The sequence below is a fragment of the Protomyctophum bolini genome, assembly GCF_963924005.1.
Source record: "Protomyctophum bolini genome assembly, chromosome: 23".
NCBI classification, from domain to species: Eukaryota; Metazoa; Chordata; class Actinopteri; order Myctophiformes; family Myctophidae; genus Protomyctophum; species Protomyctophum bolini.
The window spans coordinates 4,245,943-4,390,121 of record NC_137884.1 but is presented as its reverse complement, the minus strand read 5'-3'; the positions used below and the strand labels follow the sequence as shown (position 1 = coordinate 4,390,121).

General features: G+C 41.8%; 6 protein-coding genes across 7 annotated transcripts in view; 3 read left to right on the top strand and 3 right to left on the bottom strand.

Annotated features, from left to right (window-relative positions):
• Positions 1–19,717, top strand: part of LOC308310958 (serine/threonine-protein kinase 38-like) — a 20,019-nt gene extending 302 nt beyond the window's left edge. Inside the window, exons 1-14 of the mRNA XM_080757443.1 lie at positions 1–75; positions 4,982–5,121; positions 7,248–7,299; positions 8,099–8,221; positions 9,374–9,457; positions 10,045–10,168; positions 11,002–11,156; positions 11,700–11,802; positions 12,203–12,264; positions 15,113–15,230; positions 15,743–15,866; positions 16,091–16,186; positions 17,299–17,390; positions 18,829–19,717. The exon at positions 1–75 is cut by the window's left edge and continues 302 nt beyond it. Coding sequence (XP_080613569.1) covers positions 4,988–5,121; positions 7,248–7,299; positions 8,099–8,221; positions 9,374–9,457; positions 10,045–10,168; positions 11,002–11,156; positions 11,700–11,802; positions 12,203–12,264; positions 15,113–15,230; positions 15,743–15,866; positions 16,091–16,186; positions 17,299–17,390; positions 18,829–18,956 — 1,395 coding nt within the window. The 5' untranslated portion in view covers positions 1–75; positions 4,982–4,987 and the 3' untranslated portion in view covers positions 18,957–19,717. The remainder of the gene's footprint in view (positions 76–4,981; positions 5,122–7,247; positions 7,300–8,098; positions 8,222–9,373; positions 9,458–10,044; positions 10,169–11,001; positions 11,157–11,699; positions 11,803–12,202; positions 12,265–15,112; positions 15,231–15,742; positions 15,867–16,090; positions 16,187–17,298; positions 17,391–18,828) is intronic.
• A 21,162-nt stretch (positions 19,718–40,879) lies between these two features.
• On the top strand, positions 40,880–55,173 carry LOC308310518 (basic helix-loop-helix ARNT-like protein 2). Its single transcript, XM_080756885.1, has 16 exons — positions 40,880–40,948; positions 41,073–41,114; positions 41,425–41,466; positions 41,617–41,774; positions 43,101–43,180; positions 44,142–44,234; positions 44,364–44,478; positions 44,604–44,753; positions 47,699–47,936; positions 48,462–48,568; positions 49,114–49,264; positions 49,434–49,492; positions 49,585–49,699; positions 52,351–52,441; positions 53,647–53,722; positions 54,741–55,173. The coding sequence occupies exons 1-16, from the start codon at positions 40,881–40,883 to the stop codon at positions 54,920–54,922; spliced, it is 1,767 nt and encodes a 588-aa protein (XP_080613011.1). The 5' UTR covers position 40,880; the 3' UTR covers positions 54,923–55,173.
• Positions 55,174–58,193: 3,020 nt separating this feature from the next.
• Positions 58,194–59,300, bottom strand: LOC308310615 (kelch domain-containing protein 3-like; the record flags this gene model as incomplete). Its single annotated transcript, XM_080756996.1, has 1 exon — positions 58,194–59,300. One exon carries the CDS (start codon positions 59,298–59,300, stop codon positions 58,194–58,196), a length of 1,107 nt encoding a protein of 368 aa, XP_080613122.1.
• A 3,281-nt stretch (positions 59,301–62,581) lies between these two features.
• Positions 62,582–87,735, bottom strand: LOC308310613 (uncharacterized protein; the record flags this gene model as incomplete). Its single annotated transcript, XM_080756995.1, has 6 exons — positions 62,582–63,035; positions 63,353–63,538; positions 64,673–64,826; positions 66,797–66,988; positions 86,960–87,203; positions 87,706–87,735. The coding sequence occupies 6 exons, from the start codon at positions 87,733–87,735 to the stop codon at positions 62,582–62,584; spliced, it is 1,260 nt and encodes a 419-aa protein (XP_080613121.1).
• Positions 87,736–97,133: 9,398 nt separating this feature from the next.
• Positions 97,134–127,721, top strand: slc13a4 (solute carrier family 13 member 4). Of its 2 annotated transcripts, none has more exons than XM_080756930.1 (16): positions 97,134–97,598; positions 103,346–103,474; positions 106,163–106,299; positions 107,156–107,322; positions 108,229–108,292; positions 109,372–109,405; positions 109,598–109,675; positions 112,458–112,639; positions 118,409–118,528; positions 119,944–120,045; positions 120,574–120,675; positions 121,476–121,582; positions 123,926–124,053; positions 124,998–125,159; positions 125,755–125,892; positions 127,409–127,721. In XM_080756930.1, the coding sequence occupies exons 1-16, from the start codon at positions 97,476–97,478 to the stop codon at positions 127,550–127,552; spliced, it is 1,917 nt and encodes a 638-aa protein (XP_080613056.1). In that variant the 5' UTR covers positions 97,134–97,475; the 3' UTR covers positions 127,553–127,721. The 2 variants fall into 2 exon arrangements, with proteins under 2 accessions (XP_080613056.1, XP_080613055.1); XM_080756929.1 differs by having other exon boundaries at positions 109,369–109,405.
• A 3,281-nt stretch (positions 127,722–131,002) lies between these two features.
• coa6 (cytochrome c oxidase assembly factor 6) lies at positions 131,003–132,709 on the bottom strand. Its single transcript, XM_080757805.1, has 2 exons — positions 132,353–132,709; positions 131,003–131,672 (listed from the first exon to the last, which is right to left on the bottom strand). The coding sequence occupies exons 1-2, from the start codon at positions 132,494–132,496 to the stop codon at positions 131,574–131,576; spliced, it is 243 nt and encodes an 80-aa protein (XP_080613931.1). The 5' UTR covers positions 132,497–132,709; the 3' UTR covers positions 131,003–131,573.
• Between the last annotated feature and the right edge of the window lie 11,470 nt (positions 132,710–144,179).

Below are 144,179 nucleotides of genomic sequence, written 5' to 3'. Positions count from 1 at the left end.
CAATATTTATTTACATTTTTTGGAGCTGCTGGGCTGGCGGAACGCCAATAATTTACTCTGGAGCAGGACACGGAGGTAAGTGTGTGTGTGTGTGTGTGTGTGTGTGTGTGTGTGTGTGTGTGTGTGTGTGTGTGCGCGCGAATCTGAACAAGATGCTGATCATCCCAGACAAATATGATATCAGCACAGCAAGCATTGGCAAGAATCAAGATATGACGATGGCTTGCTAAATGTCGTGGAATGTGAATGTACATACTTTGCACAGTGGTTGTTCTGTTGGATAAATTGAACTCGGATAGAATGAAACCAAATTGACACTATTATTTGTACGAGTGTCAGCTGCCCCTTTTGGTTTGGTGACGTCCAGACTGATGATGCCATTTCCAGACAGCTAGGGGCCATGCACAGACATTGCACAGACAGACCAGACGTCACACATTCATTGCATTTTTTTCAGAACCCGTTGAGCCTCATGGTTTGTTGTGTTCAGACAGTTTTCATGCAATGCCTTATGCTGTCAATTCCTGTTCACTTCTGTCCCCCCCCCAGGTGTGATTCCCCATTTGTGTACAGTACACTGTGTATTTACATTGTTTATTTGTAAATCCACGTTATTATAAAAAAATATATAGCGACAGACAGTGTGGTGATTTTGATTTGACCACCCGAGTGGCCTTGTGGTTTGAGTGTCCGCCCTGAGACTGGGAGGATGCCTGGGGTTCGATCCCCGGGCCAGGTCATACCAAAGACTGGGAAAATGGGACCCAGTGCCTCCCTGCTTGGCACTCAGCATCAAGGGTTGGATTGGGGGTATGTCCCTGTGACATACTAGCGTCATGTCCAGGGGTTGTACTTGTACATCAATCTGCCTCAAGCTACAGAAACAGGAGATAGGCTCCTGCCCTATGTAACGGGCCTCATGGCTTGGCAAGGCTTACTTACTTACCCGAGTGGTCCCAATGCCCAAATCTTGGCCACTTGCTCACTCATGCACACTCGCTCACTCCAGCATGGCGGTGTTATGGTGAAATTGATGACCTGCCGAAATATGTTGTGACCATCGTGTGGACTTACATGGAGGTCTTTAAATTTGTGGCCTAAATACTACTAGGTTGAACTCTGTTAATAAAATAACTGCAACGATTTACATTCCGACACTGACATCATGTTATTGTCTGAACGATTGTCACATATTTCAGCAGGTCACCAATTTCACAAACACTGCCATGCTGGAGTGATTGAGTGTGAGTGAGTGAGTGAGTGAGTGGCCACGATTGTGGGGTGGGTATTAGAATTTGGCTTAAGTCTCCATCTATACAAGGGTTGGTGAGACGCGTGTGAGCAGAACATGATAACACACCAGATGGTCTTGCACGACACGTTCTAGTTTATTTACATACAACAGTTATATTCAGTATTGGGCAATGGATATACTTACATGACGTGCCTATAAGTAGATATGTAAACAAGGATAAGAACAGAATGAACAGGAACTGAGCATGCATCTGAGCATCTTGTATCGTTGTTAACAGACAGTGACTCTAGTCTCTCTGCTAAAGCAGTTGATGGATATGATATCAAAATGCTTACGCTGCTACGCAGAGCAGATGGTTGTTTCACACTGGGTCAAACAGACAAGGTCATAAGTCATGACAGACAGTGGGATAAATCAAATGTGCATCATCAGTGTGTGTGTGTGTGTGTGTGTGTGTGTGTGTGTGTGTGTGTGTGTGTGTGTGTGTGTGTGTGTGTGTGTGTGTGTGTGTGTGTGTGTGTGTGTGTGTGTGTGTGTGTGTGTGTGTGTGTGTGTGTGTGTGTGTGTGTGTGTGTGTGTGTGTGCAGGGTAGAGTGTGTCTACTGATTTTACTTCATACAGCTCTCTGACATTAGCTCATTCAAACTTAGAAGAAGTTAGAACATAATTTATACTAACACAATAAGGGCAGCAAGCCAACCATTAGGATAATGGAAAAACACTTTGAGGATTGTTGTATAAGAATAAACACAGTCAGATCATACTTAAAATGTATTGGAATAACACTGACGCATTGGATTCTGAAGTTATGGTTAATGCACCCTATGAAAAGTAAGTTATCCCTCATATCAGTTTACCACACATTTTAATGGTACTACGACCACATATATATATTTTTTTGAGTGGTGCAACCACTCCATTAAGGAGCTTTGTTTGTCCGTGCCTGACTGGCTGTGTCCGTCCCTGGCTGGGTCTGTCCAAGCATGAAAATTGCGTTTGGTTGGTTTTCACTGTTGTGCAGCCTAACACACACACATTAACTGTATATATCATGATTTTGGGTGTGACAGTACAGTGAAAGTACAGTACAGTAGAGGGACCCCCACACGGTAACTCTGTAATTTCTCAACCATTTCGGACACGGGCGGTGACTCCTGTGAGTCTGGAACTTCTGGGACCCCCACACGAAGTTGCACCACTCACTTCACACGGGTGTGATTTTTTTACTAACTGTAAATGTAAACTATCCAAATGCCACAAATAATTTTATGTAGAGACATTTCTTTTGCTCTAGAGAGGCCAAACTTTGAGCTGTCCAGTTTTAGATTGGCTTTCGTTTATAAAGCCTCCCCTTGTAACGGTCTTGTTTGCTTAGCTGTAGGCTGGTTCTGCCTGGGGTAGTCAAAGCCAAGATGAATTGCATCAGTCTGAGTTATTGGAAGTTAGTTGATGCTGCTGCTTGTTGAAATACTGTGAATCAAGCCTTCCCTGTTGCCACCTGGGTGGGACACACCAGTCCCCATCCAAGTGCCGGTAAGGGTGCGGGTACATATACGCACCAAGAACGGCAAGAAGATGGCTAGTCCAGGCGTCTCATCCTGGTTTTTAAACGGCTGGTGAAAACAAATAAAAGGAAATGACGCTTGCTCGCGGCTTCAACTTGCAGCGCCGGCAAAGCGTTTCCGTTTTTTTGCCGACGCGTCAAGTTGAAGCCGCATGCGAGCGTCATTTCCATCCACCGACCACCAGCCGTTTAAAAACCCGGAAGAGACGCCTGGGCTAGGCGATTCTTGCGTCTTAAGTGTGCTTACACCCTGTTGTAACTGCAGATGTTGACTGAAGTCTTTGTACTCTGCCATCATCCCATGTAGTGATTTATTTTACCTTCTATGGTTTATTTTGTATTTTTAACCATGTAGCACTCTGGGATTCCTTGTGAATGAAAAGTTCAATACAAATAAAATGTATTATTATTATCATTATCATTATTATTATTAGGAATAATATTTATTATCTGCCAGTATAAAAAGTGAAATTACTGATGGAATTTGGAATCAGCTGTTGATGTGAATTTCCTGCACTGGCTACATTTTTCTAAAGCTGGGCAAAGTTGCAGCTGTTGGAACAATAACATTATAGCAAAAAGCCAAAAGCCCATGAGTTTTTTTGTCTCAGCCTCCAATGTAATTTTTTTTTTTTTTTTGCTTTTACTTTATTGTTTACTGACTCTACATTATTTTAAGGTTGTGGCTATCTATCATTCAGTACCCAATTTCTATGAGCTCCAAAGCCGTGAGTGTGAGGTCACACAACCTCCTACCAGAGCCTCACCTTGACCTCAATCACACCAAAACATACCCATGCCTTATTTTTTGGTGCTTTTTCTGCCTTTTATTTGTGATAGTGACACGCAGCAAAGGTCGTGGGAGTCGAACCCCGCGACACGCTGTCAGGCGGGATTAGCAGCCTAGGTGCCCACTGCCAAGACTGCTAGGCCGGGCCGGCCCGGGCCAAAACACAACCATTCTTAACTTGATTAAATAACCATTATTACACTGAGAGTTAAATCGGCTCTCGTTTCTTTATTAACCGAATGCGCCCAGTCCGCGCCTGAGCCCTGTTGTTTTCACATCCAACAGAAATGTCCCAAAGCATGCTGGTACACACACACACACACACACACACACACACACACACACACACACACACATAGTGGCAAGTGAGTGATTTGTCTCAGAAGTCAGGAAGTGTTGTTGTTGTTGAAAGCTTTCTTGGAGTGGGAAGGGAAAAGGCTCCGGCGTAGTAGACGAAACAGGCCTCCCTATAGTCCCTATCTGAGCTCTGCAGAACTTGTAACTGATATACTGTAACTGTTATACAGCAGTGGATCTCAACCAGTGGTACGGGGCGGGGAGTCGGGGACCCCTTGAGGGGATTCCAGGTGGTCCCCAGCTAAATGATGGAAAGTTGGTAACCAAATGGACCCTTCATAGATCTTTAACTCTTGGATGTGTAAAATGAAACCAAATAGAACCTTCTGGGTCCATTTGGTTTCATTTTACGCTCCCAAGAGTTACATTATTGTTAAACATCTGCATTACTTAATTTACAAGAAGTCTACACAATTAGATGTAAAATATTTGTTATTTTGGTCAACGTTTGCCTGTTATCTCTCCTAATGCTACCAGCATCAATACAGCATATGGATTTGTGGACAAAATCTCATCCAACGATGACAAAAGATTCTTTCTTTTTGGGTCTGAGAAGCTAAATGTCATCAAATGGTGGTCCGTGGCTCAAATGCTGAATAAATAATGTGCCTTGATATGAAAAAGGTTCAAAACCAATGTTATACAGCAGTAGTTCTCAACCAGTGGTCCGGGAGGATGTTCCAGGTGGTCCCAGTTTCATATCTCTGTATTTATGCCAAATATCACCGTCAAAATGTCATACTATATTTTTAAGTGTTACAACTTACAACATTGAAAATTAAAAAAAAAAGTTTGTTAGTGAGTTTGCTAAGGCAGTAAACGCACACTGGACCACACACAGGAGCATGACAGAGGGAGAAACGGAGTGTTGGTTTATTTTCCGAGGGGCACAGGCTAAGAAGACTGATATTGCGCATGTTCATACCTCGATAATGATACGATATCTTGTGCAGCCTTTATCCCCAACCAAATGTGCCGTCGAAAATCAACACTTGTTTCTCTTGACGTCCTCCAGGATAGCATGGCCATGACGGGAGGGACGGCCGCCGCCCTTCCCATGAGCAACCACACCCGAGAGCGGGTGACCGTCGCCAAGCTGACCCTGGAGAACTTCTACAGCACTCTGCTCACGCAGCACGAAGAGCGCGAGATGAGGTCATAATTCACACATACACACACACACACACACACACACTGACACACACACACACACACATGATTCAGTCTACCCGCAGACTGTGAGGAGAATCACACAAAAAACTAGAATGACTCAGTTAAAACTGCCATTTGTGGGTCGCAGACACATTATTATGGGTCCCCTTAGTTTTTTGTTACATTAGTTTTTTTTATTATTTAAAAAAAAAATTATAACAAAATCCAATGATTTTATTCAGTAATGTCACGAAGAAATGAATGAGAAATCTAAGAAATTCCATAAATTAGAGCAAATATTAAAAAGATGGCTTTCGCGCCACCTTGTGAACTTCCCGGGCGAATATGTAATTTCTGTTTTGGGTCACGGGCTAAAATGTTTGGGAACCACTGACACAGTATAATCAGTTTGTGTGCTGCAGCCTCTGCCTCGGCTCACGGCTCTTCACGTTGCGGCGTTCAGAGTATGGGTTTTATGCCGTTCTTCAGACTATGGGCAGTGAGTTCCTCCTCCTGCTCCCATCTGGTCTCTCTCTCGGGCAGAGACGATGTACTCATTTAGTACTCAACTAAATCTGATCGGAGTGATATGCGGCCGCTAGAGGCGGGATCAACGCGAGATTGGTGACGTATTGTAGCTGTGCCACATCGTACATGTAAACACAACCTAACAGGACTACAACTCGAAATTATTATGGAGCTATCAGATTTTTGTGCCGCTGCTTCCGGTTCATCGTTTCTGCTTGAGAGAGACCAGATCAAGATAGGAGGAGGGAACTTGTGAACTCAATACTGCCGCAATCTGGCGGAGTCAGGTTACTTTTCAAGCACCTGGTCAAAAAGAAACACCCGACAGCTCGTCGGTGGATTTTAGAAAACCTCCAGTGATTACAACAAAGGCGCATTATGTCAAATTCTAGTCCATGTTGTTACCTGAGAATGGAGCTATTGTCTGAAGTAGACCATAAGGCAGCCAGCCACCTCAATGTGTTTGCTCCATATTTGCCAGAGGGATTCAATTCCCACTTCCAGCAATAACACTGTGTACTACATACATGTTTGTTAGTTACGCCGGGGCTCCACCGGGCGCGTCGCGTCACACGTGTGTTCGTCAAAAAACGAACCGGGGCAATTTTAATGCCGCGCCCGGTGGAGCCCCGGTAGTTAGTTAGTTTAATTTTTGTGTGGAAATTTGTCTTCGGTCTCAAACAGTAAAAAACAAACAGTTACAACAACAACAAAAACAGTGGCCCGGGGTCCACATGCGGCCCCCACCATCACTTAATGTGGCCTGCAGGTTCATACTGATATATTATTGATTTCAGCTAATTACTAGTATTAAAATGTTATTGTCTTCTTTTATGTTCAATGTTTTCTGTATTTAGTTCATAAAGTCAACATAAATTTAACTAAATGCTTTTGAAATTAACTAAAAAGGTTACTTTTCCAGATTCCAATTCAGACAAAAATCAGGCATAATCAAAAAGTGACATACTGTAGGATTGAAAGAATGTTCACACCTGTGTCAAACATTTCTATTGGAACTATAGCTCATGGGAGTTGTAGTTCTCAGTGAACCACAAGGCACCCAAAAAGACTTAGACAAGTCCACTTAGACAAGAGTTCCATTCTAATTCAAAAATAGCAAAACATTGAGGATTTCAATTCAAATATAGGACTAGTGGACTCCTCATGTGCCATATATAGTGTCATAGTGGATGAATGTCATAAATATTCTGAAGAAAACCTGGAGACTTGTCATTCAGTAATTGGGTCGGTCTCCAATGATCAAAAGAACATTATAATGGTGTTATAAAACAGAAAATCACAAAATTTGCCACAGACAATGCCAGATATTATACTGACAGATGTTAGGTTCTTAGGTTGCTTATTCTTGATGACTGTCTATGTACAGTATTTGATGCATTACCATGTGTTGTTCTTGCTTACTGTAAATCGCTCTGGATTAACAGCATCGGCTAAATGTCTAAATTGTTTAATTGTAATGGACACATTTGTCCATGTACGGACATATTGTCATCGTGTTTGCCAGTGTATTGTGTGTCATGTATTTTTTCTACCAGGCAGAAGAAGCATGTTTGACAATGTTTTGTGTCTTTTTCTCCCAGGCAGAAGAAGCTTGAAAAGGTCATGGACGATGAGGGCTTGCTGGATGAAGAGGTATACCAAGAGGCTGACAAATAGATGTTTACACCCAAATAAGGAAGATACTCAATACTAATGTACATCATCAGTGTAAAGTGTTTAGTTCTTTAGCTTTTCCTTAACGACATGCAGCAAGCGAGTGAGTGACCTTGTAAGTGAGAACATGACACAAATTGTCCTGATACCTACCATGTGGTTGAAGAACAGATGAGAGATGGGGACGACATTAGCGCCTCCTACTGTCTGAGCCTTAACAACTGTCCTAGCTTTGACTGTGTTTGACCGCCTTCAGTAATGTCTCTCTCTCGGATCGGATCAATTGAGAGTACTGGAAGTTCAGTGTTCGCTCATTGGCTCGCTCGCATCACAGAGTGTTAGGAACGAGCGTGAGAATTGTACAGGACAGATGTCCCTAATGTAAATAACGGATACAGCCGTGTGAAAACTAGATGGCAAAGTCATTGTTTCGCCTAATGCGTAAATGTGTTTGAGGAAAGATATCATGCAAACTGGGGCACACAACTAGGACATGTAGAAAAGAAAATCTACATCCTCCTGTAGATATGTGTATGCCCAACATGCTGTTTTTATCATCATGGTACATGATGGTAGAATAATATAATCTATATATATATATATATGAATATATTAGAGGCTGATGGCTAATAAAAACAGATTTGGGTACTTTTCAAATGCACGTTTTCTCTGGTGACCGTTCTCGTGTAAAGGTGGTCTGACTCACTGTCTTGTTGCACTTTGCAGAAAGTAACGCTGTGTGTGTGTGTGTGTCTGTGTGTCTGTGTGTGTTGTACAGAAAGTAATGAGGCGTTCCCAGCATGCTCGTAAGGAGACGGAGTTCCTGAGACTGAAGAGAACGAGGCTCGGCCTCGACGACTTCGAATCCCTCAAGGTCATAGGTCGAGGGGCCTTTGGAGAGGTACAGTATATTTAAGTTTTTTTATTTATTATTATTGTTTTTTACAGCTATACAGCATTGTATTGCTTCTTCCAGGGTTCCCATGGTCGTGACATTTCTGGAAATATTTTGAAAATAGAAAGAAAAAAAAAATCCTGTCCTGGAAAAGGTTTGGAATTTATCACAGATCCTGGAATGTATCTATTTATATACTGCAAGAGTCCTGGAAAAATAGTTGGCTATGCATTGTCATTGGCTATTGATTGAGCTCTAAATCGCTGGTCTCTCTGATTTAATGTATGTAACATGAGTTGTTATTCGCTAAACGCGCAGCATGATTTCAGCCTAATGTGTACCGGTACGTGACACAAGTAACTACAAGCTCAACAACGTGCTGCAGCGTGATCCTATGCCCTAGTATAGGTAGTGGAGCAAAACATTTGACACAACATTTGGAATAAAATTAGAGCATTCTATATTCTATGCTTTGTTGTTGCTACACTGCCTGTGTTTGGGCATTGCACATAGGAGTAAGAGGCTCATTATTGCACGGAATGATTGATTGATTATAGGCCTGGAAATTGGGTTAAATATTATGGAATGGTTTTGGAAATTCATTGGTAAAAATGTGTGGGAACTCTGTTCTTCTTTTGTGATTTAGTCCTGCGGTGAGGTCTTTATTCCATCAGAGAAAATAGTTTCTACATATCTATGTGTCTAAATACAATATATTTCGGGAAAATATTACAAAATGTAACGCTTTAAATGTGACAAGTGCTTGAAGGTTTTGGCCACTGAAGTAACGGAGCCTGCCTACTTGCTCAGGGGAGAGATGGAAGTTTGACCTGTAGGTCAAAATTGTGTCAAACCAGAAACAGAATTGTGTCAACGCCCAAATTATATGTATTTTCCTGCGGACCCGCATCTGCCAGGGACCTCCAGAATCAAAGATTTGAGTTAAAAATGTTTGCTTAAAAAAATAATGTAATCAAAGATTTGCACACATTTTCGAGGTTTTTCAAAAGTAACAGATCTACCAAAACACTTTGTGCCACGCTGCGCTATGACCCATGGAGGTCCCCCGATCCACACTTTGAGAACCAATAGTGTGTAAGACAAGTGGGCTCTTGGTACAGAAGTTGTTTTTATATTGGGTTTTATGTTGACTCCCAGGTTCGCTTGGTACAGAAGAAAGACACAGGACACATCTATGCCATGAAGATCTTGAGGAAAGCAGACATGTTGGAGAAGGAACAGGTGAGTTCTATTCCACTCTTCTGTGGAAATGTATGCATGTTCCTTTTTTTACCGCCTAAATCCAGACAGAGATGTCTGTGATTCACTCCAGAGGAAAACCAGAGGAAAACCCCAAATAATACAATGTTGGTGTTGTGGCGCCTCCTATTGTTATGGACGTGGCATAGTCTGCCTTTGTGTTGTGATTGTGAGCATAGATATTTAAAAAAAAATAGATGCCTCATTGGCCATTGGAGTGATTTGTGACTGGCCAGCTTTATTGGCATGAGGAAACAAACGTTTGCATTGCCAAAGCAAGTGTCGCTTGGAAAGAGGGAGTCGCGCCTCTGATTGGCCTACCGAACTTCCCCTTCTGTGTTGTTAGGAGCTCAGTAACAAATTAGCCCCACCTCCCGGTTAGCATATTAGCGTTTCTAACACTGGAGATTGAGAAGATGATCCATTGTGGCATGAAAATGGCTGATTACTACTGTCCGGTTCACAGGGTCTTCCTCGCAGCCTTTTTCGTGCATTCTGTTGGCACTGCCGCCAGAGCGCTGGAGTCAACGGTGGGGTAAATGTACTTTGTTACTTCATGTCTCTCCCAGGTGGCACATATACGGGCTGAGAGGGACATTCTGGTGGAGGCGGACGGAGCCTGGGTTGTGAAGATGTTCTACAGCTTCCAGGACAAGAGAAACCTCTACCTCATCATGGAGTTCCTCCCTGGAGGTCTGTCTGGCACCCTCGGATGACATTTATCCCTGCTTCGTTGCACGCACGCACACACACACACACACACACACACACACACACACACACACACACACACACACACACACACACACACACACACGCACAGTTCTGTTCTGCATTGATGTGCTGTTGCTACTTGCTTTTGAAATATGTATAGTGTATGCGTGTGAGTCGTGACATCATCATCATACCCGGAAGTTATGCGGCACGCCTACAGAGTGGCAAAAAAATCCTACTTTCTGGCCTTGACAGCCCATACAGTACATCCAAAGTGAACAGAAAAGTCCTATCTGATTGCATTAAAGTTTAATGATTAAACGATGTTAAACAACATTAAACTCACTTTGCCACTCACTTTATGCGTGCGCATACCCTCTATTCTCGATGCTGGGAAGTTGGGAAGTAAGAAATTGCTTGAGGGCAGTAGAGAACAACAGAACAGAAGAGTAAGAGTAAACTTTTAAAACGAAGTAGCAGTAGTGTTTGTTGTAGTTATATTACTTGTGGCACTTGCAGAAACACTAAATAATGGTATACCAGTAAATAAATAATTACAGGTCAAATAAATAAATGAAATAATCGTATACCATGTAGTCGGTATACCAATTTTATGGATCGAGGATCGAGAATGCAGTCCGGATACAGATTAAACAAGTGGAATTGTAAGTGATGACGCAAAGAAATGAGCAGGCACAATTGGAACTGGAACACTTATAAGAGAATTAAGCTATTCTCTCCTGATTGGCTGACATTTTTTCACCTACCTGAAAATGTATTTTCTGCGTATTGTTGTTGTTGTGGTCACTCAGGTGACATGATGACCCTGCTGATGAAGAAGGACACGCTAGCGGAGGAGGCCACCCAGTTCTACATCGCCGAGACGGTCCTGGCCATCGACTCCATCCACCAGCTGGGCTTCATTCACAGAGACATCAAACCAGACAACCTTCTGCTGGACTCCAGGGTGAGCAGAACACACGCACGTACACACGCACGCGCACACACACACACACACACACACACACACACACACACACACACCCTTAGGCCAGGGTGTTCTAGGCGGTCCCCAGCTAGATGGTTGATAGTCAGAACGAAATGGACCTTTTACGGATCTGTAACTTATAGATGAAACCTTTAAGTGGAGCCAAATACGCCTGTAAATTGACACACAGGATTCTACAATGTAGATTGTGTTCGCAGAGATAAAAATCATACAAATGGGAGGTCCAATGGAGAGTGTTGAAATTGACCCTGAAATTTAATGAACACTCACTATTTTGCTGTGCGTCAGAACCGATCTCACTGGTGCACACGCACGCACGCACGCACGCACGCACGCACACACACACACACACACACACACACACACACACACACACACACACACACACACACACACACACAGAGACAATTACACATCTCTGTCTGCTCTACATGTCCTGACTATTAGGTGAGGCTAAACAACAATGATGACGTAATTATGTTTTGTTTATCTTCCTCCCAGGGACACGTCAAACTGTCAGATTTTGGACTGTGCACGGGACTGAAGAAGGCACACCGCACAGAGTTCTACAGGAACCTGACCCACAATCCTCCCAGCGACTTCTGTGAGTTTACACTGTGGAACAACAAGGACCGTTTGGTGTGGGAACGTTCTGTAAGGTCAAGATGCTTAATAATGACCTTTGTAATCTCCCACTGACTTCCTACTACTAATTGTTAAAATATGACGCATACACAAATATGTGTGTGTGTGTCTGTGTCTGTGTCTGTCTGTCTGTCTGTCTGTTTCTTGGTAGAGATTTTTGGTCTACTGAGCGCACCTTTTACCGTCTTAATTTGATCACATGGAATAATTGCAAAAGATTCTGTGATTACGAATGTAATTATTATTAGTTGCGGACCTAATGGCTGCTCTCTTGAGTCATCGTATATCTTTTCGTGCAATCTGCAGCCTTCCAGAACATGAACTCCTTTTTATTGGTTATATTCTCGTGCAATCTGCAGCCTTCCAGAACATGAACTCCAAAAGGAAAGCAGAGACGTGGAAGAAGAACCGCCGGCAGCTGGTAAGAGAGTTACGGAGTTTAAAATACATTACGCAAGAGATAATCTAGGCTAGGTGGTCATTGTTGATAATTAAACCGACGGTGGCTAATCACCCTGCCTGAAGGTGATTTTTTTTTTTTTTTTTTTTTATAACTTTATTTATAAGATTTTCAGTTTTTGTAGACAAACAACCCCACATATACCCCACCCTCCCCGGTTCCATCACAAAGCAAGACAACAACAACACACACAAAAAAAAACAAAAAAAAAAACATCATAATAAAATAAACAGGTATTAAAGGATATAAATAATAAATTAAGTAAATACAATAAAATAAATTTTTTGCCTTTTACTAGATTAAGGGGCTACACAGTGAACCAAATTACATGTAGGAAAAACACTTAGGACACATCATCAAAGGACAGTGAGTCGGAGGACAGTGAAAGGGTGAATTCAAGGAAAGGGGACCAAGCCTTTACAAATTTCTGGCGAGATTTGAACCTGTTGTATCTGAGCTTCTCCAATGGAATAAAGGATAGAACATCCTTGACCCAACTTGTAAATGTTGGAGGTTTATCAGATTTCCAATTGCGGAGAATAAGTCTCCTCGCTATGAGTGAAGCAAAAGCTATGAAATTGGCTTGGGAAGAAGTAATTGGTGCATCGTCGTTGGGAACTCCAAATATAGCAGTTATCGGGTTGGGCGCAATTGGCATATGACAGATGGTTGAGAAAGCATCAAAAATACTATTCCAAAATGGGTTCAAGGAAGTGCATCCCCAGAACATATGTCCAACAGAGGCTGGCTCCAGATGACATCTTATACAAGTAGAGTCAATGTCAGGATAAATTTTAGATAGTTTTTCTCTCGAGAAGTGCAAACGATGTACTATTTTGAATTGAATTAGGCAATGTCTAAGACATAAAGAGGTTGTATGAATACGCCTCAAAGAGAGTTCCCACAACTCTTCCTCCAGCTCTAAATTCAGGTCCTGTTCCCAGGCTGATTTTGTTTTATCCAAGAGAGGAGGGCCAATCTCCTGTAAAGCCTTATATATATTAGATATGCTACCTTTGGTGTATGGGTCCCAGTCTAGTATGGTGTCTACTAGTGTTGTCACGATACTGGATTTTCAACTTCGATACGATATTTGGAAAAGTATTGATATTTCGATACCATTTTCGATACCACGCAACCACAGCGATTTCTGAGGGTTTAACATTTATTACAAATAAAAGCTGTGCAGTATTATGCACTTTCATATATTTTTTTAAATAGTATTATTAGGCCTATTATTATAATAATAATAATAATTATTATTATTATAACTAACTATGGATTATAAACCACTATAGGCCTACACATTAAAGTAAAGTTGTGAAGCACAACAGCATTTAATTTATTTCTGACCAGTCAACCACATCATCTTGGTTTCTATTCCTTATTTATAACTATACTTTATACTTTATACTCTTTATCATTTATAATTATAAAAAATAAATCAAAATAAATAAAGTTTGATAATCTATTCAGATATTATTCAATGCATCCTGTCTAAGGCCAGCCTACTCAAACTATTATTTTTATTAGTAGTATTATTAATATCCAGAATCACGCATGCACGCACGCACACACACACACACACACACACACACACACACACAGCAACCGATTGCAACGTTAGCTTGCTAGCTAGTAGCTATATTCTGTTGACTGTTGATAGCTTTAGCTAGTTAGCTTATCGCTATGACAGCAACAAGTAAGATTATTGTATGCGGGCTTTTGCAACTGTCCTCTTTAGCTCTCTGTGTACATCGGATTCTTTATCTTACATAAAGAAATACGAGCGTTAAAAAAGTTAACACAGCGTGTCTAGTGTCTGTGAGTGCTGCTGCGCTCATTTGCGCCTGTGCTCTGTCTGACTGAGGAGGAGTATTCAGGACTGACGGTGACGGCCCCTCCCCTCCCTCAAGGCTCAGTTTGGAGGGGGCTGTAATCTTTGTGTGCGCTGGGGAGCATGGTCTCAACCAACGAGAGCACGGAGCGGGACAGTATCGATAGTATCGATACTATGGAAAAGTCATATCGAACCGTTTTAATTTTCCAGAATCGATATTTATCGATATATCGATATTTTCGACAACACTAGTGTCTACTATACTCTTATCTGGCATAGCTGGAAATGGAAAGTGTTCCTTAGCAAAACTTCGAACTTGGAGGTATCTGAAAAAGTGAGAATTTGGTAGCTCATGGTCATCTTGGAGGTTTTTAAAGGATGCAAATGTGCCATCTATGAATAAGTCGCTAAAGAAAATCAAGCCATTGACGTGCCATGTTTTAAAAGCTGAGTCCTCTCGCGAGGGAGGAAAAAGATGATTGTTGGTCACGGGCATATGGCCACACGTATTATTAAAATCAAAGTGTTTTCTGAATTGGCGCCAGAGAAGGTGATTTTTTTTAATCAACAATGACCACCTAGCCATTCATTACCCCGCTTATTACACAGCTACTTAATACATAAATTAATACATTTACCCAAAAGTGACAAAAAAATGAAGTATTTCCTTGCTTACGGTAATGAAAGTAGGCCCACGTTGGCCCCGCAGAGACATAGTCTCCTCGGAAAACAAGGAAGTAAATGTTATTTTTGGGTACTGCATCGTCTATTTCTCGCTTCAAATGTTTTCAAAAACATTCTTGAGAGCAACGTTTAGTTGTAAATGTGTGCTTGTTTACATGGCTGTCATGGATACGGCATAAAATCCAAGCAGCACAGCAGGTGCTCTGGGGCTTTGATTAGACCGTCTGTGTTTCGAGGCCTACTCCACAGTGGGGATTACATTACTCTGATTACTCTGTGTTCCAGGCGTACTCCACGGTGGGGACTCCAGATTACATCGCCCCGGAGGTGTTCCTCCAGACAGGATACAACAAGCTCTGTGATTGGTGGTCTCTGGGCGTCATCATGTATGAGATGCTAATAGGTAAATACTAGTTAAGTCTTAACTACTTTAAAAATGGAGTGCCGGGATTTTCGTACTGTGTCTGTTTTGTATGTGTCTAATGGAGTTCATTATTACTCTATTAGACCCCCAGGTGTGGTTAGAATATGTCTTGTATGTGTCTATGGAGTTAACATTACTCTATTAGACTCCGAAGGTGCGGTTAGAACATTCAAATATGTCTTCCCCGTGCATGTTTGGTTTCCTCCTGAAAGCTGAAAGCCTTTGAGTCAAAAAGGCCCAATCGAAATACACCACATTTTTCACCACGTTTAACACAGAGTGCTCTTTCATGAATTCATGAATTGTTCATGGAGGTTATACCACTTCCGCATTTTGGCAAGAAGAAATGCAGAAGTAGAGCGTCATTCCCGGTGCTTCAAACGCCAGCGAGCAACTTTTATTGACGCGTATAGCTTTTAGGGGGTGGGGCAGTCTGCCCTCTAGTTTATATCTAACTCTATGACTGCATGACTGTTTTCTTTTTTTTTTAGGTTACCCTCCATTCTGTTCAGAGACTCCACAGGAAACGTACAGAAAGGTCATGAACTGGAAAGAAACCCTGGTCTTCCCACCTGAAGTACCCATCTCCGAGAGGGCCAAAGACTTAATACTGAGGTGTGTGCGTGCGTATGTGCGTTGCTTAAACAGTTAAACCCATATACTGTAGCGTGTCTATGCGACAGTGTCCACATTTGTGTACGTCTTGTGACGTCTTCACTGTCGCCATCTACTGTATTTAAATGGAAGATTATTTGAATTTCAGGGTGGACATTATTATGAACTTAATGAAGTTCAGGGATTATGAACTTGAACAGAGGCTTGCGTCCTTCCTTTTGCAGGTACTGTACCGATGCAGAGAACAGGATCGGAGCTGTGAGCGTGGAGGAAATCAAGAGCCACCCGTTCTTCGAACCAGTGGACTGGGAGCACATCAGGTACACTTTACACTGTACTTGGGGGACAGAGTAAGGGTACACCCACCCAGACATACGCGACGAGGGGTGGCAAGATGCTGGTTTTTAAACAGCTGGAAATGATGGAAATGACGCTCGCACGCGGCTGCAACTTGACGCGTGGGAAAAGCGTTTCCGGTATTCTGGCCGACGTTTGAAATCCCGGAAGGGCAGTGGTGGCTCAGGGGTAGAGTGGCTGGATTGTAACCACAAGGTTGCCAGTTCGAACCCAGGCTCCCCCAGAGTTAGTGTCAAAGTGTCCTTGAGCAAGACACTGAACCCCTAATTGCTCCCGATGTGCTGGTTGGTGCCTTGCATGGTTTCCGCCGCCATTGGTGTATGAATGTGTGTGTGAATGGGTGAATGTAATGCACAATCTATGTAAAGTGCCTTGGATAAAGGCGCTATATAAATGCACCATTTACCGGAGGAGACGCCTGCTCTAGGCGCCATCTTGCCGCCCCTTGTCGCGTGTATCTGGGTACACTGTAACTCTTCCCTACTTCCTTCACAGATGATACTAATAAGGCTCTGTTCCATTTAGTGCACAGTGGTTCTCAAACATTTTTAATTGCGAGGACATAACTCACACAAATGGAACCGTGAGGATGAGGGTCCATTTGGTTCCATTTGTACACTCTCAGAGTTGTGTAGCAGAGTGTTTCCAGTGAGCCATCGTGCACAATAGCATAGCAGCACCCTGACTCTGTTTTGACCAGAATGGAACAGAGCCTCCATTAGTATCATTTTTATCCCTTGTGTCAATTATCTAATGTGATCCTGGGCTCTACACACCCTCCGCCAACCTGGGGAGAGCAACGGACTTGAACTCATGCTTCCTTCATGCATGAGTGTCCAAGTCACTCCTTTACACCTGACAGGGGGGAGTTTCCCTGGAACGTAGCGCGTGGAAGGAACACGTTATTCCTTCATTAGTATCATTAACGCAGAGTCTTTTTGACCAGAATGGAACAGAGCCTTGGTACCACCTGGAAAGGAAGTAGGGAAGATTTCTGTTTTGGATCTAAAGCTGAAAGTTTTTGGAAACCCCTGTTGTGTTGTTTGGGAAAAGGAACTGTGTTGCTTCTCCACAGGGAACGACCGGCCGCCATCTCCATCGAGATCAAAAGCATCGACGACACGTCAAACTTTGATGACTTCCCTGAATCAGACATACTTGCACCAGGTTTGTCACAAACAAACACCTAAGATATAGCTATACCACAGCAAGAAAGAAATATGATTGATCAATTATTACTACTTCAATATTTAGGTTTTATACACACTCAGCATTAGGCTTAGTTGCCGTGATACTACGTACTGAACCTAGTCATGCTTGTTCTTCTGTTAGTGCTATCGTCAAATATTTTCATACAACTTACAATTCAGGCATTTAGCAGTCGCTCTTAATCCAGAGCGATTTACAGTAAGCAAGAAAACAAAGGTAATGCCAAGGTAATATAAAATGCATAGGAAATGGTCATCTAGGATCATAAGTAAACTAAGAACCTAACACCTGTGTAACATTAACAGTAGAATGTCTGTACAATGAAACTATGAGTATACACTATAGAATGCTACGTCTACATACTGTAATATGCTATCTAAATTACATATTTTTCGAATTTGCATATGACTGCAAGGTCGTCGAGGCTAGGGCAAGTGCTAGTGTTTATAAGTGGCATTTCTTCCCCCAAAATCTTGCTGTTTGCTAGTATATTTTAAAGGGTATGACTGAACCCTGATGCCATCCCACTAGCTGCTACTGTACACGGCAATGTTGGCCTGGAGGAGCATGGGCCATTGCCCTCTAGTTGGGCATGAGAGGAATGAAACTGCCTTTTGCGTTTTTGATTGATTCATTGAATACCATACTTTCTATTTCTGACAGTGAAATATCAGTAGAAGACAAGAAATGGACAGAATGATTTATCTGACTTTGGCATCAGTTTGCATCATCAGTGATAGTGATACATTTCTTCCTAATAGCCTACATACATAAATGATGTTTCTAGTTCTATTACTTAGTTTTTCTTGGGCAGACATTTCTAGAGCACGAGTACATTAAGCCCCAATCCCCCACCTCATGAACAGCTCTCAGCGGGAAAATGGGGCTAGGTCTCAGGTTCCAACTTTTGATTTTCCCTCCTGGGGTTTAAGAGGTTAATTAAGGCTAAAAGGAAACACAAAAAAGAGTCCTGTGAGGAGTTGTTTCCATTGTGTTCCTGTGTATTCAATTCATCAAGAATGAATAAAACATTACATTACACAATAATTAATACCAAAGGAGAAAGCGGGGTGGAAAAACGTGCATTTACCTCCCCCTTGTGGTCTCCTGGTAGATCGTTTTTCAGGCTAGTCTAGAAAGAAACCAGTGATTGACATCTCCTACCTAATGGATGGTGTCAGGGCATTCCACATTTTGGTGGAAGTGTATTAGAATGAGAATTTTTTCTCATACACTTAGTAGTACCAGATTGTTGTCGCTCTCTAGTATTGCGCCTCTGTGTGGGTGTCACTCGCTTTGGAGAAGTAGGCTTGTTAGTCATGCATGAGGGTATTGATGGCACTGCCTCTTTGACTTATCTTAAATTCCAATCCAATTTCTTTATTTGACTTTTCAGCAGCCAATGTTACAGAGCCAGACTTCAAGTCGAAGGACTGGGTGTTCCTCAACTACACGTACAAACGCTTCGAAGGGCTGACTCAGCGAGGCACCATCCCCACCTACATGAAGGCAGGGAAGGCCTGAAGTGCCAAAAACTGGACTGCCTCAAGAAAGGGACATTTTTACGGACACAGGGTCTGGGCTTTCAAGCCCCCAGCTGGTGCTGAGCAAGTAAATTAACCACTTTCGAATTGGTGTCAATATTTATAGGTGAATATGTTCAAATTGTTCTTTTTTTAAAATAGCCGTTCTGCAAAGCTCACAATGTGTTGCATCTTGTAGATTTGCTATTTTTGAAAGCTCTTGAATATAGCTTAAATAAGTGGTTAATAAAATCAGCACGAATCGCCAACTTAATGTAACCATGCCACACATGCTTTTTAGGTCCACTGCTTGGCTACGTCTTCGAGAAAACCAACAACTCTGGGTTGAGGAGCATAACATAATACCTCGGTTGTTTATATATATATATCACACACCTACCATCTCTACACTTAGGTCTCAGGCCAGTGAGCTGCTATAGGGAACTAAATGTGCATCATATCTGCATGATGTTCGACTGCATAATTCCTCTGAGGAGGATGCTCGCCTTTCTTCAAAAGGTGTTCATGGGAATAATAATGACTCGCTGTTTAAACATTGTAACAATATTAGTGGCTAGATAAGCTATGATGTGTAGATGAACATGGCTCAAAAGACTATTGCCAACATAATATTTAGGTTATTTTCAAGTCCTTGTAGTGGTGCAGTGGCAGAATAATCTTAAAGGTATAGTCTTAAAAAGACCCTGAAGAAGGCAGTTGTCTGCCGAAACGTTGGTTTCTTTTACTCTATGTGAGTCCTATGCGTTTAATTGGCTGTGTGCGGCCACTTTTTTGTCTTTTTAAGACTATACCTTTTATATTTTCAAATGAACGCCTCAATCCATATTTTGTATTGTAGTTCCCGTCAGTCTAAGAGCCAATAGTTTTTCTTCCCTGGTTACAAAGTGCCTTTATATAGATTAAAACAATATTCAAGGAGATATTTTATTAATGTTGTACTTAGGGTTTGATTTTACAAAATAAAAGCTGATGTGAATAAAATTATATTAGTTGGGTCAAATTGGGATCTACCATTTGGAAGACTACACAAAGAGTTGTTTGATGAAATTCGGTCAAGCACTATTTAGAAACTTCCTGTCCCAAATGTAGCTCTTTTGTTTTTATATTGAAACACTGAATCCTACCAAACTTAAGTTTGAATTATGTTTTCCTTTTGATTTCTTTTTTAAAGCGGAGGACAGTTAATATAAACTGCTTAGCCAATTTTGGATAGTTCAACTTTTGGGGCTTTTTGGATATTTAACTTTGGTCTGCACCCACCCATTGCTTCTGCAGCTCCAGTCGTGACTCAAATGAGTGCTAAAGTGGTATACAAAGATTTAGAGCCTTTTATTAGGTGCTAAGTATACAGAACGACTAACGCTTCGACCTTGCGACCTTCATGACTGCAAGGTGGAAACGTTAGTCGCTCTGTATACTTAGCACCTAATAAAAGGCTCTAAATGTCCGTGCTGCTCCAGTGTCCTCTCCTCCTCCTGTAACTTATGTCCCTGTACCTGTAAAGCACCGGATCAGCCGTTTCAGGCTTGAGGCGCGTTGGTAGACTCCCTTTGTTAGTATACAAAGATCTTTATCCTACAAACATCTTTAAAGCATTGTTCACGTCTATATAGGGGCATATGAGAACTTGCTCCCAGCGAAATACTAAAGAAGAAAGCACTGTCTTCCAACAGCTAACACGAGGAGTAACTCGGTAGCCCAGATCTCAGTGTCTCCTCGAGTTACAGCGACAAGGTTGTCCTCTTTGATATGCAAAGGTACCAGTGGACCCGAGGCTTACTGTGAGCATAGAAAGAAAGTCACAGACAACATGATAAGTACAGCTTCACTTGAATTAAATGACGTGAATTTCAGGACCAATAATGTTGTGAGACAGTGATGAGCAAGAAGGCACCTGCATCCTACCAAGACACCGTCACTGAAGCATCAATCAACCTTATAAATAATCATAGTCAGTTTCTTTAAGTGAAGTATAAGTAGAGGCTTAAGCAGGCAGCATACAAAACAACAAATCGTATAAGCAATTCCCAGTTCCGCCGTGTACTTTAGTCCCTTATCACTCCTGATCTCTACTGGTGGCCAGTTGTTTCGTTAAGGAAGGGTGTTGAAATGTATACACCTCCGAATCTGATCCATCGCCAGTGATTTTTTTCCCTCGACAGTGAGGAGTCTCCCCCAGACACCCAGGAGTCGACTGATGCCAAAACTAAAGAAGTTCTCTTTGAGTCTGCGTACATAAATTATTTCGTTTTGAGTGTTGCATAAGTCAAGTCCCCTCTTCAGGAATATGAATTTCTGACCAATCACTTTGTCATCTGCTTCGGGCCAGGGGAAGCATGTGTTATTGTTCTCTGGAAGTGTGCTGCACACTTTAATCTTCATAGGTCCTTTAACTGAAGCATACATCGGGCTTAATTCTCATACAGTATAGCGTCGTCTTTAGAGTAAGTACCTTTTAAGAAGGTCTATACCTGATTGTTAGTGGGAGAGCCTTGTTTGCTTTTATATACCAACCCTAATCCTACCTTGGGTAAAGACAATGTGCAGACTAGGGTGTTGGGTATTTCAAAGGTTCTGAATGAGTTGTACGTATTGGGAGGCGAGCAGAAGAAAAGACTTGCGTAAGTGGTAAACGGGGGTGCGTCGGTGTGTAACCAGTGACTGCTGTGCCTGTTCAGCCACGCCGTTGGCCATTCACTGTGTGTGTGTGCGTGTGTGTAAATGCGTGTGTGCGTGGTCAAATGCGTATGTGCGTGGTCAAATGTACACATTTTAACCGATTGCATATCTGATCTACAAGCTCGCAACACGACACGTTGTTTTTGATTGATTGAATACTTTATTATCAAATTGCACAGAAACCACACAGCAAGTATAATTATGTAAGCTATGCTAAAAGGACAAAATAAACCGAGTGAACCTGTAGATCTGCTATTTTTTGGGCGAAACTGAGGTGGCCAAGTATAGACTGTGGCTCCGGTTGACTGAGAATATAGGGTTTAAGGTATTCATTTAATCCCCCAAATGGTTATCTTTCAGAGTTAAATCAACATTCAAAATGTACTGTGTGTAATGTATGTTCTGTTGACTGTTCTAGACCAGTGGTTTTCAACCAGTGGTCCAGGGACCACCGGTGGGCCTTGAGGGGGTCCCCAGCTAAAGGATGGAGGGTTGGTTGGTAACCAAATAGACCCTTATAGATCTTGAGAGCGTAAAATGAAATCATGTGCACCCGTCTTTGGTTTCATTTTACGCTCTCAAGAGTTAAATTATATTGTTATACATCTGCATTACTTAATTTACAAGAGGTCTACACATTTAAAGAGAATGTAGAAGAATTTTTACTTTGAGTCCTAATGGTACCAACATCAATACAGCGTGGAATTGTGGACATCATCCAACGACGGTTAGGTCTGCGATGCTAAATCTCATCAAATGGTGGTCCGTGGCTTAAATGACAAATAAATAATGGAACATATGAAAAAGGTTGAAAACCATAGTTCTAGACATAGAAATCTTAGGAATCACTTCTTTCAGAAACGGAATGACAGTCAGAGATACAATGTGGTGGAAGACAGATATTTTGGATCTCCATGCTATATATATGACGAATAACTTGAAATCCTTTGCTGTGTCACTTTAAATGGGTCTAAAATATAATTTCACGCTCCCTCCGGGCCCTGCTGGGTCAAAACTCAATTAATAATGGAGACGACTGAATTAGCGCTCGGGTGGAGGAGGAACATGCCAACCTAAGGAATCATGTATTCAAATACCAAGCTAGATGGGTATGAATACAAAAATCAAAGTACTTGTTTTTTTTCTTCTTCTTTTTTTGGACTGACCAAACTTTTTGCGGGATGTGCAGCTAAAAGTTGCATTCAATTATATGTTGCCACAACTACTTGGTACATTACGTATTATGAAACCAGTTTGACTCAACCCTGTCATTCTTGATGCTGCAGACGATTGATCTACTGCTTAGACATGATATAAAGCACTGAGAAATACCCTTTAGAAATACATTTCAACAAAATAGTCGGTCTCTAGTGGATTATAGCTGTCAGACTTGGCCTAGTATGCAAGCCTTGCCTTTCAAATCCTTCCCCTCTGTGTTACAGGTTACTAACTAATTGGTGTATTGTTTAGTCAGCATTTCTTTCCTCCATCTCAAGGGTAAACCAGGGTTACTGTATTTTGTGTAATGATGTGTATATATACTGTAGCAGATATTTGAAGGGAACCCGATTAGGATGGGATGACACAGAAGTAGTCATTAATTTGCGTTATTTACTTTTTATGTTGATAACATGCTAAAAAATAAATAAAATAAAACTGATTCAAAGTCTCTGGGGATCATTTTTCTTTGCAGGTGTTTAACAATTCAGAAGTAAAAATGAACATTCACCTGGTAACACAATTACTTTTCACTGTTCAATCAATGAAATCCGTAAGCTGCTCCAATACAAACGGGTAGTGATGATGATGATGATGAATTTACTTGTATCATGTACATTTAACATTTATTTACACTGTATTTCACTTTAGCGGGGAACAGTTGACCAGAGAAGGCCTGTGTCTGAGAATTCGCTACTATTCACTGGTGCTGTTTACAAAGTTGCACTCTCTCATCTCCATTCCCTTTGCTCTCCTATTTCAGACTTTTCAGAGTGACTTGCTACTGAATTGTATTTTCCAGGGTTCCTACACATTTGGAATTTCAAGCTGAGGCAAGCTGAGGTGGACGGTTCAGTGTCAGAGGGACTTCCAGGGCGACGCAGCTCGTAACCCCTGGTCGCCAGTCGGCACTCTTCCCCGGGCAGGGGGAGGCCGTCGGTGATTCCAGTCCGTGCTGTCGCCTTAGGTCCCGGCAGTGTCCGCACTCCCAGGGTGGCCAAGGGGGGGCGAAACTCCCTGACCCACTGGAGGTCACCTGGGGTGTCCTGATGGGAGGACAAACCAGGTGCCTAAAGGCCCATAGAGGGTATGCGTGTGACATCATCATCATCCAACCCGGAAGTTATGCAGGGAAGCCTACTAAGTGGAAAAAGAATACTTTCTGGCTTTGACAGCCCATACATCACTCACTTTGCCTCTCGATTTGCCATTCACTTTATGCCTGCGGACCCCTATTTGAAAAGATATGCCAAGAGAAGATTATTTTTTACGGCTGTAGCAGGGATCGTCAACCAGTTTTATGGAAGACCTAAGGACCCACAGTTTGACTTGCATTATGCTATACGGACCCCCCATTTAATGGCATTTCTATCTCCTGGATCCCAATTTATATTGTCCATTTGGTACTTTTATTTGACAGCTTTAGTTACTTTGAAGATTTAGATGATTATCACAAAACATGCATTAACCACTTCAGCCCTATACATTCCGGACATTTGAAAATAGCTGATCTACAAGCCCATTAGTATATTGCACTATTGATACTTTTGCTCGTGTGTGTGTGTGTGTGTGTGTGTGTGTGTGTGTGTGTGTCGTGTGAGCCTGTTATGACTTATGAAGCTGACACGTTATAATGCACGCTATGTATTAGTGGCTAATGTTGAATAGCCCTAATAATAATAGATTTGGTCAAAAATGCACCCTTCCTTACTTTCAACAGCTAGTGCTTTGATCTGTAACTTTTACCACAAGAGGGTACTATTGAGCAACACAAAGCAGTGATCCCAGCAGCGTTTTATCGATCATAAAAGCTAAAACTGGATTTATTTTTCTCCCCCCCCATTAAATTCGTAGGTCCAGTAGGCTAACGACAGTAGCCAGAAACATGGGCCTGATTCAGAACCAGTTGTTTATTTTAACGTGAGATGAGATGAACTCATTAAAATGTCTGGTACGTATATTTCCTTCTGATTGATATTGATTGAAATATTTATTAACAGTTTGCAGAATTACAGTACATTTCAAGCACAAACTCAATACAAAGACTGTTAACTGTGAGTGGATGACCCAATTAGGCATTACACTTGTTTACAAGAGGGTCCACCTTGTTCAATTCATCAAAACATTTAGAGACGTACAAATAGACACTTCTATATAGTCAAAGAACAGAACAGGAATTCATCATAAAGGGGGTAAAAAGGGAAAAGAAACATAAACAGTGAGGGGGAAAAGGGGTGGGCGGTGGGGGGGGATTCACATTTTGGTGGCATAGGAACAAGTCAAATAATGTCACATGGGGTTAATTTGAACCCTTTCTTACACATATCCCCAAAACGAACCATAGGATGGCGATAATAGAAATACCATAACTCTTGAATTAAACAACATACAGAGACAAATGGCCACATGTTTCTATATAGTTTTGGACCCATTAAAATGGTTATTATTAAGATTCAAGCACATCTTGACTCTATTTCAGGACAGAAACGACAAAAAACAACCAGAAAAAGTTCAGTGAGACAGTATTTCAGAGACTGTGGCATGCTCAAATGTGTGTAATGACCAACCTTGTCGGGAAGGGGGGTAAATACTAATGCATCTATAGACCCCATTGGCCGCTGTACTGTATCTATAGACTATAGAGTATAGACTATATACCTTGCCTCCCCGTGGGATGCAGTAAATGCAAAGGCTCGGTATATGCAGTACAGTGGTCTACAGTGCACTACAGTTATCTATAGTACAGTGGTCTACATAGGCACTAGAGTGGTCTACAGATGTAGTTCAGTGGTCTATACACACAACTGTCGTGCACGTAGACCACTGTACTGCATCTATAGACCACTGTACTGCATCTGTAGACCACTGCACTATATCTGTAGACCCTATATGCATCTGTAGACCACTGTAGTGCACATGTAGACAACTGTCGTGATATTTAGACCACTCTAGTGCATTTTTTGTGCATATTATGTAGACCGCTCTAGTGCATCTGTTGACAACTGCAGCGTATCTGTTGACCACTGTAGTGCATCTGTAGACCACTCTTGCATCTGTAGACTACTGTAGTGCACCTGTTGTCCACTGTAGTGCGGCTGTTGACCACTGTAGTGCATATGTAGACCACTGTAGTGCATATGTAGACCACTGTAGTGCATATGTCGACCACTCTAGTGCACCTGTAGTCCTGCATCTACCGAGCATTTGCAGTCACTGCATCCCACTGGGCGCAAGCTGTTCTAGAGCCTCGGCCCCCCCAGGCTGTGAAATAGCTTGCCCCTAGCCTCCTATACACATCAGAGCTGATCAGTCATGGATATTTGTCAATCTGTATTTCCTTCTGTGTGTTTTTTTTTTTTGCGACAGCTGAGCCTGGCAGTCCATGATCATTTGTATTTTAACCTGTACAAGACTTTGGGTGATCTGGTCATTTTAAATGTTCTTTATAAATTACATTTTGTGTTGAGTTGAGATGCAGTACAGTGGTATGTATGCCAATGTATTGGGTCTATAGATCCATTAGTATTTACTTCCCGACAAGGTTGGTCCCACTGGAAACCTGAGGTTGTCTAGAATCAAATGGTATCTCTATCTTTGGTCTATCTATATACATTTGAGCATGCCAGACTGTCTCACCAGGTGTTCCAGCCAGCAATTCCGCAGGTCTCATAGGGGTAATATAAAACATTAAAAAAACACGCTTTGGACCATAAAATAGGGGGGGGGGGGCGTGTGGTCTTTACTGAACGTTTTCTGGTGCTGTCGGAGCCTCTAAACTGCCCTACTAAAATAAGTGTCAATTTGGGGGTCTTTGACGTGAAAAAGTTTGAGAACCACTGGTTTAAAGGACTTCGAAGTCCTTCTTTCTAAAGCAGTATGGACCAGTCACCAGAGCTAAACTTGATCCCACCATCACCCATCCTTTAACCCATTCTGACCTGAGATCAGATTCATACGAGGTTTCCACGGGACACACACTGGTCTGATTAACCCATTCTGACCTGAGATCAGATTCTAAAAATGTCAGTTGTTCTTCGAATTTTTCAAAAATAGCAGACCTACAAGCTCGTATCGCGCCACTCGGTGGCGCGATATGAGCTTGTAGATCTGCTATTTTTCAATAGCTAAAGCATAACATGATGCCAACACCAAAATGGGTGCCCGGTCAGAATGGGTTAATTACTAAAGTATAATACATGTTAATTGTCTCTTGCTGCTTCAAAATGAATGCATATAAAACACATGGAATGTCATTCTCCGGGCTCGGGATGCATGCGGATACGTCCAGAATATGAACCTTATGAACCCAAAAGGAATTCCTATTATGGTAATATATTCCACTCGGGGTGTGGTTTATATGCACAGCTGTAGCTTGCTATGGATCAGAGCTAGTCCATATAGCAGCTCTAATGCCTTCAACGGCAGCAAAGGGCATTAGGGCTATGGACCAGAGCTAATGCCACTGCATCATCTGCATGATGACGCAAATAGCCTGATGTTTTAAGCTGTTTAAATGATATGACTGATTCAAATCGATATGGGACCATTTAACATATGCCAAACGGGCAATTAGTAGGCTATATTAGGACTTCGGACACTATTTAGTTACATAGGCTATAGGTTATTAAATCATTACAAGAAACATCCATCTTTGCCCAATTTGCCCTTTATGTATAATGGGTGTAAAATGAACCAACTGTAAACTAACTAAAGCACTTTTTTTTTTAAATCTTTTATAGGTGCATTTTAAACCTCTCTTGGCTGTATGATTGAGTAGGCCGATTGAAAACACCTATGATTCTAATTAATTATATATTTTCCTATTGACACACTGAACATTAGCTCCATACTGTATCTACAGCTACTTAATAACATGTTTTGAGTATTTTTTTAGGCTACTTTACTTGAGTAGGCTACGAATATTATACTTTTGAAGTAGGATTTGGAAGGCAAATGGTTATGATTAACCACTTAAGCCCTATTTCAAATGGAAAATGGCAGATTTACAAGTCCACACACAATGCATGGCCATGGGATGCAGTTAGTCGATCTAACATTTCCGATCACTATTATTGATTTTGATGTCTGCATGGGAAATCTTAGATTATTTTCTAATGTCAAATTGTTTTATAGGCTACAGCAATATGCATTGATCTTAAAAAGCAAAATGTATCAATTGTATAGGTATCCAGCCTGCATGGCCTTTTAAATATTGCAACATAACGCACTATTAGACTGCATGCAATTTAAATAATGTTGAATAAAAAGCATGGCATTAAGTTATGTGTTAAAAAAACCTGCATCCTGACCTGTACAGTATGCACTCTCACTTTCTGCCGGTGAATGAATGAATCTTTAAATGGGGTTAATGAGCCGGTCAAAGCACGTGCTGCCTTACCGTTATATCATATATGGGTCAACACGTTTCTCAATGGCACGTGCAGGCGGTGCAGCCTCCCCTTACGTAAAGTCTCGTGCCGAACGGCTCCGATTACACTGTGTAGGTGATTCATGAACCGTGACGTCACGTATAGGCGAGAGGAGAGCCCCCCCCCCCCCTCCCCCATGCATGCACCGTTTCCATGGAATTAGTTTTTAGTTATGTAAAAGCAGTACGTGTGGTGGAAAAAATACTCAAATGTTTCCCCTATAAGTAAAAGTAGCCTATACATTCTGCAATGTAGATGTACTTACAAGTAGGCCTAGGCCTAGTCAAGTCCCTATTCAAAATGTACTCAAGGAAAAGTACAAAAGTAGGCTATCGGCATCAAAATGTAGGCCTATATATACTTAAAGTAGACTATACTAAAAGTAAAAGTAGCCTACTCATATTGCAGACACAATGCCCGAACTGAAGTGGTTACTGTATGTTATGTCTCTAAATATACAAAGTATAGCCTATATAGGCCTATACGTTTTCAAATAATTAATTCCTGGATTTAGTTGAGTTTTAATAATAATAATAATAGCCTAATATCTGGGATTTATATAGCGCTTTTCATGACACTACATGTGTGGGGGCCAGGGGGGGAATAAAAAAAAAGACAACTTTATTAGAAAAAAGTTAGGGGCGGCCACAGAGAAGTTTTAATGAAATCCACAATTTGGAATGTGATCACCAATCAATTGGATGACAGTGCACACATTCACTCACACTCTCACACACACACACACACACGCGCGCGCGCGCGCGCGCACACACACACACACACACACACACACACACACACACACACACACACACAGCCCTTAATCCACAATTAACAGTTTTTGTACTGGGTTGTATACCGGTACTTCAATCAATGAGCTTGAGGACCCGGGCCGTACCCAATGGAAAGAAGGAAAGGATTTCTCAATCAATCAATCAATCAATCAATCAATCAATCAATCAAAGTAGCCTACTTTGATGCGCGGATATATAGGTACCATTATAAAAGTAGTTTCTACTTCTAGTGTGTGTAATGTGGAATGCCATTCATCCATGGGGACATGTTGAATGGAGTATGGAGCGGATAGTGTTGCCAGATTGTGTGGGAGCAATAAGCAACCAGGTCTAGAAAGCAAATTGGAATATTTTTAAACACAATTAACTTTAGTTTAACAGCACAAATCTGGTATGGCCTATGGGGTCCCGTCCCTGCCTGGCACAAAATGTTTTTTTAGATGTATAGAGTCCTTACATTTCACAAATACATTAGCCTAATCGGGGGTTTAAACAATATTAGGAGGAAACAACAAGCCCAATGTGACGCTTTAGAAACAAGCAAAAAAAGAAGAAAAAGTAAGTCGCTTATAGTAATTAACCACCTGACGCTCCACTCCGCCAGATGGAAGAATACAGCTTTGTCGCCCCATTTGGCGAAATGGAGGGTCAGGAGGGTTAGCTTATATAGCCTAATAAAGCAGACATGGCAACACTTAGTCGTAGTGTAGGGCTACTACTAGTCTACTGTCAGGCTGGAGGAGTGGAAACCCCCCCCCCCCCTCCAGCAGTTATGTCCTCGTTTACACACACTTCCTATGTGCACGTTTCTGCCCCTCCACACTCCCCCGTTAAACGTGAGGGGGGGGACGTGAGAAAAATGAAGTCAATTATACAACGTCTAAATAGATGTCTGCTTCCTCCTCCTCTCTTCTCCTCTCTCTGTCTAGTCTCTAGACTCTACTAGTAGTACAACCACCACCAGGCTCCACAGTCCACATCCTCCACATGCTGCTCCCTCTCTGCTGGGAGGAGCGCTGGGAGGGAGCGGGCGGCGGCGGCACACCACCACCACCGGCTCCTCTAGCCATGATGTTAACCAGGATGCTGGCCGGCGGTGCCACTGGCGACGGGACAGCGGTGGACCCAGCACCACCTCCACCGGCTCCAGGACCAGGTAGGCTAAAAGGAAAGGAGAGCGAGGGGAGCCCCCCCATTCCCACGGGCACATGCTTTTTTTGTTTGTTGCATGGACAGGACATTAAAGCACACAAGGATGAATCCAAGAAAGCCTTGCTTTCGGGCTTGTTTCCATTGGTGTCCTTTAGTTAAAACTTAACTTTTAGGCTAGCCTATCCTATACCTATACTATATAAATCACACTTAATACGGCCGGAATTGTTCGCGTGAAAAAATGGGAATCGGCCGGTCCGTCGGGCATGCGTGGGCTTGGCTCCTCCTGGAGAGAGAGAGAGAGAGAGAGAGAGAGAGAGAGAGAGAAGCAGCGCTGCATTGCTCCACTCGTCCACTGATCCACTGACCGTGATCATTTCGAAGAAGCCCCAAAAGAAAGTGTCCTAAACGCCGAAACAGCTCCCCTGTGCTCTGGCCGGTAGCATAGCAGGCTGAAGTGCTCCCTCAGGGCTCCCACACACTCTGACTCATCATATTAAAGATAAATACTTATACTAGTTAGTTACTATTAGCCTAATAGACATATGGCTATACTGATTGATTCACCAGTAAACAGATTTGTCATTTAAAAGTAGCCAAAAAGTACAGCATTGCAATACTGCAATATAATACTGCAGTCCAGAATTCAAAATGTACTTGAGTAAAAGTACAAAAGTATTGGCATCAAAATGTAATTTAAGTATACCGAAAGTAGGCCTACTCACATTGCAGAATGTCCTAGTTCACAAGTTCAAAATGTGTACAAAAACTTTTGAAAATAACAGATCTACAAGCTCACAGTGCAACACATTGTGAGCTTGTAGATTTGCTATTTTCAAATGGCCGGAATGTAGGCCTATAGGGCTGAAGAGGTTAATGTATGTTTTCTAATACAAAATGTAATCTTCAAATTATTGTAGTCAAGTAAAAGTAAAAAAATTGGCTCCGAGATGTAGTGGAGTTGACATAGGGCCTACTCGAGTCAAGTAAAGTACAAAATACCTCAAAACTGTTTAAGTACAGTACTTAAGTAAATGTACTTTCCATTTCCACCACTGTAAGCTGCTATTATTTCTATTAGCCTAATGGACGTATATGGCTATTTATTGATTCACGGTAAACTAGTTGTCACTGAAAGTAGCCTTTACTATCTCTTTCAGGTTGTAAAGTGTCAGTCTAGCATTTTCAGTTAGCTCGAATAGGGGACGTACACTATAGTAGGTCTTGTCTTATTAAAATAGGGAGCTGACTGATATATTATTACTCTGATTAGGTGTGTCAAATGTCACGTTTTATTGTTTATTGTTTATAAGGATCCCCACTAGCTTTTGCCTTGACAAAAGCTAGTCTTCCTGGGGTCCGACACAGACAAACATTTAACATAGGCAATACTTACTATTGTTTACAAACACTAACTCAAAATAAAGTAAAATAAAATATAAAATAAGAAAATAAAAAAACATAGGAGAAATAAAAAACAACAAGAACAAGAAACATAGCAAAAAAAATCACTTTCAACACATTATACATTTGAATTGTTATTTTCCCAGGGTTACTGCAGTATGATTTACATAAGGTGTTCTTTTAGCTTGATTTTAAAGATGAATTTTGTATTTGTATTGGTTATACGTTAACTCTGGACGGGAAGTTCGGGAACCTCCTTTTGGTGTTTTAAGCATTATGTTATACTTTAGCTGTTGAAAAATAGCAGATCTACAAGCTCATAGCAGATCTACAAGCTCAAGCTTGTAGATCTGCTATTTTTGAAAAATCATGAAAATGTGGTGAATATAACTCAAATCTTTGCTTCTGGGGGGGGATCCCTTGAACTACATATTTTCAGATGGGGGTCGGCAGCCAATTACATATATTCTTGGGGGTCCTTGACTCCTTGACATGAAAATGTTTGAGAACGACTGATATAGAAACATGTTTTCTGAAAACTTTCAGGATTTAGAAGGCATTTGTAGAATCGTCCTCAGGTCTAAATGCGTTAAGTACTGCTGTTGTCTTGCTGTAGGCCTATAGAGTGTCAGCAGAAAGTATGATTTAAAGACGTTTACGCCGCGGACAAAGCCAACTCTTGTCGTGACAAATCATGACAACAAATACCGGTACAAATTTTCGGGCTGAACAAATAATTATAAAGAAGAAGAAAATGGCAGGTTACGGTGTTTTTTCTTCTTTGTAATTATTTGTTTGGTCCAAAATATTGTGTTTGTTGTCATGATTATAAGATCTCATAAGATCTTTAAATAAATACGTTTTGAAATGTCTATGGGAAAAATGCATTGGGAACTATTTCCTGGGCCTGGCGTCGTCATGAAAGGGTGCGACACTGCGACGCTAGTCTATACAGTAGTAAGCTTATGGAAACGTGACAATGAAACCTGAGAAAATATATTTTCCAAACTTAAAAGCCTATCCTACACAAAGTACACATGAGTCATGACATTGCTTTTTGTCTATGACAATCACAACTAGCCTACTTTTGAACAACAGCTAGGCTACTTGTCTTGTCTTGTCTTGTCTTGTCTTACCTGGAAAGGAGCCAGCTAAAGGGGCCACACCTGAGGCCCCGTACAAACTATTAAAACAAAATCGCTCTCTCTGTTCCGGGGGGAGAGGGGGGGCAGAGCAGCTCGCAATTCATTTTCGGGGGGGGGGGGGGGGGAGGGCCAGAACACAGCCATGGAGCAGAGCTGCTCTGTCTCTGTGAAACCCATGGACTCCCATTGAAAATGAATTGCGAGCTGCTCTGCCCCCCCTCTCCCCCCCGGAACAGAGAGAACTATTTGGTTTTAATAGTGTGTCAGGCACCTGAGACAACTGAATTATAATTCCTCAGTTAATTAAGACTTGAGTGAGCCATGATTCATAATTATGATCTGTTCATCCCATTATGATTCATAATCACAAGGGGTTGATGCGTGATAATGGCATTGTTAAAGTTGCATTTTAATCTTAAACCATTGCAGAACTTTAGGTGACAGCATTTACAGTAGTACATCATGGCATCGGCCACATGGCCCTGGGATGATTTTTTTCAAGCCCTGCATGCTATAGGTCAGTCAGCTCTTCTCAGACATTTTCATGTCAAGGTCCAGGACCTCGAGCGTGACACAATGTGACACGCTGTGAGCTTGTAGATCTGATATTTTTGATTAGCCAACATAGAAATGGATAAAAGTGGTTAAAACGATCGTGATGCTATATTTACTTTTTTTCGGTGGACTCCCTGGACCACACTTTGAGTATAGCACTGCTATCAGCGTTTCCAGACCTGAGCTGACAGCCGCGGCCGTTTTCTCTGTCGGCCAGCGTCTTTTCCGGGTGTTTAGACAGCTGGTGGATGGAAAAGATGCTCCAGTGCTCCACCCACGCAGCTGAATGCTGCGACGGCCAGATTCCCGGAAACGCTTGCCCCCGCGGCAGTCAGCTGCGGGGGTGGAGCTTAATTTCCATCCACCAGCTGTATAAAAACCCGGAAAATCCACTACTTTGGATGTTCATAGGAAATTGTCAGGAGAAAATGTGACATAGAGAGGTCAACCTGACGGCTCGATAAAAGAAAGTTTTTTTGCCCCAGTTTTTTGTTCATGTTCTTTCTGGACAATAAGGATTATTTTCCCTATTTTCTGCCAAAGCACTTTGCATTACAAAAGGACCACACTGCCAGTGTATTTCCTTTACTATACAGACAATTTGACATAGTATGCCACATTATTTAGTTTGGGGGGGGGGCACCTGTTAGTCTGACACACGTGGCCGGTTGTGTGTGTGTGTGTGTGTGTGTGTGTGTGTGTGTGTGTGTGTGTGTGTGTGTGTGTGTGTGTGTGTGTGTGTGTGTGTGTGCACTGTGCGCGCGCATGTGCGTGTGTGCGACTGAGTGTGTTTCATGCCAAACATCTTATACCTCCATTTGGAACTACTTGTTAAATAAATGTCTATCATGGCATTTGTACTGGGTGTGTTTCTGAGGCCACAGTTCTCAGTTCATGATTCTCACATTCACACGCTGTTTATGTGGGCTCTCATCCAGCTAGTGCATTAACTCTTCGGTACATCATCACATCAGTGCACGTTTAACTGTTTGATGTATGGGTTCTTCTAAAGGCTGGGGTTGTACACCTCGTCTTTATTATGTCTTCATTAGATTAGTATATAGGTCATTAATTGAGGATGGTCGTCCCACTTTTCTGCAGTAAAGTCAGTCACAGCGAAGAAGCTTGTGGTAGAATACATATATTGTTAATGTCTGTATAAAATACATATGCCCAACTTGCGATTTTTCTTTTTTTTTTAAGATTTGTGTTAGGCTTTTCTGCCTTTATTGATAGCATCAAGTGAAGATGGACAGGGAAGAGGGAGAGAGAGAAGAAGAGCAGCAAAGGCTGCCACGAACGGGACCCGAACACGCGACGCCAGGCCAAAAGCCCACATGTGGCATCAATGTTGTTTTTGGCAGCAAATATTCATAGTGTTTTAGTCTGGAATGTTTTAGTGTTACGTGTTAGTTTTAGTCTACTAAAGTCTACTTTAGTCGAATAAATCTACAGTTGATTTAGTCGAACAGAATGTATTTTGGCCTTGATGCCGTCGTAATGTCAGAGTTTGCCCACAACGCAAATCTTTAGACAATTCTCACTGGGTGAAAAAATGGGTTACAAATCATTTTTTTTAAAGGAATGATTACAAATTAGGCAAGGATGGCATTCCAAATTAGCTATTTTGCCTCACAGATGTTTCAGGTAAGGCCTTTCTCTGCGTATGACGTATGTGCATTGGCAATTTCACAATAGACCCAGGTGGGTCATGGATAATTACCAATTGTAGATGTTCCCAACTAGCACAACAACAGGTCTAACCCTGCAGGGGAAGCAATGATCGCTTAATGTAGGTTACTACAACAACATCAAACAATTACATTCCCTTTGTATCCAATATACCTCCCTCTGGAGAATGGCCCCATTTGTCACCTCTCTGTAGCATATTGACCATTTCAATGCCCATTTAATGTGGTTCACTCAAGCAGTAAGTAGCCTTGCTACTTACATGGGGCCCATAGGGCAGGAGCCTATCTCCTGTTTCTGTAGCGTGAGGCAGCTTGATGTACAAGTACACCCCCTGGACATGCATGACGCTAGTACAGCCTGCCTGTGATTGGTCTACTGACACTGCCCGTCTCGACGGTCCTCCGAGACGCAGGTTACTCCGTGGTGAGATTGAGAAATAAATAATAGGCTACAAGAGAATGACAGCTTGACACGCACGACAGAATGCAGCCTTGTAGCTAACTTGTAAGTTTTATTTTTGTAGAAGAGGCAACTTAAACTTATTGTTTATACCGTTTGCTTTGATAGTGTTGATTATCGTGTATTAATCTAATTATAGTAAACTAATACTATTACACAAAAAAGGATAAAGATGAAGGGAAAACAGAACTTTTTATAGTACAATAATGTTTCAAGTTTACACAAACAAACACTTTATTTTATAACACACGCAAATCAAATCATATTATGTGCATATTATGTGCATGTTCAATCAATCAATTATTCCATCAAAGTAAACGGCATAAACAATATTAGTTTGCCTCTTCTAAAAAAATAAAACTTACAAGTTAGCGTTCTCTCTCGTTCTCTCTGTATCATACCATACTACTTGTATTATTTCCCACCACGGAGTAACCCATAGGAGTAACGTCGTATCAGACTATATCCAGGCATCCAGCACATCCACCTCGGAGGACAGTGTCGGTAGGCCAATCACAGGCAGGCGGGGCGTTACTATGCCTATGCTCGGACACAAACGGAATTCACGCTCCTTGAGGAGGTCTTATAGTTCAGGATCTGTATCTTGCCTTAGGCATTGGGGGAGGGAGTTGGATATTTAGTAACATTAAAGAAGAGGATCCAAGGCACTCTGTTCCAGTGAGGTGAAAAAAAGCCTTTTTTATTTCAGAGCCCATTTAGGCCTGAGGCCGATTCTAAAAACGCCTCTAAATCCTGACCTAAGGTTTCTTTTTTTTTAAAAGATTTATTTGTTGAAAATGCAGATATTTACAACAATGAATTACAGAATCATGATTTTTTTTTTTTTTTTTTTTTAACAAGACAAGACAAACTCAAAAAGGAAAAGACAAAAAACAGTAAAAACAAACTTCTGGATTGTCACCCTGAAAGCTACGAACTTCCCTGGTCTTAATGACGAAATCGATTTTTCCCCCTTTTCTCTAAAGGTTTCCTCCTCCTCACACACTGTTCACAACCTTTTTCTGGTATTTGTTTTGGGGGTTCTGTCTTTTTATTTATGTATTGTATTCTCTTACAAAACCTCCCAGTCGTTTCTATACCCATGTATCTGAAACCACATGGACTTAACTGTTATGATGTATAATAATGTGCGGACATTGATGTTCTAACATTTATTGTGCCGACATGTATTAGACTGACAGTGACACTGATTGCTGTCAAGTGTTTTCAATCATGATGGTCGCTATATAACGACGTCCTGTGTCATTATATAATGTCGTAACTATGGGACCCTGACGAAGGCTGAGTGCCGAAACATCTTTAATGTTATGATTTAACCTCGCCAACGAGGTCAGTTCAACAAACAAAGGACCACGGCAGCGCTCCCTTCCTCTATTCAACGTTTGAATATTTAGTAACTTGAGTCTTTAGGTGCCTCCTTTTTATTATACTTCTCGCTATATAGGATACTTACTGTATGATATATTTACTTGTAGTATGTTATGTTATTGATCATCTTCTGACTGACTGCCTGAGTCTAGTACTTTGTAGGGTGACGTGACGTCATGGCCTGACGTCACGCTGTCGACCGTTTCCGTGACAACAGTCAATTTTGAGTGTTTGTGTACACACAAACATTGCGTATGTGTGTGTTTGTGTGTAATCGCCCATGATTCTCTAGAACAGGGGTGGGCAACTTTGACGATGGAGATGGCCACTATATTTCCACACTCACTCCAGAGGGAGTGAGGGAATTAGCAGGGAATTATTAGGATTTTTGTGACTTTTAAAAATGTTTGTGGCTTGAATAGGCAGCTTTGTTATATCTCTATTCATGGCGTATCTAACTTATTGCTCTCTCCCTCAAAGAAAACATCACGTTTTTATTCGCAGTGACTCATAAAATGTCATCAACACTAGCTTTAAAAAAAATGATGAATTATATCGGCTATTTTGCTACGAGGCCATTTTACTTGAAAACCTGCTTTTTTTTAATTAGAGTCCTGAAAAGTAACCTTTTTATTTCATTTCGAATCCATTTAGTTATAGTTATGTTAACTTTATGAAGTAAATACAAATACATTGGACATAAAAATAAAAGACAATAACATTTTAACACTAGTAATTATCTTACATTAATGTATGTAGTAAAGTAAAGTAATGTTATTCTGAAAATAACCTGCGGGCCGCATTTAAGTGAAGGTCTAGAACACACATTGTTTGAGCATTCAGCATGAATGGTCAGGGTAAATATTATGCTGAGGAGCAATAAGGAACGTACAGGTCGTTGTGTGATATTAGAGGCCACTTGTTGCACAGCATCAACGAGGTCACGGATGAGATGACCCATAAAAGCTCTCAGAGTGGATGTACAAAAAACAATGTATGTCCATGGAAAAAGTAACTCAAGTAGTATCAATACTGCAATATAGAAATACTCAGTATAGAAATACAATGTAGAAGTCCGGAATTCAACATTTACTTAAAAGTACAAAAGTATTGGCTTTGAAATGTACTTAAAGTACCAAAAAGTAAAAGTAGGCCAATTAAATGAAAAGAATGTCCTATTTCACACGTTTTTAAATGTATACAATGGCCAAAATGTATATAGGGTTGAAGTGGTTAATGTAGCTTTCTTTGTAATAATAATCGAAATATACAAACCAACTAAAGTTTTCAAATAATTGTAGTGGATTAAAAGTACAATATGCCGGTATTTGCCTTTGAGAGTGGAGTAGTGGAAATTGAAAATACTCAAGTAAAGTACAAATACCTAAAAATCATACTTATTTTAAGTACATAGTACTTGAGTGAAATGTACTTAGTTACTTTCCACCACAGGTAAAAACAAGTGAATCAACACTTGTTTGTTTGTTGATTGATTGAAATATTTATTAACAGTTTGTAGAATTACAGTACATTTCAAGCACAAACTCAATACAAAGACTGTTAACTGTGAGTGGACGACCCAATTAAGCATTACACTTGTTTACAACAGGGTCCACATTGTTCAATTCATCAAAACATTTAGAGACATACAAATAGACACTTCTATGTAGTTAAAAAACAGAACAGGGACTCATCCTATAAATTGTCAGATAGAGAGGTTAATTTAAGCCTACATGCAGACAGTACAGTACATAGTGTACTGTACATACAGTACAGTACAGTACATGACCCTGTTAAACCTCTGGGCCCGTGCCAGAGCCTGACTGACCTCAATAAACCACCGTGGAACAAAAGAGCTTTCTGTCTTTCCTGTGGAGACAGCCGGTGAGGTTTGCAACAATAATGAGTATAGCACGTCATAACAAAAGGATTGATAATATGATTAAATGTGGTTTTATATATTAGGGAGTTTGTGAGGGGAAAAACAAAACAACACACAGGATTGATAATAATTATCACCTTGAAAAACAGCTTGTATGTCACTTCTCACACAAGATTGAGTTTTTATTTGTTGCAGGGAATTATTAGGAATTTTGTGACTTTTAAACATACAAACATGTTTAAAAGTCACAAAAATCCTAATAATTGAATAGGCAGCTGTGTTGTATCTCTATTCATGGCATATCTAACTTATTGCTCTCGCCCTCAAAGAAAACATCACGTTTTTATTCGCAGTGACTCATAAAATGTCACCAACACTAGCTTTAAAAAAAATGATGAATGAATTTTGAATGAATGAAATGCTACAACCTAGATTTGACCTTCTGATGGTGCATTGCAATGTACATTCATTCTCTTTCATCAGGTTTCGCACGTGTTTCCCTTTCATGGTTTTTTTACACGCCATTTGCTCCAATTACTCGAAAATGTAGGTGGGCAACACCACATGTGGGTCATTCTTAATGGTCATATTGTTGGAAAGCACCCATCACTTTTACCATCCCATTCTTGTTTTCTCTCCCACACAAACTCTGAATCACATGAAAGAGTCTGGTCCAGCCAGTGGAGGAAGTAGGTCAGTGTTACAGCATTACATAAGCCAACCTCACGGGGGCACGTGCAGCGTCCACAGAGAAAATCCCAAGCATATAGTCTGAGAATTGGCTCCCCACTCCGGCGAGCTTTTGCAGTTGCACTGATTTGCCAGGAGTCACATCAGTGTAATGTTTTCCTACCAAATACTGGGAACTGGGAAGCAGTATGTCTCAAGTCAACGGTCACCTGCAACCTATATAATTATTGTTAGTTAGTTTATTTATCTCGGTCAAGGTTTATCACAGCAGTTGTACATACAGAATAACGGTTAACATGTTTCAATTTGGCCGAAAAGGAAAGGGCTGAAGCCGAAGCTTATTATGCCCACCTTATTAATATTTAAATTAGTTATTACAAAAGGAGACAAAAACAAAATAAATAAAACAAGTCTTGAACTTTTGACGTTGCTGCACGTTGCTGCACAAATAAAAACAAATGAAGCAAAAACCATGTTGGGCTTTAGATTGTTTGACAGAAAAAGCACTTAGAATATACAGATGTTTAACAGTTTTCTACTATTGATTATCCCTTACCACCATCTAATAATAATAAGATAATTTATCTCATTATTATTATATGGTGCTAAGGATAATTGTCTATTTTGTGCACAATAAAGGACATCATATCAAATGAAATCTAAAGATTCTAATCAAATGCCCAGTCATGCTAAAGTTCACATATCACTTTTCATTTTGGGGATTTTCCACTTTTTATTGTGATCATCATTGTGGTGCTGAAACATTTAAAGGTTTATATTCCAGGATTGTCTTGAACATGTGCAGTACTAGGATTATATTCACAAGATGGAATATGTACATTAATTATTAGCCCATCACACATCGAAATATAGATCTATTTTACTCCAATGTTTACAAAGATTCTGGACATACCGGTAAACAAAATGATTACAGCCCTCAAATACAACACATACACTTAGTAGTAGTAGTAGTAACTCATGTATGTGAGCTGAGTCAATCACCTCTAAAGCATAAAAACATTTAAGAACAATGATTTTCAGTAAAGGTAGTTTTGGAAGACCTGGCTTCGTCTGCTCTGCTGTCTGTGTGTACTGATTGAAGAGTAAGACGTCACTTTATTTCCAGCTCTAGAAGCACCAGCAGAGTACAATCCTCTAGCTGCCAGCGCTCTGCCTGAAGAGATGCCCTCTGCTCCCCTCGCCTCCATGCCACCCAGTGGATTGATGCCCTCTGCTCAGCTCGCCTCCATGCCAACCAGTGGATTGATGCCCTCTGCTCAGCTCGCCTCCATGCCAACTAGTGATGTGATGCCCTCTGCTCCCCTCGCTTCAATGCCAACTAGTGAAGCGATGCCCTCTTCTCCCCTCGCCTCAATGCCACCCAGTGAAGTGATGCCCTGCACTCAGCTCGCGTCCATGCTATCTACCTCCACACTGGCAGCCGTAGACCTGCCAAGGAAACGCAAAGGAGACACAGAGGACAGGTCAGGCTGTTAAGAAACAAATGCATTGCTTTCAAGTAAATATGTATAGTTTATGAGAGTGCATTCATTTCTATCTGATGAAATATTGTCTAAAAACTACGTGTATTCCTTTTTTGTATTATAGCAGGCAAAGTCTTGACGTAGAAATGGAGGATGACGTCAGCAGGTAAAAAGCAATGCACGCAAGCAAGCTGCATTTTCTAAACTTTATATTAGAAGCGCATTGGGGGCATTCGGGTGGCGTGGCACAGGGGTGAAGTTCCTGCCCACTGCAATCCAATCCCACCCCACTACCAGAATCAGAGAGGCAACGTTGCCGTGTGTGTCAGCTATTCACGGGCTGACCAGCTCTCCATTAGTCCACTTACCTCCAAATTTGGCTTTTTATCCCGCCCTCAATGTCTTCACATATTGTACAGTTAATGGGTTAATAATATACAATAATAATTTTGATGTTTGGTAATTATTTCTTCTAGATCTGAAGATGATGATCAGCACCCTAAAATCAGATGCTACAGGTTATTAAAATCTCACTTACAAAGTCGATAATGTTGATGTTCTTTTTTTTCTTTTCGAATACACACAAAACAACACTTAAATATTTGGAGAATATTCATGTTTTAAGTTCCAGAGTCATTTTTTGTTATTTCATTGCTAACTGTGTACAGGGCGCCCCACAGCCAGATTGAGAAACGACGGAGGGATAAAATGAACCTTCTGATTGATGAGCTGGCATCCATGATCCCTGCCTGTATCCCGATGTCTCGGAAACTCGACAAGCTCACCGTGCTACGAAAGACAGTGCAGCACCTGAAAGCCATGAAAGGTAGGCGTAATCGCTAAGGATTATATTATCCGATCTGATATTTAGATGTTTATTGGACACTTATGCCAATAAGTGTCCTATAAACATCAAAGCAACAAACATCAAAGTGTCCTATAAACAAATAAGACAATATCCAGGCTAATGTCATGATATGGATATAATATTGATACGATCACGTTTTTTAACTCCCGATCCGATCCCGATCATTATAGAAAATGACGTAATCGCTGTCCATGTCAATCTGCTAGCGCAGTGGTTTTCAACCAGTGGTCCGGGGGACCACCAGTGGTCCTTGAGGCTGTTCCAGGTGATCCCCAGCCAAATGACGGAGAGTTGGTAACCAAATGGACCCTCATAGATCTTTAACTCTTGAGAGCGTAAAATGAAACCAAATGGACCCATTATTGTTAAACATCTGCATTAATTCATTTACAAGAAGTCTGCACAATGGCATTTAATGGTTGTGTTGGGACAATGACGTAAAACTGGCCATTGATTATCATTGGCATTTAATGTTTGTGTTGGGACAAAGTTTGTGTTTTTTTACACGCACACTAAAAGCTGGACACTGGACATAGGAGGGGCTAGCGCCCCTCCTATGTCCAGTGCCAATTTCTCTAGCATGGTATGAGGAATTGTTGTCATCCCCTAAATATATAAGATACCATTGGTGCCCTAGTAAGATGAGCTGTTATTGTCTCATCAACGAACCAATCACTAGAAATGTACCTATTCACATTCACATACCCCTTGACATGGTCAATGGATTGGTGTGTATGGCATTCGACATCCCCCCCACCCCTCAAACTCTTTCTCCTCACCCTCAAACTCACTCCCCTCACGAGAGCCAAAAAACGTGATCGGGACATCCCTAGTATCAATATTATATCCATATCATTATATTAGACTGGATATTGTCTGTGATTTGGTATATTGTACTACTGTGATATGATGTGTTCGATAAAATATAAATATAGGATCGGGAAAAATCGGCAGATGCTCAAAATCAAGTGGATCGGAATCGGATCAGGAGCAAAAAAACGTGATCGGAACATCCCTACTTATAGACAAATTCACAGAGGCTTGCCATTAAGTGCAGCAGCACTGATTAGCCACACCTGGCCTACGGAGCACCTGCTCCGTGGATTACACCTCAGTAATGGCCGCGCCCAGGGCACCCCTCTGTGAATTAGCCCTTGCATTAAGCCCCTACTGGTCACCTGTTGAAATATTGATGTTGTTTGTGTAGAATGTGACGTTGACACAGAAGGTGAGCCAGCAGCAGGAGACGTCTCACACGTGTTCTCTGTGTCTCTCACTCAGCAGGGACGAGCAGCATCTTCCCCGACAGCACCTACAAGCTCTCATTTCTGTCTGACGATGACCTCAAAAAACTTGTACTCAAGGTAAGCATATGTTGGCCTAAATTATGTTCTATCCTCCCTCTCTTGAGTTAGCCAGTGTAAAGTACCGAAGTAATGCATTTACTGAAGTACTGTGAGAACGTATGCCATAAAAGGTTAAAGGTTAACGCAAAAGTAAGCACAGCTTGTAGATTTAGAAAAATGTTGACATAGCCTATCTTCTCCTCTTAATGGCATGTGACACTGAATCTTTTCAAATTAAATGGGGATCAAATACATTCACATTGGGGGTCCTTCACATGAACATGTTTGAGAATTTGCCTTTGTCACAGGAGGCAAACTGGATCCGGAGATTCTGTGTCAATGAGAGCTGGCTGGACCAGCTGATTGATTGATTTGATAGTTTATTAGATATGAATGATTGTAAAAACAGCAACAGAGTACAGTCAACCCCTTATTCCAAAAGGGATGGCAGCACCAAAACAAATCGGCAGTATGGCGAGATTTGGTTGTCAGGCTGTCAATGATGGACAGTCTTTTTGGCACGCTGAGAAACATACATCGGTAGAATGACACGACGTACATGTCGGAAAGCAACATGGCAGTAAACAGTGTGATATGTATTTCTTCATTCATTGACAGAGTAGTTTGCAAAGCTCTCAATTGTTCAGAAATAATCCACCTGGTCAATGGTCCACCTGACCTGGCCCTCATTGACTGCAGTGCGTTCCATGGACTCCCTCCCGTCTGCAGTTCGTTTCCCAGTGTGACCAATGTGCCAGCTGGAATTGCTGAATACAGAAAATGACGTAGATGACCGTACTGTACCTTGTTCTATAAAATACCTTGACAAAATCAGGGAAGTACAGCTCCAAAAGGAATGCTGCAGTGTCCTGGTTACCGGAACGTAACGGGGACATTTTCAGTATTTCAAATATTCTGTTTTGTTGTAATGTGATGAAATCGTTCACTTCTCTCCCGTTCTCTCTATCTCCATTAACAGGCTGCGGACGGTTTCCTCTTAGTAGTGAGCTGTGATCGAGGGAAGATCATCTTCATCTCGGAGTCGGTCTCAAAGATCCTGAACTTCAACCGGGTGAGTAGGACTTCTACATTGTAGCTACAGTGCCTACTACTGTAGTATTTGTACTAGTAACAAAACAACATGATGCAACCTACACATTTTACGTTATTTTGTTATTAATTTGGTTCAAATGGTTTCCAGCTGGACCTCGTTGGTCAGAGCATCTTTGATTACATTCACCATAAGGACATCGGTAAGGTCAAAGAGCAGCTCTCTCCCTACGAGAACCCCCACGACCGCCTCATAGACGCCACCAGTAAGTCACAAGGTCATGTTTAGGCTTCAATTGAGCTTCTCTCTCTAGGACTAGGTCGTCATTTTAGCTGTGTTTTATACAAGCCACTTTTATACAGTTAAAATCATGGGTTTGTTTTTTTCTAGCTGGGCTACAGGTGCAGGCAGATTCCCCGGGCGGAGCGGCCCACCTGTCTACTGGCGCGCGGCGATCCTTCTTCTGTCGCATGAAGCACAGCAGAGTCCACGGGAAGACTGAGGACAAACACACACTGTCTTCTACGTCCAAAAGAAAGGGTAGGTACATTTAGAAGAAAGGGTAGCTACATTTAAAAGAAAGGGTAGGTAGGTACATGAGAAGAAAGGTTAGGTACATAGCTCAGTGGTTAGTGAGCCCGCCTGGGGAGCCAGAGCCCCTGGTTACCACAGGTATGATTCCAGGCCATGTTCAAGGTGGCTGTTCATTTTAGAGGCCACTTTTACAATTTTCCCTAGGGAATTCTTGTCTCTGATGCAGAGATTACCATACCAACAGATAATCGAAAAAATAAATGAACCTTGAAAAGTTGGGGTACCACACAACCAATATAAGGCAAAATGTTCTCAATTTCATTATCGGGACTCGAACGCCGTCAGGCTGGCTCAGCAGCCTTGGTGCCCGAACTGTCTGGGCCAGCAAGACTATTCTTAAATCCCTAATTGCTCTAATCTGCCTATATGGTTAATGCTGGGTCAACCCAGGCTGTGATCGGCTGGGTTGACCTGATAACTGAATTTCCCCCGCGGGGCAAGTAGGTTCACATTCACACTATTTAGAAGAAAGGGTAGCTGGGTAGGTACAATTACAAGGGTAGGTACTGTACAGTACTGTCTCCAGGCAACAGTGTGTTTGTCCGACAGAGGGGAAACAAACAAAATGTTTAATTAAAGTACATTTCTGACCTATTTAAATTATGAAAATTATGCAGTCAACTGACAAAGGAGATGGGAGAGAGATGCTTTCTCTGTATCGCCCATGACCCTAAAAAACATCCGCAGGCACCGTAAAAAGCTGTCAATGCTTGATTAAAGAGAATATTTATTCCTACCGACTGCAACCAATGGAAGGTTACAGTCTCACCAGTTTGCTTCAATTTACAAAAGCATAGGTTGAAATTCCAGTTCATGATGCAGTACAATATTAACATTGTCTTTGTGACCATATCATTTTGGTGCTTAATCAAACGTATCCAGGGTTTTAATAATAATGATTCATTCTTAATTTTGCAACATTGACATATTTCCCCCTAAAAAAAAGTCTTTGTATCTCAGTCTGGGAAGTGGGTCAGTGCAGTTCAGCACTTTGCACTCACACAGTTTGGACAAATAGATTGAGCTTCGGCGCCCTCCAGTGGTACAACTTGGCAAGTGCACTGATTTCAACGAGTCAAAGGAATGCTTTCTTTAACAGAAACTTAAGATTCTGCGTTGTACCAAATGGTAATTGAAAGATTATAACATATTTACATTTATTTCCATTGTACAGAGTAAATATATATACAGTTCTGATATTTAGTACTGATATCTTTGACAAAAAAAAGGTTGTATCTATTACATCCTACTGTACAAGGAAAACATCGAACCTTAAAACCACTGTGATAGAACTTCACATATCCAAGATCACAAGTGATATGTGATGGTGAACTATTGTTCTGACTCTGTCTATTTGTACAGCATTCCACATAGGGCAGAGAGAGCCAGTGCTAATGGTGAAGACTACTGTGACTACACAATGTCTTCTAATCTAAATCATGACAGTTTTCTGAAAAACCTATGTTTCTATGTCAGTGATTCTCAAACTATTTCATGTCAAGGACCCCGAAAATTGTATGTATTTGGCCACGGACCCCCATCTGAAAATGTGTTGTTCCAAGGACCCCCAAGAAGCAAAGTATATGAGTTAAAAATGTTCGCTCTGAAAGAATATACATTCAAAGATTTTCATGATTTAAAAATAAATAGCAGGTCTACTCTTATGAGCTTATAGTTCCCATCCTGAATGGATCTTAATATCAACACTGGTGCCAGATGCAATACCTTCCCTATTGGCAACGGATATGAGTCTCTGTGAAATCAAGACTTTTCATCTCATGCATATTCTGTTATAGTATATTATATTCTTGTTTAGTTTTAGTCATAGTCTCATTCAGTAGTTTTCATTTAGTTTTTGTCACATTTTAGTCACCTGGAATGCTTTAGTGTTAGTCTTGTTTTAGTTGACTAAATATCATAAGATTTTAGTTGAATAAATGTACAGTTGATTTAGTCAACCAAAATAAATTTTAGCGGGCCTTGACGCCGTCGTATTGGCTGATTTTACACAATCTGCTATTTTCAGCATCCAACCAAGTGTAAAATGACATACAGGATCTCTTGTCCACTAGTAACATTTCTAGTTTTTATTTGTTGACGAAATTGTCCAATATATCTAGTCTTAGTTTTAGTCATCAATGCTTAGTTTTCATTTAGTTTCCATTTAGTTTTCGTCAGTGAAAAGATGCAAGTGAACTAACTGCATTTTTTGAGGGAGTTGGCCAGGGCATTCCATGCTTTGGTGGCGGTGCTGTAGAAGGAGAATTTACCCATATTTATTTTGAAAGTGGGTGGTACCAGATTGTTGTTCTCGATGCCACAAGTGTTGTACTGTTGCACATTTAACCGGGAGCAGCCCAGTACTACAACACAGTGTCGTAGTGTTGGACAAAGAGCAGCAGTCGTTAGAATTAAAGTACCTTAGCTTGGTGATTACCAACCTTTTTCAGCCCCCTTTTCTGTTTGGATGTATGAGCTATCAAGAAAGGCCAGGAAGTAGTTCTTTGCCACATGATGTCACACGCAACACACATACCCTCTATATTCACAAAAATACCCATTCTACAATCTCACAATGTGTCGCAATGAGACGAGTTCCCAAAATAGGGATGCCACGTTTGAAGTGGTTTAATAAATTAACAGGTGCATATAATAAAAGGCCAATCTAAATTATAATACATGTTACATGTAGATGGATGGGCATCGAATGCAATGAAATCAGATTAATCTGCGAAAAACAATTCAGAGTTTGTTGACAATAATGCATACAAATAACTGCATTTTAAGGTTAAATGTGAACACTAGGGGGTTGGCAGTTGCCATCCCCTGATGACCCAAATGAGCCCCGTTGCAGCACACAGGTTTCATTAGTGTTGTCCGTGTGTCTACAGATTCCTACAGATACTGTACTGTCCACTGCACTGGGTACATGAGGAGCTGGCCCGCCGGCCTGCTGGACCTAGAGTGTGAAGTGGACAAGCAGTCCTCTCGTCTCGCCTGTTTGGTGACCATGTGCCGCGTCCATCCCCACACTCCCACCCAGCTGCCTTCCACAGAGGTCGACGTCAAGCCCACTCAGTTTGTCACGCGCTGCGGCATCGACGGAAAGTTCACTTTCGTAGACCAACAGTGAGTTCCGTCATTTTGCTTCTACCCTATAGTTCTCCTTGTCATTTCTCAACACACTGACTGTTCCATTGGAGGAAAAATGGCATTGAAAGTGTTTGTGATAATTACAACCAGGAGTTCTTCAGTAGTTTTGTCACTTCACTGGCGTTTGACGTTTGACGTGTTCTGTCTTTGCCATTGTTTCTCAAAAGGAATGGTGCATCTCTTGATGACATCACATGCCAACGAGCATAGTGCGTAACCCAATCGCATTTACATGAATTTTCCTGATGAATGTTACACACAAGGCAGTTGTTCTGTGCATGTTTGTCTTAATTTGTCTCATTTAAAAGTCACATCTAGCCCTTTCTTAATTAGTATGTCTGGGAGAAGCATTCCATTACAGTGGTACACTTGAACAGAACTGAAAGTATGGCTGTGGTGGTACCAAACCCCAAAAAGATAATAATAATAGAAAAAAAAAGAGTGAGAAAGTAAATTGTGTTCTTTGTTTTTTATTTATTTATGTCCTTTTCTCTTCATCAGAGCCACAACAATCACAGGTTATCTACCGCAAGAACTTCTCGGCACATCGTGTTACGAGTACTTCCACCGGGACGATCTACAGTATCTGGCTGAAAAACACAGGCAAGGTGAGTATTTTTTATTCATGAGCTTTAAAAGATAATTTACACTTACATTTACAATATCTTTTTAATGACAGATGTAGCCACTAAGACCACAAATGTCCCAAGAAACTCGCTAACCTAGCAACACATTCGGCTGCGATCTGGGAGAGCAGCACAGCTGATTTCTATGTTTTGATTAGATGTTCCATTACGCTCGTTTAAGCACGGCTAGTTTCAATCAATCAGATTGCTTCCTCGAAACGACATGCTGTATATATTCTTTTTTTATTTTCTCACAATTTAGTATTTATGCCAATATCCAATTCCCCCATGCAGTGCCTGTCTGTGTCATTGCCAACCTTTACTTAAAGATTGGTCATTTTTGTCGAGGGAAAACCTGTGATTATGGAACCGATACCTTTTATCACCATAAAGCTGAAAATACCTCTTAATAAAACAAAATAGAAAATATAGTCATAGTCATATAGGCCTAAAGCATTTTGGAATCAAACTCTTCACGTATACACTTCTTTGTGATGACAGTACCGTTGTTTGATATCTCTCGACAGTTCTTCGAAGCAAAGAGAAGATAGAAACCAACCGCTACAAGTTCAAGACAAAATATGGCTCCTACATTTCTCTCCAAAGTCAGTGGTTTAGTTTTATAAATCCATGGACCAAAGATGTCGAGTTTATCGTGTCGGTAAACAGAGTTCTCTCGTAAGTATAGTTTCTTATAAACCCTCATAACAACATTCACAAAATGTTATACGTTTTATATGCCAAGTGTTCATCTTTATTATGACTTCACATATTGTTTTTTCTTGTTTTGTATATAACTTGCTTAAAAAAAGAGTATGATGACGTGATTGCGTGATCCTACCCATAGGGGGCCCAGTCACACAGCAGGAAGCAGACAGCCTGGCCTTTCAAAAGCCTTACAACAGGGTAAGAAGAGGTGTCTATGTTTGGACTAACATTTGGCCTTCCTGTTGGCTTATTTTATGGTCTTATGGTCCTTTCTCAATATCTCTTCCTAGATGTCACTAAATGGATTCCACCCATAATTCCAGGAATCTCCAGCGAGTCGGATACAATGATCTATGCTGGCAGCATTGGGACCCAAATTGCAAATGAGTTAATTGACTCCAACAGGTGTGTTTTGTTTCTTTGTACAGTATTCTAAGCCTAGGGCCTGAGTCACACGTGCACAACAGATTGATGTATAGCTGATGCATGAGACTTGTTTACTGATGCAAGCTCGCAATTCATTTCCAATGGGAGTCACACAGTTTGACACAACAATTTTGTTGAGGGGGGCAGTCGAAACACAGCCGAAAGCCGTACAACACAATGTTGTGTCAAACCATGTGACTTCCATTGGAAATGCATTTGGGCGGCCATGACACTTACCCTTTGTTTACATCTAGCATGCATCAATGCTAGATCGAAAGGTGTGAGTGAGGCCTGGCCCATATGGAAAAAAAAGTAGAAGAAACATATATGTTGTCCTGTTGCCTCCAATAGTAAGTATTTACATTTTTTATGTATGTCATTTACATGTATGTCATGTAAAGTACATACTAGATTTTATATGTGAACTCTTGAAAGTGGCACCTTTCATACAATCCTCATATAAGACAATAAAGTGAATCATGTATGAATCAAGTAAACAACATGTATGTGATCTATGAGGTAAGTACATGGCAAACTGTATTTTCCTTACATGTTCCATACAATGTTTGTAGTTTTAAATTATATGAGATATATCCTTTCCATATATAAAAAAAATACCATTATAGTATGTATTTTATAGTTTGTAACCATTTAATTTACAAGAAAAGTATGCTTCTTTTATATGATTTTTATAACATTGTTATATGTCAGCCAATACATTATACCTTATAGTTATAAAAAAAACATATGTTTTATCTATGATTATATATAAGTTTTTATATGTGAAGTGTATGATAGGTATAAAAAACATATGCGCTATAGACCCCTGGGAGATAGTTGCTGAGATAGAGCACCACACCTACTATACCATCAACTCCCAATTCTTCCCGCATCACTTGCCGCACCCAAGCTGTGCTACTCATACGCTGAGTTGCCAGTGCCCAGGATCGAACCCACAAACTTGTGGTCTTAAGGCGAGAGCTCTACCGACTGAGCTACCCAGACACATCCTGACATATGTGAAGTGTTTGATATGCTCTCTTTATGTTTTTTGTTTTTTTTAGAAGATTCTTATAAGTTACCATAGCAGTATAAAATAAAATGCATTGGGAGGTACATGGGGGGACAATGGTGGTGACACTGGCTGGGGGGGCACTGGCTGGGGGGGCACTGGTTGGGGGGGCACTGGGGGCTTGTGTCACACTGGGGGGACACTGGCTGGGGAGGACACTGGCTGGAGGGGGGGGGGGGGGCATCACACTGGGGGGGCACTGGGTGGGGGGTGTCACACTGGGGGGTCACTGGCTGGGGAGGACACTGGCTGGGGGGGGGGGCACTGGGTGGGGGGATCTTAAATAATGTAGGAGTCATAAAATGTAAAAGGGAATACAACTCATTATTTTGTCATCTCATGTTATTTCATTGTAAGATTAGGTTTTGTTTAATTTGGATGTCTCTGTGACATACATGGCCTGTATTGTATGGTTTCTATACAATATCCTATCAGATTTTGGTTTCACTGATGTTTGCCCAACTCTACAAGTTTGACAACACACATATGTATTTCAATTTATACTAATTTACTAAGAATATTGTATGTGGATTTACCGTCACATATAGGTCTTATAAGATACAAAATTATATAGGTTTCACTTTACAAAAACTTACTATGGCTCTTATATGTGCTTTGACTGTTATATATAGTTCCTATAAATGACAAAATTATATAAGTTTCACTTTACAAAAACGTACTATGGCTCTTATATGTGCTTTGACTGTTTTATATAGTTCCTATAAATGACAAAATTATATAAGTTTCACTTTACAAAAACGTATTATGGCTCTTATATGTGCTTTGACTGTTTTATATAGTTCCTATAAATGACAAAATTATATAAGTTTCACTTTACAAAAACTTACTATGGCTCTTATATGTGCTTTGACTGTTTTATATAGTTCCTATAAATGACAAAATTATATAAGTTTCACTTTACAAAAAAATACTATGGGTCTTATATGTGCTTTGACTGTTTTATATAGTTCCTATAAATGACAAAATTATATAAGTTTCACTTTACAAAAAAATACTATGGATCTTATATCTGCTTTGACTGTCATATATATTAACTACAAGTTTCATGTAAAACATATACAAATTTAGTATTTTTTTTTCCATATGGGGGCACACAACATAGGCTCTATATGCACACACACACACACACACACACACACGCACACCATTTTGGAAAGAACTTGGGCCCCTTCGCTAATCCCTACTTCCTTCACAGGTGTTACTGATGAATGATACTAATGACAGCTCTGTTCCATTCTGGCCAAACAGAGTCAGGGTGCTGCTACGCTATTGTGCATGTTGGCTCACTGGAAACAGCTCTGCTACACCAGTGGGTCTCAAAGTGTCCATAAGTGGGTTCCAAATGTCCCGTACGGGTGTGTAACTCGGAGACTTTACAAATGGAACCAAATGGACCTTGTGAAGGAAGTAGGGAAGGTGACCGGAAGTAGGAAGAGTTATTCTGTGTGGCATAGACTCTATGCACATATAATCAACAAGGGAGTGATTTAACTTTTTTTTATTTTTATGGCTTCTGTTTCCCTTTGTGTCTAAGCAGAGTGAACTCCTCTCCATCAAGCGGAGCTGCCAGCCCCTTCGCCCCTACCCAAGATAAATCTCCATTAGTACCCCCACGAACTAGTAGGAATGTGAGTGGTCCGTGTTTACACACCTCAGTTTACACACCTCAGTTTGCACACCTCAGAGTGAGAGATTGTTTTGTATAACACACGTTTCGTCGACTACCTTTATTCACTGATGAAAACTAAATGGAAACTAAAGCTAAAAACTAAGCTATGATGACTAAAACTAAGACTAAATATATTGACAATTTCGTCAACAAATAAAAACTAGATTTATTTTAGGAAGGGACTAGTGGACGAGATCCTATATAAGTAAAAGACACTTTCATTTTACACTTGGTTGCATGCTGAAAATAGCAGATCTACAAGCTCAAGCTCAATGGCCTCAGTTACATGCACAAAATGTATTCAGAATGAATGAATTCATTCCGAACAGAGATTCATACCCAACTTTTTACATGGAACCTGAATACAAGTATTCTTATTCCTCAATTTGTTTGACCAAAGCATTCATTCGGAATATAACTTTGGACTATAGAGATGGCCAACCCATAACCGTTATCCCTTAAGAAATGAATAACCGAGAAACACTAACAAATAATACAAATATATTTTGAAGCGCAGTCCCTGCAACCACACGCGACCTCCACCCAAAACAACCCAGAACTAAAAAACACAGCATCCATACACCCATACACTGCAATTGGCAATGGCACTGTAATTCGGTTTGTAAATGGCGCATTTTATTATGGGGAAAAAATAACTGGTGTATTTGTATTTTTCTAATGGGTAAAATAGCGCATTTCTGCCATCCCTGCTTGGACATGGGCATGAAGCACTATAGTCTACTAAGGGCAGACATGTGTAAAATAATACATGTATTCCAAACTCCCAGTAGCATTCGGTGTTTATATGGTGATCTATACCGATTCAAACGATATATAGCACCCCTCCAGACCGGAATGAAAATTCATTCTGAATGGGATATTCTATTCCAATTGAGGTGTTTACATGAGCATTTTTATTCTGATGACTGGAATGAATCCATTCATTCCGAATGAATTTCTGCATGTAAATGGGGCCACTGTAAAATGTAAGTGTAAAATCTGCCATTACGACGGCATCAAGTCCCGCCAAAATACATTTTAGTCGACAAAATCGACACAAAAACATTTCCATGTGACTAAAACTAAAATTAAAACTATTCAAAAGACTAAAACAAAAAATGTGCTGTCAAAATCAACACTGTTTTGTTCCCTGGCTAATTCTAGGTGTCCAGTAAAGAAGCGGAACCTTCGTCTGGATCTGCAGAACCCTCTAGCAGCAACCCCCCCGCAGCAACCACAGGTACGTGTGTCATCAATCATGATAGTTTATTTTATTTTATTTTTTTAAGATTTGTTTTTGGCTTTTCTGCCTTTTTATTGATAGTATCAAGTGAAGATAGACAGGAAAGAGGGAGAGAGAGAGAGAGAAGGGGAGAGACACGCAGCAAAGGTCGTCATTAGTTTCATAATGAATATAATGAAAGGTCGTTTCATCATATAGATATTCCACTGTTACTTTTTATTATGTGATGTATTGCCATGCTTTTTGTTCTTGCTTAATGTAAGTCGCTCTGGATTAAGAGCGTCTGCTAAATGCCTAAATTGTAATTGTAAATTGTCATAAACGGGACTCGAACACGCAACACACTGTCAGGCCAGAGCACCACTTGGCCAGCCTATGATAGTTTATTTTCTGTCACAAATTCATCTCTTGTGTATCTGGAGTCATGTGATATATATAGGGCTGTTACGATTTCATTTGGCTATTAATTGTCACATAAATAATTGCGATTAACGATTTAATTGTGTATTTTTTTTTCTTTCTATTGAACATTGGAACATTACTATTTGTCTTTCTGTTTTAGGCTTCGTGATCACAAATTGCACAGGGCAAATGGGACAATAACGTAATATACAAAGAATTCACTGACAAATGTAATAACGTTTTAAATTATTTACTCAATTAATTAATTACTCATAGTAACTTGTGTTATGGACAAGATGACGTAAATTTCCCTTCATTGTCAATGGTGTTTTTAAAACAAACATTGAACTAAAAACAAACATTAAACCTGTATACCTCAAAAATAGCAAAACATAATTCAGGATTCCAATTTTAAAAATGCCAAAAAAAACAAGATTTCAATTCAAATCTAGCAAAAAATAGCTGATTTTGCTATGACAGTAATACCGGTATGCAATGTGGCCCTCTGGAGTGAGTGTGGAACTATAGTGGCCCTCTCCATCATCAGAGCTGCCCACCCCTGATCTATTTCCACCAAGTGTTCATTATTTGTCCATGCTCTTGTTTGGTCTAGGCGAGACGTCGTCATCACCATCTCCATCATCCCAGGTGGACTTGGAGAGCATGGTGGTGCCAGGCCTGTGCACCTTCAGCAACGATGACGCGGCCATGGCCGTCATCATGAGCCTGCTGGAGACTGAGGGCAGCCTGGGCCAGACGACCGTAGACTTCGATGACATTCACTGGTCTCTTTAAGCCTGGGCCAGACGGTAGACGTTTGATGATATTCACTGGGCCTATTTAAGGGAACAACGCTTTGGCTCTTCAAACTCCCTCCCACACACACACACACTTTGCTTCGGTGTTTTCTCCAGGCATTTGGTCAAGTACAGTACGAGTTACAGTACACTTACTTCAAGCTGGAATCGGCTCTCTCTCTTCTGTGGCTGAACGGCCGCGCTCGGCGCAAACGGAACCGTGTAGACGCAAAAAACACCAGTGGTCCTTTGCGGACGTTCCAGGTGGTTCCCATGCAGCTAAATGATGGAGAGTTGGTAACCAAATTAACTTTTATTAGATCTTTAACTCTTGAGAGTTAAACGTCTGCATTACTTGGTTTACAAGAAATCTACACAATTAGAATTATAATGTAGAATAATTGTTATTCTGATCAACGTTTGCCTGTTATCTCTCCTGATGGTACCAACATCAGCATACAGCATGGAATTGTGGACAACATTTCATACTAAGTAGTCTTGGGTCTGAGAGGCTAAATGTCATCAAATGGTGGTCCGTGCCGAATGAATAATGAACCTTGACATGAAAAGGGTTGAAAACCACTGAGAGAGCACCAAAAGCATACCCACTGCATGTTTTATTTGTGGTGGGTTAATGCAAAAAAAATTATATATATATACACCGTAAGTTAATTATGGATATTTTAATCAGTGAACTTACACACAGCAAGCCAAATGACGTCATGATGGCGTTATGATGACGTCCTCCGGTGACATTCAGGACTAGACCAGATGGATTTACGTCATTTTCCAGGTCGTCTTCACCAGTTGAAAATAATATAGCTTATTCTGACAGTTGAAATAATATAGCTTATTCTGACTGGTTATGGTGATATGAAGTTGATCTGGCCTCGATCGGACTCTCTCTCTGCTTCGTCCAGGGACGTCAGTCTTAGTGGGCAGAATGTATGTTGGTTGAAATCAGGTGATATTCTGGGCCAGATCTGCAGACTAGTCTTGGTTTGACTTGATCTGGGCCCCGATCGAGACTAATTCGTCCAGGTCCTGACCGTGCTTGCTGGGCAGCTTATACTGTAGGTCTGCTTGCAGAAGTAGACTTACTGTAACTCCAGTGTTCCCTGCTGCTATAGAAGAGGCTATACGTAGACTATGTTGATGTGTGTAAAGCTGAGATATAGTCAACCCAAGACTACCGTTCTACCATGTCTTTCTCACATGGTTTGATTGTTTTAGGTTTTTTTTTTTTTTCTTTTTTCTTTTTTACATTTTCTATTTTTAAACTTTATGTATCCATGACGCTTGAACGTGCGTGTGAAATAGACTTTGTGTTTTTCATGATGCTGAATGTGCACTAAAGGACCGATGGATGGAGCCATGGTATGCCTATTGCGCTGTATGTTCACATATCACGTTACCGTTACTGTAAGTCTTTGTGCAGGTAATCTACACTGAACTCCAGGGACACGGGACACATTTCTGAACGTTTCCATCCAACAACACCACGCGTGTAAACTCTGGGTTACGGTTCTTTGTCTTGAATGCATAATGTGAGATATTGCATCCTTTTAAATGGGGAAACAACAGTGCTTATACTTTTGCTTACTTTGGCCCTAAACTGACAAGCTGTAATACAGTTTGGGATATTTATTATTGCATCTACAGTATAGCGTGTTTGAAATGGACAGAAAACTGTACTGGATGCACTCTGTGATTTTTAGTCCACGGATTGGTTCATGTAAATGTTTCTATGTGCAAATTGTTCTCATCTGCTGTATGTCAGGAAAGGGAGATTTAAAGGTCTTTGAAAGTAAAAGTGGTTTTACATTTTAGATGGGATGTGTTTCCTTTTTCTTTAAGCATTGTCATTCAGGACGGGAACCCCTTTTGGGATCCTTGTTGCTATCTAGTTTATTATCAACATTCAGCAAATCACACCTGTGTGAAGTGAAGGGCGCTCTTATCATCGTTCATCATCGTGGTGTAAAATAGACACTATGCCTATTTGCTCAGACACTGACGTAAAATTCTCCATTCATTGTCAATGGGAATTTAAAGGGACACTTCTCCCCTTTTGCAACTACAATTCCCAAGGTTCAAGTTTATTTAGTGTCCCCGAAGGGCAAACTGGGTTGCAGCATAGACAGTACATTAAACAATGAAACAGTACAAATAAACAAACAGTTCACATAGCAGAAACCACCGTACCAACGTACCAACGTACAAAGGTGCACATAACCATTAAAGTGCAGGCGTTAAAGTGCTATGCGATAAAATAGGCACGAGTATAATATAATACAGTAAAAAGTGCTTAAGGATCTACTCTCCGTGTAGTGGGTGAGCGTCATCAGATCGGATACACAGGGCTTTGTTAAGTACTTGTTTCTTAAAGATCTGGTCTAGGCTGTTCACTTGTGAGCCAATTATTTTAGAGGCCACTTTTGCAATTTTCCCTAGGGAATTCTTGTGATGCAGAGATTACCATACCAACAGATAATCGAGAAATAAGCCCTCCCCCTATCCTTGTGGGGGAGGGTTGTTTTACTGAGACAACATGTAGTCCAGGAAGTAAGTGAGCCCAGTCTCCATGACATCATGGACACTTTGAAACACTAAAATATCTAAAAATACATATTACCCACATAAAAACCCCAGGAAAGAGTTTCTTGTCACCCAACCATCCTTAAAATAAGATCTGGTTGCAAAAGGGGTGAAGTGTCCCTTTAATGTTTGTGTAGGACATAAATCTACACTAATAGCTGAATATAGGAGGGGCTACCACCACTCAAAAACTTCTAGCAATTTAAAAAATCGATTAAAAAAAATCACACCCGTGTGAAGTGAGGGGCACTCTTATCATTGTACATCATCATGACGTAAAATATACTGTCTATTTGCTCAGACACTATGACGTAACATTTTCCATTCATTGTTAATGGGAAATTAATGTTTGTGTAGGACAAAGTTTGTGAACATACACCTAAAAGTTGGATATAGGAGCCCCTCAAAAAAAGTTACGAGAACGGGCAACAAGAAAAAACCTCACATTACAAAAAACAACAACACAAAGGTCTCCACCTTTGTGGTTCTTCTTAACGCGACACAAAATGTCCATAGCTTTTCCCGAAAGCATTTCTTTGTTTCCACATTCATTCCTGCTGGAGATCAACCAGAGCAGTTTCTATTCTAGTAGAAGTTTCTATTCTTAAGAGAGATGTTCTCCTTTAAAGCCATGGCTGCCCTGCATGGCGCAGTTCGTTAGTAGTAGATCACTATTCTACCATACGAAGGTTTCTCGGCTTGTGGCTGCCGGCGTCACTGATCACATTCCTGTGCAGATGAAGCGAACCCGGACTGCTGTTGGCCGTCATGGCCACCAGTTCCCAGCGGATGTCGTGCGGGAGTCCTGACTGCGGGTCCAGATCGTGCCGAATGACCACCAGCTTGCACAGCGTCTTCAGACTGGGACTTAAGTCCAAGATGTACAGGTCGTTGGGCCTGGACTCTCCGAAGACGATGAGACGATCGCCCACCATGCAGCAGCACATCCTCCAGCACGGCCCTTTGCCCCGGGGCTCCACCTTCTTCCAGGAGAAGCTCTCCGGGTTGAACTTCCACAGGTCGCCAAAGCTCGTCCAGATGCCGAGTATGTACAGCTCCCCGTTGTAGGCGAAGGCCGAGTGGCCCTCGCGCTTGCGTCCCTCCGGGATCTGCGCCGACGGGACGCTCAGCCAGAGGCCGGTCTCGGCGTCGAACACCCGGACGCCGTTGTACGTCTGGGAGTTGAGGTTCAGGCCGCCAAACACGAACATCTTGCTCCGGATGGCGGTGGCGGAGTGACACGCCGAGGCGGGCGTGGTGCTCCCCCGCGTGTCTATCAGGGACCACGCCATCGTGGCCGGGTCCAGCTTGTACGTGTCGTCGAAGCAGCCCTGCTCCACCGACGAGAACCCCCCGAAGACGTAGCCCATCTTGCCGAGGACGCAGGCCGAGTGGCCCCACCGGCCCTCGGGCACGGCGCCCGAGACCCTGGGCTTGAACCAGCGGTGGGAGTCGACGTCGAAGGCGTAGAGCGCCGTGCAGAAGTGCGAGTCCCACGTGCACCCTCCCCAGATGTAGACGGTGTCTTCGATGAGCATGGCCCTGTGGCCGTAGCGCATGGAGGGGACGTCGGGGGGACGCTCTCTCGTGGCGTCGGCGGCGTGCAGCATGGTCCAACGCAGAGACACCGCGTTGAAGACGAGCACGCTGATCTGGTCCGTCTTGTTGTATTCGTGCCCGTGGCTGTACCCGCCGAACGAGTACATCTTTTGCCCCGCTGCCACAGCAGCATAACTGTTGGTCTCTGGTATGTTCTGGTGCACTGTCCAGTGTAACATTTCACACAGTTAGTTAGGAGCACATATCAAATCAGAGGTACGTGTAGTGGTAGAATGGGAGCGGTATTGTGACTGCTGCCACTAATAATGGTACAGTGGCACAAATGTCACGCAGAGACTGGCCAATCAACCAGCATTCCGCGTGGTAGAAAAAAGTCTGTCTGAAGTGAGTGGTGCTGACTGCGCAAAAGGGTAATTTCAAAAGCCAGACATTGTAGGGAGCTAGCGACCCTCAAAAATACCAATGTTGTAGTTACAATATTATGTGAAAAGAATCACACGTGTGTGAAGTGAGCGGTGCTTTTTATCGTGATGATGATGATTCCAAAATGATGATGTCACTGGAGGGGGGGGGGGGGGGGGGCGGGCGGGGGTGCTGTGGGGGGAGACATAAACACATCTATTATGTTTATTTTGCCATTGACTTCAATGCCACATGACGTCACAAAAAGACAAACTAAACAAACAAACAAAATGTAACTTTATTCAGTTTTCATGGCAGTCACATCTTTTGTACATCTTTGCGAGGAATAGGCCTAGTTTGGACTGCAATTCCACGCCACTGTAAACCCACCCAAAAGACCATAAAGTGCACATTTATTAGTGTGATGACTTCTTAAAGCCAATAAAAGACAAATTGAACAAAAAAGAACCCCAACAACATACATAATCTAAACCAATATTAACAGTGATTGCGCCAAAGTTAATACTCCAAAAACATTAGTAAACTAAGAAGAGTAAAGTTACACTGTAAGTGATTACAGACCTTCCGAAGTCTTTGAGAACAAGTTATGTTCTTTTTTTCGTAATTAGAATAGAAGTAATCTCTTGCTGCTGTTTCAGCTGATGGCAGTCGACATACTGAAACAAAGGAGCTGCCACCAAACACATTTTCTCTGCTTTCTGCTTGCATCTGCTTACTGTAAGTCCTTTCCTGTGAAGAGAAAACGAAACGCGAGGCGGAACGTGTGCTTGCTTATATGCATTTCCTTTTCAATTCATCTTTAGGCAGCACAGTACGATAAGTCGACAGATGATGGATCTTGTTGAAACGGAATTTGAAAGACAATATTGAGCATTCGTTTTAACCTGCTTGGCGTGCCTGAATGGTGGGTTTGGTTTGCTGCTGCAATATAGGACATTTACAATCGGGGTCCCGGCAGCAACAACCTGAAGGTTTGGACCAATAAAATGTCAGACAAAACAAAGTATGACAAGCTGGGCGAACAAAATGACATCAATTGAGTTCTGGCTAAAACAGAGGGAAGGAGCGATAGGCAGAAACCATACAGTTCAGCTCTGAAACTGTATGGTAAAGGCTGATAAATAAAATGCATCTCTATAGCAGTGGTTGTTGAAACCTTTATTTCAAGGTCCCCTGAATTGCTATGTATTTGGCCACAGACCCTCATCCGACCCTCCTCAGCCAGGGACCCCCATGAGAGAAGATTTCGTTGTTTAATCTTTCCACCTTCTTTTTCAAGATATTATATATATTCATGATATATTTGACACATTTAGAAATGTCAGTGGAGCCTGCAGAACCATTGCGGCTCAAGCATCCACTACTATATTGAATGGTCTGGTGCTGGGATGTCTGGTACAACGCACAGGTCCTGGACCTGGTGAGAGCCGGAGTGGACCTGGTGAGACGTAGGTGGGGTCAACCCACAGAGCCTAGTCCTTCCACGCGCCAGATTGAGCTACCTCCCAATCCCGGCAGGCTCACCTGAGTGAGGGGTAAGATGTTACGAGACCCGAAACCCTGATGACCGTGGGAAGTTGGGATACATCACTGAGTGAGGATACATCCCAGATTCCCAGGTGCATCCATGCAATGTTTTTTTGTCTTCTTCTTCGTTCTAGTGGGTGGTGGGAAACCTCTGGTCCTTGAGAGGGTTTGAGAACCATTGCTATAGAGTAGAGTATGTAGAGTAGAGTATGCACATGCATCACTTTTCCACACTCACTCCAGAGGGCCACATAAAATAGCCGATCTACAAGCTCAAAACGCGTCGCACTGCGAAGCGTTTTGAGCTTGTATAGGTCAGCTAATTTTGAATTGAAATCAGCTATTATTTGAATTGGAATCCTGAAAAGTAACTTAATTTAATGTCAAATGCATTTAGTTATATTCATGTTAACTTATAAACACAAATACATTGGACATAAAAACTTTAATTGTAACGGCTGAAATCAATAATATATCATCAGTATTCCCATATTAACCTGCGGTGAAGGTTGGGGCTGCATAGTTGGTCCCGGGTCACCAATTGCCTATATGTATGCTCTATACAACACACAATGGTCCGGCCTGTTGTTGTCGCTTTGTTTGTTTTTGTAGCTCTATAGCAGCAACAAAGCAGTTATAAATCACAGTGCTTTCTCTAACTGTGCCAACCTCTTCCCCACATAGAAGTGCAGGGTAGATGTGGCTGTATACGTACAGTGCAAGAGTCATCTCTCTATAGTATAAATCTTTCATTACATATATGGCTATGTTTACAGGTATAGTGCACGGTAAAAGGTATTAGGGTTAAAGTTCGGACATCTTAGCTGTAGCTTATCTTATGCCCACCGCCTGCAGTCAGTCTCTAGTTAAAGACAAAAGGTTTCTTGAAATCTACAGTAGAAGACTATAGCTTGTTTATATGTTAGCTAAAACAAATATATAAAAAAAAAAAAGTAGAATAAAAAAACATTTTTTGTTCCTTGCAACTTTCCCTTCAACTGTTCTTTTTTTTAATGATGGGAAGGATTTTAATACACAGCCTAGCCCTAGGATCAGTTTTTACAGTAACCATCTCCGCCGCCATACAAGGTAGACAACGGGTATAGCGATAAACATCACGACTTCGTTCAACCAAGGATGCAATCAAAGTCCCCTTCAGTAGTCTCCTTGCACGTTTTCAAAGCGTGCCTCAAGATGTCCTCAGAGTGTCCAAGCAGGCCAAGTATCTTCTGATAAAACAGCGAGGACAGAGATCCTTCCCTGGGTGCCCGGCGGTGGCTCAGCCAGTGCGTGAACATGTTAGCAAAATGCACAACTAGATTCCAATAGTGAGCACGAGGGACCCGGAGTTCGATTCCGACTCCCGTCTTGTCTCTCCTCTCTTTCTCTGCCCTCGGCTCCCTGTCTGTCGCTCTACACTGACCTATTTCAAATAAAGAAAGAAAGAAAGCGTCCTCTCAAATCTGCTGTTGATGTTAACCAGGCTCCCTCCTCGTCGTCCACTTGTATGTTGGCGACAACTTGGCGTGTAACGCGGGAACAATCTCCCCTACTGCCACGGTCGCTGTTGATGGCTTGAGTTAGGGTTGTGGTGGTAGTTAGGGTTGGGGTAGGGAGGCGCGGCGGAGGCATTGGCATTGGGCATTGGGTAGGGAGGCGCGGCGGAGGCATTGGGCTGGGGGTAACCGGGTGCAGGGCCGGGGTTAGGGTTGGGGTAAGGAGGCGCGGCAGAGGCATTAGCATTGGGCGGGGGCGGGTAACCGGAGGCAGCAGAGTAGGGGCCCGTCATATGTGCCTGTGATGACTGAGCCGCTGTGGCTGTGTTGGAGGGCGAGGGGGCGGACGAGGAGGGCAGGTGGTGGTGGAGGTACATGGAGGGGGCGGGCGGGGCCGTCGGGGTGGGGACTCTCTGCAGGACCACGTGGGGGTACTGGGGGTGGAGCTGGGAGTCGGAGCGGTACAGGCCGCCGGGCAGCGGCGCCTTCAGCAAACTCTCCTGACTCCTGGAAGAAGAGAGAGAGAGAGAGAGAGCAGAAGGATTGTTGTTATTCGACACCACATTGCAAAGCATTTATTTTCTTTTGCGTTCTTATTTTTGGGGAGCGCTTGGCTTTCGGAAATTACATTTTGTGGCAGCCAAGTCTATGGACTTTTTCTAATGTTACTTTCAACAAAAAATATTACGCAGCCAAGTGTTGGGTGGATATGTTGTATACTGTAGTTATCCTGTACACAAGCTGAGATATTTTAAGCTAGCTTTGTACAGAAGTTTTGAAGCAGGCATGCAGCAGATAGGAGATAGTTGATCAGGTCAGGTTACCTCTGGTATCCTCTGTTCTCGTATCCAGTGAGTCCTCCGGTCAGGTAGAGGGGGCTGTCGGGCGCCAGCCGGGGGTCTATCCTCTGAGAGAGGTGGAAGATCTTTGGAGCCGGGAAGGCTTCCCAGTCCCCCTCCTCCCTCTCCAGCCAGCACTCGCTGCGCCGCGCCGAGCGCTTCTCTCTGCGCCTGCATGGAGGAGAGAGATGCCAGAGAGACACGCGTCACTCATGAACGATGAGACCTTCATTACAAACATAACCTAAAACAACACCAGAAACATTATATTATTATAAAGAGCTAGCCCTGAATGACCATAACAGGTCTGTATAAGTTGTTCGAATGGTACCAAATCGACCCTTACGGTTACGGGTCTAATTGGTTCCATTTATACACTCCGAGTTATGGGGGTCCCTGCAAATAAAACATTTGAAAACCACTAGTATAGCCTACTAGTTTTAACTCCTATAATGTGCCATACATAGTATTGGTGTCATAGTATAAACGAGTGCCATACATATTCTGAAGAAAACCTGGAGACTTGACATTCAGTAATTGGGTCTTATGACCACAATAAGAACATTAGAAGGTAATAAAGAAAATAAAGAAATTGCCACATGGACAAGACCAAGTCTTTGCCACGGACAAATGTCCATGTACGGACGGACATGTTGATGTTGATGACCCCTGGACATGAGTTGGTAACCAAATGGACTCTTAGGGCTGTATTTTGCGTGTCTTAAGTACCAGGTCTTATTCCCTAACTTGAGTAAACTAAAGACCTGGAGGCGTGATCAATGCCATTTGGCTATTCTGAGTGGCCAAAGAGCATTGATCACGCCTCTAGGTCTTTAGTTTACTCAAGTTAGGGAATAAGACCTGGTACTTAAGACACGCAAAATACAGCCCTTAGTCTATAGATCTTTAACTCTTGAGAGTGTAAATTGAAACCAAATGGACCCGTACAGGTCCATTTGGTTTCATTTTACACTCTCAAGAGTTAAATTATTGTTAAACATCTGCATTACTTTGCAGTCTGCACAATTGGAGAATGTAGAAGAACTGTTATTTTGATCAATGTTTGCCTGTTATCTCTCCTAATGATACGACATCAACACAGCATGGGATTGTGGACAAAATCGTATCCAACGACAACAAAATATTCGAAGTCTCGGGTCCGAGAGGCTAAACCTCATCAAATGGTGGTCCGTGGCTCAAATGCAGAATCAATAACGGGCCTTAATTGACGTGAAAAGGGTTGTGAAAACCACCAATCAAGCTTTTATATATATACTATGGGTGCGATCCCATGCCGTGACCCACCTGCTGCGTCCCTCTCTCTTGGCTCGCTGTCGGCCGGTGCGTTCCTGCAGACAGCAGATGAGGAAGGACAGGGACATGGCCAGGATGACCACTCCGCTGACCACCGAGGCCAGCACGGCCACGCGCAGACCCCTGTCCTCTGGCCGGGGGATGGCTGTGTGTGGAGGGGGGATGATGGGTCAGCGCCAGGAAAAGACAAAAAGAATGTCTTAAAACATAATGTGTCTTTATATCCAATAAATACAGTGTAGTCTATACATTAAAAAAAATTGTACAACCAGATAATACGATCAGACTTTTCTGTCGGGATGTATTAGATGTCAAGGCCAGAAAGTAGTTGTTTTTGCCACTCGGTAGGCGTTCCCGCATAACTTCCGTGTATATGATGATGTCACTACTGTTACTGTATGTATCTTCATCCAGTGGTCCATATGGAGCGCTCATTTATTAGTTTTAATATATCAGATTTAACGGTGAGATTTCTAATGGAGCGAGTATTGTTCTTTTGATCTACTTAAATCTTTACATTTAAATTATGAAAAGAAAACGGGGGAACAACGACAAGCAGCAGCAGCAATAGAGAGTATTATGCATAAAGTGAGTGTCAAATCGAGTGGCAAAGTGAGTGACAAAGTGAGTTTACGCATATAACGTCCAGGTATTATGAATCCGATGATATACCCTCTATAGTTAACTTTTATCTGGCCTTCTTCATGTGTCAACTGTATCCACACAGCTAAGACGCTGATTAACCCATTCTGACCTGAGATCAGATTCATACGAGGTTTCCACTGGACACACACTGGTCTGATGAACCCATTCTGACCCGAGATCAGATTCTAAAAAATGTCAGTCGTTCTTCGATTTTTCAAAAATAGCAGACCTACAAGCTCGTAGCGCGCCACTCGGTGGCGCGCTATGAGCTTGTAGATCTGCTATTTTTCAATAGCTAAAGCATAACATGATGCTGACACCAAAATGGGTGCCCGGTCAGAATGGGTTAAACCTGACATTTGAACCAGCTACAGTATAGGAATGTTCCTGAGCAGTAAACTGGCTTGTGCAAGTTCAACAAGTGGGCTTACAGTACATGCAAGCAGTTTATATACAGTGTGAATGGAAAAGCCGGACGGCGCGTTGTTGTGAATGAAATGCTTATACCCGTGAGAAAATTGCAGTCACTTTTGAAGTGGCAGCTACAATTAGGACGGCTAGGTTGTTATTGTGTTGTTGTCCAACACTTATGGAGTCTGCTTTATTTGTTTGTGTATTCACTTTGAACATGGGAGAAGTATAAGGATATCATGTGTATCAAGGGCATTTTCGGGTATTAAAGTAAATACCAAGCTCTTTCATGACATGCTGAAAGTCAGTGGTTCTCAACCAGTGGTCTCCAGCTATAAATCATGGAGAGTTGGTAACCAAATGGACCCTTATAGTATAGATGTTTAACTCTTGAGAGTTGCACTCTTACATTATTGTTAAACGTCAGCATTCCTTAATTTACAAAAAGTCTACACAATTGGAGAATGTATGAATACGGTTGAAAACCACTGATATACTCTGTCACAGACCAGCCTCTTATACAGACTAAGTTGGTCTATGTTCAACAGTGTTCATATTGAAATGTATGTCATGCTTGTGTAGCCTGATGGCCTCAAAAAGTCTAATATCTCCCATTGAGACATTCTATGTAGTCTAGTACATGGGTTCCCAAAGTGGGGTCTGGGGACCCCTAGGGGTACTTGAATGAGTTCCAAATGGACCCTGACGGGTCCACATGGTTCCATTTGTTCCATGTGTCTCAGAGTTAAATTAACAGTGGTTTTACGATATAAATTGGGGTACCAGAGAAAAATCCTCCCTTATCGGGGTCACTGGCATATTATGATTTCAAATGGGGGTCCCTGGCCTAATAAATGTTGATTTGGGGGTCCTTGACACAAAAAGGTTTCGGAACCACTGGTCTAGTGGTTAAGATGTTGGACTTTCACGCGGGAGACCCGAGTTCGAATCCCGGGGCGTATCTTGTTGTTTATCCCGTGCCTCCATCATCATGACACAGGGAGGATTTTGGGGGGGGGACCTCCTCTGTAGAGTAAAAATCCTCAGCGATGTATTCACCTTCACAGACGGGCAGGTAGTTGCTCCACTGCGGCTTGCCGTTCCTGACGGTGCAGTAGATCTTGTCGCTGCCGACCAGCTGGTATCCCTCACGGCACCAGAAGGCCAGCACGCTGCCCACCGACATGCCCGCGCCGCTCTCCACGTAGAAGGACCCGCGGCGCGGCGGCAGAACGGCCACGCACGACAACCCTGCGGAGAAAGAGGAAGAACGGCCATGCATGACAACGCTGAGGAGAAAGGCAGTGGTTTAGAAACTATACTCAATTGTTTTACTTAAGTGAAAGTACCAATACGTACTCGTACTCCGTGCGTTGCAACGCATTGTTGATGGAAGGTCAATATATTTCGTCTCAGTTTTAGTCATCGTAATATAGCTTATAGTTTTTATTTACCAAAATCAACACCGCTCTGACAGGGGCATGTCAAAGGGGTTCTGAACCCGTGGGTCGCCAAATTATTTTGGTGGGTTCCCCCTAATGTTTACATATAGAAGAGTTTACATATAGTACACATAGTGTATCCACATAGTACACATAGGGGGGGCGCGAGACACGGCCAAAGTATTTCCGGGGGTCCCTGCAGCCAAAAACGTTGAGAACCCCTGGTATGTCAGGTCAGGTCAGATGTAGCCTGGGGTCCACCTATGCTTTCTATGGCATAGGCAGCTCCTGTGTGTGTGTGTGTGTGTGTGTGTGTGTGTGTGTGTGTGTGTGTGTGTGTGTGTGTGTGTGTGTGCGTGTGTGTGTGTGTGTGTGTGTGTGTGTGTGTGTGTGTGTGTGTACGTGGGTGCAGACGATCAGAAATCAGCATAGTGATCAACGTTTGTGCTACTCTATGCCGAATTGAAGTGGTCTCAGACCCAGACTTTTATCTCTGTCCTCTGCTGGGAAACAGATGATGAATTACAGCAGGATGAACAAAGAGAAAGAAAGACATGAAGCAGAAGCTGAGAAGCAGCTTCTATTTTGGTGTCTTTGTGTATGCTAGGCTACAGTACACAGCCTGGTGGCTGCAGGGCTCTCACCCACACAGCAGCTATTGTTGGAACATCACTGCAGGCCACTAGGCCAGGCAGGCTGGCGCTGGGAAGCTGTGGAAAGTAACTAAGTACATTTACTTAAGTAGGGCTTACTGCACTTAAGTACAATTTGGCGGCATCTGCATTTCCAATTTCCAATACTTTTACTTCTACTCCACTGCATCTCGGATCCAAATATTGTACTTTTGACTCTATTTATTTGAAGTGGGGAAAGTTACTAGTTAATTTGTAGATTTTGATTATTATCACAAAACATACAGTAACCACTTCAGCCCTATACTGTATATACATTTCGGCCATTTGAACATTGCAGATCTACAAGCTCACTGTGAGCTTGTAGATCGGCTATTTTCAAAAGAAACAATGAAGCCCTATTTTATCTTTCAGCTATTCGAAATAAGCTGATCTGGAACCTCACAACGCATCACATCGCGATGCATTGTGAGCTTGTAGATCTTCTAGAACTTGTACAGTACAAATGAAACCTTAGTTATTGGTTAAATTGTTATCAAGAGACATTAGAATATATTTACTGTTGACTTTTATAATTGTTTTCATATCAAGGGCATGTCTGACGCTGCTGTTTGCTGCATAACTATAGGCCTACTGTAATCATGCTACTGTGCGTGCGTGCGTGTGCGAGTGTATAATGTTATGTCATTATTGAGCAAAACCCCAGGAGCGTGCAAGCTGCTCTTAGCTGATTAGGAGCGACAGATGGGTGGATTTCTGCAGTGGTGAGAGAGAGAGAGAGAGAGAGAGAGAGAGAGAGAATCCCATGATCCTGTGTAGAGATGACAGCGTTTCTCATCTCTTCTCGCTCTCTCTCACATGCACACAACAAGGCACACACACACACACACACACTACACACAGTGCAGTCGTGCAGTACAGTATGTTGAAACCAGTACTGTATGACATCCAGATTAGATCCCGAAGGGGAAAATAAAAGCCACTCTAGCTATTAACCCCACAGAGGCGCGTGTGTGTGTGTGTGTGTGTGTGTGTGTGTGTGTGTGTGTGTGTGTGTGTGTGTGTGTGTGTGTGCTCGTGTACACTTGACTCGACAGTACACTTCTCTCGCACTGACGTGTAACTCTTCTACAGTAAAATCCTCAAAGTGTACAAATAGACCCACTTGTACAGTTGTATAGTTAAATGAACACAGAGGATTTGTACAGTGTAAGAAAGAAAGAAAGAATACTAATACCATATATATTTGAAATTGAATATACGTTTTTTTTTTTCAATGGAGATATCCTAAAAAACAGGGTCTTATTATAATCGGGCACTAGACTATTTGACATTCAATGCTCTTTTTCCACAAATGAGTGTTGAAAAATGGGTGTCGTCTTATATTCGGGACAATACGGTAATCATATGGAAATTAATTAAAATGAGAAAAAGCTCTGAAAGTGCATGAAAAGGTGACTTATAACCTTAAGGCAGACTGTGTGTCTGGTCACAGGCTATTTATTTTGGATCATAATAAAATCACATGCAAATGATTCCTATTGCAACAACAGTATTTTTGTTCAAATAGCAGTGTAGCCAAATATAACCAGGTATGAAACGAACTCTACAAAAAAATAAAATATATTAAAAAAATTGAATAATAAAAAAATAGCCTGTGTGTTTTACATCTTCACATGATTTTAGGGAGTATGGACTATATGCACATGGCTGCCATCTTGCCAGCAAGGTGCTAGCAACTTCCCATAGACAGCCCATTCATCCAAACAGAAAAGTCAGTTTTTTTTTCCAAAGTGTTGGAGTTTGGAAGTGATCGTTGTATATCACTCATTGGCCCATGCGTAGCACCTGTTTTGAATTTGCACATAATGCAGGAGGCAGCAGGAGACGTTGCTTTACTGATAACGAGCACTTCCAAACTTAGGAAATAAATCACCTGCAAGGTATTTCTTGTCAGGAAGTAACTCATAACATGTCTACTGTGGATTTTTATGAAACAAACACATTGCAGATAGAAAGATGATTGTGAGAGGGAGGATCATGACTGATTTAAGCAGTCACACCTGGCCTGAGTCAAACTAGAACTGGACTCAGAGCTGGGTGTGGCTGCGCACCTGTTGTGCATGGACTTGATCAAGGCACAACAGGTTAAATCAGTCATCTCCACAGAGAGAGCCTCTGTCCGGACAGTAGAGCGCCATCTGCTCTCCTGTGTAAAGTATTATTGTGATGCTTTCAAATTGTTATGCCCTGGCTTAAGAGGAATAAAACAGCCTACTTGAGAACGGGTCACCGCCTGTGTCGTGTCCTTCCGTGCCCTGGGTTGTGTGACCCACTTGGTCACAATGATAATCCAAGCTTTTCGTACAGCTGCAATGTTGGTGAGTTTGACGTTGTTTAATACAATTAGATGTAAATGTCACATAATGCTGGAGGCAGCAGGACAAGCGCTTCCCAAGACTCTGACACACACAATAATTACCTGGCCATGCCAGGCTGGTGGATGTTTATATGAATCAAACACTTTGCGAGCTTTTCGTACACCTGCAATGTTATTGAGTTTAACATTGTTTGACTTTTCTGTTTGGATGTATATGGGCTGTCAAGGGCAAGGCCAGAAAGTAGGGGTTTTTTTGCCACTTAGTAGGAGTTCCCGTAAAACCTCTGTGTCCGATGATGTCACGTGCATAGATGGCCTCTATACTGGCGGGCCATAAATATAATCTGTTAGGAAGGAGGCTATGTGAAATCTGTCTTTTTTTTGGCCACAAGTGGCCCCCAGGCCGGGCTGGATGTTAAACATGCCTGTCCTAATCACACTCTATTTAAGCCCTGCTGTGTAGTTCTCTGCTCTCTGTCAGCTTCACTGTGTCTGTGTACAGTACATGTTCTCTGCTCACCTTACTGTATGTACTGTATGTCCACCAGTATTTGTGCTTATTTTTGACCAATGACTTGGCTTTGCCTGAATTTGTTGTTTGTTGCTTTTCATATTCTGACGGTATATGGACCGCAGAGGGCTGTGTGTGTGATGGAGGTGTTTTAGCACCTACGTAGGCACGCGCACACGACACGCACGCGTGCACACACAGCCTACATATATACCGACAGGGAGAGAGAAAATGACTGTAAAATACTGTATATTTTATGTTTATCTTTAGTTCAGTATAGATTAAGAATTGAATTGGACAGTAAACATTTCTGTTACTGAATGTGATTGTTTTATGGGTGTTTCGGACACGCTGTATAAGCCTTTAGCCACACACACTGTGGACACGGCGGAGCCAGTTGTTTGGGATCTACGTGCCAATCTGGGGACAAAGTTGGTGTTAGTTAGATTTGAAATTGACTGTTTCATGAAGTTAACCCATTATGGGCGGGATCGGTCCCCTTTTTGTAACTATTCGGTATTTAAGTCCGTTTTCTCAGTACAATATTTCAGGGGCATATTTAGAATGTGTGCAGGATTGAGTATGTTGAATCTAGTTTGCATTAATACGATCTCTAATGGAGGATTTATATACAATGGCGATAGTATTCAGTGTGGGTCAGACGGGCTGTCACAGCCAGATTTGGGAGACCAGTAGCTTTGTTGTTGCAAGGAAAACGGTAAAATTAGACTTTTGTGGTTGTTTTAGTCTCAGATGTATAGTCCGACGGAGGGACACAGTATAACTCTATGGGGACACAAAAGCGACACACAAGTAGGAGCCGGAAGTATCTCTGGAGGGGGTGCTTACGTCACAGCTAAAATACTGAATACCTTTACAAGACGGGAACCCCTTTTGGTGTAGTTGTTGCTACACCATACATACACCATGCTATAGCAAACATTTTTGTAATATTTGTTTTCAGAAAACTTGGATCAGGATTTTTAGATCATTTTTAGAATCGGCCATAGTCTTAAATGGTTTGGGGGTTATGTAAGGGAATATGGTGCGTGAGTGCGTTTGTGTGTGTGTGTGTGTGTGTGTGTGTGTGTGTGTGTGTGTGTGCGCGCGTGCTTATGTGCGTGCACACACTCGTGCGCTGTGTTGACTTTGTGGTTTGTTTGGTTAAACTCTATTGGTTCTGTTCTTATTCTGCAAAGCTTTAGCTGTCGTAGCAGGGAACTGTGGGGCGCCATTCATTCAGAGAACGTCCAATGGGCCGCCAATATGCCTTGGGACGCCAACCTGGCAACCCGTCTCAGCATGCAGAAACATCCATTGTTGTGTGTTGTTGTTCTCTATATCCTCTCGTCTTCTCAATAGCTCTGCTCCCCTGCATGGACGCTGTCAGGAAAGCTCTCAGAATAGTTTGTGATTAAAAAAAGATTAAGCTCCCTGCATTAAAGATTCACTGTTGCACCTGCTGATGCAGACACATGCACGCTATACTGTACACACACACACACACACACACACACACACACACACACACACACACACACACACACACACACGATTGGCTGGACAGGCCTGAGACTTGTGTTCTCACCACAGAGACCATTACTTTTCTCTCAGAGCACAGCCCACTTGGTGGCTAGGCCATCTAGTTTCTTGGGACATTTGTGGTCATAGTGGCTACATCTGTCATTGAAAAATGTAACTTTTTCAGCGATTATCTTAGTTTTATTAAGGGTAACTGTTGTATAATTGCAATATTACACGAGAGGTGTTCTTTATCGTCATTAATGCACGCTTGCAACTTTGCAAGGTATCTCAGAAGTAAAGTACCGGTAGTCTGATTTGGTGTAGTTCCAGACTCTATATAGCATTCAGAGATTGTGGAATGTTTTGTCTGGCTGCGCGAGACTAGGAGAGACCATTCACTTCCCCACCCAGATCTTACCTGCCGGTCGGGGGAATCGAACCGGCAACCTTCGGGCAACAAGGGCACTTCCCTGACCTTAAGGCCAGGTCTGAATCACAGACGACATGCAACATGTGAGCTTGTAGATCTGCTCTTTTGGCTGTTTTTTTAAACAATTGTGCCTGAACAAACATGCACAAAATAGTGAACGGCAGGTTGAAACAAGTGTCATTTAACAATAATTATTTCACCAGATAGAAGAACATTCCACTGAGGGAATGCACTATACTGTAACACATTATGTAATGAAAACGGAGTGCACCAGATGTCCCTTGTTGCCACGAGTTGTGCTCCATCACGTGGAATGTCTGAGGTTGTGTGACACTGTGCTTTTCAAAATGCCACCAAATGGAAAGGAGAGGAAAGTTGAATGAAATCTACATTTACGTTTCTTTTTACATTTTAAAGACCAAAAACATCTTCCCAAAATAGTCCAAAGATTTCCCACAATAATTGTGAGCTTACAAGCTCACAACGCATGGTGATGCTGCTTGAAGATTGTCTATTTTACTGTAGCCATTTTCATGTTCCTTTCAATGCCCTTTCACAATAACCTGCAGCCAGAGATTATGCCTATTTGGGGGTTCCTTGGCATGGGAAAGTTTGGGAACACTGGCGTGGCATGCTGTCAAAGATATTACACTGGCTGACAGTTCTCTCACCGCAACACCTTTTGTTACAGTATTACTGACTCATCTGTCTGTCTCTCTCTCTGTCTCTCTCTCTCTCTCTTGTGCCCCCACTGTATCTCCATCTCTATCTAACTCTCACTTTACATACACTCCCTTCGTGAGTGTATATAAAGTATCTATTTCTGTGGTCCCCAGCTTAGCTGCTCTCAAAAACGGCTAATTATCAAATCCCCTTAGCTCTCGCTCATCTGTGTGTGCGTGCGTGTGGTCACGTGCGTGAGTGCGTGTGTGCTGTGCATGTGTTTTTGTTAGAAGCATTTGTGTGTATATTTGTGCAGATAACCTTTTTGTATATAATGTGTATGATGGAGTGTAAAATGCAGTGTAGCCTACAGTGTTTGACACTGGTAGGTCACTGTGCCATCATGTGTTTCCGCCAAAGTGACATTGGTGGAAAAAGTATCAATACTGTAATGTATAAATATAAATGTATTGGGATCAAATGTAATGGTATCAAGCTCACAAATGGCCAAGATGTATACATAGGGCTGAAGTGGTTTAATACGAATCTACAGAGTAACTAGTAACTCAAGTTTTCAAATAAATGTAGTTGAGTAAAGAAAGTACAATATTTTCCCCTCTGAGATGTAGTGTAGTAGAAGTGAAAGTATTGGAAATTGGAAATACTTGGAGTAATATCTCACTATATCTCAAAATTCTACTGTACTTTGTTGCTTTCCACCACTGTTAGTGACTTTACAACACCACTGCAAAGGGAGGGCATGAGGACAGTGCTGTGGTGAGGAATTCACGAGAGGACACTCGGGGGTTAATGCCTTAACCTGCAGGGCTTTAGTTGGATCTATTGGAGGATATAATCTGCTCTGGGTGCTAAAGAGTTAAACAGAGCTGGCCTGACGAGAGCCCAGCGAAACATCTCTCATCCGTCCGTCTGAAACTCTAACTTCCTACTGTAAGTGGGCGACTATAGCAGCCACGCCACATGGAGAGAGAGAGAGAGAGAGAGAGTGACGACATGGGATAATGTAGACGCCATCTTCTTTGCACTTCCACGTAACCACGACAATGTGACACACAGTATATACAGTACCAGTACCAGTGTTGATTTCCTCGACTAATACTATGACAACTTAAAAACGAGACTAAAATGATAGGAAGGGACTAGTGGACAAGATGTGAGCTTGTAGATCGGCTATTTTCAGCAAGTGTAAAATCAGTCATTACGACATCAAGGCCCGCCGAAATACATTTTAGTCGACCAAATCAACTTCAGCTTTAGTCGACTAAAACATTCCAGGTGACTAAAATGTGACTAAATGGAAACCATACCGTATTCAAGAGACTGTGACTAAAACTACAAAATTTGCTGTCAAAGTCAACACTGGTATAATTATACTGTATGAAGATTATGTCTCTGAAGTGTGAAAGTGTCCCGTGAAGAGGGTCCTATGCTGAACCCTAGTGGGGAGCAGGTAACCATTAAAGGTTCAAATGGATTAACGCTTTCTTTAAAAACTTTGTTTTTATTTAGATTTTCTGGTGAACAAAGTGGGTCGTGTTGGGCATCACAGTACATTTCGTGATGGTTACTTACAAGTCATTTGTTACATTATGTTACGGGTCATACAGTCCCAGGAAAGGGTTTCCATATTTGAATGGTTTTCAGTCCTTCTTAGTCCGTTCACTCCCAGTGATGGAGTTCATGATTGTTAATTGGTATTCCATTTCTATTGTTGTTAAGACAAATCGATCTTCATATGTAATGTACAAGATAATGGAAAACAATGAATAACGCTCTAGTTTAACCTACAGTATACTGAACAAGGTCTAGTCACTAACCTACACTGAGCAACGCCCGTCAACGTCTATTTTGCTCAAAAGTGCTACAGTATATACAAAGATGAATGGTATATCGTTTAGCAAATCAGTGGTGTTAACTTTTGTTGACATCAAAACTAGGCCTATACCATATTATAGTCATCATGACATAATGGATCTTATTGCCCTTGTAGACAAAACAAAATAAGTAAATTAAAACATTATAATTTAAGAATGGATTATTTAATATGAATTGCAATTCTATTATTTTTGTTCAGTAACACTTCCTCGAAACATGTTTACCAACCTCATATATATCAGATAATTATTTCATCATACAGTAGCTGCAGTGCGTTCCGGAACACAGCTTCAAAACTTGTGTCAACATTCATCAAGTGTTTGTGGAATTTAATTTGTGACCATTTATCCTTTTAAATGCTGTTGCAAATGCTGTTTTGTTTGGCTGAGCAGGCCGGCCAGATCGTTTGGGGTGCATTAGTCTAAATACTGCACCCACACTACCACCACCCTACTCAACTTGAGAAGGTTTATATTGAGAAGAGGCTGCCTTGGTGATTTTGTTGTGCAAGCAGCACCACACTAGAGACCATTTACTTTTTTATGAGATGAAAAGGCGGAGTTTTAGAGAGACATGAAACACGGCATCCTGTAGTTGAACCCAGTTGAACACTGCAGTAAAACAATCAGATTGTTAAGTGGGCCAGGGAGCTTTACAGGGCAGTCACAGCTGAGTCGTACTCTTCTCAGCTGCACTACGTAAGGCAAACACCAGCCTCATCCTCTCCACACAGTGACTCTCACATTCTTCCCTCCGGCCGACAGTTTTAAAACACCAAGGTTGTTTGCACCGTTTGCTTGACGTGCATGCACAAATGCTCGGGACGTTATTTAGATAGATAGCATGTTGTTTAGACAGATGCTAGGTTTGATGTTTACCGGGTATCCTGGTTACATCGCAGCACTTGTGTTTTCTTTGCGCTCTGTTGTTTACTTGACCTGTTGTTAGCGGTTGACTAGATAGGGTTCATGCCACGTGCGCACTCTGATATTACACTTTAAAGTCACAGAGCATTATGCTGATAAATGCCTAAATTTGAAAGGAATTAGATATAGCATATCCTTGCCATCAGTGTGGGCGGTGGTGGCTCAGGCCTCAGGGGTAGAGTGTCCGGATGGTAACCGCAAGGTTGCCACTTGCCAGATCAAACCTGGGCTCCCCCAGTGAGTGTCGAAGCAGTGCCAGTGTCTTGAGCAAGACACTGAACCCCTAATTGCTCTTGATGTGCTGGTTGGTGAACCGCATGCAGGTTACTGCCACCATCAGTGTATGAATGTTTGTGTGAATGGGTGAATGTAATGCAATATCTATGTAAAGCGGCTTGGATAAAAGGCGCTATATAAATGCACCATTTACCATCAGGCAGAAAACATAGTCATACCTCCAAATATTAACTTGTTTTTGGGTAAAGTAGCAACTAGATTTGCTATTTTTGTTACATGAGTCCTGAAAAGTATCCCTTTTGGACATATGAGGTATATCCATATACATGCTATGAATGAATGATAACCCACCTTTTGAAGAATATATTGAAGAATATAAGATTCTAAATAAGAAAAGGAGTGACAGACTTTCACAAAACAGTGATGTGACAATCAAGATGAATCTGATTCTTAGAACCACCCTGAGCACATTTACTTTAAACTGTGTCAAATTTTCCCATTTTCCACTTTCTCTCACTTACCCCCTGTATTAATGCCTGCATGTGTACCCCTAGGTGTAGCCTACAGGACACGTACTCCCATTTGAGAACCATGCACTGATTCATAGACTACAGAAATCGCCTTTTCGCTGTTTGTTTTGTTAGCCCAAAAGCGTCCCGTCTGCAAGACAAGATGAGAGTGCTTTGTATTTCTACGGGTAAACAGCAGCGCGGAAATGATTGGTTTATTACAGTGGTTTTCAACCAGTGGTCCAGGGACCACCAGTGGTCCTGGAGGGGGTTCCAGGTGGTCCCCAGCTAAATGATGGAGAGTTGCACCACTCAGTTAACACGGGTGTGATTTTATTTTTTACACGTATAATTATTTATTTTGTTGTCCTATATTGCATGTAATGTTTCTGTGTTACCTTAATTAGTGGCACCAATTACACACCGCAAAGGCCCGGAGCTACTTGTGATGTCATGGGTTCGGGTCCAGTGATCTGTGTTCCATTTAAACCTCCCCCCCACCCCCCCCCCCCCCCCCCAACCCCAGTCTTTCTCTCCACCTTCTCTGTTTCCAGTTAGTCTTCATTGTGCATTACAGTAAAAGCAAAAAGCCTTAGAATAAACAGAATCAAAGAAATGTAGACCTTAAAAGGACTTTGGTCGATTGTCCAGTTGACTGCAGTGCGTGTAAAGTAAAGCCTGTGATATAGTGAGCTTACTTTCCTTCTGGGGACAACTGAATCAATATAGGCTATTAGAAACCTGATTAATTCTTTGTCTTCCGGAAAAGCCACCAGCTATACTGTAGGATTCAACCAACACCAGAGACAGAGTGACTCACTTATAGTTGTTGGTGGTATCCTGCAAAAAAAGATCTCCAATTTGCTGGGGTTTGAATTGAATTACTAGTTTTTATTTTATTTTATATAATTCATGGTGAAAATAACAAAAAGTTAAATACAAACATAATAAACAGCTAACTACATTAAATATATGAAGCCAAATATAATTATAAGTTGTTAACAAGCTTGATAAAAGCTGATAAAAAGGCTTGATGGTAATACAGGAGAACTGAGTCTAAAAACTGGATGTTGCTATAAAGTTATTTTTTATAGTTTCTCTGAGCCTTTATTGTGACAGGTACAGTGGGGAGAGACAGGAAGCATGAGGGCAGTGCTGGAAGAATTACACAATTGTTTACTTAAGTAAAAGTATCAATACTTCCATGTAAAAATACTCACAACTCACAAGTAAAAGTCAGGAATTTAAAATTTACTCTAAGTCTAGTCCAGTTATTTGTTGACGAAATTGTCAGTATATTTAGTCTTAGTTTTAGTCATCATAGCTTAGTTTTCATTTAGTTTTTTGTTTAGTCTTCGTCAGTGAAAAAGGGTAATGGACTAAATCAACACTGTTGTGCTGTCAGTATACAAGCCATGTGAATTGAAAGCTTTTACATCTTCATTCAAAGAACACTTTATTTATCCTTGCATTATTAGTAGTGATTCTTTCATTATTCTGTCGCTGATGCTGCGATAACAACTAAACACCCAGAGAATTCTGAATATGTCCAACCTGGCTGTGTATAGGGTAAAGGTTTGCGCTTAGGCCTGCTGTAAATCCATGCATGTGGTGTGGTGTGGCAACTGCCGGTCTGTACTTTTTCCGGTCTGTGCCCAGGCGTGTGCGTGTCTCACACTGCCAGACACAGCAACAGTACTGTAGCAATCATTAGGAAACACACGACTGTGTTTGTACACTAAACCTTTAAGAAGATTGGTGCCGTTTGGGCAGGGTGTGTGTGTGTGTGTGTGTGTGCGTGTGTGTGTGCGTGCATGCACACATGTGTTTGTGTGTGAGTGTATTAAGCACGTGAGGTTTACACTTCATCATCTGCTGTATTTGTGCACACGCCCGTGGCCTGTGTATCATAGAGGGAGCTAGGGAGAGAGGAAAAAGAGAGATTGAGGTAATGGGGAGAAAAAGAAGGATGGAAGGAGGTAGGGCCTGCACACCATTCTTTTGGTAAATAACTACTTTATTGAATTAAACGACGTTTCGATCTTAATAGATCTTCGTCAGGTCAGTATACAGATGCACACAGGTTTCATCACTTTTGCCCTTATCCATGTATACTGACCTGACGAAGATCTATTAAGATCGAAACGTTGTCGTTTAATTCAATGAAGTAATTCTTTACCAAAATAATGGTGTGCGGGCCGGGCCCTACCTCCTTCCATAATTGCCTTATTGGCCCTGCACCCACTGTCGAGGTGTGTGTAAATAAGTATGCTCGAGAAAAAGAAGGATAAAATGGAAAAGGCAGAAGTCTTGCGAGAGAATATAAGAGTAAGTACAACAGAGAGGACAGAGACAGTGTGGAGAGATTCATTGAGGCGGGTAGGTGGAAAAATGGAGGAAAAACGGGCGAGGAAGAGAAGCGACTGCACGCTCCAGTGCATGCTAACTCATGCAGACACAATGCAATGCTTCTGTGATGCGCTCTCTTTAGGCGGTGCAGCTGAACACAGCTAGGCTATAATGAACTATTTGAACCACATCACCTACTGCCACGCATGCGCGTGTGCATGTATGCACGCATGCATGCACACATGCAGTGGTGGAAAAAAGTCCTGTAAGATGTTCTACTTGAGTAAAAGTGTCAATAAATACGATGTGAAATACAGCAAAGTACAAAACTATTGGCATCAATAGTACACATTATGCAGAATGCATACATTCAAATGGCTGATATGTAGGGCTGAAGTGGGTAATCTTCAAAATACATAGTAACTAGACAACCTCGGAGAGGTCGCAATTTTAAAAAATTGCAGAGTGTGGTTGCCGCAGTGACTTACATATATATACCCCTCCCACTGATATTGCCAGCCTGTTACAGTTTCAAGTCACACCTTAGATCGTGTGTAAGTAATTCGGAGGGGATTTAACCCCCGAAATTCTGGTTTTCCGACAAACGGTTACATTTATCGCGTTTGCGGCGCCCCCTATGGATGAAAATGGAATTGCTTTTGGAACTCGGTTGAACGAACCACCCCGGACATGTGATTCAAATTTGGGATGGATTAGACATTCCGTTTGTGATTTATGGCATTTTTCGTGATATAGGCCCCTCCTACTGACTTCGGAAGACGATTACGGCCGAACGATACGCACTACCGAAAATCTGCAAATCTGTTTTAATCGGATGGGTCCAGAGATCACGTGTACAGATTTTTGTGAGATTTGGACAAAATCTGTAGGAGGAAAAGCAAAAAGTGTGTTTTGGACAAAATTCAAAATGGCGGAAAATCCATCATGGCGGAAATGGGCGTGGCCTATATGGGGAGATGCGTCATGACCCAAGGAATCCAGGGAAAAAATAATTTTGATTTTACGACATACGGTTCAAGAGTTATGAGCCAAAAGGTAAAGTGGGCTGTTATAGCGCCACCATGAGGCCGACCTAAAAATATATATTTTTAATTAATTTTAGTGATAATTAGGAAATATTCCTCCAAGTTTTGTAACTATAGTGCTTACAGTCTCAGAGGGAAAAATACTTGAATGTGATTTTTTGCATTTTTCCATTGAAGTCAATGGGATAATTTAATTCACTAATAAATTCATATCAATTAAACTATACAACATTTCTCTTAGCAAAGTACACGCCATCGATTCCCGATTTTTCCGGTCAATTTGACATATGGCTCAAGTGTGTACAGTCAAAACTGAGGGAGGAGTAGTGCGTCAAAATAAAGACTAGTGGAATAAACTATGGAACTAGAAAGGCAGTTCCTGTAGAAACTGCGTGGGCTCGCATAAATTGCAATGTATAAAGTTTTTGCCGTGTCAAGTTTGAAACTCGGGGACCGGAGTAATAGTGTTCCCATTGGTGGTCTAAATCCATAATCAAAATTTCGGGACTGTAGCATATTGTAAACAAAAGTAGAAAATGTATTAAAGCTGAAGTAAAAGTAAAAAAAAAGTATGAACATTTGGAAAAACTAGTTTAAGCATAAATAACTGCATAAAGCGGAATAAAGTATGTGGAAGCTGTAGAAGTGTTTTTTAAAGTTTTTCTTTAAATGTAAAAAAAATAATCTTTATTAAAAAAATTCAAGTTTTTTCTTTTTAAGTAAAATATATATATATATTTTTTTTTCATAAGTAAAAAAAAAAAAGGTTAAAGTTTTTTTTTTAAGTTTGCATTTTTTTTCAAAAAATTTCATTTTTTTCAAAAAATTTCATTTTTTTCAAAAAATTTCATAAATTTCATTTTTTTCAAAAAATTTCATTTTTTTCAAAAAATTTCATTTTTTTCAAAAAATTTCATTTTTTTCAAAAAATTTCATTTTTTTTCAAAAAAATACTTTTTTTCAAAAAAATACTTTCTTTTCAAAAAATACTTTTTTTGGAAAAAATACTTTTTTTCAAAAAATTACTTTTTTTCAATTTTTTGCGTGCGTGCGTGCGTGCGTGCGTGCGTGCGTGCGCTTGCGAGAGCTGTGTAAAGGCCAGCCAATAGGAAGACAGGGTGTGTGTGTGCGTGTGTGCGTGCTCTTGCGAGAGCTGTGTAAAGGCCAGCCAATTGCACAAATAGCAGACCTACAAGCTCACAAGGTATCGCAGAGCAACTCATTGAGATCTTGTAACTTTAATGTCAGCCCTGTAATTAAGCCCTTATATGTCTCAGCTGTGGACGTAAAAGACTTCCAAGTTCTATGCCAGTACTATGACTGGGAGATTATAATGGCCGTGAATGGGGGGAAACTATGCCCCGAACAAATTGCTCTATCGCAAAAAGTAAAAGTCGAATGCAAATATTCTTTTCGCTGTGAGTGGCCTGAGATATTGAGGTACACCATGTGCGATTGTGGTGTTGGTACGATTGAAAATGTGGTTATAAGAGCGAGTTAAGAATTGTCAGCGCGATAATTTCCTCGTAAGAATTATACAATGGAGGTCAATGAGCAGATTGACTGTTTTTGTGTCACTTAAAAGGCCGTAGTTCACATTCTGTATGTCTCTGTGCTTTGGTGGTCACATTGTGTGAAAGAGGACATGTGTGGCTACAAAATGACCAAAGAACATGCGTGTAAAATGAATACTTTGGCCGGGACGACAATTTGTTTGGTAAATTTTCAAGGAAAGAATTTCAGTTTCCACACTCTAGTCAAAGAGGCCCCGCACTCTAAGATGGCACTAATTAGCCGAAACGGCCTGCGATTGAACTGCGATTTCGGAAAAAACGTTCAACGTATTCGAATACGGTTTGAACCGTCCAGAGTCCAGAGTCGTGTGAGCGTTCTAAAGTTTAAATCACGTTTCTACGACAAAGTATGCCAGAGTAATGAGGCTGCAAAAGTGAGCTTTATTTAGAGATAAATCCCATACATTGTCAATGGGAGGGAAAAACTATGAATAAAGTTAAATATTTTAAAAAGTATAAACTTTTTCAAAACAACTTTTTCACCAATGAAAGTTCAAAGATAGATGAACATTATAAAGTTTGAATGAAGTTTCAAAGTGAAAGTATGACGGAGTAATAAGAGCTCAAAAAAGTTAACTGTGAAAAATGGGACCTTTCTTCCATCGACTCTCATTATAAAGAATGTAAAAAAAAGTTAAAAAGTTAAAAAGTATAAAAAGTATAAAACTTTGTAAAAATAAAAATACAAGCCACAATCACTTCAAAGAGCTGAACAGTTTGAAGTTTGAACTAAATTTCTAGCATAAAGTATGTGGAAGTAGTAGGGTGTCAAAAAAACGGCGGAATAAAGAATAACTAGAAAGCAGTTCCCTACAGAAACTGCGTGGGCTCGCCAAAAGACGCAATGTATATAATGTACAGTAGAAAATGTATTAAAGCTGAAGGAAAAGTAAAAAAAAAAAATGTATAAAAATGTGTAAAAAGAATAAGCATAAATAACTGCATAAAGCGGAATAAAGTATGTGGAAGTTGTAGAAGTGTTTTTAAAAGTTTTTCTTTTTAAGAAAAAAAAAAAAAAAGTTAAAGTTTTTTCTTAATAAGTAAAAAGAAAAAAGTTAACGTTTTTTTTTAATAAGTAAAAAAAAAAAAGTTAAAGTTTTTTCTTAAGTAAAAAAAAAAAGTTAGTTTTTTTTAATAAGTAAAAAAAAAAAGTTAACGTTTTTTTTTAATAAGTAAAAAAAAAAAGTTAAAGTTTTTTCTTAAGTAAAAAAAAAAAAAGTTAAAGTTTTTTCTTAAGTAAAAAAAAAGTTAGTTTTTTTTCATAAGTAAAAAAAAAAAAGGTTAAAATTTTTTTTTTTAAGTTTGCATTTTTTTCAAAAAATTTCATTTTTTTCAAAAAATTTCATTTTTTTCAAAAAATTTAATTTTTTTTCAAAAAAATACTTTTTTTTCAAAAAAATACTTCTTTTTCAAAAAAATACTTCTTTTTCAAAAAAATACTTTCTTTTCAAAAAAATACTTTCTTTTCAAAAAAATACTTTTTTCAAAAAAATACTTTTTTTCAAAAAATTACTTTTATTTTTATTTTTTTGCGTGCGTGCGTGCGTGCGTGCGTGCGTGCGTGCGTGCGCTTGCGAGAGCTGTGTAAAGGCCAGCCAATAGGAAGACAGGGTGTGTGTGTGCGTGCTCTTGCGAGAGCTGTGTAAAGGCCAGCCAATTGCACAAATAGCAGACCTACAAGCTCACAAGGTATCGCAGAGCAACTCATTGAGATCTTGTAACTTTAATGTCAGCCCTGTAATTAAGCCCTTATATGTCTCAGCTGTGGAAGTAAAAGACTTCCAAGTTCTATGCCAGTACTATGACTGGGAGATTAAAATGGTTCTGAATGGGGGAAAACTATGCCCGAACAAATTGCTCTATCGCAAAAAGTAAAAGTCGAATGCAAATATTTTTTTCGCTGTGAGTGGCCTGAGATATTGACGTACACCATGTGCGATTGTGGTGTTGGTACGATTGAAAATGTGGTTATAAGAGCGAGTTAAGAATTGTCAGCGCGATAATTTCCTCGTAAGAATTATACAATGGAGGTCAATGAGCAGATTGACTGTTTTTGTGTCACTTAAAAGGCTGTAGTTCACATTCTGTATGTCTCTGTGCTTTGGTGGTCACAATGTGTGAAAGAGGACATGTGTGGCTACAAAATGACAAAAGAACATGCGTGTAAAATGAATACTTTGGCCGGGACGACAATTTGTTTGGTAAATTTTCAAGGAAAGAATTTCAGTCTCCACACTCTAGTCAAAGAAGGCCCGCACTCTAAAATGGCACTAATTACGCGAAACGGCCTGCGATTGAACTGCGATTTCGGAAAAACCGTTTAACGTATTCGAATACGGTTTGAACCACGAAAAAGTCCAGAGTCGTGTGAGCGTTCTAAAGTTTAAATCACGTTTCTACGACAAAGTATGCCAGAGTAATGAGGCTGCAAAAGTGAGGTTGATTTAGAGATAAATCCCATACAAAGTCAATGGCAGGAAAAAACTATAAATAAAGTTAAATATTTGAAAAAGTATAAACTTTTTCAAAAAAACTTTTTCACCAATGAAAGTTCAAAGATAGATGAACATTATAAAGTTTGAATGAAGTTTCAAAGTGAAAGTATGACGGAGTAATAAGAGCTCAAAAAAGTTAACTGTGAAAAATGGGACCTTTCTTCCATCGACTCTCATTATAAAGGATGTTAAAAAAAGTTTAAAAGTTAAAAAGTATAAAAAGTATAAAACTTTGTAAAAATAAAAATACAAGCAAGCATAACTGCAAAGAGCTGAACAGTTTGAAGTTTGAACTAAAATTCTAGCATAAAGTATGTGGAAGTAGTAGGTGACCGAAAAAAGTGGCGGAAATTGGAATAAACAGGAAGAATAAATATAGACTGTGGATAACTATTGTGTGCTCGCTGAGGCGAGCCCACAATAAACATAGGCTGGCAATAACTAGTGTGTGCTCGCTGTAGCGAGCCCACAATAAGTGGAATGAATAAAGTGTTACAATTACAAGAGTCTGGTTGCCCTGTTGGGCAACCACACTAACTAAGTAAGTAAAAAGTACAATATTTGGATCCGATATGTAGTGGAGAAAAAGTCATTTGAAATACTCAAAGTACAGTACTCACATACTTAGTTACTTTCCACCACTGCACGCACGCACACACGCAGACTATAAATATACAAGTCACTGAAACTGGCATTACAATTGCCCTGCACCTCCTCAGGTGGTCATGTACATTTGAATACCATTGTTGTGCATTTCATTTCCAATGAACTTGGCGGCCGGCACCTATTGACTCCCACAAATAAAACATGCTGCGAGCAAATCTAACAATTTCGTGAAAAGAATGTTAAAATGACCGTTCGGTGGGTTAAATTGGAGGAATCAACAAGTCTCTCTTCCTGAGAGGCATACTATCTATTCTACTTTCACCAGCAAAACTTAAATGAAACTGCAGCAATTAGTTCAATATAAATATAATATATCGGAATCGCTGCATCTTCGTTGCTTCTTCGCCTGGAAAGGAGCCATGGTGGTTCGGGCATCTGGTTAGGATGCCTCTCGAGCGTCTCTCTATAGGGAGGTCGTCGAGGCACGTCCCACTGGGAGGAGACCCCGGGGCAGACCAAGGATGAGATGGAGGGATCACATTGACTCACTGGCCTTGGAACGCCTCCGGATCCCCCAGGAGGAAGTCACTAATGTTGCTCTGGAGATGGAAGTCTGCAGCTCTCTGGTGGAGCTGTTTCCCCCGCGACCCGACTATAGATAAGCGGTTGAAGGTGGATGGATGGATGGATATCGGAATCGGTATCGGGCCGACACTGGAAATATCCAGAGATCGAATATCGGTCATAATTTCAATATCGTGCATGTTTACGTTTTGAGATTTTTGCATTCCATAAAGTAAAGACGTAGTGCCACATGAAGTCAGATGAACACATGCATAACAAGTTCATATAGCGAGCAGATAATCATGTTACAACATGATTTATTCATTGCACCTCACCACCAGCACGGGGACATTATATCTTTAGTTGATGTGACCCAAATGTGCTTGTTTATCAATGTTTTATTTACAATGGAAAGTCCAGAGGTGAGTCACGAGGATAATATATCCTGCGTATGATCTATAGATTTAAATCAGTGGTTTAAAAAAAGTTTGTCATCCACGCCACCCCTGTATTACATTGTTACTTTGTAGCACCATATGTGACCAGATTTGACTGAGGGGCTGCCACTGGATTCTTTTGTAATTTTCGTTTTTCATTTCAAGCAAGGAATAGCTTAAAATTGACATTGGTTGTTCAGTTTGACCCAACAGTTTTGAAGATATGTCTTACAGCTCTGACAGTTATTTCAGACATGCTCTAGTATGTGAACAGTCTGCCTGTGCTATTAACTCATTTTGGATAAAACATAAATAAATTCAGTTTTTCTGCACAATGGCAGCCCCTCAGTCAAATCTGGTCACATATATTCATGTCATATTGCAGTTGGCCAGAACCTTGAGGTTCCCAGTTCGATCCCCTGAACCCCTAGTTGCTCCCGATGTGCAGGTTGGTGCCTTGCATGGTTAACTCGGCCATCGGTGTGTGAATGGAATGCACAAGAACGCACAATAAGAATGTAAAGTGCTTTGGATAAAGGAACCATTTACCATTTATTACGGTTCGTAAAAAAAAATGTAAATCTTCACCCTAAGACACAGTATGGCATGAGGAGAACTTGAGATAATAGTAGTCTCTATTACGACAGATTGAAAATAACAAATTGACATTTAACTATTTGAACCTCAGCATGCGATCCCTCCCTATTCTGGTGGGGAACATTCACCGGAAATCGGCTATATTTGGCGAGGACTCCGAGGAGGTTCGGTGGTCTGTCTTACACTAAGTATAGAGGGGTTTAAGTGGTTAAACTGAAGCGATATGGATAGATTCCAAAATATGATCAAAGTATTCCACGGCACCCCATGGAGTGGACTTTCGTCACGGCACCTTAGGGTGCGAGTCGGCACACACTTTGAGAAACCCCCAGCCATCCAGCCAGCCACACAGACAGACAGACACTTGTGTGCATGCCTGCGATGCATGCCCACAAACTTCCTACCTGTATAGTTGTTGGTGGGGCTCTGCGTCTGCATGTCTGTCTGGGTTTCCGTCTGCAGGTCCGGCAGTAGCCTTACAGCCGTGCTGTTCCAGTCGTCCCCGTACGCCGGCGTGCTCCGGAGTTCCTGGACGTCGGGGGTCTCGGTGGACGACGCTCTAGCCAGGACCACCAGGGCACAGGCCAGGGGCCACAGCGACAGCTGCGGGTGGTGCCGCCGCCAGGCAGGGCCCCGCCGGACGCAGGGCTGTGTCACCAACACATTGAAGTTGACGATTAACTGACTCGTCACACAAATAATAATCGCGATTTAACTATTTAATTGTGTTTGTGCTGTTGAACATTGGAACATTATGAAAAAAAGAATACACTTCTGTTTGCTTCGCAAAATAAATAACACGGTAACTGTCATTTCTCAACCGTTTCGGACGCAGGGGTGACTCGCCGGAACTGGGGCCGGCACCCTGGGCACGTTCCTGTGGGTCTGGAACTTCCGGGGACCCCCGGGGGCCCCAACATAGAGTTGCACCACTCACGTCACACGAGTGTGATTTTTTTATTTTTACATTTGATCTTTTTTAAAATATTTTATCTACAAGCTATTACAACGTGTCACAAAGTGGCGCGTTCTAAGCTTGTGTGCACATTTTTCAACATGGAAAGGACTATGGCAAAAATAATCGCGAGTACTGTATCTCAAATAATTGCGATTTAGACGATTATATATTATAATTGTGACAGTCGCCTACCTGGACGAGGAGTCTCACTTTCCAATACATGGTGGCAGGCGGGAAGGAAGGAAGAAAAGGCTTTGTGAGGAAAAGGAGACGGAGGAGAAGATCAGGAGTCCTCACGCTGGATGTCAGGACTCCCCTCCATGTGGACCCGTCACCCGACCCATGCAGGAGTGTCTCACCAGCAGGAATCACTCACAACAAGGATGGACTTTAACATCAAACTTTGCAAGTCCTCACTCAGTTTCCCCTTCTGCTCCTCTCTCTCTCTCTCTCTCTCTCTCTCTCTCTCTCTCTCTTCCACTCCTCCTCTCCTCCCTCTCTTCTTCTCTTTTCTCCTCGCCTCTCCTCCTCTTCTCTCCTCCTCTCCTCTTTGTTGCTCTCCTCTCTTCACTCCCTCTGTGAACGGAGAACAGCCTCTGTGCTGCTGCTGCTGATCAGTGCGCTGTCATGCTGAGAGAGAGAGAGAGAGAGAGAGAGTGTGTGTGTGTGTGTGTGATCACAACCCCCTGTAATCTGCTTTTGCCTGTGCTTTTTGCTACCTGCCTTGTTTGCTGTTCTGTCTCTCCCTCCTCTCTCTCTCTCTCTCTCTCTCTCTCTCTCTCTCTCTCTGCTTGCTCAGTTGTGCTCTCTCTCTCTCTCTCATGCATAGACCACGTTTCCCTCTTTCTCTTGTGTTGCTGCCCTGTCATTCTCATCTCTCTCTCTCTCTCTCTCTCTCTCTCTCTCTCTCTCTCTCTCTCTCTCTCTCTCTCTCTCTCTCTCATCCCCAGCTGAGCTGAGCTAGCTCTTGCATAACAACCCTTATGTTACTGAGCTGAGGTGGAAATCTTGAAGCCTTTCCGTTAAGACATGATATTTTAACTATGGGTATTCCTCCTGATATTCCTGGTGCTTTCACTGCACGTTCATTCACTTTCAAACCCCCCCCCCCCCCTCGCCCTCTCCCTATCTATCTAAAAGCATTAGATGTTTCTTTCTTTCAATCTCCCACTCTATCTCTTGCCTTTCTTTCTGTGATCACTTTTCTATTTCTCACTTTCTCATCACTTTCCCACAATCTCTACCTCATTTCCTCACGCACGCACGCACGCACGCACGCACACACACGCACGCACGCACGCACGCACTCACTCACCCTCTCTCTTTCTCTCTATCTCTCTCCTATTTTAGGGCCATCTGTGATCTATTATTCATGTTTTAACATGGACATTCTGACCAAAGAGCTATCCAAGATAGGCTTTATCATATTACACACACACACACACACACACACACACACACACACACACACACACACACACACACACACACACACACACACACACACACACAGATTGAACTAAACAATACATACAGTATAGTTATTATAATATTTAAGATTGTACATTGAACCAGTATTCAGACCTATTTGGATTACATGCAATGTAATAATTACAAGTAATAACAGATGAATAGCAACACTTTGACTCCCTGTCAAAGTGCAAGGCACACGACTGTACGCCATTTTCTTGTTCAGATGTTTTCCATGAGCTTTCTATCATCTTATTATAATAGTATGTAGTGTCACTGAGCAGTATAGTATATGGGTGGGAGCGTTAAGGGATTTCTTTCTCTTTTTTGTCTTGTTTATTTTTTCTTTCATTTTGTTTCATGAAAAAAAGTATTTCATATCATAATGTTTTGTAATAATTTATAATCTGTTCAATAAAAACATATTTGACAAAAAAAGAAAAAGTGCAAGGCACCCGTCGCTGTCAAAGACCATCCTACAGGGGACAGTAGAAGGGAAGCGGAGAAGAGGCAGGCAGAGAAAGTCCTGGGTGGACAACAGCAAGGAATGGACTGGCTGCAGCTTCCAGACCCTGCTACGCAGCTGACAGAGAGCGCTGGAGATCCCTGACTGCCCAAGCATCCACCACCCCTATACGGCCCCCTAGCCTATAGGCCATGCATAGGATGAGTGAATGACTCCGTGTCAGTAATACTCAACAGTAACACCCGCTAAGCCACATTTTATTACTGACTCCCGTCCCGAGTTCCTACTGCCTTATATGCTCACAGAATATTGACTCCCTCCCGATACCAGGGGTGCCCACACTTTTTGGACTTGAGAGCTACTTTCAAAATGACCAGCTCAACAAGATGAGACCCATCCCCTGCAACGCCTGCCGACTCGTGCCGAGTGGGTTCAACCACGGTGCTTCGTTCTTATTGGTTGACGCCCTGGTCAAAGTTCACCAACGTTGAACTCTATAAGCTTCAGAAGCATTGGAACTGAGCCACGCGCGTCAACGCCACGGAAAACCCTTTGCTCCCGGACAATGGAAGAAGCTCCTCCCCTTTGCTCCCAGACAATGGAAGAAACCCCTCCCCTTTGCTCCCAGACAATGGAAGAAACTCCTCCCCTTTGCTCCCAGAGGATGGAAGACGTGAACGGGGAAGCTGAAGCTCCTCCTGACTCGTTAAGCATATACCCTTAGTTAATCCCCAGGCAGGCGGCGCAGCTGGTTGGGGAAATCTGCGTGCTGGGATCAAGGAATCAGCCAGATAATCCTCCTCCTCCCTGTCCGAGCAACCACTGCTGAGGTGCCCCTGACCTACTCCTGAGCAGAGCACTTTGACTTGGTCAGCAGCAGTGGTGGAAAGTAAGTACGCAGGGAAAACATGACTTTGTTTTTACCAAGCTATACTGTAGTTCTAGTTGGCAAAAAAAGAATGAAGAAAAATGTGCTTTCTGCAGTTTTGAAAACGCATGTAATTTTTGTTCCTGGTGTCAAGAACTGAGTAAGGTTTCCTTGAAATTATAAGCCATTTATTTCCTTGAAATGACTCAAGTACTGCACAGTTTTGAGGTATTTGTACTCATGGAGTACATAAACAAACATGTCAGTACTTCTACACGCCACTACATCTCGGATCCAAATATTGTACTTTTACTCCACTACATTTATTTGAAAACTTTAGTTACTAGTTAGTTTGTAGATTTTAGATTTCATTTTGGCCATTCGAAAATAGCCGATCTACAAGCTTACAAGCCCAGGCTGTGTCATAGTGGTCCAAGCAGGCACCGGCTATATGTGCTCCAATGCAGCCTGACAGTGTGTCGCCGGTTCGAATCCCGATCCACATCCTTTGCTGCATATTACTCCCCATCTCTCGCTCCCCGTTTCCTGTCAATCTATTCTACTGTATATCATCAATATACCATTATCAATAATGGCAGAAAACAAATAGTACAATATAGGGTCTCTCCCTCTCATGTCACTCGTGTGTAGGGTCTCTCTCTCTCGTGTGTGTGTGTGTGTGTGTGTGTGTGTGTGTGTGTGTGTGTGTGTGTGTGTGTGTGTGTGTGTGTGTGTGTGTGTGTGTGTGTGTGTGTGTGTGTGTGTGTGTGTGTGTGTGTGTGTGTGTGTGTGTGTGTGTGTGTGTGTGTGTGTGAGAGCTGGCTGAAATGAAGTTAGCTCCAAGTTAAAAGCAATATTAATTTACAATGTTGAATGCTCATTGTTGCTCAGTGCAACAATTATCCTATAGCACTACCTTGTGGTGAAAACGAGTTGCTGCAACTCAAGGTGCTTATCCTCTAGTGAAATTTATTTTCTTTTTGTCAAATATATTTTTATTGAGAACAGATTATAAATTGTTGTAGATTGTGATATAATTACATTTTTCTTTTATAGAAAACAAAAAATGAAAGAAAACCCTCAACCCTTCCACCCATACTGCTCAGTGACACAGCATACTATAGAATAAAATAGTAATAATAATTTGAAAAATGGAAAACATCTGAAAATAAAATGGCGTACAGTCAACCATATCAGTGGTATCTTGTCTATGATCCTGTCTATGAATGGTTTCTAATGGACAAGGGCAGCCAAACCTTATCAAATTGTCTCTCCCTGTTCCTCAGGAAATACCTTATTCTCTCAAGATGAAGCGTACTAGTCATTTCATTTAGCCAATGCTTAAATGCAGGAGCCTCCTCCTTTTTACAGTGCGTCAGAATTAGTTTTTTTGCTGTAAGCAGACCATATGAGAAGAGTTGTTTCTGTGCTCTCGTCAACATAGGCATGGAGTCTGACCTACCCAGAATAAATAGTCATTTTTTTCCCAGTCTCAAATATCTTAATCCAATATCTTTGTATCCGAGGGCAAAGGGCGAAGCTGTGAAGAAGATTTGCATCTATTCCATTACATTTGTCACAGTGCGAAGAAATATCTGGGAATATGTTATATAATAATTGTAATAATGGAGTCTATGCATGACTCGAACCTGGATAAGGCAATGTCTGGAGTTGATAGAGCACGCATTAAGCCAGATCAGCTTTAATTGGCAGCTGGGGTATCGTGGCAATATCCTCTTCGGAAATTGAGGACTCTCTGTTTAAGACCTCACTGAAGTGCTCTTCCCAGCGTGCTAGGATGTCACTCTTGACTCTTGTCAGTGAGCAGGACACTTGTCAGAGGAGCGGACTGGAGTTGAGCCAGTGGTTTTGGGCCCATAAAGAGCACACAGAATGATGATGCATCTGAGACATTCCCAGTCAGTAGGCCTAATGGAGTGAAGCTCCTGCTGCATCTTGTCTCCAGTCCCTGATACAGCTACATGATATTGTCTTGTTCATTGACATAGGCCAGGCTGGCTCTGTAGATGGACAGGGGACTGCATTCAGAAGTTTCGTGGAAATATCTCTCAGTTTAAAATGTTGCCCTATTTATAAAGTAGGGGCTAATATTGAAAGTTGTCCAGATAGGTTGTGATCCTATGGGGTCATAGATATTATTTCTGGTGGACAACTTTGTATGTTATGACAAATGCAGGTTTCCTAAAAAAAGGGTGGTTTGCCATGGGTATAGGTATTGGATATACGCTCTCTCAAAAGTGGGAGAAAAGTTACGGATGTAGTTCCTAACCTGTAGAAACCTAAAAAGGTTAATGCTAGGGAGTCTATATTTTTCCTGCAGTTGAGAAAATGAGGCAAAAGTTTCACCTATATAAGTCACCAATTGTGCGTATACCCAAACCCTTCCACTGTGCAAACGCCAGTTGGGATGGTAGAAATGAGGGGTTATCAGCTATAGGGAGCAGAAAAGATAGTGAGTTGTTCCTAAAATATGTTTCCAGATTCTTATCATACTGTGATACTGTGGTTTTTTTCAGTTTCACCAGCAGAGGGGGTAGTTGGCCTTGAAAAGTGAAGAGAAGTCTTTAGTCATTTGGAAGGTCTCCTGTGAAAATTGCAATGGTAGTCGCTCTAGCACAGATATATCCCTCAAGCCAACAGGCATTAACTCACTTTTAGTCCAGTTGATTCTATAGCCCGAAAACATTCCAAATTAGTTTATTTTGTGTGAAATTTCTAAAAAATAAAATAAAACACTGTGCTTTTCTTCACCGCATTGCACTTGCAATAGCATATGAGTACAGACAGTAGATGCAAACCACACATACTATACTGCTTACATGGGCAACTGGCGGCCCGGGGGCCACATGCGGCCCCCCACCATTACTTAATGCGGCCGCATATATTATTGATTGATTGATAAAATGTCTTTTTTTATGTCCAATGTATTTGTATTTAGTTCATAAAGTTAACATAACTATGTTCTCACACAGGCTAACAGATAACAGGCAAACGTTGGGGACTGCTGGGGACCACCTGGCTGGAACCGCCTCAAGGACCACTGGTGGTCCCCGGACCACTGATTGAGAACCACTGAAGTAGAATAAAGTACCAGAGGTTTTCCTGTAAGCTATATATACTATTTTGAATTTTCCTATAATCCTTTTAATTTGCCTGCTTTTAACACGCAAGGGTTTTTGCTTTTAGACCTAAAGCTAAGAATTAATCCTTGTTACACAAGTTCAAAGCTTATATGGCAGAGAGCTCTGTGAAACAATTGCATGGTTGCTTTGCGCATTCAATTATGCTTATTGTACATTTGGACACCTGGCTGTCACGTGATGTTGAATTAATAGTTTATTTCGGTGCTTTACATTTACATGTTAAGTTTCATCATTTGTATTTAATTTAGGTATAGCACCGAAAAGGTCTAGGCTGAAGCCGAAGCTTATTTTGCCTATAGCCTTTTTTAAGAAAAGAAACAAAATACAAAATGAATACAAAGAAAATAAACAAAATACAAAGGAAACAGAAAAAAGTCTTTTTAGAATTTATGATAATAATCTTAAAATCTTCCTATAATCCTTTTAATTTGCCTGCTTTTAACACGCAAGGTTTTTGATTTTTGACCTACCTAAAGCTAATAATTAATCCTTGTTACACAAGTTCAAAGCTTATAGGCAGAGAGCTCTGTGAAACAATAATGGTTGCTTTGCCCAAATTGCCCATTAAATGATGCTTATTGTACATTTGGACACCTGGCTGTCCTGTGATGTTGAATGAATAGTTGAAAGAATAGTTATTTTTGGTGCTTTACATTTACATTTTAAGTTTCATCATTTGCATTTAGGCTAAGTTGTTTTTTTTACAAAGAGCTAGCACCGAAAAGGTCTAGGCTGAAGCCGAAGCCTATTTTGCCTAGCCTTTTTTAAGAAAATAAACAAAATACAAATTTAATACAAAGGAAGCAGAAAAGAAAAATAAAGCATTTTTTAGAATTTAGTCTTTTTAGAATTTATGATAATAATCTTATAATCTTATAATCTTCCTATAATCCTTTTAATTTGCCTGCTTTTAACACGCAAGGGTTTTTGCTTTTAGACCTACCTAAACTTAATCCTTGTTATTGTTACACAAGTTCAAAGTTTATAGGCAGAGAGCTCTGTGAAACAATCGCATGGTTGCTTTGCCCATTAAGTGATGCTTTAATATTGTACATTTGGACACCTGGCTGTCACGTGATGTTGAATGAATATAGTTGAATGAATAGTTTATTTCGGTGCTTCACATTTACGTTAAGTTTCATGATTTGCATTTAAGTTTTTATTTTTTACAAAGAGGTAGCACCGAAAAGGTCTAGCAAAATAAGCTTTGGCTTATTTTGCCTAGACTTTTTTCAGAAAATAAACAAAATACAAAATGAATACAAAGAAAAGAAACAAAATACAAAGGAAACAGAAAAAGAAATGAATAGTCTTTTCGGGAATTTATGATAATAATCTTATGTTAATGTTTAATAATAATGATCTTATATGATAATGTTTTATACCCTATTTAATACCCTACTTTTAAATAGCTTTTGAAATTTGATAAGTGATGTGCATATATAGCTTTAGTTCATTATCCAGGTTATTCTACAAGTCAACCCCTATTTTAGATATAGGCCTACATCTACCCTCTAGCTCTCTTTTCACTGTGCACATAAGCTGTTTCAGGTCTTTTCCTGAGCTGTATAAGCTTGTGTCATCCGCAAATAGGATACATTTAAGTGATGTCAGTGCTTCACATATATCATTTATCTACATAATAAATTGTTTGGGGCCAAGTACAGAACCCTGGGGGACTCCATGTGTGATGTTTTGTGTGTCAGAAACTACATTTTTGAAATGAACATATCGCCTTTCATGGAGATAACTTTTTATCCAATAATGTGCAACTCCTCTAATTCCATATTTATCTATAAAACTGTCCAGTCTTGTCACAAATAGTTTCTCGAGTATTTTGGAAAATTGTGGGAGCAGGGAGATGGGTCTGTAGTTTGTGAATTGATGCTTGTCACCGGTTTTATGGATAGGAATGATTTTAGCAGTTTTCATCTCTGTGGGGAAAATGCCTGTCTGAAATGATAGATTACAGATATGTGTTACTATGGTGTCTATTATGCTCTTAATTATTGCCATGTCAATGTTTGTAGTGTATTGTCAGTAGACTTCTTCTTTTTAAAGTTATTGACAATACTTTTGTCAATAACTTTAAATTTTTGATGGACAGTTTTACCCTCTAAGCCGAGTGTATCTCTATTTTCTGGTACTTCATTTGCAAGGCTAGGTCCAACATTGACAAAATAATGATTCATTTGCGATTGACTTTGTTGTGTTTATCACTGTATTGTCTTTGATAAGGTTAATATTTATTTTTATACATCTTATATCTGGCTTCAGCTTCTTTAGTTCTGTTTTTTTTAAATTTCTTGTAGAGAATATTCTTCTTTTTACAGGCATTTTCTATACCTTTGGTTATCCATGGTTTTTCTTGTCTTTGGATGTGTTTATTTGAAGACTTTCTTAAGGGACAATGTTTATTGTATTTGATTTCTAAAATAGTTTTGCCAAATGTGGTGGGTAAAAAAAAATCACACCCGTGTGAAGTGAGTGGTGCAACTCTGTGTGGGGGTCCCCGGAAGTTCCAGACCCCCAGGAACGTGAGGCTGGCCAGGTTCTGGCGAGCCGCGAGCCGCCCCGGCCCCGCGTCCGAAATGGTTTAGAAATGACAGTTACTGTGTGGGGGTCCCTCTACTGTACTGTCACTGTACTGTCACTGTCACACCCGAAATCATCATAGTACAGGTATACAGTTTGTCTGTGTGTGTGTGTGTGTGTGTGTGTGTGTGTGTGTGTGTGTGTGTGTGTGTGTGTGTGCGTGCGTGCGTGTGTGTGTGTGTGTGTGTGTGTGTGGCTACGCAACAGTGACACTTGGTAGTGAAAACCAAGGTTGTAGCCTATACTACTATACTATATATACTGTCTATACTATACTATACTATACTATACTATACTACTCATGTATGTTGCACTTCTCAAATAGTACCATAGATGGCGCTGTTTAACCACATATCTATCCGTATCGTCACTATCGTGCCTCCGTTCTGTTCTTTTAGCTGAAAGGTGTTTTAATAACATGTCAAGACTGTCATTTTTTCCAAACAAAATTCTGATTTAGTCTTTTAGTTTTAGTCCTAGCTATTTTAGTCATCTGAAATTGTTTCGTCTTAGTCGACAATATGCAAATTCAATATGCACAAAAACGAATTTCACCCACCTTTTTTCTTGTAAAACTTGTGACACTAAAGATTATTCTGATTCTATCAAAATCCTAGTCAACAAAATTAGTGGTGTAAATGTTGTTGTAACTTGTTTGACACGCACACAAAATAGGACTCCCCAGTCCGCACACTGATTGGTTGAGACGAGGCAGCTGGGTGGAGTGTAAACAGTCATCATTAGCATAAACGTCTCATAAATATAACAAGTCTCTCTATGGCTATAGTTACGATTATTACAGCCTATACCTGCCGGCTTTCAACCAAAACACCACCGGTACAGTAGGCTAGAGTCTGTCACTCACAGACAGACAGACAGACAGACAGACAGACAGAGCTGTTCCATTGGCATGTCTGTCACACATGGATGGTGGCACTCCAATTCAACTCGAACTCGGTCACTCACCTCAAGGAGAGATCCGTGCAGACGGTGCAGTCTAGCTGGCCTGCTGCAGAGTAGAGGTACGGTTGAATTGAAAGTTACCAGACAGCTTGAGTTTCCAAGTCCAAGAAGTTGTTGTTGTTGTGGCTGTGACAAGCTCTAGCCTCGGAGACCCCAACCACCACCTGTCTGTCTGTCCACCATCAGTGTCACTCTCCAAGGATCTGTTCTTAACTTCTTCAACGCATCAATTCAGCTCATTGACTTATTATTATGCATCTGCCTCCTGCTGCGCGTGGAGAGCAGCAGTAGGCCAGCCGTGCCGTGTCGAAACAAGGGAATTAACAGCAGCACAAGACCGAACAACGAACCACTGCAGGTCTAGCACCTCCACGGTTCTGTTGAATTGTGGTCCCCACGCTGACCCGCCGCAGGCTCCGGGGTCACCCCACCACCCATGAGGCTCGAAGCCGCCGCAAGGATGGACTTAATGAAGAAGTTGTGGAGGGCGAGGAAACTGATCCTGGTGGTCCTGATCCCACTGTCACTGCTGCCCCTGCCCCTCATCCACCCCACCAGCGTGAGTACAAAGACACCCGTTATTATAGGAAGGAATCGAGCACTGCCCGTTGCATTTAATTAAGTGGCTAAAAACATAAATGTGTATGAAAATGTTGGTGGATTAACAAAGCAGTGTAAATTTGTATAGTTTCCATCATGGGATTGGAAGTTTTTAGGCTATCAGTGATCAGCATTCAGCAGGTTTGAATGTTGGTGGCTGCGATTTGTTGCGTGTGTGTGTGTGTGTGTGTGTGTGTGCGTGCGTGCGTGTGTGTATGCGCGCGCGCGTGTTAAACGCACAGACACAGAGAATCAATCAAAAGGACACTGTATTGTGTTTTGGTCCGGATCCGGGACAGTCCCCAAGCTGTCCCGATCAGATCAGCTGGGTTGGTACTCGTGTGTGTCCAAGAGAGATGTCGCTATATGTTGATGAGATGTAGAGTGTGTGTGGAGACAAGTTGCTTTGTTGTCCGTTGTATGGAAAGTCCAGGTCTAAAGGGACAAGAAAGGCGAACATTGCACGATTTGCACGTGAATGAGATGGTTGGATTAACCAAAAAGCATCATTTTCAGTAATGTCGAATATAGTGTGTATGTACTGTGTAGCCTGGAGCTCTTAAAAGTGGGGGTTTACGCACGCCTGTTGCGCACACGTGCGTAAAAGCGCCCACAGGCCACACTTTAATCAAGGCTGTTTTGTTGCATGTATTTGTTGTCCACAGCATTGGTTATACAATTTCACAATTGGTAGACAAATTAGTAGAAAAAAAAAAAGTCAAGCAATTAAGTTATGTAACCATGCAAGCCACTGCTCTGCCGGATTTGGTCCCTAACGTTATACAACACCTCAGAAGTCAGAACCTACTCAACGGGGACCAGGACCCCGTGCCGGCTGTGGAATGTGTCAGGGTTCGTAGCAAAGTAGGAGCCCTAGTGTCTGCTTAGAGCCAGGCTGAGTGCAGAGGGTGCGTTGGAGGAGTACTGTGTCCAGCTGCAGCACAACATCTGCTGGACAATGTGGACATGTCCTGCGTCATGCCACAGCAGGAGAGAGAGAGAGAGAGAGAGAGAGAGAGAGAGAGAGGTGGTCGATAGGACGAGAGATGGAGAGCGATCCAAGCAATTAGGTTCTATATACTATATGCACATCAGCATCCATTTTGGAAAGAACTAGGGCCCCTTCCCTAATCCCTACTTCCTTCATCACAGGTGTTACGATGATGCTAATGAAGGCTCTGTTCCGTGATGGAATCAAACGGAACAGAATGTTTAAAGCAGTGGGGTCCGGGGACACCCAGGGGTCCATCTGAGAACGTAGTTGGTCTGGGCAGCGGTGGCCGAACGGTTTGCGGAGCGGTCTTGATATCGGAAGGTCGCTAGTTCGTATCCCCGGACCGGCACGTTAAAATGACCACCACTGAAGTGCCCTTGAGCAAGGCATTGAACCCCTACCATGAAATGTTCTATGAGCAGGGCCTCAAGTTCTTGAGCTTAGTCCAGTTACCCTGGGTAAATATATAGTAACTTTGCTTTGCTTTGCTTTCCACTGGTTTCCCTGTAGTCGACAGATGACCCCTTCCTTTTTTCCCTCTTAGCTGAAAATAGCCAATCCTCCATTCCAGCCCAGAATTGCAATGTGACGGTTAAATCATCTAATTGCTTTTCAAAGCAAGAATTTGTCCAGAATCATTTTCATTGATTTTTTTAATCTTTAGGATAGAGAGAGAACACATTTGAACCCAGGACATTTCAGACACGGTAGGGCTCATCTGGCCACGATTTGGTGAGGAAGTGTGTGTGTGTGTGTGTGTGTGTGTGTGTGTGTGTGTGTGTGTGTGTGTGTGTGTGTGTGTGTGTGTGTGTGTGATACGATCAGTGATGCTGTGCCTTTCTGCTGACACAGGAGAGGCATTGCAAACAATCATTGCAAACAAAGCATTGACATGTGGTCGATCTGTTTGAACATTTTGGTGTTTGAATCTATGTTATCTACAGTATGGATAAACTAAGGCCACTGATATGTTCCCCGTCTGTCTGCATCCACCCTTCCCTCTGTCTCTCTGTGTTGCATAGAGTGTTGCTAGCTCTGGTCCATATACCTAATATACCTTGCTGCTGTTGCATGAAATGCAGACCAGCCTCTCCTCTGTTGTGGAAATATAAAGATCGTTTTACCTACTCACCAATAGAAAGACGGCTTGTGTCCCCACCCCCAATACAAACTGACTGCAAAAATAACCTTATTAGAGAAAATATATCATAAATTAATACTGAAACCGGATATTAATCACTAAGGAAAGTTTATGTATGTGCTATGTGTTCTATGTAAACTCTTCATTTCCATTTTATAGCCATTCAGTTGCAAACCCCCCCCTCCTCTATTTGTTTGTTTTTTTAATAATTTGGGGACCCACCAAAATAATTGGGTGACCCCCCCTAGAGGTCGAGACCTACGGGTTGAGAACCCCTGCGCTACACCACCAAGATACCCATGTACCTGTCTAAATAGTAAATACTACCTTAATGTTAACGAAGTCCACATCCACAACACCAGAGGGAGTGCAACAAACTATGTGCAACCCAGATTCGGCACAAACAAGGGACTAAATTATTTTCGCTCATATGCCACCAAAATGTGGAACGCCCTACCAACAGTCATTAAGACATGCAAATCCCTTGACTCCTTCAAAACCGCTCTCAAAGGGCACCTACGAACGGCTGCAATTAGAAACTGTCCCCCGTAAAATCTGAATCCCCCACCCACCCTTTCCCCCCTTATATGTTTCTTTTCCATTTTTACCTCCCTTATGATGAATTCCTGATCTGTTCTTTGGCTAAATAGAAGTGTATATTTGTACGTCTCTCAATGTTTTGATGAATTGAACAAGGTGGACCCTCTTGTAAACAAGTGTAGTGCTTTATTGGGTCGTCCACTCACAGTTAACAGTTTTTGTATCGAGTTGTGCTTGAAATGTACTGTAATTCTGCAAACTGTTAATAAATACTTCAATCAATCAATCAATCAATCAAAAAGACTTCCAAATTATAGTTCAACAGTCTATCAGTTAAAATGCTCAGGAATGTTTTTTTTGGCAGATTCCTCGATGACCTTTAGTTTCCTGAAGCAATTGTATTTATTGGTTTTGTCATCCATGTGATGTGGACACGTACAGGCTGAAGGATGAGATGTGTGATAGTAAGTGTTGACTGGACTCCATTGTGTGGTAAACGGCTGACACATTAATCAATGTGCAAAGCCAACAGAGATTTTCAACTAATTTGCTTTGTAGGTTCAACTGAGAATTCATTTTTTTAAATATCTTTATTGATCTTTAGAATGTTATGACAAAGGCAGGTATGTGACACAGATATACAATTATACACATACCTACATCATGCCATACAATAAAAATAAATATATACAATAACATATAAACAATACCCACAGCAAAAAGTAAATTAACAAGGAATGATGATCCTATTCAAGGTTAGTGGTATAGCTTCTGTCAAGGAACCTTATGGGTGAAGGTGATAATTACTTCTATAATCTATAATGCCCACCAAATGTAGACTGTCACTTAACCCATTAAGGCCGGAGGTCGATTATAAAAAAAATATCTTCTAACAATTTTGTGGAAAAACATTATGTTGCTATAACATAGCCAGCAACATACTGTAAGTCAAGGACCCCCAAAATGATATATATTTGTCCACGGATGGACCCCCATCTCTAGAATATTTTGTTTCAGGGACCCCAAGAAGCAATGATTTGAGTTAATAAATCGCACCCGTGTGAAGTGACTCAAGTGAGGGTCGCTCTTATCATCATACATCATAATACATCATCTCATTATGGCCAATCACAATTTCCGTCCTCAATTTTGTCTTCAATGTTTGTGTTTACACAATGTTTATGTTTACACTCTAGTTTATTTTACACAAACACTCAAAACTAGTCATAGGTGGTGGTAGCAAAACAACCCTCAAAGCTGGAAATAGGAGGGGCTAACGCCCCTCAAAAATGTTTGCTTTAAAATATACTGTATTCAAAGACTATTTTTTTTAAGATTAGAGAGAAGGGGAGAGACACGCAGCAAAGGTCGTCGTGAACAGGACTCAAACACGCAACGCGCTGTCAGGCCTATATGTGGCATGCGCCTGGCCCGCTAGGCCAGCGGGCGCCCACTGTTTCACATTCAACAGTGCACCTGTTGCCAGTGGTCCATTTCATATAATTATTTGTTTGTCCATTTAGTTCTTCATTTTAAGTTTGTCCTGTCAAGAGAGGTGTTCTTTGAAGTTGTTTGTGCGTTTGTGAAGTAGCCTACTTCAAATGCACATTTCTCAACCTGAGTTGTGAACCTCTCTGTTGTGAACCTCTCTAACCGGACCAGAGGTTATCAAACACTTACAGTTACTCAAGCATCGGTTTCGATAACCGGGAGGCACCCTCTACCTCCGTTGCAGGTCCACTGGGTGGAATTAGAGCTATTTAGAATTTGGAATAAATGTAAAATAATCCCTGGCAGACCTTGTGGTTGAAACTAGGTCATTGGAAGTAGGGCATTGAAAATGTATGGTATGTGAGGTTGCGGCAGGTATGTGAGGTTGCGGCGCGCTCAGGGCTGGAATTATTTCAAATATTGTGTTTGTTGTGATTGATGCCATGATGAGAATTCCCCACCCTCGGAATGGCAAGTCTATACTCTAATGTATTGGCAAGGAAAATATTGAAAATAAAATGTTACACACACATTTCATCTACTGTAGTTGGGGTGACCTTCAATAGAATGTAATGTTGGATGGCTGGCTGGCTGGATGGAGTGTTGGATGGGTGGGATGGCTGGCTGGATGGATGGGTGGGTGGATTGATGGATGGGTGGTTGGCTGGCTGGCTGGATGGATGGGTGGGTGGATTGATGGATGGGTGGCTGGCTGGCTGGCTGGCAGTTCCAGACTAGACTTATGTGTGAGTTCGTTCTTTTTTTTGTTCGTCAAATTGAATGTGATGATTTGATACAACCAAATTGCAACTAATGAGATGCTTCCTTTTCCAAGTCCTATTATTTCATATGATATTAAACTCTAGATAAATGTTTCAGTGTCTGTCAGAATTTTCAAGAGAAATCCCTTCGCAAGCCTGAGTAGTACCAGCAGACCTAAAAACTCAGGTCAGAGCAGGTGAAGTACCCATGATGCTTTGTGGTCATGTAAACGGTCCATTAGGTTCTCTGTGATTTGATTGCCACATATTTGATTGGCTTGAACTAACCACTTCCGGGCCCCTTCCCTACTTCCACTTTCTTACACCAGCAGGTCTCAAAGTACCCACAAGTGTATTCTGTGTAACTCTTAGAGCATACAAGTGGAACCAAATGGACCCTACCAAAGGGAAGTGTACCCTAGGGTAGGTAGCATCACAAAAACATGCAATAATCCTGGTCTCTAAACCTCCTCCCCCTGGCCAGGTTGGAATAATGTGTTCCTTCCACGCGCTACGTCCAACCAGGGAAAGTCCTCCCCTGTTGAAAAGAAGCGGCATGGACTCCTTATGCATAGAAGGAAGTATGAGTATGAGTTCACCCCGGGTTGGCAGAGGGAGTGTAGAGCCCATGATTACATTAGATAATTTACACTAGGTGGAAACAATGGGTTACAAAATTGTGGGATAAAAAAAAAGAAAGAAAAAGTGTTACTGTCAATGTACTAATGATGTTTTGTGGTCTTACATGTTGTTGTTGTGTGTGTGTCCTTCTTGTGTAGGAGGCATGCTGTGCATACGTGTTGATCGTGACGGCCGTCTACTGGGTGTCTGAAGCCGTTCCTTTGGGTGCTGCTGCTCTGGTGCCAGCCTTCCTCTACCCACTGTTTGGGGTGCTGAAGTCCAGTGAGGTGAGTTACATGTCTGTCTGTCTGTCTGCAGTCAGTATGTATTGTACAGTTTGTCATTTGCAAAACTTGCTGGCTTGCTGACAAAATCTCAAACAAACAAACAAACAAACTAGTATTGAATTTGTCCGTGTATGGACATATCGATGACCACTGCTTGTTTTCGTTGCGTGACACGCACTAAGTATAAAATCACCCATCAGGTTTTGGCCTGTAACGATATCCTCCCACCCTCAGTGGCCTCAAACTGACCCCCACGCATAAGACCCTACGATGGCAACCTAAAGAGCTAAATACCATTAAAGCTCGGATATACTGTATGGGGTTTTGTCTGTGTGTGTTAATGCCTTACAGTGAGAGTCAGGTGCTCCCAGATCACGGTACACTGTACTGCATTTTCCGTTCACAGGGAATTGGGTGAAATGTCAACGTAAAATGCATGCGTGTCTGCATTCAAATAAAAGTTTTGGGAATTAAGGGACTTGCATTAAGCAGATTATGTTCTAGCGTTGGTGTTGATGTTTTGGAAGGGTATAGCGCAAGGTGTCTGCAACCTTTTGCGTGCATGTTTTCATTTTCGTGATAGTCAGTGTGCCATATTATACTGTATTGTACTGTAATTAAATATTCCCAAATGATTGATTGTCCATAGGATACATTATAGCAACCTTAGAAATATTTTCTTTCACATCAGGTTGTAACGATCATTAAACTCAGCAATAACTAGAGATGTCCCGATACTGTATTGGTATCGGAAGAGTTTCGGATCGGCCCATATTTGGTCATATCGGGTCATATCGGTATCGGCAAATATGCCAGTCTAACCACCGATCCGACACAGGGGTTGACACTATAGCAGGTAAATAAAATGTTGGGGCATGTGGAGTTTGCTTTCGAGTTGCCAAAACTGCAAGTGCACATTTGAGTGAGGAGTCTGCTATAAACACAACACGAGATATATATATATAGCTAGATAGCTATAAACATTATTCCCGGTCGGTGGACTTCAAAATAAGATATTTTTTTCTTTTTGTATTATTATAAATATTATTCTCTGGTAACGGTATTCGGTATCGGTATCGGCTAACACAGAAATTGTGTCACCGGGATCGGTTCGGAAACGAAAAAAGTGCATTGGGACATAACTAGTAACTACCGGCACCAATAACCCACCTATCTCTCAGAATCCCTCCCCAGTCAGGAGTTAGTGTGTGTGTGCGTCTACAAAGAGACCCCCTGCCAATTCTCTGATCCCTGTTATCAGTGGCAGAGGGCCAAAATCCCAGAGTCAGCGGGTTCACCCATTAGATGTGAAGCTGTGAGGGACATTCTTCACGGCCGAGCTACGCCAAGCGCGTAAAAAAAATGCGTACGCTCTAAAATAGAACTGGATCTAAAAGTGCGTGTGTGACTGTTCAAAGCGCATTTGCGCGGCTCAGCCGTCATTCACACACAGCAGAAGCACAGCAGGTTCTTAGAACAGAGCCACTGCAACGCGGCGCAACAAAGGTGGAGAAAGTACTCACATTCTTTAGTACAGTAGTTTTCAACCCTTTTCATATCAAGGGCCATTATTTATTCAGCCTTCGAGCACTACGGACCACCTTTTGATGACATTTAGCCTCTCAGACCCAAGACTTGGAATCGTTGGATGAGATTTTGTCCACAATTCCATGCTGTATTGATGTTGGTACCATAGGAGAGATAACAGGCAAACATTGATCAAAATAACAATTCTTCTATTATCTCAACAATACTTTTAACTCTTTGAGAATGTAAAATGAAACCAAATGGACCCTTACGGTTCAATTCTTTCTCAAGAGTTGAGAACCACTGTTTTAGTATCAATACTGCAATGTAGAAATATACTTTGCTACAAGTGAAAGTCTGGACTTCCGGTATCAACATGTACTTAAATTACCTAAAGTAGAAAGTAGTCTTTATGCATTTAAAGTTTTCAAATGTATGAAAATCTTGATCTTGATGATCAGCCATTTTCAAATGGCCAAAATGTATATATTTTGAAGTGGTTAATGTATGTTTTGTAATAATAATCAAAATCTACAAAGTAACTAAAGCTGTCAAATATATGTAGTGGCGTAAAAATACAATATTAATTTGGATGTGAGATGTAGTGCAGTAGATTTAAAAGTGTTGGAAATTGTTAATACTTTAGCTGAGGACCACCTGGAACCCCCTCAAGGACCACTGATGGTCCCCGGACCACTGGTTGAAAACCACTGCATTAAAAGACCAGAACTTCAGGCATTCTCGCATGCCTGAAGAAGGTCACACGGCCCACAGCTTTCAACTCTCCATGACCTCATCTGAGTTTTTGAGCATGGTTTATTATTTCACTGTTCCGTTATCAGCGTTGCATAAAATGGTAGCGGTTGACCTTCAATGTAGGGATATTCTATTGTTAGTGGGTTCTATTCTAGTGGGTCCTAGATGACTATTACCTTGTAGTTGTTGCTTATTGTAAGTAGCTACTATAAGAGTCTACTAACAACTACAACTACAACTTTTAGACTTGCATTTACATTTACTGTGTGTGTGTGTGTGTGTGTGTGTGTGTGTGTGTGTGTGTGTGTGTGTGTGTGTGTGTGTGTGTGTGCGTGTGCGTGTGTGCGTGTGCGCGTGTGCGTGTGCGTGCGTGCGTGTGCGTGCACGTGCGTGCGTGTTTTCCAGGTGGCAGCAGAGTACTTCAAAGACACCACCCTGCTGTTAATAGGTGTAATCTGCCTGGCAGCCTCCATCGAGAAATGGAACCTGCACAAACGCATCGCCCTGCGCATGGTCATGATAGCAGGGGCCAAGCCTGGCATGTGAGTAGCGCACGCACACGCACACAAACACACACACACACATTCACACACACACACACACACACCCTTAGGCACAGGTGCTAACCATTGGCACAGGGGAGGTGATCACTGGCGGGCACTGCCCATTAGTCCGACATCCCGTTACTACATACGGTATAGCTGGTTAAACATGAACACTAAACATATGTCTGAGGTGGGTGGGTCTACCAGTACCTTCATGATGCTCAGTGACATCATATAAAGGTAGGTTTGTTTCCCTGCCCATATCCCGGTTTCTTTTACATGCAGGTGTTTGGGTGAATTTCATCCGTATTGAGTTATTTATTTATTTATTTTATTTTATTTTTTCACTGGACCATTCTCACATGTCCCAGGAATGGCTGGATCAAAGGAGAAGGTCCCAGCTCCATTTTCTTTTTTTTAGGGATATCTTAGCCACGTTAATACCCATGTTTATCACCGATTTTGTCCATTGTCCATTTTTGATGGAATATTAAAGAAGAGTATACCTCAAGTTGCAATGTCTTGTTGTACTTCAATATATTTGGTTATGGGATATTTTACATTGGGTAAAATATATACCCATGTTTAGTGATTGTGTGACAAAATGTATGTTTACTGATCTAGGGTTAAGACATGCGGTTATGGTTAGGGTTTGGGATAGGTTTGGGTCGGACTAGTAATGAGCGGTCGGAAAACAATGACACTAGCATGCGCTATAGCATGAACCCATTCAGGACGGGAACCCCTTTTGTGTTTTACTTTGTTATATACTTTAGCTATTGAAAATATAGTTCATAGCTTATCGTAACTATAAAGTAGCTCTGGATTAAAAGTGTCTGCTCTCTGGCTCCAGGCTGGTGCTGGGCTTCATGTGCTGCACGGTGTTCCTCTCCATGTGGCTCAGCAACACGTCCACCACGGCCATGGTGATGCCCATCGCCGAGGCCGTCCTGCAGCAGCTCATCTGCACGGGACAGTCCGACACGCAGGGAGACTCCGAGACCGCCGAGGATCACAGCGGTACGTATACGGCAGACCCTTTAAACTCCGTTTTGGGGCGGGAACCCCCTTTTTGCGTTCATAGCGCAGCACCGAGTGCCGCGCTACGAGCTTGTATGGGTCTGCTATTTTTTAAGAATCGTGAAAATGTGGCGCAAATCTTTGCGTTATACTCTTTCGGAGCGAACGTTTTTAACTCAAGTCTTTGCTTCTGGGAGGTTCCTGGAACAACATATTTTCAGATGGGGGTCGGTGGCCAATTACAGATTTTTTGGGGCGGGGTCCTTGACATGAAAATGTTTGAGAACGACTGTAGAATCGTTGTCAGGTCTAAATGTGTTAAAGTGTTACGTTTCTATATCAGTCGCTCTCAAACTATTTCATGTTAAGGACCCCAAAAATGATATGTAATTGAATTGGCCGCCGACCCTCATCTGAAAATATGTTGTTCCAGGGACCCCCCCTAGTCTAGAAGCAAAGATATGAGTTAAAAACGTCTACAAGCTTGTATCGCGACACTCAGTGCCGCACTATGAGCTATAAACGCTAAGGTGAAACGGATGCTTTAGAGCCATGAACGTGCATGAATTTCAGTTCCACATTCAGTTTTAAACGTTTGAGTAGTGCAAGACTCTGAACGATAGGATGGAGGTTGGGGTGGAGGAGCTTATGCTTCATTTATCCTGTAAGAATGTATTTATCCAATAGGATCTTTTCCATAATCCCATTGGATTTTGTTTCTCACTAGGGGAGCATCTATCTATACTTTCTTTTCCCCTCTAAAATTGTTGACAATTTCTGAACGGACACCAGGGTGGTTCAAATCTTGTTGAAATGCAGTATATTAACATATATATAGAATTCATATATTATATCAGTCTTGATACATACAGTATTCACACCATGTTGAATGTTTTTCTTTCACAGCTCTTCCAGAAAAAGGAGAGAACATGGACAAAAATCAGCTCGAGCTCTTCTATCGCAAAGACGGGTAGGGATGTTTTCATACAAGTATAGGCCTACTATGTTGCTGTAGCGCAGTGCTTTTCATACAAGTATAGTCCTACTATGTTTTCAACCCTTTCACAGTCCATTATTGTCTCCACCAGGCCGAAGGCATGGGGAGAGAGTAGGTTTTACTACTTATTTCGATGGAAATAAGCCACCAGGAGGCCGACTTTTGAAAAACACATTTTACTCCAGACTCTGTCCAAAAATCCCGCAAATTGTTACGCACTATCTCTATAGTCATGTGTTCAAGACGGATCTGTACGATATTTCATATTCCATCTTAATTGGCTAACATTGGCTTTCAAAGTTTGCAGATTTGGCCCGTTTTGAACGAAAACCTCAAATCATGAACGCACTAGGCTACTACTAAGCTGATCGGAATATATCCGTGGCACCCATTTCACATTGGCCTGTTATAGCGCCACCATCAGGTGGATTTTTGGACAAAATGCCGCAAATCTTCCAATTGCCATCCAAGGCGTAAGAATTAAGAAATGTCACCCGTTTCACATTGGCCTATTATAGCGCCACCAGGAGGCCACAATCTGACCTGCCCTGGTGGAGACCTGTGCCCCGAGGGGCACTTTTTCTAGTTTATTCTGCATTTGAGCCACACAGACCACCATTTGTTGACATTTAGCCTCTCAGACCCAAAACGTAGAACATTTTCTTGTCGTTGCATACGATTTTGTCCACAATTCCATGCTGTATTGATGTTGGTACCATAGTAGAGATGGCAGGGAAACGTCAAAATAAACAATTATATTACATTCTGTAATTGTGTAGACTTCTTGTAAATAAAGATGTTTAACAATAATTTAACTCTTGAGAGTGTCAAATGAAAATTAAATTGAACCAAACTTTAATTTCACGCTCTCAAGAGTTAAATATCTGTCTGACATGTTTAGTCACATCCATTCTGTGTTTCCAGTAGTGAGCTGAACATGGCAGTGTCATGTTATGTTTAAACACATTAATTCTGTGTTTTCAGCAGTGAGCTGAACATGGCAGTGTCATATTATGTTTAAAGTAAACACATCCATTCTGTCTTTTCAGCAGCGGTGACAAACCGGAGGTGAGCACCCTCACTGAGGTGAGATCCTGCACATTGAGGAATACATTTTATGGTTGCTTATATAGAACCTTTATAGCCAATGTTCGGGGACAAACCATCACCACCTTAGACATTAGGATCCTATTTGCCTCATCTATTGTTGATTGTGTGTGTGTGTGTGTGTGTGTGTGTGTGTGTGTGTGTGTGTGTGTGTGTGTGTGTGTGCTTTAGGTTCAGAACATGGAGTCTAACGGTGGGTTGACCTCCAGTCAAAGTATCATCAATGAGAACAATGGACACCTGCCAGAGGTCAGAGGACACACACACACACACACACACACACACACACACACACACACACACACACACACACAGTCACACACACACAGTTCAGTTCAGTTCAGTTTTATTTTCGGAAGGAGGACATACAGTTCATACATAGCACACAGTTTCCATCTTTTTTCTTTTTCTTTTTTTTTCTTTTTTTGTTGAGTGTCCGATGTGCACATCCATATCCCATGTGTTCTCTCGTTCATGTATCCAACATACATACATACATACAAAAACATGTTGCCTCATATCATTTTACCCTCTCTCTCCCTCTCTCTCTCCCTCTCTCTCTGTCTCTCTCTCCTCCATTCATTTTCTCTCCCTCTCAAGCCCACCACACACCGGCTGCGTGCGCCGCGCGGCGAACACAGCCGCCTCCATTATTTTCAATTAACCTATCGCACACCGGCTCCGTCCGCCGCGTCGCGCCGCGTCGCGCCGCGTCGCCTGGCGCGCCGATAGAACACAGTTCTATTTTCCAGGCGGCGCCGCGTGGCAACGCGTCGCGCCACAGCCGGTCGCAGACGGTGTGTGATGGGCTTCAGTCAGCCAGCAATTGTTAGTCAAACCATTGACAACAAGAATTGCACTCTTAAGCCCTATAACCCACATGGAAAGAAAATATATAATTTTTTATATATGCCACATATATGTACGGCCCCCTACATAATATGTAGGGGGCCAATTTCATGACATTTATTAAGTGATCCCAAACAGCTGATCCTTCCTTAATTTCGTTCCGACGTTAATAAGTGTGACGGCTGAAATAAATCTGGCACGCCCTATGAAATCAAGCCTTGCCCTCGTTTTTCCCGACATGAACAACTGCAATACGACCTTGGAAACCATATTAGTTACATGACGGAAAAAACCTGCATAAAAAAGCTGCATAAATAGCTGCATCTCCTCCTCCTGTTCCGTCTGTCTCTGTCACTGTGGTGACCATGCACGTTTATGACAGTCTATATTATATTGCCTCCCTGCAGGGCTGTCAATGAATGCTGTGGTACAGTGGTAGGCTACTGGTAGTGGTGGGCTGGCTGGGTTAGCCTACTTATAGATGCGGATGCGGTCCCCACTTGCGCTGACTCGGCACATTTGGCATTCGGGCGACGCGTCGGGTTTATCCTTAAAAAGGGCGAGATGTAACTCGAGAAAGACATGGGTCTGCTGTAGATTGCAGTAGCCTACCTGTTGGGAAACTTGAACATAGCTGGGCCTACGGTATGTGCTCATGCAAAACACTGTTTAAACGGCTTAAGCATCTAACTTGCAACATTGTTTAAAATTGCGCAATTTTAATTGCTTGCACACTTGGATATATCCTACCAATTTCATATGACATGCCTTTACAACATATATTTTATGTATAATATTTATTAGTTTTATATTAGAGTGAATACATACAGTATGTTTAGATGCCTGTGACAGCCTGTCAGCTGGTCAGTCAATGCTGCTCTGCTTGTGTACGACAGAAAAACAGGTGAGGTCAAAGCCTATGACAGCTCCCGACCTGACGTGATATTTTTCCTGGCGCACGTTCAAGTTCAAGGTTTTGCGTAAATAATAAATGCAGATGATTCCGGTGTACACCCATATTTGGGAAAGAATAACTCAAACATAATGAACAAAGGAAGGCATGGAGCAACAGGCAGGGCAGGAACTCTCAGCAAGACTGAGATGGGCAGGGCTATTTATAGCTGCTGGAGGCACTGGGCCCAGGTGCTTTCCAATCAGCCATTAGGCTGGAATGCCCCACCCATGCTCACCTATAGCACCGAAGTCCTGATGTAACTCGCGCATCCCTTCGATTCCCCTGGTTTGCGGAAGTAATTTCTCTATGGAGAATAACATGGCGCTCATCTTAAAATCGTTTCATATAAGTGTTACAAGATTAAAAATAAAAAAATAAAAACAAAAAAAACAAAAATAAAAATAAAAAAAAATAAACAAGCTGTCTCTGCGTTATTATCAGGGAGGTGTCTCTGTATCGTTTGCAACAGTCAGTCACTCATATAATATGATACAGTCTGTTTCTAGCGAAAATGTAACTAATTCAGTAGCAATAACAATAGCGTTATTTCTCAGTCAGTTGATTTTCCATATCCATATGAGTGAAGCGGCCGGGGTGACATGTTTATTTTTCAAACACAGTTCTTATATGAGGCGATCTAAAATCCATCCAAGTACATGAACCTGTGGATTTGCGCCCTCTACCGAAATTGCCGTCAGACTTCGGTGCTCTATTGGAAAAGGGTTAAGCGGGTAGGCAGAGTAGTCTATCCACTCTATCACCCCATCTATGCATATATGCACATATGCACAAAGTGAGATATAGGCATTATGTATGGCATATACACTATGCAAAGTCAGACATAATATGAGCTATATATAAGCCATTATGTATGGCATATATGCAAAAGGTCAGAGATACGTATATGAGCTATAACCACACCAAAGGGTCACCATGCAACTCCTTGGGTCCAAACGGTTGCAAGAGTTAACGTCTTGACCCTTTGTATTGGTGCAGTTTGGGCCATTGAATTCCATGCGTTGAATCACTAGGGTCAATGTGGGTCAACGTGGGTCAACGTGCAACAAGACATATCACACAGGGACAACGCTAAAACCACCTTGACCCTTTGGTGTGGCTAGGGCTTTACACACACGCACGCATGCATGCACGCACGCACGCACACACTCTTAATGTTGCTAATATCTATTAGTCGTGTGTGTGTGTCACATGCATGCTTTCTCCCAGGTTGCGGTGGAGATCCCCAGCGGCGTCAAGAGAGAGAAGCTAGACCCGCGGTATCCCACCAAGAGAGACCAGATGATCTGTAAATGCCTGTCTCTGAGCATCACGTACGCCGCCACCATCGGAGGCCTGATCACCATCACCGGTACCTCCACCAACCTCATCTTCGCCGAGCAGTTCAACGCGTAGGTACACACACGCACGCACAATTAATTGCATTTTTTATAATTAATTGCATTTTTATAGCGCTTTTCCAAGTGCTCAAAGCACTTTACAATGATTCATTCATTCATACATTGGAAGGTGAAGCGGCGAACAGTCGACGCCAGCGTCCTCACTTCCCACATTCACACACCAATGGTGGCAAGCTCACACTGACCAACTCATTGGAGGCAATGTAGGGTTCAGTGTATTGCCCAAGAACACTTCGACATGTGGACAGGAGGAGCCGGGATTCGAACCGCCGACCCAGGGATCATTGGATGACCTGCTCTGTATAAACAGACATTAAAAACATATGGCATTAGAAAGCTAAGCAAGAAGCAAACAGTTGTAAACAGACATCTGCAGGCAATATAAAAAGGCACAACTATATCAAACATTTGCTTCCAGTGAGGGGAAGGTAGGGCTACCGCAGCTTTCACTAAAAGCCAACGAGAAAAAATAAGTCTTTAGCACACACACGCTCGCACAACTAAAACTATAACTAAATGAATATACTGACAATTTCGTCCACAAATAAAAGCTAGACTAACGTTAGAGAGGGACTAGTGGAGAAGAGATCGAGTGGAACTAAGCCGTTTTATGCTTGTGTCTCGTTCCGAAAATAGCAGTTCTACAAGCTCACAACACGTCACAACGTGTTGTACATGCAGCTAAGTTTAAATCAGGCATTACAATGCCATTACGGCAGAGATAAGTTCTTATAATTGTAATTCAAATGGATATACTATTGAATTCAGACTGACCTGAAAGCAGGGAATCAAACCCTGCTCCTTGTGGGTGTGTGGCTGTGTGCACGGCACCTCCCTGTGTGTGCGTTTACGGCACACATACGAGCGTGTCATCTTTAATGGCTTCTCAAACTGCGTCATCGGTAATGGAAGGGTGAGGAACATTTTTTTATTCTTTTTTTTTTTTATATATTTTTTTGCGGCTTACGCCTTTTATTGTTTTTTTTGAAGGGACAGACAGTAGGCTGACAGGAAACGGGAGAGAGATGGGGGAAGACATGCAGTAAAGGCCGTGTCGGGCTCGGGAGTCGAACCAGTGGCACACTGCGACTGGATTACCAGTCGGGTGCCCAGACGGTTACGTGGAAATTAGCAGACGGTGAATTAGCTCTTCGCTAAACCCCACCCCAAAGGCGATTTCCCACTGCCAATCCAAATAGTTTAGCTCTACACCAAATCTCTACTGTATGTCAAAAATAGCCAATCTACTGTAGCCTACAAGCTCGTAGCGTTCACGGCTTTGCGTTGTGATGCGTTGTGAGGTGAGCTAGTAGATTTAGCCTTCACCAAAACCATTGAAATACGATAGAGTTACGACAACTTCGTTCACTCTTCTACATAGGCTTCTATTGACGAAGAGCATGGTCAAGAGTGACAATGTCCTGGACCGGAAGTTGGCAAAATGCACTGGACTCAGGCATCGGCCCAGCTTTAATGAACTTAAATCCCTTTTAACCACGGGTCAGCTCCTGCAATCCCCTGCAAGCTGATTTATTCCTCCTTCAGCACAAATAAAGAATAAAGCAGGTTGTTGTGTCGTGTCACGCACACCTGAAATAAAAGCAAAGCGCCCAGCTCATATAGAGTATACACATACACACACACACACACACGCACGCGCACACATAAAAGGTGTAAATCATGCATCTTTGGCATCATACCTTCAAGACTGACCTGTCCTGTGGTTTTACCCATAATTGTGACCCTACAATAATGCTGCCTTGACAAAAATGTGTGTACAGTAGTGTCTACAGTAGTGTCATGTGTGCTAGTGTGTCATGAAAAACATAACGGTGGCTTGAGCTTACCGTACGACGTACGTGTGTTGGTCACACTGGAACCATAATGATAAACTGCATGTGGCAGCATGGTGAGTCACAGCCAGGGGGGCAGTGAGGCTGGATTTGTGTGAAGCCAGTAGGAAACCCTGACTTCCTGAAAGTTCATATAATGGCCTGTTGTGGCGCTGTCATTGGGCCCAAAAAACCCCATAGCTCCATAGAGGTCCATGTATTTGGGCCCAACTTCACCTAGACTGTATTACCTTAATAAACATGGTCATGAATACTTCCTGCTTCCAGTCACTAGTTTAAAGTCTCATTTCTCATGTCATAATATTCTTTTTGGAAAATTATGGTCCAACTATAGGACTAAATAAATATATTGACAAATTCTGGCTGATACAAACTAGACCAAAATGCTAGGGAGGGACTGGCGGAGAAAAGATCCAGTATAACTAAAAGACAAGTCATGTGTTTAGTTGCACTCGGGTGCCGCACTCTTAAAATAGTACTGTAGATCTACAAGCTCACAACGGGTCGCACTGAGAAAGAGAAAGAGAGAGCAGCCTGATCTCACCCAAACCTGATGAAATAGCACGGATTGGCAATTCCGTACATACACGCCTAGAAAACCCAAATATCCGCACATATTACACAACTACTGTTTGCACAGCGACGGAGGTGTGGCTTTTAACTAGTATATTATTTACGGAAATGCCAATCCGTGTTATTTCTCCTTGTTTGGGTGAGATCGGTTTGACATTATTTACGATGCTGTGCTATTGGGTTACAACTCGGACAGGGCTGAGTCGCCCCTACCGAACATGAGCCATGAGAGACGCCACCGAGTGCGTTAAAGCGCGCGAGATGCCGCGTCGAATGATGCGAAGACGGCGCCCCTCCGTCACGGTCTAAGTGGAGGATTTCAGTGTAATATGTACGGATTTGCCAATCTGTGCTATTTCACCGTGTTTACCGTGAGAGTCACCGGGTTGGAGAGAGAACATCCCCTCCTGGCAGTCTCTGCGAATGGACAAGGAATGAGCACGCCACTTAACCTTTAACCTGGGACAGTGTGGTGAGAAGAGAGAGGGCTGACATGGAGCTGGGAGAGAGAGAGAGAGAGAGAGAGAGAGAGAGAGAGAGAGTAAAAATCATGGATATACGCAGACTACTGGAGTACAGGTCCATTTTCACTCTCCAGCGTCTCTCAAGACTTTTGGTCTGTGTACAATATGTTGATATGTGGTTCCTTCATGTTCTGTAAATGCTTGAAAGTTAAGAAAGGAACTAAGCAAGTTTCAGTCAGGACAACTCAGGAATGGATTGAAAATGTATTTATTGCATATAAAATGAGCAATATATTTATTATGGTTTGGCGATGAATTGGATATGCTTTTAGGTACTCTGATCAAGCACATCAGTCCCAACCATAGGGACTCCGAATCCCCCCTACCTTAAACAGCAGATCCAAAACGACAGGTGGTATAGGCTATAGCTGGGGTGGAGATCTAGGGTGAGCAGCAAAAGTTTAAGCAGACAGCAGCGCAGCAGTATCGGTGTGCATCAACAAGCAAGCAAGCAGGAGCAGTGCAAACTTCTAGTTTAAATAGCCGGCATGAAGAAGGAATGAGTGTGTGATTGGATATGAAGCTTAAAGTTCTCAGTCCTGGGGACGGATTTCAGTCCTGAGGATTTCATAGGGGCCTTTAATGAGATCAATGCAGATTTGCAAAAAAAAAAAATTCAGTCTTGGGTTTTTTTCCCCCGCTTTAAGCCCTGGATTGGATGAAGTGAATCATGTGAATGAGAATGTGATGCTGAGGCGGTCCAATGAACGGCCAGCAGCAACTGCACTGAGTTTCCCGACTGAACTTGCTCTGCGCATGTCTGTGACAGGCACGATGCTCATGTTTGTTATAATTGTTGCCATTGAACAACACATTCAGATATTCAGATATTGCCATGGGCCTATATATATAGGGAGGTGTGCAAGTGCAACTACCGGTACACAGAGTCAGCCAAAAGTAGTAAAGTACACACCTGCACGCACGCACACACACACACAAAAGAAAGAACTGCTCGTATTGGAGATATTCGTATTTTCTTTCAAGATGCCAGTGGTCGGCATTTCTGAGAGTCACCTTTTCCCTACTAAGGCAAAAGTCCATCCTGCCACATGCTGTGCTGTCAGAAACAGGCTGCCAAAAATACACTTTATCGCCCCTCAGGCCTTAATGATTCAAATGATGCAAGAGAGAGCCGACTTCTTTTGTGCAGGGGTTGAAAGGTTGACGACCTAAAACTTTGTTCCCCTCCTTAACCCATTCAGGACGGGAGCCCCTTTGGGTGTTTTAACCCTTCTGTACGAGAACCCCTTTTTTGGGTTTCTGTACAGGATGTACAGAAAATAAAAAATATTAATGTGATGCTGCTATATAAATATTTGAAGTTTTTACAGAAAACGTAGGTCAGGATTATTATTTTTTTAGAATCGCCCTCTTTTCTGTTACCCCTGGCTGTATCATCATCATGTATTTGATATACTGTTTCACGTGCTTTGAGACCAAAACTGTGATGTCACAGACACTGGTCTCACTTCTTTCTCGACTACATTTTGTCTCAGTAAGACGGCCCAGAAAGCATTATGGTCATTGTAGTAATCCAGCAATCCAGTCAAACCCTATTCAAACACAAAGACTACATTATTTTTCTGGCCATAGGGTGCAAATTTCAAATTGTGCTACTGTTACCTACTACAAATACTATTGACATTGAGTGACTGGGGTTTCTTCCAGCGCTGAAATGTCCCTTTGAGCGTATTTAAACTACAGACCTTCATTGAGAGTTCTGCACAGTGCTGCCTTAACTCTGCCGACTTCAGTGAAGTGCAAAATGGAAGCTGCATGTGACTGCAGCTGCAGTGGAAATGCAACTGGAGTTGACCCTGGTCGCTGACCAGAGGTTGTGAGAGGCTAAAAGGTGTGTGACCTCGGCAGTGTGTGACCTTGGCACCCAGGGACAGTAAAGCACTTTCTTATCCTGGTCATTAAGCAGGCAGACAGTCCAAAAGCCCTACAATCTATTCCTCTTGGTTCAGCAGCTCTTATCAGCTAGAGAGCAGTACGTGGTTCCACAGACTCTTTAGCCCGTGACCCAAAAGAGACATTTGATGGCTCCCCGGGACCCAAACTGATGGTGAAAATAGCAGATCTACAAGCTCACAACGTGTCACTTCGCGCCACGTTGTGAGCTTGTAGATCGTCTATTTTCACTACTTCCCTAAAGTTTGTTTAGATAAGTAAATTTGTTTTAAGTTGCTGTAAACAATGTTCGTTTTCTAATTTATGGGATTTCTTAGATTTTCCTTAGATTTTTTTCATGAAATTACTGAGACAAAAACATAATTGAATCTTGTTTAAAATGTGCATGTTTTTTTGATATATATGCCTGGGCTTAATATTGATGACATCAGAGATCTCCATATATGGGCTTAATATTGATGACATCAGGGATCCCTATCCCTGATGATGTCACATGCTCCATCCCTGATGACGTCACATGATAATAATAATAATAATAATACATTTTATTTATAACGCACTTTACATTTGAAACAAATCTCAAAGTGCTACAAAGCAGACAGATTTAAAAGCTCTCTCACCCTGACCAACCAACCAACACACACTGACGGGAAATGCACGATTCCATAGTTAACTGCGACCTTCGATCGGTCGCAACAACGTAAACATTACAGAGACTTTAGTTGTCAGTTGCAATTCGTTAAAACAGTTGTCATGTTGCACACATGCCTAAAATTGCTGATATTTGCGGTGCCCTCGGTGAAAACAATGTATTTCTAGACCCCTCAATGGCGCAACTCTCTCCTTTCATGGCTCTGTCTCTGACTGCCTACAACACTGTCTCTGTGTCTCCTCAGTCGTTATCCAGAAGCCAAGGTGATCAACTTTGGAACCTGGTTCATCTTCAGCTTCCCCATCGCAATCATCATGCTGGTGCTCACCTGGCTCTGGCTACATTTCCTGTTCCTCGGATGCAAGTGAGTCATGTGTGTGTGTGTGTGCGTGTGTGTGTGTGTGTGTGTGTGTGTGTGTGCGTGTGCGTGCGTGCGTGACTGTGTGTGTGCGCGCTCGAGCGTGGCGTGCACTGTATGTTTGTGTGCTGCTGTGCATGCAGTCGCATGGTGTGCTTCAACGCGAGCACAGGTGTGCGTGTGCGTGTGTGTGTGTGTGTGCGCGTGTGCTTACACATCTGTGCATGAGTGTGTGCACTGTAAAACAGAAACACAACGTGCGTCAGGACTCAGGGGGATTCAGCAGGAAGGTGTGAGAGTGTGTCTGGCTGTTCCATCCTCGTCGTAGGTTATTATAATAATTGCTGTTTAGCAGCACTGAGCAGAGCACGCCATCGCTGTCACCTTGTATAGCGCCACCATGCTGTTGACAAACAGAACCACGCTGTGTCCTTCCAAAGCCTGTGGCTCACTTTGCGGCCGTGGTGGAAAAAGTATATTTCTGAGGGGCGCTAGCCCCCTCCTACAGTATATCCAGCTATTAGTGTAGATTTTAGTCTTACACAAACATTATACAATGAATGGAGGATTTACGTCATATGTGGACGAGCAAATCGACATGTTACGTCATGATGATTTAAGATGATAAGAGTACCCCTCACTTCACACAGGTGTGATTTTGTTTTAGGGGCGCTAGCTGTATATACAGCTTTAATGTTTGTTTTTCAACAATGCTTTTAGAAAACGCCATAGTAGACAATAAAGAGAATGTAATGTTTGTGTTGAGGACTAAAACAAACATTAGCACCCGTTGCTTAAACAAACATTATGTTGTAATTGATGTTGTAAGATGGTAAGAGCTCCCCTCACTTCACACAGGTGTGATTTTTTAAAGTGAAAAGTGAAAGTCTGGAATTAAAAAAAATACTTGATTTTTTACTTTGAAGTACAAAAGTATTGGCATCGAAATGTACCCTAAACTAAAGTACCAAACTTAGAAGTATGTATATAAGTACTCATTATGCAGAATGTCCCATTTCAAGTTTTCTAATGTATAACAAATAGCAGATCTTGGAGTAAAATTCAGTGAGGTTCCCAGTTTGATCCCGGGCCTCCCCCAGAGTTCAGTGTCGAAGTGTCGTTGAGCAAGACACTGAACCCCTCAAAGTGTCCTTGAGCAAGACACTGAACCCCTCGAAGTGTCCTTGAGCAAGACACTGATCCCCTACTTGGTCCTGATGTGCAGGTTGGTGCCTTGCATGGTGACTCCCTCCGCCATCTGTGTATGAATGAATGTGTGTGTGTGAATGGGTGAATGTAATGCACATGTATCTATGTAAAGCGCTTTTGGATAAAAGTGCTATAAATGCACTTCATGCATGAATGCAATATACAGTATAAATGCACCGTTTACCGTTTACTTGGTGATCTCTGTGTTCCAGTTTCAAGGAGACCTGCTCTCTGAGCAAAAAGCGCAAGACCAAAAGAGAGATGCTGTCGGAGAAAAGGATCCACGAAGAATACGTGAAACTGGGACCCATAAGGTAAGGAATAAGATGAGGTGGACTGGATTAAACACGTAAAGTACTCTGATGTAAAAACGAAAACAATAAAACAACACAAACATCCTCATCCATCCATCCATCCTTCCACCGCTTATCCGTAGTCGGGTCGCGGGGGCAACAGCTCCACCAGAGAGCTCCAGACTTCCATCTCCAGGGCAACATTAGTGACTTCCTCCCATGGGGGATCCCGAGACGTTCCAAGGCCAGCGAGTCGATGTGTTTCCTCCAACTGTGCCTTGGTCTTCCCCGGGGTCTCCTCCCAGTGGGACGTACGTGCCTCGAGGACCTCCCTAGGGAGACGCCCGAGAGGCATCCTAACCAGATGCCCGAACCACCTGCTGGCTCCTTTCCAGGCGAAGAAGCAGCGACTCTACATACAGTAGTGCGCATGCATACAGTACATGCACATGTCACCAGGCAGAATGCGATAATGTGTATGTGAGCGTTTTATGTGTGCACCTCCTGTACACATTTAATACATATGTTTTGTTCCCCCGTCTCTTGCAGCTATCCCGAGGTGGTGACGGGTGTTTTCTTCATCCTGATGACGCTGCTGTGGTTCACCAGAGAGCCGGGTTTTGTCCCGGGATGGACGTCACTCTTTGAGAAGTGCGTACAGTATCTGACTGACATGCGTCGTCGTCATGTCCTAACGGCCACCACCACCACAACACACACCGGTTTCGGTATAACCAAAAAATAACGAGCTGTTTTGGGATCAAAATGACGGCGAACGGACAAATCCTCGTGATCCCTTGTTTGAGGATAAGCGCTTAACTGGAGGGAAATGGTTAAAAAGAAAAATTGTGAGCATGATCAGCGTCATATTGGGCATTCTCCCCGGTCACAAAAGGAATAAAAATGTATGGTTTTTTTGGGTGGTAAAGAGTCGAAAACAAGACTATAGAGGGATTTATGCAGAATACAATGAAAAACCTAAAATGGTACAAACAAGCAGAAAACACTCATGCAGCGGTAGAGTGTTCTTTGTCTCCGTGCTAGTGTTGATTTTGACAGCAAATCTTTATTTCGTTTTGGTCATTTTTTTGTCATCTGAAATGTGTTTTGGCGGACCTCGATAATGGCAGATTTTACACTTGGTTGGACTCCTGACAATAGCAGATGAACATGCCTCGTGTTGTTAGCTTGTAGAACTGCTATTTTCAGAGTGCAACCAAGCATAAAATGACTTTGATGATTTTAGTTCTACTGGATCTCTTGTCCACTAGTCCCTCCTTAACATTTTAGTCTAGTTTTTAGTTGACGGAATTGTCAATATATTTAGCCATCGTAGCTTCGTTTAAATTTTCGTCTGTGAATCTTTTTTTCACAGACAACAAAATGTGTTTTTTAGTTTTAGTCGACGAAATCAACACTGCGTCCATGCTGACTCTGTTTGTCGTCTCTAGGAAAGGTTACAGGACCGACGCCACCGTCTCTGTCCTCCTGGGATTCCTCCTCTTCCTCATCCCCGCCAAGCGGCCATTTTCCTCTTCCTGCAGCTCTAAAAACCAAGGTCAGAATAACAAGTTGTATAACAACTGTATTTCTGGCAAATGTTCCCTCCAGAATAGGCATGCTGGCCGTTCGCCGTTCAGGTGGTTAAACCAGAACATATCAGCAGATATCTGGTCAGGGTGGTAACTGGTTATGTTGTGCAGTAATATATATATATAGAAAATAATCAAATTGAATCAGGCCCGTTCCAATGCATTGCAGTACATTTTTAATTCCGGACATTTACTATACAATATTTCTATACTGTTGACTTGAGTACTTTTTCCGCCACTGCTTTTCACAACAAAGTGAGGTTTTTGTGAACTATTAGCGGCATACACACTACTGAAGAGGATTATGCCCTGTGTGGAGAAAGTTCACAGGTTCAAAAGTGGTCAGGTTCATGATGATGTATGTGGAGAAAAGAAGGAAAAAAAAGAAAGGCAGCAGCAGAAAAACAACACAGGTCTTGTGTTGTTTTGCAACAGGTGCAGAAGGTTTTAAAATGTTTGGTTTTAAAGTGTGTGTGTTCAATGAGATTTAGCCTCTCAGACCCAAAACTTTTTGTCCACAATTAAATGCCGTCTATTGATATTGTTACCATTAGGAGAGATAACAGGCAAACGTTGATCAAAATAACTCTACATTCTCTAATAGTGTAGACTTCATGTGAATTAATTTGTAATTGTAATTTAACTCTTGAAAGCAAAAGAGGGATTTAATAAGGGTCCATACCTGGAACCCCCCTCAAGGACCACTGGTTAAAAAACACTGTAATGTATGCCTTACTAAATGGGTAAATGGACTACACTACACAGTATAATGGTTAACAAATCCAATACTGACCCCCACTGGCCGTGCATAGAAACTACAACTCGATTCATTTTCATTCCATTCCGCATAAAGTTAATAATGTGCGTGCTGCGTGCTGGTGCTACGAAATTGTAGATATGCTATTTTTGAAAACTCAAAAACATATATTTTTTCAGATTGAAAGTTTTTGAATCTTGCTTCTGGGTGGGGGTCCCTGGAACAACATATTTTCAGATGGGGGTCGGCGGCCAATTTCATATAATGTTTGGGGTCCTTGACATGAAATAGTTTGAGAACCACTGACAATAGAAACATATAGGTTTTTCAGAAAACTGTCATGATTTAGAGGACATTTGGGGTTAAGTGAATTTGATTATTGAAATAGGCTGGTAATCCACCCTGACAGCGTGTTGCGGGTTCGAGTCCCGAGCCCGTCGGCCTTTGCCGCATGTCTTCCCCCCCATCTCTCTCCCCCTTTCCTGTCTAATTACTGTATCAAAAACGCCAAAAAATATACCTTAAAAGAAAATATATCTAGAAGCTTGATGAGAATTTATTTTAATGCTTTCATTCGTTTCAATTCAAACAAAATAAATCACATGACATACAAAAAACAAGGAAATGACAAACAAAAGAAAACACTTATTATATTAACAATTATTGTAACAATAGTGATTATGTCTATTGGATTGAGATGTATTTCAACATAGACCTTTGATACAACAAACCTTTTACAAAAACAAATAGTCCCATACGAAATGGAACTTCCCTTTAACATTATTCTTCCTGCCAATCAAATATTCATAAAATCTCAGTCACAACTTAATTGAGTGCAATCTGCCAGCCCCGTTGTTGTACAACGGGGCTCAATATCAATATCAGTTTCTCAATATCAGCCTGGCTGCAGTGATAAGGCCTTCAGTCCTTAGACCAGGGGTTCCCAAACTGTTTCATGTCAAGGACCCCCAAAATGATACTCATTAGCCTGCGGACCCCCATTTGAAAATATATGCCAAGGACCCCATAAGAGAAGATTTGTACGGCTCTAGCAGTGATTTTCAACCATTTTCATTTCAAGGGCCCCAGGTTTGACCTGAATTATACGGACTCCCATTTAATGGCATTTCTATCTCTGGGGTCCCCAATGTATATTGTAAAATCAAAGTTCATTTAACTCCAAGAGTTACTTTACATTAGTTCCTCGCTGAGTCACAGACTCATAAGGGTCCATTTGGTCCTCTCAAGGACCGCTAGGGGTCCCCAGACCCCACTTTGGGAACCACTGCCCTAGATCATGTTGTCCTTCGGTGACCCCGTGTGGCAATCCCGGTCTCCTATCCCAGGAGACCGATCAACATTGGAGATTCTGGTAATCTTTGTCTCAAGTAACCAATCCCCAAGTTTCTGAATATCTGTTTGACAATAGAGCGGTGTCACTGTAATTTATATCTGCTGACAATAGAGCGGTGTCACTGTATTTTATATCTGTTTGACAATAGAGCGGTGTCACTGTATTTTATATCTGTTTGACAATAGTATTTTTTTTCAGCATCAGATGAAGATCCGGAAGCAGACCCTCTGGCACCGATGATCACCTGGAAGGACTTCCAGAAACTGATGCCCTGGGAGATAGTCATACTGGTGGGAGGAGGCTACGCACTGGCTGCAGGTTGCAAGGTACTGTCTGGGTGATAGTCATATACTGGTGGGAGGAGGCTATGTACTGGCTGCAGGTTGCAAGGTAATGTCTGGGAGATAGTTCATTCGCTGCTGCAATTCATTGGAGCCTCACTCCGCGTGAGGGCGGAGTGCGCCAGACATGAGCGCCACAGCGCATCCGGCATCCAGTCTCGTGACTCGCGTCCCTTTCCTTTATTGACCTTATGTAGACTCACCGACATTGCAGCTGTACAAACATCTTGAATTATCCTCTTTCTATCTGCAAAGTGTTTGTTTCATAAAAATCCACCATAGATATTTACTTCCTGTAAATTCCTTGCAGATGCAGTATCAGAGTTTGAAAACACTCGTTATCAGTAAAGCAACCTCTTGCTGCCTCCTGCATTATGTGCAAATTCAAAACAGGTGGTACGCATGGGCCATGATATTCAACGAGCGCTTCCAAACCCTTAGGAATAAAATCATACATAACATGTCTACAGTGGATTTTTATGAAACAAACACTTTGCAGATAGAAAGAGGATAATTCAAGCTTTTCGTACAGCTGCAATTTTGACGAGTTTGACGTTGTTTAATACAATTAGATAGGACTTTTCTGTTTGGATGAATGGGCTATGGGAAGTTGCATCTAGTTAGCACCTTGCTGGCAAAATGGCCGCGGTCTGCACCAATGCGGAATGCTTGCCGTCACTTGAGATACAGAGACACCCAGAGCCGAACGAGGCGTCTACCTTTTTATGTCTATGGTTGTAAGGTAAACTGATGCCCGTACTGGTGGGAGCGAGGGCACTGGGTGAGTTAAATACTGATTTACCCTGGCATTGAATGAGTTGGTAGGTGCAGTGTAACAATATTGAGCATTGCTGACTGTGTGTGTGTGTGTGTGTGTGTGTGTGTGTGTGTGTGTGTGTGTGTGTGTGTGTGTGTGCGCTCTCCTACAGGTGTCAGGTCTGTCGGTGTGGATCGGCAGGCAGTTGGAGCCGATGAGCGGTCTCCCTCCCTGGGCCGTGACGCTGCTGGCGTGCCTGCTGGTCTCGGCCGTGACGGAGTTCGCTTCCAACCCGGCCACACTCACCGTGTTCCTGCCCATACTGTCTGCGCTGGTAAGTAGGATGGAGCTTGAAACCAGCTACCCGAAAAAAGGGAAAAAATACGATAACAAGCTTATTGAGTACCCGGTATCAATAACCTTTAGCCTGTTATTGAGCATAGCGGCCCATGACGTCATGTTTACAATAGTTTTTCAATGTTATTTTCCAAATGTAAAAATGTCAATTGCCTTCCGCCTGTTATAAAATGTACTGTAATAATTGAAAACAAAATGTAAGCTTAACCCTAACCTCAGATCTGCCAGAGCGCAACCAAGCATAACAACAGTTCTACAACTTGATTTTGGTGACAAAACAATGCATTTTTGGTAGGCCTTGATGGTATTGCAATTGGTTGATTACGTCCCCACTTGGTTGAGCGCAACCAACCCAACGATCACTTCTCCACTAGTCCCTCCCTAACATCTACTTTTTGTTGATGAAATTCTCAGCATATTTAGTCATTGTAGCTTAGTTTTCAATTAGTTTTTTATTTCATTTTCGTCAGTGAAAAAAAGGCAGTCGACGAATATTATTTTCCGTCATGGTTTTTAATCGGCACTTGTCTCTTAATGCAACTTTCCTTCTATTCCTTCCTCTCCTCCTCCAGTCGGAGACACTGCTCATGAACCCTCTCTACACGCTGATTCCAGCCACCATGTGCGTGTCATTTGGGGTCATGCTTCCAGTGGGGAACCCGCCCAACGCCATAGTGTTCAGTTACGGCCACGTGCAGATCAGCGACATGGTACGCACGCGGACACACGCACGCACGCATGCACGCACTCAACTCACGCACTCATCTCACGCACGCACTCAACTCACGCATGCACACACACACACACACACAGACACACACAGTTCTGACCCCTGCAGAGTCACAGACCTTGTGGGTGCACTGTGTCAAAGGTCAGTTATATAATAACTGTTTTCTTGCCCAGAAATCACACACAGGGTTTAGGACAAGAGAATGCCAAAATAAGTTTTGTTTTTTTAACCCGAGTGTTCCCGAGTTCATTCCAAACTATGGAATGAACGCCCCATTGCAATCAGAACGGCAGACTCACTCCCATAATCTGAATGGGAGCAGTCTGAAAACTCACCTCTTCAGACTTCCCCTTAGCCCGTAGCACTTGCCGTAGCCTCGACGGCCTTGCAGGCGTACTGTATGTATGCAAAATAATGTCATTTAGATAGCACGTTATGTAGACATATGCCAGGTCAATATTGATCTGGCATTCTGTAGTGTTTATAGTTTCAATGTATGGATATTCTACTGTTAGGCGATATGCTCTTAGTTCACTCATGATCCTAGATGACTATGTATTTGATGTACACATTTGATGTGTTGTTCTATTTGATTTCAAATCAAATAGAAAATCTAAGTACATAAATTATACCGTATTCACAATTTGTGATGATACAGTATGTGTTATATACATAAATGGTGCATTTATATAGCGCTTTTGAACAAAGCGCTTTACACAGATGGGCCGCACTTTGTAAGTTCCTCACAGTAGCCACTGGTCCAGCAGGGGAAGCTGACTAGGAATAGACTGCCATTTCTTGAGAGCGTAAATGACCCATGAAACCAAATGGATCCATAACATGTATAGAAAAGAAATGACAATTATTGTACATTCTCTAATTGTGTATACTTCTTGCAAATGAAGGAATGCAGATGTTTAACAATAAATGATAAGTAGCTTGCGGAGTTAGTCCAGTGGTTGTTATGTGATGTTGGCTCCCACCGCCACCCCAGCACCACCGATGGGCTCCGTTATTTCTGGTCCCCATGGATGGTTGTTATTGTATATCTATCTCCCTGCTCTTAATGTTTAATGATAGTGTTTAATTGTGCCGAGTAGGGAGAAAATTTTTGCAGTGCCGAATGCCAAGATAAAATATTATATGAGTTATCTGACTGAACTTAACCCTTGAGAGTGTAAAATCATTCATTTTACGCTCTCAAGAGTTAAAGGATCCATTTGGTTACCAACACAAATAGTTAGCTGGGGACCACCTGGAACCCAGTCAAGGACCACTGGTTGAAAACCACTGCTCTAAAAGGCATCACAGTGTGGTTACAGCCTTTGCAATAAAATTTTTTAACCAACAGTGCATCTCAACGGTTGATAATGAGATAAATTATCCTAAAACACGTAGAACGGAAATTCGCGATCAAAAAGACTCACCATTTGATCGCGAGCGTCCATCGTCTTGCATTCTATTCATCGCTTTGCTGTCTTTGACCTTCCCTCCAGGTGAAGGCGGGTTTCGGGGTGAACCTGATCGGCGTGGCAGTGGTCATGTTAGCGATAACGACGTGGGGCATACCCCTGTTCAACCTCACCGAGTACCCGGCGTGGGCAGTGCCCAGCAACATTACCGGTCCCGGGGGCTTATAATGACCGCCGATGGTTGGGGCAGCACACCACAGGCAGAGATACAACATGGATGGGAGGCAGAGATCGAAAGAGAGACCATGTGGGAATTGTCTTGATGCCCGAAAACAGAACTCGGACCTAAAAAAAATGCTGCCTCGAGAAGTGGATTTGAACGATCGTTCGGAAGTAAGCCCCCTCGTTAGAGCGATCTCTGCACTGTATATGGTAGGAATTAGCATTGTTTTTGATTGGTCGCATTACTTTATTGCCTATTGATTCCAATGCAACACACTTCGTGGAGGGTAAGCAGATCTGACAATGTTTTAGTTTAGTTTTAGTTTATGTGATCATCTTCACAAAGAAAACTGTTACATTGTTAGAGGTGATCAAAAGGAATAGGCTGAACCTGGAAGCTTATAAGTGCCTATCCTCCTATACGTACAACAAAGCATGATTTTGGTTACTAGAAAAAGTTTCAATAATCGAAGATTCTGCAATGATAATTAAGCTAAATAATTGTCAGAATACAATAAGATAATAATAATAAGCACCGACCCAATCAGTGTTTTCAAATTTGTATATAATTTGTGTGGATCAGACATTTTTTCTTAGAAAGAAACATCGCAGTAAAAGTCATGAGTCATGACACAGCAAAGCCAGACTGTTATCTTAATTCTAGAGACCCTTTACGTGTCCATTTTTTCACGTCAAGATTTAACGTAAGTAACGCTGCTGGTGTTGGCCTCTTTGTTGGGGTGTTTCTGTACGGCTATAAAACAGAAGGGGACTGGGTTCTTTTCCCTGACTAAAGTTGTGTGCACCACAGTCTCAAGGATGTTTAGAGAAGGCAGCGCTGCATAGAGTTAAAACTAGAACCATTATGCCCGGGCCGGCCTAGCGGTCTGGGCACCTAGGCTGCTAATCCAGCCTGACAGTGTGACGCAAACGACCTTTGTTGCGTGTCACCAGCCCCCCCCCCCCCCCCCCCCCCAACTCTCTCCCCCCATTTTCCTGTCGGCTTACTGTACAGTGTACAGTAAGTACACTATCCAAAAATATCTTTAACAAAAACTAGAAGCAAAATTTTAAATCGATCTTGCCTTTTTATTTTGCGAAAAACCCGGTTTGGGTTTACCCTCTCATCCCTTCTACATTTGTAGAAATTAACACAGTGAGTTGTGTGGAATGGACTCTTGATGATCATGCATTGACTTCAATGCTGTGAATGATGCCCTTGTTGTGATGCATTTTCTACAGTTTGGTTTCTCTCTACACTACAGTATCCTGGACACAATACTTACGGTACGCTGTGAGAGCAAGTAAAGTACTGTGTGCAATACAATGGAATATTAGTTTTTTACAATTTTTACAATGCACCAAAAGAGCATTTTGGTACATTTGACACTTTGCTCTCTCTAAGATGCTTACATCTCTTGAATTTTGCCATGCTAGTCTGTAATTCAGAAATGTGTGTTTTAAGTAGCTGGTGGCGGGCCGGGGATTCTGAAGTTTAATAGACAAAATGCTCTGAGGATTTTGAATATTCTCCTTTTGCTTTTATAATCATGAATTAGCAGAACATTTGGCACATAATGGCAGATTTTAAGATTGTAGTTTACTTTCCTGGGATGAATTACTTTACTGTTCTTTTGAATTGGGTAGGCATAAACATAACATTTGTGGGTTAGAGAGACTATGCCAGCGCCCGAAACTACTCTTGAGTTGCACTCATCTCTAGCATGATAAATGTAAGAGCTAACACCTGTAAATGAGGGCGGTAAAAGAAGAAGAAAATAATCGATAGCAGCAGGGACATCGCAGAAAGTTGTGATGACAGTTTAAATTCAGCCTACACTAATACCTCATTTCTGCTCCATTATCTGGCAGTGATGCAAGCTTATAAGTCTATCTTCAATGTGGGACATTGCTGTATGCGTGGATGTGTAAATCAAGCTATACAGTGTATGCAGACAGTGGTGGAAAGTAACTAAATACATTTACTTAAGTAGAATTTTGTTTTGAGGTATTTGTATTTGTAGTAATTACAATTTCCAATACTTTTACTTCTACCCAACTACATCTCGGATCTAAATATTGTACTCTTAGTCCATTACATTTATTAGACATTTTTAGTTACTAGTTACTTTGTAGATTTTGATTATTATTACAAAACATACATTAACCACTTCAACCCTATTACATTTCCTATTACAAATCTTCAAAAGATTTTAATACATTTGAAAACTTTAAATGGGTCATTCTGGTTAATGAGTACTTTCTATTTTTTATACTTTAAGTACATTTTGATACCAATACTTTTGTACTTTTACTCCCAAGTAAATTTTGAATTCCGTCCTGTGACAGAGTATTTCTACATTGCAGTATTGATACTTTTACTTAAGTAAAAAAAGAAATGCGAGTACTTGTTCCACCACTGCACGCAGAGCACATTTTCTAGTTGAGGCTCAACGAACGCCTCTTGTTCCTCTCACCTTGGAAGTGGTCTGATGGTTTGGAAACTTCCAATGCACCTACTGTACTAGTCCGGGAGCCGGATATTTGTTTTAAAGTTGTAATTTTTTTGGCCTAAAATATTGTCTATATACACATTCATGAATCCACTTGCTGACCAGCATGTCGGTACTGAGCAATCTGCTTTATAGGGGTTTATATGTGACCATACCATTAACATCTATAAGGCAAAAATGTCAAAATGTCATTGTGACATGTCAAACTAGGGTTTTTTCATGATTCTGAATCCATTCCAAGCATTCGTTTTGAACGAGAAACACTCTTTGCACTTTATTGTGCAAAACTAATGCTTGGAAGTTGGATTCAGAATCCTAAGTCTTGCCTTATATCTTAATGGTAGGGTCACATTATAAACCCCTATAAAACAAATTGCTCAACACCGACAGCCGGTCAGCAAGTGGATTCATGAATGTATGTATATAGACACTGTTTTAGGCCAATTAAAAATATACCAAATTTCCCACTTTAAACAAAAGAAGCCTGTTGGCTGCCAGACTATAAAGCATTCACTAGAGAACATAATACAGGGTACAGATGTTTGTCCAATCAACGGTCGAATCACAAGAGCTGAATGACTACTGGTGGTGATAAGATGTGCTTTATATTTTTACACAAATTCAAAATGTAATTCTGTTTTTATATCATGTAGGAAATGTAGGTAGGCGCTAAATAGACAGAATCTTAAACCTATATATTCCATTGTTTTAATTTATTCCGTTCTATGCAGGTTCATATTTTTGATGGTTGTATGTTCTGTCGGACTACAAAAACCTTTGTATATACATGCAGACTTGTAATATAATGTGCCTTCTCTATGTTTTCAACACGTTTTCCAATGACTGTAATATACATAAATACTGTGTACCTTAAAGTCTCACTCATATAATCGATAGGATTATCGTCATAAAACTAATATACAAAAATAAAAGTGACGCTAAAAACAATGACTCCGTTTATTTAGGCACACACACTGCAAATCACACAACTTATAAACTTGAAGAAACAAGATCATAATTTACACAAGACTGGATTTGGAAACAAGTCGCATAATTTAATTGTAAAGGGGCTGAAAATTATGCAGAGTTGGATTAGGTAATACAGTGGTTCCGGGACCCCAGGGGACCTTGAGGGGGTTCCAGGGGGTCCCCACCCAGCCAAATGATTGATAGCTTAGGAATCAAAAGCTATATCCACCTCAGTGGATACCATATGCCTATGCTCTGCCGCACACTAGATATACGCCCTGGAACCCCCTCAAGGACCACTGGTTGAAAACCAGTGGGTTAAATAGACCCAGCCTGTGTGACCACAGGTGAGCTTGGAATCCAGATCGGCAGAAGATGATGACGTTCAGACAGTAGCATATGCACGTTGTAGGACAGAACACACCTCCCGTCGTGTGTGTGACCGAATTCTCCACTTCAGTTGACAGTTTGAAACGGGCCATTTAGCCAGCGTCCCCCCACGTCCATGAGAAAGTGCAACAACAAGCCTCCACTGTCCACAGTGTCTATGATGAGACCTTTGGGCCATCTGCAGGCATGAATCCCTCTTTCTCCATTTTCGCCTTGTACTTTAAGAAGTCTCTTCTCTTGGCAAAGTGTCTCACCTGCCACAGAAGACAGGGGGACAAAATAGGAAAGTATACATAACTGAACACAATCAACACTGGGATAGGCTAACAGGACAGACTGAGGACACAGGTGGCTAGGGTTACACTAATACAGGGAGGTGAGACGAGGTAGGTGACAGCAAAGAGGGCAGACAGGAAATCACAGAAAACTACTACAAAATAATGCACAAATGCAAGTCAAAGTCCAAGGGCAGTGGAGGGTACTGTGACACATGCATACTTTACTATAGTTTATTTTACTTAAACATTTTCAAAATATAAAAATGTTCATTTTTGGACAAATAGCCAATGTTACATCGAGGTGCCCACTGCCCAGATGTCCCCATAGCCGCACCCCCGGAGTCTCCGCCACTGATCAATCATGTTAATTAGCCCGGATATGCGGCTGGGCATTCTGCAGGACAGGTACCACGGACCCCCCAAGACAATTGGAGTCGTATTAATATGAGATGAATACATGTGACAGAATAGGTAATAGGCTACTTAGCCCCGCGAGTCAGAACCCAATGGTAGTAAAGTTTCTGACATTTTTAAGACTTTGGTCGGCACGATAGAATGAGCTGACCCAGTGCAGGGGGTCCCGAGAGGGGCTAGGTAATACTGTGACAACAACCCAGAACAACAAACTATATGGAGTCGAATAAATTCTAACCTACCCACTGCATGGGGCAGTTGGCATCCATGTCCTTCTGGAAGCGGTCGCAGGTGGCAGCCTGGTCGTTGTTGTCATCCAGGCACCTCCACAGCTCGTCTCTGGCCGTCCAGCACGCTTTCCTCTCGGATGCGTTTGGAGCAGACATCGCTCTCTCAGCTCAGCTTCTTCCAGGCGATCGAGCTGCCAGGCAGTCACAGTGGTTCAGGTCAGTTTTACTATATATTCCACTATATTTTACTACTGTGTGCTCACTGTGCTGTGAGTCAAGCAGCGGGTTAACAACCTCCCAGATAACACTTGATTTGATTTGATTGCTGTTGTGTGGAGAATGATGTTTAGAAGTCACGCCAGGTCAACAAAACACACACACACGTCACACACACCGTCTCTTGCTGATGACGTCTTCTCACTGCGTTTGCTTACGATGACCGCTTGGTGGCGCCGTTTATCTATAGTACCGTTAGTCCATACCACTTTAATCTCAGTAACTTCATTCATGCATTTATTTTATTTATTAAACTGTGTGTTTTTGTATTTAACCGAACGATTTAAGCTCTATAAATACAATCAAATAAACAAACCACCAATGCAACCTCTTTTAAGGTATGGTAAAGAGTTTTTGTGATCTAAAGATTAGAACATTTGCAAATGACCATCAGCTCCTCAAAACTCTAGGCGACATGGTACAATAAAACTATCAATCACTGCAAGTTTCCATAAGCAAGGGACATTACAGGACAAGACCACTTTTTTTTTTAGGTTTGAGTTGTATCTTGCCATGATGTAACTCCATGAAGGTGGGCAAGAAATAAAAAAAGAATTGCTCCATATTGATTAGAAAATGCTAGCCTAATTCAAAATATGCTCCTCGTTGACTTACTCTGAAATATAGGGTGGGCGACATGGTGATAAATATATCGTGATACAATACCTTATTGTGATACGATATTCACAGATATCATGTAGGCCTATATATCGTGATACAGTGAATGCACATGATTTGCAGTTCTATACCTTAATCTACTTCTGTAGAACGACGGTGTCGTTAGCCAATATTAAGTATTTTGGTCTAAAAGGACCCCTAGCCCAGAGCCATCGAGTAAGACAGAGTTACGCAAACTCCATTCACTTCATGGGGCCAGTCCAATGGCGGCTCTTTATAGACTTCTATTGAATGGGGACAACCGGAAGTATTGAATGGAGACGATGTGTATTTTTTAACAGTTTTAACACTTTTAGGCCTACTAAAAAAACCCTCCAAAGCTATCACTTGTTGGGATATTTTTCCTCTACACCAAACCTCTCACAACAACTCATGCTGCGAGGCATTGTGAGCTTCTAGATTGTCTATTTTTGCATAATGTTCCCCTCAGAATAGGGATAATATGGTCAAAGATTTGGCGGCCCCCCCAATGTAGTAACTCTGAGGACCTCCTAGGGGTCCGGGACCCCCTGTTGAAGACCCATGGTGAAACGTTTGAGATATATACTTTTTGAATGTAGGAAAACTAAATGGGATTTTTACTCGAGTAGTGACCCATGTTTGGGAAACAGTGGCCTAGTTGACCCCCCGCCCCCCTACACACACACACACACACACACACACACACACACACACCCATTGGTAATCAGGTTGAAGCTTTTTGTCAAAGAGAAAGCATAGGATGTGTCTGCGACTGTGCGTGAGTGCGTGCGTGTGCGTAATAGACCATAGCTTCTGTTGCCACGGCGCCCGGCAACAATTCATCTTAGTTTGTCAGATTCAGAGAACCGGGGGGGAAAACAAGAGTATGTTGTTCACAGAGCTTCTGTTTTGAAGGAGCTGTTTGTGGAGCTCTCTTGTGAAGCTGTGTGTGTGTGTGTGTGTGTGTGTGTGTGTGTGTGTGTGTGTGTGTGTGTGTGTGTGTGTGTGTGTGTGTGTGTGTGTGTGTGTGTGTGTGTGTGTGTGTGTGTGTGTGTGTGTGTGTGTGTGTGTGTGTGTGTGTGTGTGTGTGTGTGTGTGTGTGTGTGTGTGTGTGTGCGTGCGCGTGCGTGTGTCTCTTGTGAAGCAGTGTGTGTGTGCATGCATTTTCAAGCCCCCAAGCAGACCTTTACCATCATAATCGGCTTCGTTGTGATGTTTCACACTGGAATGAACCCCCTCTGCGCGCTTCACCTCAGCAATCCATTTCCCAGGGGTCTAGCTCGGTGGTTCTCAACCAGTGGTCCAGGGACCACCAGCTATAGTGGTCCTTGAAGGGATGCCAGGTAGTTCCCATGCAGCTAAATGATGGAGAGCTGATAACCAAATGGACCCTTATAGATATTTAACTCTTGAGAGCGTAACAGAGGGAGAGGGACACCAATAGAAGTACTACCCAAAGTAAATTCTCAGAAAAGCAGGCTATCTATCAAGTGAGCAGCCGCCAACTGCATCAGCATGCTATGTAAGAACAAATTATAGCTCCATTGTGGGAAATTATCACGCTTGACTATTCATGTTAATTATTGAATAGTAGTTACTGAGGAGTGTGGTTGACCTTCAACTTAGGAAGCCGACGCTGTTGCCTGGTAACTCAGGAACTCCAGCCGTGGTCTGAGCTCTGCTCTCCTCTCCTCTCCTCTCCTCTCCTCTCCTCTCCTCTCCTCTCCTCTCCTCTCCTCTCCTCTTGGGTAAATAAATACACTTTAGGCCTACTTCCATTAGTGATTCAAATCAACCTAAAATATCATTACTTTCAAAGACCCTGCAGTTATATCCCTGTATTATAGTAGGAGAGAAATTAACCTGTCAACCAGGTTTATATTACAGGCACAACTGAACAAGGAAATACAGCAAATGCATAGCCATAGAAATATAGTATAGGTATAATATAGTATAGGTATAAAATAACCTATCATCAGTCTAATTGGGACATGTGGAGCATTGTGGGTGTTTTTAGCAAAGGTTCTGCCATAGCTTCCCTGTGTTAACTGTTCTGAGTCAGCGGGAGGGTTTGTGGTTGTATCAGGCTTTGGAGATATGGGGGTGCCATACCTTTGGTTGCTTTCTAGGCCAACATCAGTGTTTTGTACTCTGTGTGGGCAGTAACCGGGAGCGAAGAACGGGAGTGACATGTGAAATGCTGTACACATGTGAAATCTTTACATTTCTCAAGTATATCCTAAAAGTTAAAACGACTACCTGTAGTAATATGATGTATGTTGAGCTGGGGAGGTACCCAATTTGTATTGATATGTCTGTATGTATGTGCTCCATACCATGTGATCATGGTCAATAAATGATGCATGCTGCGGCATCCTGGGACATTTGTAGAGAAATCTTGAAAAACGTTTAAGAAGTTATCATCTTTAGTACCTTACGCCTTTTCTATACATTTCATAATCCTCAAACGTTTTAAAATGAACTGATCATATTCAACAGTTCATGGCCATCAGTCTGAAAAGTCAGTTTTCTTTCTTGTCCCTTAATAGCGTGACACAGACAGAGTGAGAGGGAGCATTTTATTTAATCTAGCTGCAATGTTTCACCCGATAATCTCCTCCAATGTGTTTCCTCATCTTCTCAGACATTGTGTGTGTGCATGTGTGTGTGTGTGTGTGTGTGTGTGTGTGTGTGTGCAGTGTGTGCGTGTGTGTGTGTGTGTGTGTGTGTGTGTTTTGTGTGTGTGTGTGTGTGTGTGTGTGTGTGTGTGTGTGTGTGTGTGTGTGTGTGGGCGCGCACGCACGCACACACGCACACATATCACCCTCTGGCGTTGTTTTTCAATATTTATCAATATTTTATTGAGTCTTTGGAGCTTTTCTTGTATTTGCTGGTTTCACAGCCTCTGCACAGAAAAAGAAGATAGAAACAGCCTGAACAGCATTGTTGTTGTTGTCCATATCTGTTCTAATTGTGTCAGAGTGATACGAAACCTGAATTCTTTCTAGAATCAAAAACATCCCCTGGCTGCAAACATTTCAGCTTCCGGCCTATTGGCCTGAATGTAAGACTAAAAATATCCTAAAAAAACAGGATCATATTATAATCAGGGACTAGACTATATGACATTCAATGTTTTGTTTCAACAAATTGAAAAATGGGGGTCGTCTTATAATCAGCTTATATTCGGGACAATACGGCAGTATTTAACGTAAATTAACGACTAAAGGTACTTCGCTTGCGGAGTTAGTTCAGTCAGGTACACAAGAGGGCCTCTCGTTATGCTCTTGGCAGCATTCATGCGTATAGTACAATGGTACTACACATGATTCATACGGCATTCGCCATACGATGGCGTGGCAGTCAGCTGACCAATTGCCGGGCTATTTAAGCTTACCTCAGTCTCTGTTCTTCCTGCTGTCCTCCTCCTGCTGTCATTACTGGACTGTTGGTATGAGCCCGTTTGCTCCCACCGCCTCCTCAGCACCACCAGTGGGCTCTGCTATAGTTGTTCCCCATGGGGGGTGTTACTGTATCTACTGTATCTCCCTGCTCATATGTTTAATGATGGTTGTTCATTTATGCCGAGCAGGGAGAAAATATAGCAGAGCGAACGCCAAGATAAAATATTATATGCATGCACACTTGTACATCATCAAGATGTGATTCACAATGTTGATGTTTTTTTTCATACCTCCAGTTCTAGGAAACACAGAATGGGGGGACTTTGTTTTAATCACAACAGCTCAAAGGTATATTAATGACATAGTAAAATGTTGAAAATGAGTGGTATTCCCCTTTAAGGGGTTGCTGTCCTGAATGGGTTAATAAAGTTATTTAGATTTGAAATGAATTGAATAACTGGCGTCCCCAAAAAGCTTTATGAAATAAGCAGGTAGCATATTTAACCATGTGGTATTATAATGTACTAGAATGTCGGCCCCCTTCGGGGGCCTCATCCCAGTGTCGTTGCAGCGCAATATGGGAAGAAAGAAATTGCGGGAGTTGTTATTATAATACTGTACTGCACTCCTTAGTATGGCACTGTACTGTAATGTTGTCCTCTGTACTGTACTTTACTGTACGTCTTTACTGTACTGTACTGTTGTTAGTGTTATTGTTGTTTTTCTTATAATGATTATTATTATTATTGTTATTATTATTACATGCATTATTGTTCTGATGTGAGCTTGTTTGTAAATGAGTGAGTTTACAAAGAAGCTTATTGTTATTATTATGATTATTATTATTAGTATTGTTATTGTGATTATTACATGGATTATTGTTGTGATGTGAGCTTGTTTGTAAATGAGTGAGTTTACAGGTTCACATCTTTTTGCTCACATGTTTTCACTTGTATAAATGTTGAGAAAGGGATAAAGAACTACACACATCAAATGCTGCAACTTATCAATCAATGGCACTGCCAAAATTGGCAAATCTAAAAAATATATATTTAATTATTGACATTTTTAGAAACAAATAAATAGGCTAGTTACAGTAGCTAAGCTGCCCACTTAAGCACCCTGACCACACCCAGCACAATGACATTAGCACCCCTGGCTAGTTACAGTATCTGCCCACTTAAGCACCCTGACCACTGCAACAATTACAGTAGCACCCCTCCCCACCCCAAGGATGGCCTATAGGTGAGGAATGTTGTTTTTCCAGTTCTAGATGGGAGATCATTAAGATGCTGCTGGATCCTGTATTAAGATGCATCCTTACTTCCTTCCTTTCAAGCAAGGGAATGTAATTGAATGGCTGGAAATGTACCATTGTTTTGTCAAATTGTATTGTATTGTGTAGTGTATTCTAAAATTAGTTTAGGGTTGTATAACATTGTACAACTCAATCAATCAAACGTTTGTTTAATCAATGTATTGGCCTATTGAAAAAAAAGAAATGGCCAAACTGGTACACCCGATACTATTTAATATTTCCCTTATGTTTGATACATTTTCTTATCACATCCATGGTATGAAAACAATGCTAAGGAGTTGCTTCAATGAAATATAATTGCTTTAAGCTGAAAACGATATGTTTAATGGTGTTTTTTAGCGTTGTTACATTTATCATGCATGCCGTTACAATTATTCCGATATGCGCAGCAAATGTAACACTGAAACAGCGTCCACGTTCGGTTTAATAACTCCCGACCTGTTGTGTGTAAGTAGCGTGGTTAAAAGGCTGTGTGTTTCTGTTGTAAGCAACTCATGTTAGGTCTGCGCACACTGTATGTTGCTATGGCAATCTGTCATGAAATGCTGCTGACGTTAGCATGTGTGCTATCAGGCAAAAGCTGAGATAGATATGCAACTACTACTGGGGAAAATGTCATAGAAAACACAACACCTAATTTCGGAATGTTATTGTGACCTATTGAGCACAAACAGACCATCATGATTTGCTTGCTGGACCTATAATTAATTTATTTGCATTAAATGTCCACTCGCCCATCAAAAAGAAAAGCAAGATGGCTGCGACAGAGTGTGAGCTCGACGGACAGAACAGAGCTGGTGACGTATGAGGCAGGGTGTTGCCAGGTTTGCGAATTGTAAGCGAGTTGTAGTGTATGTAAGTAGCGTGGTTTAATGTGTGCTATCAGGCAAAAGCTGAGATAGATATGCAACTACTACTGGGGAAAATGTCATAGAAAACACAACACCTAATTTCGGAATGTTATTGTGACCTATTGAGCACAAACAGACCATCATGATTTGCTTGCTGGACCTATAATTAATTTATTTGCATTAAATGTCCACTCGCCCATCAAAAAGAAAAGCAAGATGGCTGCGACAGAGTGTGAGCTCGACGGACAGAACAGAGCTGGTGACGTATGAGGCAGGGTGTTGCCAGGTTTGCGAATTGTAAGCGAGTTGTAGTGTATGTAAGTAGCGTGGTTTAAAGGGCTTGTTTGTGGGCTGGTTGGGCTTGTTTCTGACCGTGTTGGGGCAGCAGTGATTCCGTGTTCCGTGTAGGAATGTTTCATAAAAGTAATATTTGCAGAGTAAATAAGACACTTGAACGGCTAAAAATTTGCCTATGTCAGTTCGGGGAGCGTGGCGAATTTATTTTGCATATAGAGATGTGTGGTGAAAGTGTGGTTCGGTCGGAGATAGAGTTCCAAGAATGAGTATGGGTACCACTTTTCCCATGTATAGTAGATGTGTGGAGGAACCTTTTGCATGAAAAGGAATGCTTGTACACACACACACACACACACACACACACACACACACACACACACACACACACACACACACACACACACACACACACACTTATTATAATGGTAAGTGCTTAGAGTGGATGTCGGGGCAGTAGAATGTCAATGGGTTCGATTCCCAGGACTCCTCCTGGCTTCATGTCTTACATGCCTTGCGTGGCTGCCTCCGCGGCATGTGTGAATGTACTGTAATGCATTGCACACATTGTGTGTGAAGCACTCTGGAGTCTGGATATAAGGGCGCTGTAGAAATGCAGAGAATTTACTCTTATCGGCCTCCATTTGCCAACCGCTGGATGTCAATATCACTGTTACTCGCAAAAGGCATCCGTCGTCATGGCAACAAGAGTACAGGGGACTGTGGGGAGGCATATTGTACGAGACGCACGCACACGCACGCACACGCACGCACACACACACTCCGCCACGACTCACGAGGGAGAGTGGTGCACACAGAGCAGCTCATAGCAACTTTTAAGAACACTGCCTTCTGCACACACTTGTACGAATTAGTGTGTTGTTTGTTATATTTCATCTTACGATGGATGGATGGATGGATGGATGGATAGGTGGGGTACCTCAAGGGAGCATTTTAGGTTCTGTTTTCTTCTTACTACATGTAATTGACATGGAGTCTGCCTGCGGTGTAGTACAATGTTCAGGAAATGCATCTTGTGGTGGTGAGATTTTGTTCATGGAAGGAACGTGTGTGTATACAGTGTTTCCTCCACAAGGTTTTGCAACAGATTGCTTTTTGAATCACTTGAGATTTGAGAACAAGGCAGACCAGAGTAAAGCACGTACTATAGGCCTTGAGGCTTTTGGGGTGCTCTGAGCGAGTTGGCAAGCTGTGGCGAACAGAACACGTTATTATACGTGAAACAAGTTGAGTGTTTGTCACCGCTGCCAATCTACAAGCTCATTACCAGAAGACGGTCATCATCACAACATTTTATAGTGATGATGAGTTTGTAGATTGGTGGGTTTTTTTTAAAGGTTCGGGAACCCTATCTAAAGCCCGTTATTGCTTAGATGTACTGTACATATTTGATTCACGAGAAAGTACAGTTAAAGGTCTGCTAAGAGGATTCATAACCCAAGAAAGCACTGTTGCTTGTTTCCATTGGGGCCCATTGGGGCCCTTCATAATCTTAATCTGCCCCTAATTTCTCCACAGTTTAAACGTGTACGAGTAGCCTATGTATGTGCTCCTGTGTGAAAGCAGGTGTACGCTACATGTTTGTCTGTATTTTACTTTTAGATGATCAAAAATCAACTCCATTGTCATGTGATCACTGCTTCACAGGTGTAAAGAAGTGGGTGAATTTTGTTTTTGCGTGGACTCTTTCACTCCTTTGTTTTTAAGAATATGAGAAAAAAATAACATGAAAAACATATACACATACTGTAGCATAAGACCAATACAGTATGTATACAATACATGAGCTTGAAAAATTTAATTGTCTTACAGATTAATGATTTAATTGTGGGGTTTTTTTACAATTTGTAAAAAAAAAAATTCAATTCATTTTGGGCTTTTTATGCCTTTATTGTTAGTGAACAGTATACAGACAGGAAAGGGATGGGCAGTGGCACGTGGCAAAGGCCGTCGGGCTCAGGAGTCGAACCCGCGGCACGCCGTCTGGCTGGCTTGGCAGCCTATGGTCCGGGCCTACAATTTGTAATTCTGTTTTCCTTTCAGGCTTCATAATCACAAATTGCACAGGGCAGGCATGAGAAATAACTTAAATATGCAAAGACATATGTGACACTTTTAACTCTTTTTAGTTGACCTATGAAAATGTATTTTTCAACATGGAAATGATTGAGGATTAAGCAAAAAGATTATTGCGATTATCTCAGATAATTGCGATTAGGCGATTAATGAATAATTGTGACAGGCCAATGCTAGCGCGGTAGGTCTATCCATATAACAGATGAAACAAGGACATTGTAACGAGCACTCCGCAGAAAATGTTTGTCCAACAACTGAAAAGCGGATACTGCATAAATTAAGCATTATCTCTAAAAGATGAATGCTAATTTATGCATGGAGGAACACCCCATGTTGCATGTTATTCTGCGATTAAGGTCTATCCTGAGGAAGTTCTGTCTCTCTCGCAAACGTGTGTGTGTGTGTGTGTGTGTGTGTGTGTGTGTGTGTGTGTGCGTGTGTGTGTGTGTGTGTGTGTGTGTGTGTGTGTGTGTGCGCGCGCGCGTGTGCGTGTGTGTGTGTGTGTGTGTGTGTGTGTGTGTGTGTGTGTGTGTGTGTGTGTGTGTGTGTGTGTGTGTGTGTGTGTGTGCACTCGCGAGCGCACGCTGAGGCTCACTGGACCCGGCTGGTATAATTGCTGCCAAATCTATGCCATTGTATACACACATCAAGGACACTCACGCTCACAGGCTAAGACTATAATTCCATTCTGGGACAATCCCGTTGTGGAATTGATCCACATTCCACTTCCATTATATGATTCCGCTTAGAATAGATTATTCTATTCTGCCTTGTGCCCCCCAAATCATGCATAGCAACACAAAGCTATACCCAGTAAAGTACGTACCCTGCTTGGGAACAACATTTTCCATCATAATATGGCTCATAGGTCATCGCCATGATGGATTCCATTTTTGCCACCGACGTACAGAATGAGTGGACAATAATACACACGACGAGATAGCCCTGAATGACCATAACACGTCTGTAACTCTGAGAGCGTACAGTACACTCTCAGAATTAAGGGGGTCTTTGCAAATAAAACATTTGAGAACCCCTAGGACTAATGTGCCATAGTCATGGTCATCATCATCATCGGTTTAAAGTCCACTTTCCAGGTACCACTGGGTTGGACCGGATTCTCGATATGGCTTTCTTCCACCGGGAACGGTCCATGTCCACCTCATGGCGATTTCGTGTCAGCCAGCACTGTTGTCTGCCAGGTCTTCTTATAGGCTGGCCACCTATCGCGTCATAAATCAGTGTCCTTATTGCGAATGCAGTGAGCACTTACTATGAGACCTAGCAGATCATGTCTGTGTGTCTGTCTGTCTGTCTGTCTGTCTGTCCGTGTGTCACTCCCGCTATCCAAATATGGAGTGTGTTGCATCAGCAATCACTCAGCTCCATATATGGGCACAAAAGGGGCCAGGTCCACTCAGCTCCATATATGGGCACAAAAGGGGCCAGTGATTTGTTTGTTGTGGACCTGGCCCCTTTTGTGCCCATATATGGAGCTGAGTGACACTAATTCGTAATTTATTCTAATTGTTATTGCAATTTACGATCTGCGTTCGCGCGTCTTACTCGTATTCTGAAGAAAACCTGCAGGTTTGACATTCACTAATTGGGTCTTATGATTAAAATAAGATAATACATATAATTGTGTATATAAAGAAAATCAAACATTTGCCACGGACAAGACCAAGTCTTTGACACATTTGTCTGCGTACAGACATATTGATGACCCCTGGTCTTCATCCAGGAGCTTTATTGGCGTGAGAAAACATACGTTTAAGCAAGTGTCAAAATATAATAACTGTTGAAAATGGAGAAAGTATAAACAATTGGAGGGGGTACAGCATTTTGTAAAGTCTGTCTCCTGTTTCCGTATAGTCTGACTGTGTGAGGCAACTTGATGTATACACACACAGGGACTTATACCCCCAATCCCACCATTGATGCAGAGTGCCAAGCAGGGAGGCATTGTTGGCTCCCATTTTCATACTGTTGGGTATGTTCTGATGAATTGAAAAAGGTGGACCCTGTTGTAAACAAGTGCAATGCTTTATCGAGATATCAGTGTGTTGTGTCGTCCACAGTAACAGTCTTTGTATTGAGTTGTGCTTTCATGTGAAATGTACCCATTCTGCATACTGTTAATAAATACTTCAATCAATCAATCAATCAATCAAACTGCCAGGGATTTCTCCCAGACAGTCAATGGTGGAAAGTAACTATTAATGTACATTTACCCAAGTACTGTACTTAAGTTCAGCACAATTTTGAGGCATTTGTATTTGTATTGTATTTGTATTTCCAGTACTTTCACTTCTACTCCACCACATCTGAGAGGCATGCAAATGTTGTACTTTCACTCCACTATAGCCTACATTTATTTGTAAGATTTAGTTACTATAGTTACTTTGTAGATTTTTATTATTACAAAACATACGTACATTAACCACTTCACATACATTTTGGCCAGTTGAAAATAGCCGATCTACATGCTCACAATGCGTCTTGATGTGACGAATTGTGAGCTTGTTGTAGCTATTTTCAAAAGATGTTTATACATTTGAGAACTTGAAATGGCACATTCTGCATAATGAGTGCTTTTACTTTTAGTACTTTAAGAAAATGTTATGCCAATACTTTTGTACTTTTACTCAAGTATACATTTTGAATTCGGGACACATTCTTACATTGCAGTATTGGTACTTTTACTTGAGTACTATTTTTCATAAGGGTCCATCCCTTATAGATCTTTGATTGATTGATTGCATTTCAGTGTTTCACTGTTAACTGTGAGTGGACGACACCATAAAGCATTACACTTGTTTACAGGGATTTCACTCTTGAGAGTGAAATCCTTGTTAAACATTATAGTTAGTTTACAAGAAGTCTACACAAATAGCTTGAATGTAGAAGAATTGTTATTTTGATGCCTGTTATCTCTCCTAATGGTAACAATATCAATG

What these genes read in the sequence shown, in the direction of transcription:
- LOC308310518 (XM_080756885.1), top strand. Translation starts at nt 40,881, where the DNA reads ATGCTATCTACCTCCACACTGGCAGCCGTAGACCTGCCAAGGAAACGC. An exon ending in AGATCCTGAACTTCAACCGG is followed by an intron (nt 44,235 to 44,363) that starts GTGAGTAGGACT and finishes AATGGTTTCCAG; the next exon opens with CTGGACCTCGTTGGTCAGAG. An exon ending in GAGTTAATTGACTCCAACAG is followed by an intron (nt 49,700 to 52,350) that starts GTGTGTTTTGTT and finishes GTGTCTAAGCAG; the next exon opens with AGTGAACTCCTCTCCATCAA.
- slc13a4 (XM_080756929.1), top strand. Translation starts at nt 97,476, where the DNA reads ATGAGGCTCGAAGCCGCCGCAAGGATGGACTTAATGAAGAAGTTGTGG. An exon ending in AGGTGAGCACCCTCACTGAG is followed by an intron (nt 109,406 to 109,597) that starts GTGAGATCCTGC and finishes TGTGTGCTTTAG; the next exon opens with GTTCAGAACATGGAGTCTAA. An exon ending in ACGTGCAGATCAGCGACATG is followed by an intron (nt 125,893 to 127,408) that starts GTACGCACGCGG and finishes CCTTCCCTCCAG; the next exon opens with GTGAAGGCGGGTTTCGGGGT.
- coa6 (XM_080757805.1), bottom strand. Translation starts at nt 132,496, where the DNA reads ATGTCTGCTCCAAACGCATCCGAGAGGAAAGCGTGCTGGACGGCCAGA. An exon ending in CCAACTGCCCCATGCAGTGG is followed by an intron (nt 131,673 to 132,352) that starts GTAGGTTAGAAT and finishes CTTCTGTGGCAG; the next exon opens with GTGAGACACTTTGCCAAGAG.